Source organism: Pogona vitticeps, chromosome 3 (genome assembly GCF_051106095.1).
Source record: "Pogona vitticeps strain Pit_001003342236 chromosome 3, PviZW2.1, whole genome shotgun sequence".
In the NCBI taxonomy this organism is placed as follows: domain Eukaryota; kingdom Metazoa; phylum Chordata; class Lepidosauria; order Squamata; family Agamidae; genus Pogona; species Pogona vitticeps.
The window spans coordinates 180,935,693-181,079,871 of record NC_135785.1 but is presented as its reverse complement, the minus strand read 5'-3'; the positions used below and the strand labels follow the sequence as shown (position 1 = coordinate 181,079,871).

Genomic DNA, 144,179 nt, shown 5'->3' with positions numbered 1-144,179 from the left:
GCATAAACTTTGAGGCAGGATAACACTAAGCTATTATTAGCCATGCCTCAGAGATAAACAAAGGAAATGCAGATTTCCTGCAATCGGCACATTTTCTCTCCAGTGACTTGATTTCCTCAGAAAACCATGCTTTATAAAAGAGATCAGCAAAGTAAGCTTGTGTTTACTTCTTAGTGACCTATCACACAACATAGCATGTCTGAATGCAAGGTACAGAGGTGAGGAAAACCATGTGCTTTTGCGGGAGCACCTCTTCTAAATAAACGCTATGTGTATCATATAGCTTACTTCTCAGTAACATGTAGGTAAGACTTCTGCAACTGCTATGTTATATTATGGGCTACTTCTGAAAACAGAGCCTTCCATATCCTGTATCAGATGAAGTTGGTTCATGGATTCCTCATGGTTTGCTTGCTCTGTGAGTTAATTCTCTGAGGCCCGGCTCATCCCATCAGAGGTCAGGAGGTCACCAGGCACTGGGTCATTTTAGTGGCTGTATTTTAGCTGTAGGATATCTTCGCATCTGAGAGTAAGCCTGCTGTGTTGAAAGGAGGGAAGCAGTTTTAAGCAGCCAAGCATTTCATTAATACTGCTATTTTTCTGTTTACATACTTGAAGGGGTGTTTTTTAATTGGTAAAAATTAGGATTTTATGTTTACATGTTCTACTCAAAATAAATAAATAATCAGTATTAAATTAAAGTATTCCCATTGAAGTCAATGGTGACCTTCCCCAACAATCGTGTTCACCAGCTCAGTTAGAGCAGATCGTAAAATATGAGTTAACTCTGTGATGGCTGAGTTGTGTGCTCATTCCTTCATCTTGTACCTAAACATCTCTCTGTGGTAGTGCCTGCCTGTCTGTTGCCATGTGGTAGGACTTTTACGCTACAAATTAGCCCAGAGTCACAATGTCATTTGAATACCTGCAATCTTGAAAGTTGGTTAATTGAGATTAAAAACAGATTTTTCCATCTCAAGGCCGGCCAGAATGAATTTCTCACTAAGGTTCTCATTTGTGCCAAAACCCAGTTATTCTGAACGAACCTATCTACAGTGGTATTTGTGATGGTAGGATAGTTTCAACTTGTCTACAGCTGTCAGAATTGGTGCCAACAAAAGCAACTATATGAGAAACAAAGCACTTATTGAGAAAGTGTCATTTTCATGGCAGCACTTCTTCTGAAAAAAAGAAACCCGCACATTAATTGGATGCTGCAAAGCTAGACTAAATTAGACATAACAGCTGTGTTTTGGCTTGCAAACAGGTGTGCCTATAGAACTATGTTCTCCCACCCAGCCATTCCACTTGTCAACAAGCAAAATATTGGGGGGAAAATATACATAATTTGGTGAGCCTCTTTTATACTGTTGCTTCTCTAGGTCATGACTGCAAAATAAAATGTTATATAGAAATGAAGGTACCAAAATTGGATTACAAAGAAACTGAGTTTTCCCATATAATTTATGGTGCTGTTTGGAATTCCTGTGATTGGCATTACTAAACATCTCAAAAAAATTTAAGGCCTTTTGATTTTCTGCAAGCAGTCTATGAAATTAGCATAGATGGGAGGATTCTAAACTCCTTACTTGACAGTGTTCCTCCTGCTATGAATAACACTTATACCAAGTTCAGAGAAATTCCGAAGTCTGAACCAAATTGGATTAATTTTGACCTATTTGTATAATACTTGCAGAGAAACAGGATGGCTGGATTCAGTCCCAGGGGAAGCAAAAAGATTTAGAGTGCTTTGGACCAATCTGGAAATTTGGATATACAAAATTAGTAAGGAAAAGCCAGATACTGTGTCTTAAACAAGGTGGTGTGATCAGAACTGGCATTTCTCACTGACAGCTCTAATATAATCTAATGCAAGAGAATGTCACATCAGTCTCCAAGTATACTGCTCGAGGGAAGGAATTGTGTGAGATCAGTAAAGTTATATCATTGAATTATTTCACTCAGATTTTCATCATTCTTTTGCCAGGTTTAGCAGTCAGATTGAAAGATCTTTCAAAATATAGTTGTGTTGACTAAAATCTCAACTTAACTTGAATAATTTTCCTGCTTTTTGTCTCGTCCAGTTGCCTTTTACCCAATTTTACCTTTCTAATCTGTTTATATGAGTAATAAAATCTGTTATTTTCTGTATTTTGGTTAGTAAAACTGTCCTTTCCCCCCCTCCTGACTCATTAGCTCTACTTGTTTGTTTCTCTGTGTGATTGTTGTTATTGTTTTTAAATCTTCCCTTTTTGTTGCTTGTGTGAGTATGTATATGCATGTTGTATCCATCTGGCAGTCACATTTCGTTTCGTTTCGTTTAGTCGTTTAGTCCTGTCCGACTCTTCGTGACCCCATGGACCAGAGCACGGCAGGCCCTCCTATCTTCTACTGCCTCCCGGAGTTGTGTCAAATTCATGTTGGTTGTTTCGCAGACACCGTCCAGCCATCTCATCCTCGGTCGTCCCCTTCTCCTCTGGCCATCACACTTTCCCAGCATCAGGGTCTTTTCCAGGGAGTCTTTTCTTCTCATTAGATGGCCAAAGTACTGGAGCCTCAGCTTCAGGATCTGTCCTTCCAGTGAGCACTCAGGGTTGATTTCCTTTAGAATTGATAGGTTTGTTCTCCTTGCAGTCCAGGGGATTCTCAAGAGTCTCCTCCAGCACCACAATTCAAAGGCATAAATTCTTCGGCGGTCTGCTTTCTTTATGGTCCAGCTCTCGCTTCCATACATCACAACAGGAAAAACCATAGCTTTGACTATTTGGACTTTTGTTGGCAAGGTGATGTCTCTGCTTTTTAAGATGCTGTGAAGATTTGTCATCGCTTTCCTCCCAAGAAGCAGGCGTCTTTTAATTTCGTGGCTGCTGTCACCATCTGCAGTGATCTTGGAGCCCAGGAAAATAAAATCTGTCACTGCCTCCATATCTTCCCCTTTTATTTCCCAGGAGGTGATGGGACCAGTGGCCATGATCTTAGTTTTTTTTGATGTTGAGTTTCAGACCGTTTTTTGCACTCTCCTCTTTCACCCTCATTACAAGGTTCTTTAATTCCTCCTCACTTTCTGCCATCAGAGTGGTGTCATCTGCATATCGGAGGTTGTTGATATTTCTTCCGGCAATCTTAATTCCGGCTTGGGATTCCTCCAGTCCAGCCTTTCGCATGATGTATTCTGCATATAAATTGAATAAGCTGGGGGACAATATACAGCCTTGTCGTACTCCTTTCCCAATTTTGAACCACTCAGTTGTTACATATCCAGTTCTAACTGTTGCTTCCTGTCCCACATATAGGTTTCTCAGTAGATAGATAAGGTGGTCAGGCACTCCCATTTCTTTAAGAACTTGCCATATGAATACATGGTCAATATAATCATAATATATGTGGCAGTCACATATATTATGATTATATTGACCATGTATTCATATTGTGAAGAACATTATTAGCATTAGAAGACTGGAAATCTCCTGAAACTACAGTAGTTGTCTGCAGTTTGGTAAGGTTACTCCTCTCTTTAAGTTCGATGTTACTTCCAAATTTCAATACATCTGTGAGGTAGAGGAAAACAATTATAGCTAGTATTTTGGTTTTCTCTTGGAAGTCAAAGGGAAGCTAACAACTTGCTTTTACAAATCAATTCAGATATAGGATATAAATTAAATCAGATTGGGCACAGACTGGTCCAAATCAGGATATATTCCAAAATCCCAAACTGGCCTACAAACTGAACTGGAGGACTCATGCACAGCCCTAATAATAATAATTATGATATCATTGCAGAATATACTAGTGGTGAGTAGATATCCTAGCCAATTGCTAAGGTAAGCAATTTCCAAGTGGTGTTTCAGAACAATGATTCCCAATCTTGGATCTCCAGGTATTCCTGGACTGCAATTCCCAGAAATCCTGGCCAGCACAGCTAGTGGTGAAGGCTTCTGGGAGTTTTAGTCCAAGAACATCCGGGGACCCAAGGTTGGGAACCACTGCTTTAGAGCAAAGGCGGACCATTCTCACCGTTCTGCAAACTGAGTTATACATATTAGGGCTAATGGCCATTGCTTTCTGACAACATCTGGAGGGCCACAGTTGCCTACCAATGGCTTAGAATATGATGTACTGTATCTAGACTAGAGCTGGGGGTGTTCAAATTTGAATACAAATATTGCCGCACAGCTGGACTTAACGAGGTGGACTTTACACATCCAGCTGTGGCCCCTGTCTTCCTTCCAATCACCACGGAGTGCCGCTCAGCTAGCAACTCATCAGTCTTACAGAGAGACTCGTCCTCCCTCCTATTGCCAGCAATGACTAGCTGAGTGAGCTCTGGGAATGACTGGAAGGAAGAGAGGGTGTTCAAATCCGGCAGATGTGTGAGTGGAGCTCAGTCCAGCTGTGCAGGGGTATTCGTATATGAATATGAAAACCCCCATCTTTGATCTGTACTGTTTGCTTTTCCCTCTCCAGTCAGTCACTCCAGAAAAGTGATTTATGTAGGGATATGTAATATGTCCCTAATGCCCCCCCCATATAGAGTTATATACAATTTTATATCATGTATGTATGGATACAAATTTAGAAATAAGGGCTATAATTTGAATAGAAATGCAATGCATTTATTGCAGGGGGCAAAGACTGTAACCATGCACAACATCAGAGCCTCTGCTCTCCAGTATTCTGCTATTCTCCATTAAACGGGACTTAGATTGAACAGCCAATTTCAAATGCTGTCTTGTCTTCCAACAAGCAGAGCAGGGCATTGCCATAGGGAACAGAAACTAAGTCCTTGACTTACAGGAAGGAATTAAAAACAGCTCCGAGAACACTAGAAGATCGCTGTGTGGGAAGACTAATGATCTGAGTCTGGTATTTGTGAATAGAAATGCTACAGGCAGCAAGTTTGTCCTTGTTTCTGGGACTAACTACACTTACAGTTCTTGCAGCCCAGTTTGTTGTATCTTTAAGTTAGAAATGAGTTTTAGGCATAGAATCTCATCTTTCAGGAATCAAGTGTTAGATAATGTGTAGTGAATGCATCTGTGAAAGGCCTGGCAATATTCTGGCACAAAATTAGAGGACAGATTTCCCTGGTTGTTAATTTACTTTTAAAGAAGAACATGGAGTGAAATCTTCCCATTCCCTTTAGACACATAAAGAGCTTGAATGCAGATGTCTGTGCTGTTATCACTTTTGTGGGTTTTTTTCCCACCACTGTGACACAGTACTTTGTCTTCCATCAAAGAATGCAAGCAGTTGCATTAGTTGCAGGAGCGATACAGAAAAAAAGGCACAAAAGGTCCACCTTCAGAAATTTACCTTTGTGAAGTAGATCATATCCTCCTCATGATGGGCATGTTCTAGATATCTGTGCACAAATCACTGTTCTAGTGTCTGGTGTGGTGGTGGGGAAGCTAACAGTGGAGACGTATCTTGAAAATAAGTCCACAGATTTATTCTATGGCATTTAAAACATTTAAGCCAAAAGAATAAAAATAGAATAAGCTGACAGAACGGGGTGCTTAAAGGTAAGTCAACACCTATGTAAACAACCCCTATCTATTTGATTAGAGAGGTTTATTTAATATGGTGTACTGTTGGACTCAGGCCTTCAAAACTGACTTGACGTGGGCAGGGAAACTGTAGTGCCAGTTCACATGCTTGCTTCCCATCTGCTCAGCATTTATATTTGTAAATACTGTGGAAGGGCTAAGAAATTTCCAACTCTTCGTATCAACATGGAAACCAACTGCCCCAACTGCTACTCAGAGTAAGGAGGGAGAACAGAATTTATGCTGTAAATAGTGCCAGGGTTGAAATAAAAGAAACTGTTAAAACATAGCTGGTAGTTGTGCCAGAGGATTACGTGAAAACTCACACGGAGAAGTTTTATTGTTCGGTCCAAACCCAAGATCACCCAATGCATTTTGCTGCCTGAGGTAAAGAGAAAAGGATACCTAGCTCACAAACAGAAACCGCCACACTGGTGATTACATTTGCATCATGCTGGTGACAGGAAAACACGTTACACCACACCTGAGAGCAGCAAGTTAGCCTAGGGCATGCTGGATAGGTCAAGTGGCATGGATAATTCTCTTCTCTGTCACCTCACCAACACTCTGATCATCTGCCCAGTATCTACTGCTTGAAGAAGCTACTTCATTATGCATAATGGCAGGGCAGGCCAAGCCAAAGACCCACTTTTTTTACAAGTCTTCTGGGCCAAAGGGCCTTATTGGCCATCTAGTGGGCTGGCCCAAAATCTGCTGGCACTGTATTGCTCAAAAAAGATTTTACTGCTTTCCACATGCTTTACTAGTGGCCAGACTGGCAGGGGAGGATTGGAACCAGCATGTGACAATATTTGGAAGGCCACAGATTCTCCAGCCCTGATTTAGACCAAGCTGTCTTTCAAACTGACTAGTAATTATCCACGCAGTCTTCAACGTGCAGTCACGTCAAGCAATCCATGTGGAGAATGAGATTAAATACAGAGAACCAGCCTATCAGAAAATTAAATGGTCTTAATGTTGCTCTTGAGATAAGAAAATATGAGGGGAAAGGAATTATTAGTTTGAAGAAGATGTGATTTACCCAGCAATAGGTAAAATGCTGACTTCCTGGTTTGTTTTTACCCAGAATCGAAGTTGTATGGCCCATTTTGTCAACTGCTCTCCCTTTCCAAAATAGTGGTATTAAATTGATCTCGCTTACAACAATGCCCTTAACATTATTTATCCATCTGTTTAATGTTTGAACTTATCAAAGTGTTTTGAAACAGATGACTTGTAGTGTGACAGCTACAAGAACATGAGGGGAAGAAAGGGCAGAAAAGGTTTTATGAGGGGAGGATAACTACACTTTATCTGTCATGTGCATGTGTGTAAGAGCACCCATTGTACAGTTTGTTGCAAACAGAAAGCTTTTAAAACTACATTTGAGGTTAATCAGGACACATGGCATTTCAGAAGAAAATTGGTAATTAGAAGGGGGAGTAGCTGTCAATATGCATGTATGTATTCTGTCTGTGTTATTGGCAACTGGCAAACATATGCTTGAAGTATAGTTGTTGAGATAAGGTATATTTCTAACACAGAATTTGGAACATCATTTTCATAAGAAATGATTACGTTACTCACTGTTTGCAGGCAAGCAGCTTATCCTTATCACTGCTCCATTCACAATAATACTGTCTTGCATTGCAGCCATTTTCTGAGAAGTTGCCATGTTGCTTGTTTCATCAGACTCGGGATATGTTTTTATGCTGGTATAATGTAATCAGCATAGATCTCAGTGCTGAGGGAGAGAGCCTTTTCAGTGGTGGTTCCCTTCTCTGGAATGCCTTTCCTATGGAAATGCTTAGTTGATGGTGCAGATCTTTCTCTCCCCAAATCATTTTAAGAACAGTTTTAGTGCTTCTATACACTTGCAATTTTATCCTGCTGTTGGGTTAATTTGATTTTATGTACTGTTATGTTTTATTTTCTTCTGCTAGCTTTATCATGACCTCATGTTTCTTGCTTTTCCAGGGCAGCCCAGTTCTCATCAGGTTGAGTAGATGACTGGGCAACCAGGACATCCTGGGAAACAGTTGACATGGCTTGTATAATAGCCCTGATGCTATTACACAAGGCAACAGGATTCTTCTAACCTATATTTTTAACAGAGTGTACACTGTCCTGAGAACTTAGTTTAGTGGGCAGCTTAAAAGTAAAATCAGTCAGACACTTTATTAGCCTATCAATCAGTGATGCAGCCTTTTTGCATAGTTGGACATGTTGAGATTATCTATCAAAATATATGGTAAAGCCAGCATCATAAAAAGTAGACATCGCCTTGCCGGCAAAGGTCCGCATAGTCAAAGCTATGGTTTTTCCAGTAGCGATGTATGGAAGTGAGAGCTGGACCATAAAGAAGGCTGACCACCGAAGAATTGATGCTTTTGAATTGTGATGCTGGAGGAGACTCTTGAGAGTCCCCTGGACTGCAAAGAGATCAAACCTATCCATTTTGAAGGAAATCAACCCTGAGTGCTCACTGGAAGGACAGATCCTGCAGCTGAGGCTCCAATACTTTGGCCATCTCATGAGAAGAGAAGACTCCCTGGAAAAGACCCTGATGTTGGAAAAAGGGGAGGAAAGAGGAGAAGGGGACGACAGAGGATGGGATGGTTGGACAGTGTCATCGAAGCTACCAACATGAATTTGACCCAACTCTGGGAGGCAGTGGAAAACAGGAGGGCCTGGCATGCTCTGGTCCATGGGGTCATGAAGAGTCGGACACGACTTAACAACTAAACAACAACAACAATATGGTAAAGCAGATACCATGCATCTTCAGCCATGTCAGCTGATGCAGTGGTAGTGGGGGGAAAGATCTTTTGAAGTCATACAGAGTAGTGTTTAAATGCATCAACACCTGTAATCCATCCTTTTGAAGATGTGAGTCATTAGTGCCTTCTGAATTCCAGAATTTATTTGTTATTCTGCTCTGTGTCATCATCATAGGCATCCTTCAGTCTCAAGAGACTATGGTAACGTGCTCTGTATGGAGGACTTGGAACAGCATCTAGTGTTTAGATGCTGTACACAAAGCTGGAGTGTCCTCTCCAGGGCACGAAGCCTGGGTAAAATAATTCAGAGGACAGGCTGTTACCCAACCAGCAAATTCCCCCTCTCCATGTCACTGAAATACTGTAGTCCAATGGAAAGGCAAGAGCCAATACAATTGGTTTCAGTGATATCGCAGGAGTTGATAGAATGACATGAACTGCCTCCGGGACTCTGGCTCCGGATTTTGCCTCGAGGTTAATTCCTGAAGCCTTTTCCATTGGTGGATATAGCCACAAGGCAGTGGAGGTCTGAAGTCAGAGTTTTCCTTCTCCTAGATGTGCTGCCTTCCAGGGCTGACGAGTCCCACCGACCCGGCTTTGATGGTGTGGAGCACAGCAAACTATGTCAAGTCCTTAAAGAAATGGAAGTGCCTGACCATCTTATCTATCTCCTGAGAAACCTATACATGGGACAGGAAGCAACAGTTAGAACTGGATATGGAACAACTGATTGGTTCAAAATTGGTAAAGGAGTACAACAAGGCTGTATATTGTCTCCCTGCTTTTTTAACTTATATGCAGAATACATCATACGGAAGGCAGGACTGGAGGAATCTTCAGGAATGTTTCTTGGGAGGAAAGTGATGACAAACCTCGATAGCATCTTAAAAAGCAGAGACCTCACCTTGCCGACGAAGATCTGCCTAATTATTTTTTAACTCACTTGATCCTGATTTCTACCAGTCTTATGTATTTTCAGAGGGATAGGAATCTCAAGGGATGAGTGAAAACCTCGGGCTGGATGTTCTTAGAACATCCTCAACTCTGGAACAGTCTCCCATCAGAGATTTGCCTGGCTCCCTCACTGGGTGTTTTTGAGAGCCAACTTAAGACCTGGCTCTTTAGGCAGGCCTTCCCTCTTGTCACTACTTGATCTTTACTTTTCTATCCTTATTTTTCCATTTTTCCCCACTTTGATCTTTACCTTTCCATCTTGAATATCATTATTGTTGTTTTAAATTGTTGCTTTTAATTTTTTAATGCTATTTCTATTGTAAGCATATAAATTGAATAAATAATAATAATAATAAGCTGCCCTGAGTGGACGTTGTCTAATTCGGCAGGCTATAAATTTAATAAATAAATAAATAAATAAATAAATAAATAAATAAATAAATAAATAAATAAATAAATAAATAAATAAATAAATAAATAAATAAATAAATAAATAACACAGGACGTTCAGAGTGGTTTCCCCCACTCTGCCTGATAGCCGCAACGTCATTAACATTTAGAAAATCATGGGAACCAAAGGATCCATTCTGTGTAGTTGCTTGTGTACAGTGGTGCCTTGCTTTACGATTGCCCCGCATTACGACAAATCCACTTTACGATGATCTTTTTGCAATCGCAATTGTGATCACAAAACAATTGTCTAAATGGGGGAATTTTGCTTTGCGATGATCGGTTCCCTGCTTCGGGAACCGATTCTTCACAAAACAATGTTTTTCTAACAGCTGATCGTTGGTTTCAGAATGGCTGCCGGGTAATTAAAATGGCTCCCCACTGTGTTTAGGGACGGATTCCTCACTATATAGGCAGCGAAAATGGCCGCCGTATGGAGGATCTTCGCTGGATGGTGAGTTTTTACCCCATTGGAACGCATTGAACGGGTTTCAATGTGTTTCAGTGGGGTTTTTTATTTCACTTTACGATGTTTTCACTTAACGGCAATTTTCCTGGAACGAATTATCATCGTTAAGCGAGGCACCACTGTATATAGTTTATTGAATAGCAGGGACTTCATAGGACTAGACGGGAGTGATTGGTGTAAGTCTTTTGTATTAATGTTATAATAGTTACCCTTAGAGAGTCTGGCGTTGGGGGAGTGTATATCTTGGACATTTCCTTAATGACATCTTTTAATGTTACAGATTCTCAGTGAAAGGTGCTGAAATTATTGCCCTAGAAAAATATCCCCCCCCCCACTTTTTCATCCCTAGTCTTCTAATTCATTATCGTTCCATACAAGGTATGGAAGTGAATTAATTTTCTCATATTACTGAGGCACTTGAAGAGTCATTATGTAAGTGAACACATGTGTATCTCCCTATATTGCTGTGTACTTTATGCAAATTCTACTCTTTGTAAAATGCCAGTCAGAATCTGCAATCACTGTGCTTTCTGAAGGATCGTAACTGTGCTAAAAGATGAATATAATAGATTAGCATTCTCTCCTGTCTTTCAGTTTTAATAGCTAGAACAAGTAGGGTCTAATGCCTCCTCTTCCTCCTTTCTCTGTGGGAGGTTGGTTACTGTCGTGACTTTTCTGATTTAGGAAACAGCAACTTTAAACAATGACGTTGTACTGCATGCAAACCAGTCCCCCAAGTTTTCTTTCAGCCAAGAAGTTTGTTTCCTTCTGCAATTCTTTCCCTGTCCATCTTACCTCAGATGGACAACTGTAACAATCTATACTGTTTGTCTCTTTTTACATAAGCAAAATATTCTAGTTTTGTGCCTTTTACAGTAAATGTCTTCTGATTTCTTGGTCTTGACTCATTCGCTTTAGTACTTCTTCGTTAATCACCCTCTCAGTCCAAGATATGCTTAGAATTTTGCAACAGATTCACATTTTAAATGCAGATTGTGAGGGGGAAACTGGTGAGGGCACCTCTGGTGGGCCACCTAGTTCCCGCCCAGGCCTGGGGGAAAGCAGAACCACTCTGTAACTTATAGTGAGGGCCAAGGATAGCCAGACCCAAACTGAAGTGTTGCATTTGGAGATAGTAGAAGAAACACAAGAAAGCACAGAGTATCCCTTAGAGGAGGAGGAGGAGGAGCTAGCTGGGAGGCAGGAATTATAAAGGAAGTACTGGAGGAAGTAGGAAGTAGGAGGGAAGTTGAAAGAGGAGAAGGAGATTGGAGGAGGGATCCTGGAGGGACGCCCAGGTGGAACTAGAGGATGACTGCAATGTTGAGGAAGTTGAGGAGGAAGAGTCTGAACTACCTGGAACGTGAAACTTTATTATTAAGCAGGCATGGGTTCCAGTGTACCTGCAGATACTTAAAGGGGAGGCTGAGAAGCAGCAGAATCCATGCCCATACTACTGGGGGAACCAATGCTAATGCAGCTGTAATGCTGGAGATGGAAGCATCAAAAAGAATGCCAGTGTAGCCTCCAGCAAGAGCAGTGCCTGGCTTCAACTCTGACCTGCTGTACCACTTCAGGACCTCAAGTATGCAACGTGATTCCATGCCTTATATATTCTCAATGTTAAGGCGCATTTCTGTGTTTGCATGTGACATACTTCATCTTGAAGAAGGTGAATCAGGCCATCTCTAGTATTTAAATTCTCAGTCCATGTATTAGCAAGCCAGATGAATCAACTATTAAAAAATGAGAGAACAAATTGGAACAACCATCTTTCCCCTGTTCTTTTCTTTTCTATGTCTTACCACACATTAATGAGTGAGGTCACTTCTGGTTTATACCCTACATGTACATGGATTTGCACCTTGAAACTATCAAAATAGTGCAAAGAGGAGAACAAAAGAATGCCATCTGACATGTTATTTCTTCCATATAATATTTCCATATTAATTCAGCATAAGCATCTTGGAACTTCCCTGCCATGGTGGTGACCAGAGGCAAACTAAAAGAAAATTCCAGTATATGGAATAATTGTCTAGAAAGAACTTTTTAGTGAGTGACTGCAATGTATAATGATAGATATTTTGCCTGTTAAAATTCCTTCTCCTACATATTTACTTATTAGAAGTGCAGAGAAGCCCTGTTCTCTTTTGAATATTTCTAGACTAAATTGTACGTATATATTTCCTGTAGTTCTGCTAATATTTCTTTGATTGCAGTGCAATGAACACTTAATAAATTTAGCTAAAAGTGGGACTTGAAAGTAAACATGCATAGGATTAGAGTGCTTATAGTGCTATGAATTATGCCGGAAGTGCGACTTTAATGGATTCTTCTATCATTATCCTGCTTAAGATGTTAAGCACTTCAGGTTATTTCCCAGGTTTAAAGTATTGCTGTATTTATTGATTTACAGCTGGTGTGCATTGTAAATATTCATTCTTAAGACATGATTTAGTTAAACAACTTGATTTTTGAACTTCAGTTGGAATTACACCTTGAATTTTTTTGGTGCACTTTTAATTTCTCCTCTTTACCAACATGTGGCACTGTTTTCTGTATAAAAATAACCATTCAGTTCCTCAAAGCTGATTTTCAGGCTCATGCTTGACAGCAGCAAATTCTGCCAATCAGCGACTCATTTCATATTTTGGAATATTAGTTTTTTCATTCCAGAATCTTTGTTTGGGGGTCTGAATCATGATAATCTCTCCAGTGCTAAAGCACCATCCATCATCTGTATAGATGCCAATAATAAAGGAATACCCCAGAATCCACCCCCCTCCTACCATGTAACTCCTACCATGATTGTCGAGAACAAAAGAAAAATGCTGTTCAGATAACAGTATCTGTCTGTGTTAAAATGCATGATAAAATCTCTGAAAATAATGGAAGAGAATTTTTAGCATCGAAATATCACAAAAAATTGGCAACTGATGGTTGAAGGTATGAAGCAAAGGGACACATTTGTTTGCTTCATGTATTTTATTCATTCATTCATTCATTCAAAATATTGTCACACACCCCTTTCTTCTTAAGGAGGACCCTAGGTAGCTTACATCATGAAGACAATATTTAAAGTTAAAACCAGTAAGTACACAAATATTTAAAAGGATCAACCAAATAGTACACTAAAAGATGGTATACAAATGCAATATCAACTACAAAATTCAAAGTAGAAAGGCACAACAATCCATGCAAAAACCCACTCAGGCGGTCAGTTATCGAACGAAAGCCTGCTTGGGGTTAAAGGTCTTCACCGTCTTGTGGAAGGGCAGCAAAAATGGGGCCAACTTGGCCTCCTATGAGATGGAGTTCCAAAGTCCCCGAGCAGCAACAGAGAAGGCCCTTTCTCATGTCACCGCTACACAGACCTGTGGGGGTTCTGGGACTGAGAGAAAGGCTTCTCCTGATGATCTTAACACTTGGGAAGGGTCATAAAGGGAGATGCAGTCCTTGAGATCACTTAGACCCAAGCCATTTAAGACTTTATAGGTTAGAACCAACACTTCGAATTGTGCTAAATTTATGTCTAATTATATATATTTTTCAAAGAATATAGGTTTATATTACAAACAATGTGAAAACTGTGCATTTGACTTGTTTCCAGATCTGTTTTAACTCAACCATAAATTTTAACCACTTGTATTGCCATGTAAGAATATGGAGATTCACCTTTGTATTTAAATGGGTGTCCCCCTGACTACATTTTTTACACAGTGATTAAACAGGAGTGCTCACAGTGACTGTCTTAAGCCTGCTTGGTTACAAATTGGCAGGGTTTTATTTCTAAAAAAAAAATAAATATTCTGACTACTCTTAGTAGGGAAAATGACATTTACCTTTAACTGATCCAAAGCAATTCAATTGTATTTTGGTGTCATATTTTCAGTGACCCACCTTAGTTGCAACTGTTATTTCATCTTTGAAACGTGTTGCGTTCTTGGAATGAGATTGATGAACAAGAAGACAGAAGCAGATAAGGGTTTCTAAAACATGATTTGCTTTTATGTTTTGACACTCAAACCATGGCTTGTGCCATAAGACATGTTCAATACAAATTATGACTAGCCATGAGGCATCACTTGAATCATTTGGATACTTTAGATGTCCTCTTCTTGTGACTATCATGTGTGATGATTCCTTCCTGTAGTTTGAGGCAAAATATAGTTTGCCATTTCATCTGTTGATGTTGTTTAGTCATTAAGTTGTGTCCGAGTCTTGGTGACCCCATGGACCAGAGCATGCCAGGTCCTCTTGTCTTCCACTGCCTCCCGGAGTTGGGTCAAATTCATGTTGGTTGCGCTGGCTTTCAAAAAGAACTGAACATCAGGATCAAACATTGTTTTTCAATTCTGATTAACAGGGGAAGTCAAGTGCAAACTAACTAACTAATGAAACAAATAATTAGTTTGTTGTTTCAACTTATCTATACCCCATAGTGCTAAAGCACTCTCTGGATGGTTTACAACATAATTATGCAAACAACACTTTGCTCTCCTCCCCCATAACCTGGTAATTCAATTTATCAACTTCAGAAGGATGGAAGGCTGAGTCAGTCTTGAGTCAACTACCTGAATCTGTTGAGATTGAACTCAGGTTGTGAGCAGAGGATTGAGTGCTGTATGCAGTTTAATCACTGCACCACAGGACTCAGGTTGCTGGTTCAGATGAAACAGGAAACCAGGAAAGACAAGGATTATTGCTGCATATAAGATGATGAAGGGGAGGAAGAATTGTAGAAGCCTAATGTCCTTTCACTGCTCATTTGCATACCACTAAACAGAAGTTTCATCATTATGCCTGGACAATTTGTTTGTGAAACAAGTGGGTACAGATTCGTATTTGCTGCAGTGGGAACCAACCATATTATACATATACGGGCCAGACCTATCTTTTTGCACAGTTTTATATAATTTGTTTCTTCTGTTTAAGAACACAGGGAACAGAAAAGTCCTTGTTCACCATGCTTCGGTTCTGATTATAAATCTGTGATTAATGAAGGATCAAATGTTCATGTGTGACAGCTTCATTTTGTAAATAAAATATCATTGGTAACCTGGCAATCTCCAACATCTTCTTGGCAAGTGTCAGTTGGCCAGGTTTCCCTTAACATCTATTTAGGTTGAGATTCTTCTCTTACTATTTGCCATACTGTTACAGGTTGCTGGCTTTTCATGTAGAAACATGCGCCATGTCATGCACTGTGATAAATTGCCAATTGGAAAATAGCCATCTGTATTCATTCTACGTATGCACAGGACGTAGGGTGGTAGGGTATGATGAATAAGGGCTACTTTGCCTGTCAAAATTCAAGGAATGGGTCTTTGCCAGTGTATGTACTTGAGCTATTCATAATCCCAGACCTCCTAATACATAGAGTGTTTGGCAGATGGTGAATGAACCTCACTCTGTGCATGTTTGAAGGCTCCATGTTACTGTTCATTTCCCAAGATTGTCCTGGATGATAAATTCCCCGAGTTCAGACATGGCTCAGATAAAGTCCCTTCAGGAAATTTGGAGTCAAGGGTGCTTTTTGCTTAGTGAATATATGACTAAGGATTGGATCAGTTCACAGTTTCTTACATTCTGATCATACACCCATTGCACGGATGTAAGCCACCAAAATTAATAAGAATTACTCTTATGTGAATGTGTTTGAGCATTGTGAGTTGGTGCTCCTGGGCAGGTGACATTTTATCTGGGGATCCAGTTTTACTGGCATTGAATAACTAGTCTTTTGCATCTGAGCAGGGAAGATCCTGCTTAAAAGGAATTCAAAGTGAGAGTGATTAACTTGGTAAAGAAGATCTTTCCAGGACAAACAGCCACATAATGCCTGTACAGTATTTATAGCTTCAAATGAACAAGTACCATTCTGTCTCCTTCTTATAGATTTTCAATCTAAGGGGAAATTATGTATTTTAAAGTATATATGTATTTGTTTAAATTTATATAACCTGCATTAAAAGGACTATATCATCATTGAGAAACATATATTGACATTATTGATTTCAAAAGTAAACCAAACAGTGAAATTTGGATAGAAGCACATCTTTGAAGCATTCCTTCTATATTTTTAGTTGCTTGGTTTTTTTTAAAAAAACTCCACACACCTGGAAATGCCAGTGCTTGTACATATGAAATTTGTATAATAAAGATTGACTCAAGGTTGCTGAATTGCATTATGGTCCAAGGCAAGCAAACAATCATTATCTGAAATCTGTGGCTGCTTTGTGTTACTCAGTTATGAGCCCCTGCCTCCTAGGAAGCTGCCAAGGCACCTGAATCAAGTGCTGCTGTTGAACACAGCTAAGGTGGAAGGGCCACAGATTGGAAGCATTGCTTTGTACAAGTGGACTTCAACTCCCAGAACCCCATCTTACATATTTTTGTCAGGAAATTCTGAAGAACATTCTTTTACTCTGTAGATAAGAAATAGATGTAATAGATTTTTTACCAGATAATGTACTTCAAGTGTCTCAGTAATGACTGACTACATTAGCAACAGTGCCTCATAGTATGATCCAAAATTAACTCACTTGCAGTGCATATGTGTAAATCTACTGGGTTGTGTAGAGCTTCTTCCCTTGTAAATATTTTAGGATTACACTAAAAAGGGACCAAGGTGGCTTACATCGTTAAAAGACAATATATATAAAAGCTAAAAACAGTAAGTATACAAATATTAAAAAGAATCAAACAAATGCCACACTAAAAATGGTAAACAAACTTAGGACTGTACTGCAAGTTCATCACGTTATTCTTATCTTTATGGATTGTGCACTTGCTGTAAGTTCAATGTAAAATTCTTTCAATTTCCTGGCATTATTGAGTGTAGGGTGAGTTTATCTAGGTGAAAGAAAAGCCTCTGCTAAATTCCAGGTTATAGACATCATATGCTACATATATTAAAGAAGAGAGCCTAATAGGATGAAGTCTGATGAATGCAATATGGTCTGTTCATGTATTTACTTCTGTTTATATTAATAAAGTATGCAATAGAAAAGAAAACTATGTTCATATAATCAACTAAATATTCACATAATAGCTTATATGCAGTATGATTATAAATAGTTTATATTCCGTATGACCTAAAGATATTTTTTTTTGTCCAAGGGTACTTCCTCAAAAAGTGCTCTTAGCATTGAAATCTATCTATCATACTCATCTTTTTTGCAGGCTATGCAAGTCCCATAGTTCCTGGGAGGGCATCTGTGGGGCCACAGCTGGATCCTCTCCTCTGGAGACCTTAATCTGATCTTAGAGGGAGAGCCCTGAAGTTGGAACTCCTTCCGAGACCCTGCAGACACTTCTACAACACTACATACACCAATGTCAGTGCTCTGTTGTTGAAGCAGTGGGGTAAAGTGGAGATCATGGGTGGTGTGGGAACCACAGGATAGGAGGTAAAGCCAGCTTTTCTCCACTTTCTGGTTGCTGACAAGTTGCATTGGAAGGCTTGGGATATTTTTGAGCTTTGAATCTTCAGGTGGGACTTCCCTGTCTGTTGGCTAGATTGCTTTGTCATTCCCTTTAGCAGCAAACATAGCCAATCTATGGGATTTGTTTGATAGCCAGGCAGGCAGGCAGGCAGGCAGGCAGGCAGACAGACAGACAGACAGACAGACAGACAGACGCAGAGACACACTTGGAATTTTCTTTAGGGGTGCAGAATGTTGTTGTTGTTTTTAATACTCAAATCCTCAATATTTTCTGACTTCCTAAAGCTGCTAATGTTCTATAATGACGATCCTGGAGCAGGGGATGTGGACTGAGGGGAAGAATGCTATTAGCCCCTGTCCCATCCCTTCCTTTGCGGTCTCTGATGGAATTTCAGGTCTGATGACTGGAAAGCTAAAAGCACACCCTTGTCCTTTCCAACTTTCCAGAGCCACCTCTATTCTCCTTGTAACAATGAAGTGTCCAGATCAAAGCTTTGATATTGTTGCTTGTTTGAAGTGCTAATCACAGCATCCCCCTGCCAGCAGGGCTAGAATTAGTTGAGAGGCAGATTTGTGACCTGCAGCCAGTTCCAAACCTGATCCTCTTTTGCTGTTTAGCACTGCTGTAAAAAAGGCTTTGAAGGAGGTGGAAGACCAAAAGAGTAATTTATTCCTTTCTTCTTCTGAAACACATTATTCCCTTTCCAGAAAGGGCCTGACTTGGACTACAAACTGGCTGGAACCCTGGAAAGAAACTCTCCTTATGACTTAGGGATAGACTATAATTTAAAAATGTACCCAGGGGTTTGTCTGTTGCAGGAAAAAAAGGAGAGATTTTTGTTGACCAAAGAAAAAGTGGACTTAAAAAGATTACACCTAATAAAATGTGTTAGTCTCGGGGTGCCACCTTAGGGTTAAATCCAGTTATCAGTCCTATTTAGAGCAAATCCACTGAAAAAGGCAGTATTTCTTAAATAAATATTTATATACGTCTCATCGATTCAGTGTGCCCACTCTAGCTGGGACTAGCAACTGGATTTAAGCACTAGTTGCTTTAACTACTTTTTTTTTAAAAAAAATTCTCAACTCTTTTTCTAAACTCAAGAGGCCTCACATAAAGTATTGACCTCATGCTGATATTTAACTCTGATAGCAGATAGCACCTTGTAGACATAGGCAGAAATCCTGTTGTTTAATAAAGTAAATCACACTAGAGTAGGCCCATTGAAACATACATTCTCCAGGTCCCTGAGCTGTGATACTGAAGTGAAGACTGTAGTGCAGGAGATGGAGAGCACCCGAATAAGTAAGATTACAAGGCAAATATTATTCATATCAAGCCTTGCAAATCCAGAACTTTAATATTGCTAGCTGAGTTGAATGTCCTTGATTATCTTCTGAAGTTATGCAGAATTTTAAGTAGCTGACTGAGTTAGATCTCAGCATCAAATAGTGATACATCTCTTCTAATTTATATTAAAGAGACTCAGGTAATGGGAGCAACAGTTACACTGGCTAAAAAAAAGGAAAGATCACTAGTGGTTCTTATTCATACTTTTAGCCAGTTTTGTCAGCTCACATTGTTTAATATTTTAAATATTCACGTTCTTATGAACTTAGAGGTTTTAAAACTTCAGGTTTAACTAACACACTACATTTTCCCACCAAGTTTCACCTGCTGCATTCAGCAAGAAATTGGGATAAGCAGGCATACTTGGAAGTGAGACTCAAATCAATAGGGCTTAGTTCCAAATAAATAAGTTTACGATTGGATAGCCAAGTGATTCTATCTAAGCATTTATTTTGCAGCCTTAGGGGACGAAAATAAGATTTGTATCTCCCGGTGATGACAGCTGGAGTGCAATATGGGATGGGGTTGCCACTGTGGCTTCAACAGCATACCTCTGCCAAATGCCAAGCAAAACTATCAATGGCTATGCCAAATGTGGAATCATGTATGTATGTATGTATGTATGTATGTATGTATGTATGTATGTATGTATTTATTTATTTATTTATTTATTTATTTATTTATTTATTTATTTATTTATTTATTTATTTATTTATTTGATTTATACCCCACCTATCTGGACCACTGGACCACTCTGGATCATGCAAGCTACTGAGAAACAAGTGACACTGGAAAAATCTTCAGGACAGTACATTGACAGGTGTGCCTTGCCCAATTTACTTCTGTTCCCTAGAGATGTTGAATGCAAGTCCTGTTGGCACCCATCCTAGCTTTAATCTTGGATGTGGGAGCAACTCTGAATGAAGAATTGCCAAGGGATTTTTATGTCTTAGTCATATACAAATCTCTTCAAAGGTAGGTCCTTCTGAGTTTAAATTAATTAATGCCAGCTGAGGCATTTTTTTTTGCCTGAGGCAGAGCAGCAAATGGCACCTCAAAGTGAATAGACATAATAGCTAAAGCTAAACAAGGTTATTCTAGCACATAAGGCAGAAAATCCTGCAAGCACTTTCCCCTTTCCCTGGTCCTAGAAAAAGGAGGACAATAAATAATGTACAATTTGCTTCTCTTTCATGGCATGGAGAATCTGATGTCTGAGGTAACAGCTTCACTGCCAAACAGTTTTGTTTGTACAATTGCAACCATGGGACTGAAGTTCAAAAAGGAAAACACATGAGCATATGTCGAACACAGGAATTGGAATCTGAACACTCCAGCAATGTATTCCTATATAAATGGAAAATTTGAACTGTATTTGTGTTTTAGGCCTCATGTATGTTTGTATCAGCACTGTTTACAAGCACTTCAAATAATTCTGAGTGGAAATGCTCATTCTAATTTTGTGTGTTGTGGTGGTTATGTGCCATCAAGTGGCTTCCAGCTAATGAAGGACCTATGAATTAATGAATTTCAAAAGATCCTGTTATTAACAGCTCTACTAAGGTCTTGTAAATTGAAGGCTGTGGTTCCTTTTATTCAGTCTTATAGCAGGTCTTTCTCTTTCCCTTTTGCTATCCACTTTTCCTAATTTATTATCTTATCCAGTGACTTTCTGTTTTCTCATGATGCATTCAAATTATGGCAGCCTCATCATAGCTATTTTAGCTTTTAGGAAGAATTTAGATTTAACCTGATCTACATCCACTTATTTGTCTTTCTGACAGTGCAAGGTAAAGTTCTCGTGTAATACTGCATTTTGAATGAATCAGGTTTTTTTCTGCCTTGTTTCTTCATTTCCCAACTTCCATATTTGTACATTGCAAATGGGAATACCATGATATGGATGATCCTGACCTCAGTCTCTAGTGACATGTCCCTACACTCACGGATCTTTTCTAGTTCCTTCTTAGTTGCCTTTTCATGCCTCTGTCTTATGATTTTTGGATGTAGCCTCCATTTCAATTGATGATGAAACGGAAATACAGAAAAATCTTTTAACTTCACACTCAAAACTGAAGTTCTGTAATTCTTCTATGTACATATTTTTTCCCTTAATGTTCATCTGTAACCCAGCTTTTAAAATCACCAGCAGTCATTTTAACTCATTGCTTTTGCACGTGTAATATAGTGTCATCTATATCTTAAATTATTGACATTTCTTTTACATGAATCTAGTACAGCTTTTTTGTATGAACTGTTCTGCTTATAGATTGAGCAGATAGGAACATGACATTATATCTTTGCTGACTCATTTGCCTATGGGAAACTACTCTATTTCTCCATTTTGTCTTCTAAAAATAGTATCTTATGTAGAGTCTATGTTACACACACATCAAGACAATCAAACGTTGTGGCACACCCACAATTCTAATGGGGCAGCACAAGAATAAAAACAAACAAATAAATTTATTTTAGAATCATCCATAGTTTATCATAACCTACAGTACATAGTCAAAGAATTGATGTAATTTACAAAGCATAAATATATGTTTGTGTGAAATGATTTGATATGCTCCAATTGACAACATTTATTTGCAATGGGATTTATTGTGCTTCTTCCTTTTCTTGAACACTTGTCATTTTTTGCTCCATATATGATAAAAGTCCGAGGATCACTTTGCTCAAAAGGGAAATTAATGAGATGGTTCAATAATAACTGACGTCTTCAGCATCTCCTTTCTTTGGGATTGGAATATATATTGAATTGTTCCAGGTTGCGAGCCATGGTTTATTGTCCATATCTGCTGGTACATTTTTGTTTTGATAGATTCAGTCTCTGTAACTTAAAATAGCTCTGCCAGTATCCTACCTATTCTTGGTGATTTATTTCTTCCAACTGCTTTCTAAAATTGAAGGTTCTTCTTCAAAGAATCATTTCCATAGGAATCTGTCATCTGTGTATCACTTCTGAATAGCTCTTGAGTATATTGTTTCCATCTTCTCCTAGTTGTTCCTGAACATGTAATATATTCTTCAGTTCTCTAATTTACACATTACTTAGACAGTATCAGCACATTATCTTTCTTTACACATCCACTAGCTCATATTTTTACATACTTAATTATTTTAAAATATTTTGTTGTTGTTCAGTCGTTTAGTCGTGTCCAACTCTTCGTGACCTCATGGACCAGAGCACACCAGGCCCTCCTGTCTTCCACTGCCTCACGGAATTGTGTCAATTTCATGTTGGTAGCTTTGATGACACTGTCCAACCATCTTCTCCTCTGTTGTCCCCTTCTCCTGCTGTTTTCACACTTTCCTAACATCAGGGTCTTTTCCAGGGAGTCTTCTCTTCTCATGAGATGGCCAAAGTATTGGAGCCTCAGCTTCAGGATCTGTCCTTCCAGTGAGCACTCAGGGTTGATTTCCTTTAGAATAGATAGGTTTGTTCTCATTGCAGTCCAGGGGACTCTCAAGAGCCTCCTCCAGCACCACAATATACAGCCTTGTCATACTTCTTTCCCAATTTTGAACCAGTCAGTTGTTCCATATCCAGTTCTAACTGTTGCTTGCTGTCCCACTTATAGGTTTTTCAGGAGGTAGAAAAGGTGATCAGGCACTCCCATTTCTTTAAGGACTTGCCATAGTTTGCCAGCAATCCAAATTACTTCCCATTCTTCTTTTCTTGAGCTAATTCCATATGTTAATAATGGTTGCCAGGTTTTCACAAATTTATCTTGTTTTATTTCCCCTCTATACATTTTAATTTGATTGGTCAACTTTTCCATCAGGACCATTTGCCAGATTCTGTTCTCAAATTTTTGTACTTGAGTATTTCTCCAAGTTTCTGCAGTTTCAGCTTTTGCTGCACCAATAAGATGTGCAGTTAGGTCTTTATCAATAAATGTTTCATTTCCATCCCTAAATATAGAAAATAATCATAAAGCTTCATTTTAAATTATTTTTTGATTCAACAATATTTCTATCCATTTAATTATTTTCCACTTTGGGGCATGTGGGTCATGTGCAGCTGGCATATACAAGGAATGATGGAGGAAAGGAAAGGAATGCCTGGGTTTGAGCATGGGAAAACCATACAGGTTCCAGACCAAGCTTGTCCAATTTGTATTTATTTCTGCTGAGGTTAGGAGCATGTGAAAGCATCATCCACACTTGGGGTGGGCGGCTTCACACCTTCCCAACCAGCATCAAGATGTTTTGTTACACTTTCCTACAACAGCAATCAATCGTAGGCCTATTTACTGTTTTTCTTCACACCTGAGCCACTCCCTCCTTCTGTCTAATGGGAGGCACTGGACGGAGTGACCCATTTGGTGATATCTAAAGCCAGCCCTGCCACTGGGCAGAGTCACTGGTCCACCACTGCTACTTATTCTGATGGGCAGCAGCACTCCTAAGACCTTGCTGTCTGAAACTCCCTCTGGGCTACTAGCACTACTTAGCTAGAACCCCACCCACCGTTCCTGCTAGCGCGTGTTTATTAAGTCATCTTAATATCAATTATGCAGCATTAGGTAGCTGGCTGGGTGTGTCTGCTCAGGACATTTAGGGGCGCGGACTTGAAAGGAGCGTGCGTGTCACTGTCCAGCGTGGCACTCTGAAGGTCGGCATCTCCTCGCGACTCTCCCTGCCGCCGCCCCCCCGGTTTTTGGGGCCAGAACACGGACATTGAATTCGCCCCCCCCCCCCGCGATGCTGCGCGAAGGAAGGTCTCTAGACAGGTGCTAGCCACGGTGCTCCCAGATGTTCCGCGCCTCAGCAGCGCCACGGGCGCTCTTCCGCGGAGCCTCGCGCCGGCCCGCCCACGTGAGGACACGTGAGGGGAAAGTTGCTCACCCCCCCCCCCAAAAAACCCCTCGCGCCTCCTCGGCCGCGCTCCTCTCCGCGGCTCGCGCGACCTGTCTGCGGCCGGGCGAGCCTGCCCGCCCGCCCCCTCCTGCCACTCAGGTCTCCCGCAGCCAATCGCACCGCCTTCTGGCACCTTTCCCCACCTCCCTCTCTTGGGAAGGAGGGAAAGGGGGGGGAGAGAGGGTGGCGGGCTGGAGACGGGCGGTGTGTGCGTGTGTGTGCGCGCGCGGCGGGTTGAAGAGAGTTGAATGATTGAACTTTTCGCCCTGCTCTCTCGGTCGCTGAGTTTTTGGGATTTTCTTTTTTGTGTGTGCCTCGGCGAGGTGGAAAGCACCGAGCGGAGCGCAAGCCGAGGGACGCCGAGCGCCTGCTGGAGGAGGCTCGGGCTGGGGCTTCCTTCTTCTCCCGCACACAAAGCCATGGGGTTTCAGGACCCCTGCGTGCCTTTGACCCTTCTCCTTTGGATTACGGCTTCCTGGGGTGGCCTGCCTGGGGCTTGCGCCGGAGCAAGCGAGGCGGCGGCGGCGGTGGCGGTGCCGGTGGTGGCAGCAGCTCGCAGGCAGGACGAGTCCTTCTCCGCGGCGAGTATCTACGGGGCCAGATGCGCTTCCAGGTGCCTCAGCTTGCAGATCACGCGCATCTCTGCCTTCTTCAAGCATTTCCAGGTATTCGCCGAGGGAGGCGGCGGGGCTGGTGGACGAAACTCGGGCAGCGTCCGGGAAAAGTATTGATGATCATTTCCCCCCTCCAGCCGTACCGTGCAGTCGTGTCAAGTCTCTGCTCGGGAGTAAGCCCCGTTCAGTTCAGCGGAGCTTACTCCCAGGTAAGCGGGGTGGGATGGGGGGAGAAGTGCACCTTGCTCTAGCCGCGTGCGCGGCCCGTGATTGCGGAGTAGCACCAGGCTGGGACTGGGAGGCATCACGACTTTTTTTTTGGGGGGGGGGTGGAGAGATGGAGGACGGCGGATATTGATGGAGCTGTCAGTGCCTGGGTCCAGTGTACATTTCACTGGAATTCGGCGTGGCTTGCTCTCGTGAAAACACCTTAGATCAGACGGCATCGAAGGCCCCAACCTTGTGCACGTTGATCTGGGAGTAAGTCCGACGGTACCTTTGAAACCCGGTTTGCGATCTCCAAAATGCCTAGTACTTCGTGGAAATCAGTCCCGGACTGAACCTACTTCTCAATCGACTTGTTAGCCTCTCACTGTTATGTTGCAGCTAAGCAATCTATCAGGGAGATGAGTTAATCCGGAGTCCCCTCTTTTTGGTCACTTGAACATCACAAGGATCAAGTGACCAATTGATCACAAGGATCAATCAGCTTGTACCCACTTTCGAGATTCAGCTATAAGGAGTGCTTTGAATTCTCCTTAGTGATAGATAGATCAAAAAAGTTTACCAACTTTCTGATAAATTTGTGTAGGTCTGAGGACATGGTTTGTATATTTGGGAATATACAAACCATGCGAGTTTTGATTCATGTTTTAGTCATAGAAGTAGAAGATGGCGGTTATTTCAGGTGTATCCCAGGAATGACAAACAGGTAAATTTGGTACCTGGTGTAACATAAGAATTTAAATATAATTGAACTCGTTGGGACTTGCTTCTGAATAGGCATGCACTGCATTGTGGTATTATGGCATACAGCAGACCCCTACACTCTGCAATGCACATATTAGCCAGAGAAATCAGATTTTCCCTATTTCCAGCACATTGTCATCTGCATTAGTAACAGCCAGTGCGTCGCTGAAATTTGAAAATCCCAGTGCAAAAATTCGCTATATTCTTACCAGTTGTGTTCCCTGTGTGCAAGGGAGCGAGCAAGAAAGTAAGAGTGTGAGAGTGCTAGTTAAATGCATTAAGGTTTCTTTACACTTCTTTTTGCTGAATGCAATCCTGGGTGCTGGAGCTGCATCTTAGAAACAAGACTTGGAAAGATCAGTTTACTTGTCTGATAGATCAAGAGCAGTTCAGCGCACTAACCCCCTTTCGGAATTTGGAATTCCTTGTGCCATTGAAATAAATGGGTTTAGATGTGACAACTCGCCTACCTCTTTGTAAGGCTGGGCTATAAGTTCAGAGAACGCAGAGGGCTTTGAAAATGGAGATGCCTAAAGGCAAAAAAGGAAGCCGTCATGGATCTCGGCAGGTGTCCTGCTTACCTTGCATTTCTGTCTCTGGCAGCTGTTATGATAATACAGGGTGTGTAACTTGTAGCCTCTGTGCTTTGTGGTACAGGAGAACACGCTGGAAGGATTCTCTTTAAGCACTCATGTATATTTTTGTTTCGTATGCATGATGAAGATAGATAAGAGATTGCTCTTTTCTTCCATGGTCTGCTTGAGTCTGAATTGGCTTTTGAGTCTGGACAAAGTACCTCCTTGGAGGATTTGGGGGGGGGGGAAGAGATGATCAGTCATTAGGTCTCCTCTTGCCTACCCTAGACTGCATAATTTCATGTGTGTGCCTTACTTGTGCTGTCTTTTGATGTCTTTGAAATCGTATTCCTCCATACAAATAATCGTAATTTGGTACCTTAGAAAGGCATCAGATTCCTAGTATAGTGTAGTGGATAGGGTGACAAACTAGGATTCTGGAGGACAAGGTTTGAATCCCGGCTCAGCCATGGAAACTGACTGAGAGAGTGGAATTGGCAAAAACACTACTTAAACATCTTACTCACGTTGCAATCCCTGTTAGGATTGTGATAAGTTGCTTCTGAATTGATGGCACAAAAAACACAAACCTTAGAAAACAAATATGTGGTAAAAAGAGCCTTTTGGTCTGCTGTATGGAAGGCAGATGTTGCATGTTGATGTGGTCTTATCACACAGAGTTCCAAAATTGTTATATAGAATAGGTGCAGTTACTTTTTAAATATTCTTGGAGGGGTGAGGGGAGAGTGCTGTGCTGTATTGACCATGCTTTTTGAAAAGATCCGGTCGTTCTTTACTATTTCTGCCCTTGCTTAAATGATGCATCACAAACTGTACTTTGAGCTGAACAGAAATGCAGAAGCACTTTAGCCACAGTTAGTTCAAAAGTCTGGATTAGTGAAGCCTTTGAGTCATGTGATACTAACCACATGTGCATGCTTCAGTCCCACTGAGTACCTTGGTCATACTCTTAAGAAACTACGTATAAAGGTGTATGGTTGCAGCCCTTTCTTAACTGTACAGAATCTGAAATCTTGATACATGTCTGCATAGAAGCCATTCCAAAGTCTGTTTGATGAACTCTTGAATCTTGTCAGACATACATTTAATCATTTTATTTTGTGGAAACCCATGCTACCGTTTGCATAGTTATTTACCCAGTTATCAGTCCCATCTAGAGCAGATCCACTACATAAGCAGTACTTGTTAAATCAAAATGTATATAAGTTTTATGAATTCAGTGTGTGATCTCTAACTGGGGCTTGGTCTTTTCTTTCTAAAACCTCAGAGCCCAAAGATAGTAGATAACAGATACCATAAGCTGAAATCCTTTTGCTTAGCATAGTAAATCGCACTAGAATAGGCCGACAGAATCTGTGGGGATTTGGTGAATCAACTCCTCCATAAGCTCAGTTGACTCAAATGGGCCAACTCTAGTTGTGACTTATGCTCATTGAGGGATTCTGAGAACTGTAGACCAAAATGTAACTGTATTCGTGGGGGAGGTCTGGTGCAAACTGTTTCATGTGATCACATGACATATTGGCAGTAGTGTTCTTGTCTGACGTTTTTTGGTTCAGTAGTAGGGCTACAACATTTTGAGCCAGGTTGGAGTGGTCTCTAATGGATGGAAGGGTCACTTTAAGTCAGTGGTCTCCAACCTTGGGCCTCCAGATGTTCTTGGACTGCAACTCCCAGAAGCCTTCACCACCACCTCTGCTGGCCAGGATTTCTGGGAGTTGAAGTCCAAGAACATCTGGAGGCCCAAGGTTGGGGACCACTGCTTTAAGTGACATTACTCAAGGCAAAGCCTGTTGAGCTGTCTGACCGAACCCTTAGTTTTGGGGCTTTGGATGACAAAATAGATGGGATGTCAGGAGCTAGTATATAGACGCGATTCATGAGCCTCACTAACTAATGGGAATATAAACATTAATAAGATTAAATTCCAGGTACATTTAGCTCTTACAATCCAGTGTGTATAGAATACAAGTTTCAGTTATTCACCATGTACACATTGCTACTTTCATTTCAAGGCGTAGACAAGCATCATAGTAAAAAAAAACACTGATTTAAATGAGAACTGGTTGTAATCCTTATTTATTTACTTCACTAGAATGTCTGTACTAACTGGGAAATAGCATAGCAATAAGTGAACATGTATAGGATTTGGTTGTACTTTGGGGGCAAGAACTTATAGCAAACTATTAAAGAATATCATACTGTATCGTGATTTTTTGTCCAGTTAATTTTGTTCACATTCGTTTTTTTTTCCTATCTAGTTGCACCTTCTCATTTATTCTCAGCTTGTAGTGCAAAGTTCCACTAGAGATCTGGGGGACAGGAGGTGATGAAAATCTTACCCAGGGCTGAATGAATGAAATTGCATTCTGCCATCCTGTTTGATCTCCATGTGAAACCAAGAAGTATGTTGATACTATAGGTTTATGAGGATGTGTAATTCATATAGGAAGATTCTGCAATACAGATTAAACCAGACAAGAACTAGGTGGTAAGATATCAGAGGTATGAAGTGTGCCAGTTGTCCTAGTCTGTCTGGGCTTCACAAAGAACTCTTTGTTGCAGGATGTTATAATTTCTTCTGTCTGCGATGACTACTTGAAGACAGAGTATTATCTTAGTGGAGATGAATTAGGATGAAAGAAAAGATGCAGAAGTACATTTTGCTGTTTCAGGAATGCAAGGTGGATAAAAATATGTGTATATGTGCATGTGGCATGCACAAGCATGTATGTTCACATACCTGTGCGTATATCTAGACAGTAGTATCTCTAATCCATATGAATTACTGATAGGAATGGGTCAGAAATCCAGACAGTAAGGATGTACAAGACTGTGCATTTCCTTAAGAAGATATATCAAAGCTGGAAATTGTTAAAACCAGTTAATTTTCTTGAAAGAAGATTAGTTTTTTTCTTTAAAATGTTGTCAGATGGTTATAACTCTTTTTTGTTTTACAGTTTCACTGGCTGAAGGAGGCAATTTACACAAGCCAGTTCCCAATGAAAAGTCCCCCCATCCACTTATGTGTGTGCTTTCTTGGCATGATTTCTTTCCGAAGTAAAAACTGCTGACAGAATGCACATTGTCAAACAGTAGTGATTACATTTTAATTAGCTGGGGTGAAATAAGCTGCAAATTACTCATTTCAGACTTAGTAACTGGCTAGCCCCCCCCTCCCCTCAATTTCAAATCGCTGACTTTAACCCTAACTCTGTGAAAGCAGAGTGCAATCTTTCTAAATTACAGAGGATTAACTATTTCGGAAGACTTGAGATGAGAACAGTGTAAAAAAAATAACACTGAGGGGTGGGGAGGAAGCAATGTAATCTTGTTAATAAATGTTAAGCTTTCTGTTTCCTTTTAATGGAGAAAAGAGAAGATGAGGAGAGGGCACACAGTGGCGCATTTTCTCACAGCTGGAGATGTGGAAGTGATGACCAGGTCAAGCAGGTGTGTGAATCATTGTTCTGACTTGAAAACAAAGATGACTTTACCACTGCTACTTAACCATAGTAATTTCAAACGGTCTTTATAAAGTACAAACTGTTCCACAGTGTAATAATTCATTACCTGTCTCAAATTGCAAAGGAAGCCTGGCAAGTCCTGAACAGCGGGAGCAATTGTCTTTCTAGGAAGAAATGCAAGATGTGTATTCTGTCCTAAGAGAACTCTGATTCATCAACACCAGCCTTTGATTTAGTGTATGGAGACTTTGCTTTGATGGCAAAGCTGGTCTCAAAGGAAGTTAAAGTAGGTTAAAGGATGCTTTTTACTAGGCCAGGCTTATTCGAGAATAGAGTACAAGCTTTGGGTTTTGTCAGGATTGTTCTTTACAGTTCAAAACATGCACACCTCTTAGCAGAAAACAGGATTGAGCTGTGTGATTGTGTTGTATAACTGATCAGAAAAGCTTGGTGTAGCTTAAGTCATAATGTGCAGTTGTGCCTAGCAAGGGATATTTTGGACTTCAGGGCAGAGAACGGTGCAGAAATGTGAAGGGAAACAACAATGAAATCTGTGTTATGTACAAAAACCTGTCCCTTTTGTGTTAAATGAGTCAATAATGTTGCACAACAGTCCATTGTTACAAGGAAGAACTAGATTTGAATCCTGTTTCAGTTCTAAACCTCACGCTGTCACCCAGGGGCCTAAACTGTGGAACAAGGTTGATGTGAAAGTTAAAATGGAATAACCTCTTTATCTACACCTTTGAATTCCTTGGTTGGACTAGCAGGAGTTTAAATAATTACGAGATAAATACAATATTGTAGCAGCCATTTCTGTAGACTTTCACTATACAATATTTGTTGGACTTGATCCCTATGTCGTCCTAAAAAATGTGCATACTTAGGCAATGGGATGAAATGTCTCAAACCCAGGTCTAATGGGAAATATTCTGGTGTGCAAATCCAATAATCATCCGTTCTCTTCCTAACATGGTACATTTTAAATGTTTTGGATAGCAGCTGCTATGGCCATGCTGACTGGGCTAATGGCAGTTGTATCTGTAGGACATCAGATTGAAGAACATTGATCTGATACCTAGGAATTTACTGTAATCTGGAAGGCCTGCTGCTGTGATTTGGAACCAGTTCTGTGTTAGGCACTGAAAAAGCTTGAACTTTGAATAAGTTTAAGGAAGCAGACAGAGTCACTGCCAGATATTTAAATTGCAATAGGAACTTTGTGTAAAGCCCTCCTCAGTCGCATCTTAATTAAAGATTATTCAATGGAGTTAAATATGTAACTGTCTCTTAGCAGTGGCTGTTTTGTAAAGGTGGCCGTGATGACCACCAGTTTGGTAGGATGGCCATGTGTCTTCCTTTAGAGAAGACATTCCTCCATTTGAAAAGTTGTCATCCTTTTTCATAATACATGTCCTCTTTTTTGTGAAGTGTAAGTGGCTTCCGTACTATCACCTCCCAGTGAGGTCCCCTGGCCAGGCAAGTGAAGTGAAGGCTTTAACTGGTATATGTGTCTAATCAATCCTCCCTCATTTTTTTAAGTAACGTGGGGTGTCTCTCTGTGTGTGCATGTGTGTGATGTTTATACATAATGTATAAACTTCAAATGTGAGGTCAGTCTCAGGAATAGGCATTCTGAAAGCATTATAGTGGTGCCTCGACTTACGACCACAATCCATTCCAGAAGATGGACATAACTCGAAATAGTCGTAAGTTGAAGCACCGTTTCCCATTGAAATGCATTGGAATGTGATCAAACCGGTCTGGCAAGCAAATAAATAAATAAATAAATAAATAAATAAATAAATAAACAAACAAACAAACAAACAAACAAACAAAACAAAACAAAACAAAACAAAACAAAACAAAACAAAACAAAACAAAACAAAGCACACAGCAAGCCCAGCCGGAAGGTGCTGGGGCTTTTTAAAAAAACAAACAAACAAACAAAAAATAAACAACAAAGCAAGCTCTCTCAATGGGGCTTTAAAAAAAAACCCAAACAAAAAATAAACAGCAAAGCAAGCTCTGAAGGCGCTGAGGCTGCCAAAAAAAAAAATCACCAAAAAACAAAACAACAACACATTACAGAAACATACCCCCCAGCCCAAAACCACACTGTAAAACCCACTCAGAATAGTTTTTAAAAAGCAGAAAACAGCACCTTACCTTACCAGGCAGCCTACTATGATCAAACACTCTCTAACTGCTGGGGTGAAAGAGCTACTGTACAAAGAAGCAGTTTCGTCGCCACCTACAGTTAGCTACAGTATTTGAATTTCTCACCTGTTTCCCCCTGCCTTTTTCTGTTCGTAACTGGAAGCTCTGGTCACAAGTCGAAGCAAAATTTTGCGTCTGGAGCTGGTCGTAACTCAAAATGGTCGTAAGTAGGGATGGTTGCAAGCCGAGGCACCACTGTATTTGGATCATTCCTATAACAGATTACAGACTAACTAGATATTTCAGCACAGCTATAGTTCTTTATTTTCTTTCAGTATATGTTTGTTTTTAGTAAGCTGCAGAAAATGAAAGGCACAGGATGTTTTAGAGAGTTATTAAACACTATGCTTTACTTGTTTGTTTCATATCCAACATTTAGTTCAGTGTTGTGTCCCAAGGTGCCTGTTCACAGTGTTGTACAATATGGTGAATAGTAGTGCATTTTCACTTAAATATTAGTATGTTTTCACTTTAATTATACTAATAATTAATTATACTAATAATTATACTAATAATTGTGATGGTGTTTGCATATATTAGTTTAAATTAGCATATGTAAATTTAATGCAAAATTATCTCTGTTTTTATGAAGGATGTTCTCCTTTTTGGTGTTGCTTAACCATCATGTCCTTGTTTTTGGTAATGCCTGTCCTCCTTTTTGGCAGTGGAGCAGCGACCATCCTACAGTTGGGTTTGGTTGGAATGTTATTTGAATCAGCTTGATTTTTCTATTCTGTATTCTTAGTTTTTTTAAATGGGGGATGTAAGTCCTTGAAAATTAATCTATTCTAATTTTTGAATTGCACCCCAAACTGTTATCATCCGATGCCTAAGATTTTAAACCGGTGACTGATTGATATCTAGACTGATGCAGAAGTCAGGGAACATTTTCTTTTTCTTTTTCTTTGTTCTTTGGATTGCATTCTGACCTCAGAATTCCAATTAAAGTCTGATCTTTTTGTATGGAACAGAATTTATACTTATATTACCTGCATCAGTTTCTATAGTGCTTATCACCAGGATGGAGATGTAACATGCAAAAATCAAGACATAATATTTAAAATATAAGGTGTCACCTAGGTGTAAGAAAGGGACATGGTGGTGCTGCGGACTAAACCGCAGAAGCCTTTGTGTGCTGCAGGGTCAGAAGACCAGCAGTCGTAAGAACGAATCCACGCGACAGAGTGAGCTCCCGTCGCTCTGTCCCAGCTCCTCGCCAACCTAACAGTTCGAAAGCGTGTAAATGCGAGTAGATAAATAGGTACCATCTCGGTGGGAAGGTAAACAGCATTCCGTGTATAGCCGCACTGGCCACGTGACAACAGAAACTGTCTTCGGACAAACGCTGGCTCTAGGGCTTGGAAACGGGGATGAGCACCGCCCCCTAGAGTCGAACATGACTGACTAAAATGTCAAGGGGAACCTTTAAATTTACCTTAGGTGTAAGAAGGGCAAGAAGGCCATTTAACACTGGCCTCAAATTCATGAAGGGACAGAAATTCAAAACATGTCACAATATTTGTAGCTCTCCTCCAACTCTGCTCCTCCTCCTTCACAATATACCGAGAGGCCCTGCTGCTCCTACCCACAGCACATTTTAGCCCCAGTTCTTACATCCTGGCTGCATCTTGTATTTGAAATTGTACACTTTGATTTTTGCACCTTGCATTTCAATTACAGTCTCTGATATGTTTCTGTACGGTTAAATAATTAAATTTAAAGACTAATACAGGCATTTCCTCTTTCAATTACTTGGGTTATAAATCAAATAATCCCATGTATGGAAGGAGGGTGGATAGGGATGTGCCTTTAGAGCCTCACCAGCTCACAGTAACAGGGTTGGCGTGCAGAAGGCAATTTATTCATTTTTTAAAAAAATGGTTCATCTATTCCTCCCTCTGAGCATGCATTCCATTGAAATGGAAAAAGGGAAATAAGTATGCTAGGTTAGATTTGGTATACTTTTGGGGACATGTCAAGAGATGAAGGAAGTTTGAAGTTTGGCAGACTCAAAGTTATCCTGACCCCTAGAATGCCCCACATATTATCACTGGTAAATTTAAAATCGCAGAGCTTTCCAGAATGCCACTGCAGGTAATCTGGAGGATTTCATTCCAGGCATGCCACTCAACAGCGGCCCAGTGGTGGGAAAACATTCCCACCAAAGCCCGAATTCCCCTCAGTCAGCTGTCAGCAGAGCCAGTTAGGTCTGTTCCCTGAGCAACAATATGAAGCATACCAGATTGTTGTAAAAGGTGTTTGGGTTGATATGTGTACCCGAGAGTGACCCCAATAAACCTGAGCAAGCCACTAGACAGGTTTCACAGATGTTGGAATGGGTTATGGTTTTGTGAAGTTAGTGCTTCGATTTATAGTTCTGTAAGAAACAGTGGAATTTGAAGGCTATCCTGACAGATAGCGTTTTGCCCAATGCAGTGTGTTAATTTCCTTTCCATTCCATTGTTTTATGGATTTATTGGGGATCCACTTCTCCCTAATAAATCCCTAAAACAACTGAATGGAAATAAAATAAGGTGCAGTATAGCAGAAGAGAATACTGTTAAGCCAGAGTTTGTTCTGACATGATCATTCAAATTTGGAGAAGCTGACCCCCATGGGTAACATGGCAAGTGTGGCTTAGTTTTAACCTGTTTCCCAATACAGTATATGCTAAATTGCAGCAATTTGGATGTCTACAATGTGCTCGTAGTATTCCAGCTCTTCTCCCCATTACTGACTTGTTATGCTGGCATAGAGTAGGGGTGAGCAAAGTTTTTTTCTTCAGATGGTGCTGTATTGAAGTTCCCATTAGCTCTGATCAGCATAATCAATGGCAAGGAATGCTGGGTTCTGCTGTCCAGCAGTTTTGGCTGTGTGCGCGGACTTTGTCTACTCCTGCTTTATAGTACAGTGGGGTCTTGACTTGAGAACTTAATCCGTATTGGAAGGCGGTTCTCAAGTCAAAAAGTTCGCAGGTCAAATCTGCATTTCCCATAGGAATGCATTGAAAACCATTTGATCCGTATCTGCTCTTTTCCGTCCATAGAAACTAATGGGAAGCTGCTATTCTGCCTTCGACCACTAGAGGGGGATATTTTGTTTCTTTTTTTTCTTAGGTCAAGTAAGGTTCAGGGAAGGCAGGGAAAAGACAGTCCAGGCAGTACCAGGCAGTCTGAAGACTCCCAATCCACTCTCTAAACGCTGGGAGGAGTGAGGAAGCAGACAGGCACCCTTTTCACTGGCCAACAGTTAACTGAAAGTTCAAATTTTGCACTTTCCCTGCCTCCCACGTGGTTTTTTTTCAGTTCTTAACTCAAATCTAAGTATGTAAGTCAAGTCAATATTTTCCTGTGAGAGTGGTTCTTAAGTCAAAATGTTCTTAACTCAAGCCGTTCTTAAGTCAAGACCCCACTGTAATGATCTCTCCTTACATGCATTTCTATAATTTCTGGTTCTTTTCACCAGTCTTCTCCCCCCTCCCAATTTCTGCCCCGTGTAATCCAGCAATAAATAGCTGGTTTTTAGGGCCTGTCCGCACTGGCATATAGATATGGTTTATAGGTTGCTACGGGCCTGGTTTGGATTGAAAATTAAAAAAAAAACTTGGCTGCAAGTGTTTCTACTTAGAACAATCCATCCTTCTCCTTTAAGAGCTGTCACACAGTTTTTGTGTATGCCAAGCAATAGGGCATATGTTCTTTTTGGCATGCTCATTGTTCAGCCTGTTTTGCCAGGAGTCTCCAGCAGCTTCAGTTTCTAACTGCTATTGTGGTTGCAGATTCCAAGGGAGTCTTGTAATTTCACTTTCCCTGACCCTCTGCTGATTATCAGTAGAAGTGTTTAATTGACAGCTGATCAAACTACAAGAGATCTTTTGCTGTTTAGATGGCAGGAGCACCCCAAGTGGCACATTGTTACTCTCATTGACCTCAACAGACTCTTTGTAGCTTGATCCACCTCATGCCCAGGTGGACAGGCGGCTAGTCTGCACAGAAAGTAAGTAGGAGTTTTATTTATTTACATTTTTTAAATATTTATATTTCAAATGTCCTTGTTCAAAACATCATTTATTTATTTATTTATTTATTTAATTTATACCCCGCCTATCTGGCCCACCGGACCACTCTAGGCGGCTTCCAAATCATCACTTAAGGGAATACTGAAATATCAGATAAAAGCTACAAGCATTTAAATCTCATAAATATCAGTATTTATAAAGTACTGAAAGTAGAAATCTGAATACTTAAATTACCATATTTTCCAAATGAGAACTCCTGGCTTATGTTCTTTGCATAGCAGATTCATAATTCAGGGTTTACAATTGTGGTAAATATGTTACTCCTAAGCAAGGATTCTAGTTGGGTGACACCTTGTAAAGCATTGGATTTGTAGCTAGTTTAGCTATTTCTGTTGATGGAAGGAGTCAGGAATGATCAGATTGTCAACAGAAGCATGGGACATTTGATCATAAGGCTGAATTCTCCAAGTTTATTGTTTAAAACACAACCAGTGTTTGTGTTCTTTCTTTGAGTACATAGCGTTGAGCCTTTCAAAAAACAGTTACAGAAATATTTTAATACTAAAATAATTTGTCTATTAATTCTTTTCCACTCACCAATCTACCCTGGGTCTTTTTTTTAATTACCTCTTAGCTTCTCCCTGTCCCACATTTCTGATGGGTTTCTGAGACTATGATAAGAAACAGAGGTGATGGGAGATGCATTGAAGATTGGCAAGTAAATAGATTTGCACTAAATAAATAGTGGTAAGAACGAGAAGTAGAAATATTTCTGTCCTGTACAGATATTTTTATCAGCAGTCAGTTATGGGAAGTGAAGCTCATAATCTCTTCTGTTCTGCCTTTTACTCTCCACTTGAAGCAGTGTTCTTACACAACTCCAACCAGTATCATAGGTGTATAATACTATCATAATTTCCCATCATCTCCTAAAGCATTCACTTGCTGGCTGGGGGAAAAAAAAGAGAATTGTGCAACAAAAGATCTGAAGGCACTATTTTGTAAAAATTATGCTAGACATACGGTACAGGAAAAAAAACTGTCCCTTCAAGTGTCATGGATGATCACTTCTATAGTTTTCAGTGTAATAGTTATTTGTTGGAAGTTAGAATCATGACCTGTAAAACAGGGATGGACCTCAGTGGCTCTCCAGATGTTTTGGGGGTTATGTTTTTTATTTATTTATTTATTTATTTATTTATTTATTTATTTATTTATTTATTTATTTATTTATTTATTTATTTATTTATTTATTTATTTGTGTCTCAAAACATGTGGAAGAATGTATTTGCCCACCTCTGTGGTTGACCAGGGATGGAGAAGCCATGGACCTCTAGATATTGTTAGACTGGGAGTTGCAATCCAGGTACACTTGTTTACAAGATTGGGAACCACTGCTATAGTCCATTTCTCATAATGAGTTAAAATAAGAAAGACAGCATTCTGAGCCTATACAGTATATGGATGTTGTTATGCTCTGATTTTTCCATTGAGGGTGTATTATTAGACTGAGTATTACAGAGGACTAGGCAAGAGGATTTTGTTATGTGCTTTCAAATCAGAAGTGACTTGTAGTGATCCTAATAAGCCTTTCAAAGTAAACAAGGTACAGTATTTAAGAAGTGGTTTAACCAGTTATACATATGCATGCACACATGCATACATGCACACCCATGGGTTTCTATGACAGGGCTGGGGAACTGAACTGACTCAGATCTCCTAAGTCCTGGTTCATTGCTCTATCTACCGCATCACTTTGGGTAACCAGGCAAGAGAATGCCGCCTAATAAATTACATTGTATGTTTATTAGCTGTTAGATATACAAATGGCTCCATGCAAAGCTGAGTCATGTTTAGTGGATTATTTCAAGTTTCTGGATGTAATTCAAAATAGATTTCTAAAAGAAAGCCTTTATTTTGTAAACTTGCTTAGAGCAGGCATCTCTGATCAATGTAAATGTACTTATTAATTTTTGGCTCTGGACACTGTATATGAATTCAGTCTGGTGCCTATATTTTATGACTTGAAAAGTAGCTTATTAAAAGTTGGAAATCCCATTTGTATGTTGTTTTATATGTATGGCGATGCAGATTTTGAGCAAGATTTAATGAGACTAATTTAGGAGGAAACTGAGCCTGGAAGATACTAGTAAGCCATTAAGACTTGATAGTTTATTGTAATACCTAAATGTAATAGTTGGGGACTTTAAAGTATTTTGTATCAAATTTCTGCATTGTTTTTTTTAAAGCCCCATTTCATACAGTAAGGTGACCAATGCATCACTCCTCTCCCATGAATAATTCTCTAAAATGTAATCTGGAACTACAGTGCGTTACAATTGGAGTATCTTCACACTTTTTTTGAATTTTGCACAAGGCCAGAAATGATGAGGCTATGGAGAGAAAGAGGGTAACACACCCATGACTTTTGCCCAAGAGACATACATATGACATTCGGTGCAAAACACGGGATAGCCCCCAACCCTCTGCTGTCTGTCTGACTGCATGCTGATATTTGTTTAAAGCTTGATTGTGCCATTAATCTATTTTGCCTAACTGCACCTACTGTGACTGGCAGTGGATTTTCTCATTTCTACTACCGGAAGGACAAGGATCTAACCTGGGATCGTCTGTGTTCTGCTGCTGTGTATTCTGTTACTGAAGGTGTGTATGTGTGTGGGCTTAAAGATAATTCCAAGTAGCTTTCCCCCATTTTTATATAATTGCTTTAATTTTCTCATAAAAGGGGATGTAATGTAATTTTCTTGACTGCATTTACTTTCAATTCAAATGTGTTGCTTTAATCTCATTCTGGTATAGAACATAATTCATTTTTATGGGGCAGGGTCCTATAAATTATAGCAGCAGTGTTCAGGAGATCACAAGAAGGCTGTCATATATCAGACATCTGCATTTGAAAAAGATGGTCTTGGTCGCTTGTTTTTATAGCTTTTACAGCACCATTTGTTAAGTTCCTTTGTACATTTTGCTGTAATCTGGGCCCTTCTGTTTACTCTGTTGGAAAGCCTGTCTAGTTTGTGTAATTACTAGGATTGCTGCATTACCTGGTTGGGCAGGTTTTGCCCAGGTTTTTAGACCTGATGCCCATTTAGCCATTTAGGCTTTCCACAGAGCAGCAGCTAGCTAAGTTTTTGAGTATGTATGTATATGTGACAGAAAGACGGAGAAGTCAAATAGTCAAAGAAAGTTTAGATTTTTTTATTATTAGAACTTAAAAGGTTTGATCTGTATCTTTGAAGGGAGCAACATATTTATTTTTCCTGATTTCTACAATTGCCCTCATTTCCCCCTGCATTTTCTTCTGCAAGTCAGGTGACAATGTGCCTTGAGATGTGATAGGCATTCCATGAGAGGAACCCTCACCCCAGTCTAATTGGCAATATAAGTATACCCAGTGTGGTGTAGTGGATAGAGTGATGGACTAGGACTCTGTAGAACAGGTTGAATACCCCTCAGCTATGGAAACTAACTAGGGGATTGGAACTGGTAAAGGCACTCCTTAAATATCTCATTTATCTTGAGAACCCTCTGAATGTGGCTGTAAGTTGCTTCTGATTTGATGGCACATAATAACAACTGGCAATACATCACTATTTCTTTTTTAATATGCAGTAGCATTTACAATTCTGTAAAGCAGTTACTGCAGAGAAGACTGACCGGCCAAAGGAGAAGGCTTTAAGACAAAGCAGAGATTCAGTCTTAGTGGGGGGGGGGGGGGGTCGTCAAATTCTAGCATTCTAGCCATTAACAAATTATGCCAAGGCTGAAACATACTGGTAGGAAAGCTGTGCAACAATTAATGCGCTCCACTAAACTAAGCTTCCTGGATTTAGAGAACTGTGATATGGCAACCCTAGTAATGTCGGAATACAAATTTTGTTTAAAAAATCCTGCATATAATCTACTGCCAGACAAGATGCCTTTGGCAAGTGTGTAAGTGTATTGAAGAGTTGTGCATACGGAATTTTGTAGTGGGGAAAATTGTGTACAGATTTATGGAAGCCAGGACATGCAATCTCTGTGTAATCCAGAGCTACTGGTCAGTATGGCTGTGTATCCTTCTATATATCAGTGGCTAAGAATGTGAGGTGGAGTGAACAGTTGCACTTATCCTGATGGTGAGCTCTCCAAAGTTGAGGGAATGAGGTGGACTTTCTGCCTGATCCAAGATGACTTTTCTCATGTTCTTATGGAGAATGATCATAGATAGGAACAGTTGGTTAAATTAATTTCCAGCTATGTTTTGAAGTAGTACCACCTAGAAATAGATTGCTATTGTAGTAATGTCCCCTATATAGATTCCCTAGAACCTTCTGTCTGACTTTTTAAAGAAGGTATAAGTGGTTAATCTTGACAAATCTTTTCCTAAGGACACATTAGCTCCCTCCAGGTGTTGAATGTCTGGTTTTCTTAGAGGGGAGCACTTAGCCCTGCCCCTATCTGTGATAATCAGTGTTTGAAGAGAAGAGGTTCCTCTTTACACTAACACTCCACCAAAGCAAGAACCCAGATTTTTTAGATTTCTTGCCTACATGGACAGTGTCCATGTGAACAGGGACCTCTCCTCTGTAGACCTGTTGGTCATCCAGTAAAGAGAACAATAATGAGGTTGGAATGGAACTAGGTACTCTCCTCTAAATACGTTGAGAAAACTGGATAGTCTAATGCTTGAACAAGACTATTCTAACTGTTGTACCCAGTCTTGATGTTAGTTCAGTCCCCAAAGAGCTCTGAGTGCTTAAAACATTTCAAGATCATTTATAAATTACATGCATCTTTTTTCTCAGATTGAGTGGGTTCACCACTTCCATTTGCCACAGTCAATTTTGTCCAGTACCATCAAATCATCTCATGCCTGCAAAAAAAGCACACTTCATGATTTTGCAATTTAAATCTTTGTCTTTGGGCACTAGAATGAAATGAAATAGATAAGAAGAATCATGCTCTCTGTCAAAAAGAATTTTCTTCCCTATTCCTTAAAATGGATTATCTGTCATTCTTAGATATGAAAGAAAAGTTACTGGAGAAAACCTTGAATGAATTTTTAAACTCCTTCAGCATTGTCTAGAAACATGCATGCATACCACATGTATAGTCATCTACTGATCAATAATATTTCATTGAGTGCAGCTGACATAATCTCTACTGAATGAATGTACTGTGCCTTTGTTGTGTCAGTGATAACTGCCAGAATTCAATTTATGGTTATGCAAGTGAAATGGCAGAAGTCAAGAAACTGCCACTAATTAATGGGGTGCTGGTCACATTTGTGTGTGCATATCCAGTTGTGCACTCAGAAATGCAACCAGCATCTTGTTAATTAGTGGCAATTTACTACAGCAACATACACAGTTTTCTTCTGCAAATGTAAATCACCCATTGAATTCTTGCCACTGTTTTTAATGATTGTAGAGAGTACCAGAAGGAGCAATTCATATGCAAGATTAGGTTTGAGATCAGCACTCTCCAGTGTGTGTGTGTGTGGGGGGGGGCGTGGTAAAAGAAAGAGAAAGAGAGACAATCCAAGCTGGGAATTAGAAACAGGATGAATCTGCTTGATATTGCTGTATATTTGCTTCCTGAGTATGAGATACCAGCTGTGATGTGTGCTTGCAGAAGTATACAACTGAGGACTTGCAGCAACATACTGCATTGTATCCGTAGTGGCTAATAAAAGTGTTATGGATGAGAGTTTGAAACAACTCTGAACCTGTAGCGTTATTTCAAATAAGTCCATGGATGGTTTAACCATTGAATCAAAAGTGCTGAAGCCCTTAGCTCACCATTGAGGGCCCCCATTAACTAGCTAAGGGTTCCAGTTTTCAAATAAGAATGAAGAGGATGACTCTAACCCTTGTAGAGCCCAAGTTCAGCGATGAAATGATCAGCCACCATTCTATCCAATGTTTGTATATTTAAAAAAAGCTTACTACCATCCTTTAATGTAACAACCAGAATGGCTTACCATAGATGTAAGTAGAGAGTGACCATCTGACTGCAGAAATGATTACTTGATTCATTTGAGTGCCCTGTGGTTGCTGGTCAGTGATTGCTGCTTACAGAAGACAAGTGAGAAAAAGCTTTCCAGTTCATCAGGCTGAATGTTAAACCAAAACCAACTAACCAAACAAACAAAAAATCAGAAAGAAAGAAAGAAAGAAAGAAAGAAAGAAAGAAAGAAAGAAAGAAAGAAAGAAAGAAAGAAAGAAAGAAAGAAAGAAAGAAAGAAAAGCAAGGATGGTGATGAAGATTAAAAGTTGGGAAGTGAGGCTAAATTGTATTCCCACTGGATCTTCATGTACACTAAGTCATAAGACAGAGATTTCAAACTTTAAGAACAGAATTAGATGTAATGCTGTCAAGTTACATCTTGTAGTGTTTCAGTATTTAATCTTTGGGCAGCTGTGATTGGACAGTTATTAGTGGAAGGAACCATGAAATGAGTTTGTTGTCTTCCTTTGCCAAGTCTCAGTTCATGTAATGAATTATCCCCATCAGCTCAGTTTGGAAGTACAGTGGACCCTCTACTTAAGGAATTAATCCGTATTGGAACGGTGGCTGCAAGTCGAAAAGTCTGTAGGTCGAATCTCCATTGACCTATAATGCATTGAAAACCGATTAATCCCATAACCAGCGGTTTTTATTCTATTTTTGTTCCATTTTGGGTTTTTTCTGGTCTGTAAGTCGATTCTCCGGCTGTAAGTCGAATCTAAATTTTGCAGCCAGAGAAGTCTGTAACTCGAAAAGTCTGTAAGTCGAGCCGTCTGTAAGTCGAGGGTCCACTGTATTAAAAAGAAATCATCCTGACGGTGCAAATACAGTATTGTGTGTGGGATACATGGTGCTGTGCCTAAGCATGAGTTAAAATTTAGAAGCATTGGGTGGGTTTGCGTTTTTCCTTGACAGTCACCTAGTGTTTCTGAGCTTGGTGTGTACATGTGTGTTTGCTTTGCTTCTTAAAGGGAAATGATACTGGTTTTGAACAGATTGTGGCAGAGGTATTTTGGGCAGATTGAAGAAATCTTGCCAAGAAAAAATGCTTCTTGTGTTGCATTTGTAATGGAATTCAGGAATCCTGGTGACTCTTTCTCATCAAGAAGCCTAAATTTCATGCCAAGACAGTGTAAATTTAAGACAATAAAGAATTTAGCAAAGCAGATAAAACAGCATTGGTGAGGGTAATTATCCCTATCACCTGCATGAGCATAATGGGGCTTTTCAATAAAAATGTCTTTTAAAAAATGGAGGGCACAGGGCATGTGTAGCTCTCCAAGGTCTCAGAGTGGGAATATAAAGCCTCTGGATGTTGTGCACAAGTGTTTAAAGCTGTTGAATATCTGAGCACATTTTGCTGCCACTTCATGCTCAATTTCCTCTTTACTCTGCTCCCACCTCCAGTTTTTGGCTTTTGGAGGTTACTGGTCTTGTTAATTCTTTGCTGAGTATTTTTCTTTTGCAAGCATAAATATTTCTGCAAATACAGAAGAGTTCTGAGTATGGAGAAACTACTAATTCGCTGTGTGCAAAAATTTTACTTCCATAGTTAGAGGCATGTCAGTTTAGTATCCGAAGGCATGCATAGATCTAACCTTCGCTTGCTTGCTGTGTAGCTATGATAAAGAGTTTGGAAAAGTTTTCCAAGTGCCCACTTTAGATAGATACTTGGTGTTAATAAAGAAGTTTCATTCCTATATTTGTTACAGTGCCCTTGGATAGGAGTGAGGGAAAATTTATATAGGTGGTTAAAGTTTATTTAAACCACAGAGATTTAAAAAGGGAACACATTTGCTGAAGGGCATAAAAGATAAAAGGCCAGTAAATCTAGATAAGACAGTAGTAACACTTACTCCCATTTGACCCCACATGCTGAGTTAGTGTATAGAATCCTAATCTATAACTGAAGAAAGCTAGAGAACTCAACACTATTTTCTTAATGATATGTAACTGCCCCCTCCCCTGCTCTTTCTCCATTGGCGATGAACTATGATGCATATTCACCATGTTTTGACATTAATGGTAATAAATGTGCTCCCTTCTCTCCATATTTCATTCCAAAATATCTTTCTTTATCTTATTGATGCTTGTGACAGATGCCCCACGTCACGCCTGTCACCCATAGCTGGAGCTCATTTGCATAAGCCTATGAGAGGACAGGAGGGGCGGAAGCAGAGAGTCAGTTAAGTCAGTTAGATAGAAAGTGAGTGAGAAGAAGAGGAGAGTGTTACATACAGCACTGATGTTACCTGTCTGTCATGGGTTTGGAGGGAAAGTTCCATCCTATGGGGAGTGGAAGGCGGGACATCAGGAGGAGGGGCTGTACTGTATATATATGTGGAGTTTGTGTGGAGAAGTTAGGGAGAGCTGAGAGAAGAAGCTGGTGTGGGAGTCTGTGTGTCAGACAGGGTACTACTGTGTGTCAGTCAGTACCAACCTGATAGGTTCAGGTGTCTTTATGGGTAGCCAGAACTGATAGGTTCAGGGTCTGTGCTTCATTTAAAGGTGTTCTGTGTGAACCAAACTGGTGTATGCATGATTGAGACTAAGCCACGTTACTGTATCTTATTCACTTGATCATTTTATTTTCCCTGTGTGTTATTTAAATAAACCTTGTTCTTTTATTTGTTAAAAATCCATTCCTGGTCTGTGTGACTCCTTACAGGGAATGGTTGGTGGCAGCTTAGTGAAACTGTGGCATATCCCGGTAGGTCTGGGGTTGTCACATTGATTGGTGTCCAGCGTGTGGGATACGACTGGTCCAGTTGTCCAGTGGTCCGGCAAAGCCTTGGCAAGTGTGCCCAGAGCAAGGGGGGTCTAGTCAGGGACAATCTGAGAGCGCGTAGGTAATCTTCTAGGCTTACCTCACGGGGAGGTACGCTAGTGGAAGAACGTGTGACCTCAGATTGGTGGGACTAGATTAGGGAGCTCTGAGGCAACCTGTTTTGGCGGGAAAAAGGCTGAGGCAAAGCTGAGTGAAGTAGCAGTGATATAGCCTGTCTGCTGAGAGGCCTAGCAGAGGGGGGTAGACTCTGGCTGGCAACAGTTGCAAGTTAGTGCTGAAGAACAGCAGCAATCTATAGAAGGCTGGTTCTGAGGCAAAAGAAAAAAAAAAGTGGTCGCTTTATTTTGAGGCTTGACTTTTGAAAGCAGCCTGTTCTGGGGGGGGGGGATTATGCCCTTGACTCGAAGCCAAATGGCAGAAATGGGTGAAGTGAGGGAACCCCAGGTAGACCAAGGTTCTGAGGATGAATTTGGCTCAGTGCAGGATGAGAGCACGGGAGAACAGAACCCAGAACTCAGGAAAATGCTCATAGCCCAACAGCATGAACTGAGGATGAGGCAATTTGAAATGGAGGAAAGATTAGAGAGAGAAAGAATGCAGGAAAGGGAGAGGCAAAGACAATTTGAATTGGAGAGAGAGAAAATGGCGTTTGAGTTAAGAAAATTGGAACTGATGAATCAGAACAATAATAACAATAGAGATTCTGAGGTGGGCCAATTGTCTAAAACTGACCTGAAGAAATTCCCTGTATACCACAAGGGAGATTGCCCTGAGGTGTTCTTTTCCCTCGTGGAAAGAGCGTTTGTGGACTTCTCAGTAAGGGAAACTGAGAAGATGACCATCATGCGATCTTTAATCAGTGGCAGCCTGGCAGAAGTCTATGCAGAGATGCCAGAGGAGCTGTTAAAAGATTTTGCAGAGTTTAAAAAACTGGTGTTTGCCAGACATGGGATAAATGCAGAACAGCTGAGGCAAAGATTCAGGTCACTCACCAAGAAACCAGAGCAGACTTTTACCCAAGTGGGGGCCCAACTGGTGAGGCTGCTAGAGAAATGGCTATCTCAGGAGGGAACAGAGACCTTCCAGCAGCTCAAAGACTTGATAGCGCTGGAACAGTTTTATTCAGTCCTGCATGGGGAACTGAAGTTCCAGGTGAGGGAAAGGAAACCGAAATCTGTGGCAGAGGCGGCCGAGATCGCAGATTTTATTTCCCAAATAAGAAAGCCCTTAGGTGAGGAGAAATCTATAAGCAAACCTAAAGAGACCTACAGCAAGTACTCTCAGGGACCAGGAAAAAACCAGCAAGTGGGAGAGGCCCATGGTGAAGGGAAGCCCTCAGACATGAAACCAAGACCTCAGATTTTGGAGGGAAAACCAAAACAAGATGAGAAAGACTCAAAATACAGCAGAAAATGTTATTTCTGTCAAGGAAAGGGCCATCTAATCTCAGAGTGTGAGAAATTAAAGCAGCTAAAAGGAAATGTGCCTCATGATTCGAGTGGAACCAAGCCAAAAGCTGTGTTCTGTGTCCAGAAAGAGCAAAGCTCCTTGTCACTGAGGGAGCCTGTTGCCATGGCTACTCAATCTGGAACAGTTACATCTGCTGATCAGGCTGGGGAAAATGGTCCTGTTGTGGAGGTCAAGCGCTGCTTGCTAGTGAGAACAGATTCGCAGTTGTTTGAAACCGCAGGGGTGGACGTAGGAATACTTGACCATCAGTATAGGGGGCTAAGGGATACTTGTTCCCAGGTGACCCTGTGCCATCCAGATATTATTCCTAGGGAGTATATAATCCCGAATGAGAGCATAAAGGTGGCAGGGATTGAGGGACAGGTGATCTCGCTGCCAGTAGCTGAGGTACCTGTGAACTTTCAAGGCTGGAGGGGAGTTTGGCGGCTAGCGATTTCATCGACTCTGCCAGCAGCCGTGCTCGTGGGAAATGACCTGGCTGAACATGTGAAATGGGTGCTAGTGATTACACGTTCACAAGCTACCACGGGGACAGTTCAGGGGGGTACTGATGAGCCCGAGACGGAAGCAGAGGGGAGTTCCGAGGCTGTGGTGGAAACCTTAACCACAGACAGCAGAGTTGGCCAAGAGCAAAAGGCAGACGCCACTCTCCAAAAGTGTTCTGAACAGGTGACAGACGCCCAGCTAACACCTGAAACCCCAGTGAGATTTCGAGAGAAAAAGGGAATTTTATATAGAGAGACCCTGAGGAATATCTCAAAAGGGGGAGAGTTGAGGAGTCAGCTGGTGGTACCTGAAAAGTATCGCCCCATGATCTTACAAAGGGGGCACTCTGACATGTTTGCTGCGCACTTAGGGGTGAACAAAACACAGCAGAGAATCACACAGAATTTTTACTGGCCGGAAATAGGGAAGCAGATCAAAGAGTTCTGTAAACAATGTGATGTGTGTCAGAGGCAGGGGAATAACCGTGACAGGACCAAAGCAAAGTTGTGCCCTTTGCCTGTGATTGACACTCCGTTCAAATGTATAGGGGTGGATATTGTGGGACCTTTGCCCAAGGCCACAAAGAGGGGGAACAGGTTCATTCTCACCATTGTGGACCATGCCACGAGGTACCCTGAAGCCATTCCCTTGACTAACATTGAAACCAACACAGTGGCAGATGCCTTGGTGGGGTATATGTCCAGGATGGGATTCGCCTCAGAAATAATCACAGATTTGGGCGCATCGTTTACATCAAAGCTCATGAAACGGTTATGGCAAATCTGTGGAATTAAACACAAGGAAACCACTGCCTATCACCCTGAAAGTAATGGGTTAACGGAGAAGTTCAATGGGACTCTGATGCGCATGATTAGGGCTTACTTGGCAGAGAGTCCAAACAATTGGGACCAGAAGCTGCAATCCCTTTTGTTTGCTTATCGATCAGTGCCACAAGCCAGTACCGGGTTCAGTCCGTTTGGACTCTTGTTTGGGAGAAGGGTGAAAGGGCCCCTTGATTTGATCAAACAAAATTGGGAGCAGATCACCCAGGATGACCCACAATACGTTGTGACAGATATAGACTCTTTAAGGAATGACCTAAAGAGAAACCTAGAGCTAGCAGCAGAGACCCTGCAAGCTCAAAAGGTCAGAAAGAAAGCTTGGGATGACCAGGAAGGCAGGGAGAGGCACTTTAACCCAGGGGAGGAAGTGCTGTGGCCTAGGCCCTGCAAAGAGAGCAAGTGTCAGCTGGGTAGCCCAGAAATAAAATACTTGGGTCACATAGTAGGGGGAGGAGTGATAAAACCCCTAGAGGCCAAGATAGAAGCCGTTCATGATTGGCCCAGACCCAACACCAAGAAAAAAGTCAAATCATTTCTTGGGTTGGTGGGCTACTACAGAAAGTTCATCCCGAGGTTTAGCGAGATAGCGACTCCGCTGACCGATCTGACGAGGAAGAAGACTGATGACCGCATCCCGTGGACCAGCGACTGTGAGGAGGCGTTCCAGAGGTTGAAGGAGGCCCTCATCAACTATCCAGTGCTGCGTGCTCCAGACTTCGACCGGGAGTTCATCATCTACACCGATGCGTCTAACAGCGGGGTAGGAGCAGTTCTTTGCCAGGAGGATGAGAATGGTGACCAGCATCCAGTGTCCTACCTGAGTAGGAAACTCCAGAAAGGTGAGAGACATTTGGCAACCGTGGAAAAGGAGTGCCTGGCCATAGTCTACGCGATCCAGAAGGCCAAGCCTTACATCTGGGGAAGACATTTTATTCTGTGCACTGACCATTCACCACTGCAATGGTTAAAGACAATGAAATCCCACAATAGCAAACTTATGAGGTGGGCTTTAAACCTGCAAGACTATGACTTTGAAGTGAAGGTGGTCAGAGGGTCAGTGAACTGTGTTGCTGACGCCTTGTCAAGAAGACCTGAAGAATGAAGACGGCGAAAGAAACATGGACTATGTATATATTTTGGTGACCAAAAAGTTAAATGTACCTGTTGTTTATTAAACATGCCCGGTTTGTATGAATAAAGGTAACTTGATGTATTGTAAATGGTAAATGTTTAGATGCCTAATTGATATGGTTATCCTAGTGTAAGTATAAGTAAGTATGGTATTGTATGTTATTGTATAAATGTTTTTGTATGTTTTGGATCCAGGTTGTTTTTTGGAGAAAAGCACTTTAGCTTTCCCCCTACAAAACAACTTATAAAGAGGGGAGGTGTTACATACAGCACTGATGTTACCTGTCTGTCATGGGTTTGGAGGGAAAGTTCCATCCTATGGGGAGTGGAAGGCGGGACATCAGGAGGAGGGGCTGTACTGTATATATATGTGGAGTTTGTGTGGAGAAGTTAGGGAGAGCTGAGAGAAGAAGCTGGTGTGGGAGTCTGTGTGTCAGACAGGGTACTACTGTGTGTCAGTCAGTACCAACCTGATAGGTTCAGGTGTCTTTATGGGTAGCCAGAACTGATAGGTTCAGGGTCTGTGCTTCATTTAAAGGTGTTCTGTGTGAACCAAACTGGTGTATGCATGATTGAGACTAAGCCACGTTACTGTATCTTATTCACTTGATCATTTTATTTTCCCTGTGTGTTATTTAAATAAACCTTGTTCTTTTATTTGTTAAAAATCCATTCCTGGTCTGTGTGACTCCTTACAGGGAATGGTTGGTGGCAGCTTAGTGAAACTGTGGCATATCCCGGTAGGTCTGGGGTTGTCACAGAGAGAGATATAGTCAGAGAAAGAGTGAGAACTGTAACTAATAAAGATAAACTGGTTTAAGTGAATAAATAAAACAGGAGGTGATTGAATGTGCGGCAGAATATATGATATTTCAATGATTTTGATTCTATGAAATTAATAAAGGACATCTGTAATCCTGAATTATCCTAATTACCCTAATACGCTTTAATAAACAATTTCTGTTGTTGGCAGCCAGTGTCAGACTAAAGTCCTTTACAGCATGGATAAAGAAATCCACTGGTGGCAGCGAAAGGAAGAGGGACTGTTACCAGCGTGAGCCCTTTGGGTTGAGAAAAAGAAACAGGGGCACGGGGTGGATGTAACAATGCTATTTTCAGTTTGGGTGGGCATGTCTGGTTACAGTAACTGGCTTGGTTTAAAATTATTACAGTGGACCCTCTACTTATGGAATTAATCCATATTGGAACGGTGGCTGCAGGTCAAAAAGTCTGTAGGTCGAGTCTGCATTGACCTACAATGCATTGAAAACCGATTAATCCATAACCGGCCGTTTTTGTTCCGTTTTTGTTCCATTTTTGTTTTTTTTCTGGTCTGTAGGTCGATTCTCCGGCTGCAAGTCAAACCTAAATTTTGCGGCTAGAGAAGTCTATAACTCGAAAAGTTGAGCCGTTTGTAAGTTGAGGGTCCACTATAAACAAATTTTAAAAGGGGGAGCGAAAGGAATTGAAATTTAGATTTTAGGTCAGGTTTGAAGCTGGCTTGAGGTCCCTTGTAAATTATCAAAATCCTTAGCTCGGCATTCAGCTTAGTTCAGGTTGCTGTTGCTGTAACTCTTGACCTTGAGTTTAAACTAGTAAAGGGAATTTGTGTAGACAGGAGGGAATTTCACGGTCTGATCTCAAACTCTTCTCAGTTGTTAAAGGCACAGTATCACTATGTCTGTACAGAGACATGATGAGTAATTAAGTTAAATTATTAATGTAAGTTTTATTGCATCACCTCCTATCAGTTTGTATCTTTGACACTCAACCAAAAAGGTGAAATATAGACAGATTGAAAATTACTTAAAAATATCTTTGTTTAATTCTCTTACAAGTGAAGGTGATAGAAATAGGAAACATACTCCAAAGGGAATATATAGTAAATCTAGTACTAGCCTGTTAAATTTCATTCAGATACATTTATTAAATAAGGAAATGACCACAGCAGCTACGAGGAAGGAAAAAAAATCCATACTGTAGAATACCACTGTGCATGGCAGAAGTCTGACTTCCTACCAGATTGATTAATTGGTCTCTGTAGTGTTTATGAAAAATCAATTTGCTGATTTTTCTGAGGATTTCAAAGTAACTTGAGTGTCTGCAGACTATTTCACCCCAAACATTAACAAGTCAATGAGCATTCTAAGAAATGGCTCTATAGAAGTTTTTTTTTGTTGTTGTTGTTCTAATGTACCTCTTGCGTTTCCTACCATACCAGGATTGGAGATAGTGCACAAGAATGGGGAAAAAGATACTGATAAAAACAAAGAGTTAGACTAACTAATTAATAATAATTATGGGCCATCAAGTGAATTCTGACTTATGGCAACCCTAAGTGACCTTCTGAATGTGTAAAGTACTCAAAAATGGTTTACTAGTCACTCTTTGGGGTGGCATTCTGCAATTATGCAGGTCTTCTAAGGCCACAAAAAACTGGTTCTTCTCCTGGAGGCATGGTGGAAAATCAAATTCCTGGCCCCAACTCATTCAACTCATTGAACCATCTAGCCAGCTAAAACCCAGGTTGTGTGTTATGTGCTGACAGGTCAGAACCAATTTATAACAGCTAGACGTGGGGACGAATATAACAATGGATTGCAATATTTGTTGACTATTGCTGATTTGTTGGATATTAATCCCTCCATATTTGTCAGTTCCAGAGTCTCTGACAAAAACAAAGAGACAAATATAACCATTTTATATTTGTCAATTTGTACCAAATTCCCTCTCTTTTGTGAGGGAATCACTGATCACCTGCGGATCAGCTGTTCCTTGGGGGCATAGGCAGAGAGGGAAGGCTAGGCTGCTGGAAGGGAAACCTAGCTGCTGTTTGCAGATACTGTATAGTAGTGGTCCCCAACCTTGGGCCTCCAGATGTTCTTGGACTACAACTCCCAGAAGCCTTCACCACCACCTCTGCTGGCCAGGATTTCTGGGAGTTGAAGTCCAAGAACATCTGGAGGCCCAGGGTTGGGGGCCACTGCTGTATAGTGAGGGGGTTTCCCTTTGGGCAGCCAGGAGGCTTGTCCTGTCTGTCTGCACCTGCAGATCAGCTGTCTTTGGAATGGTGTTTTTGCACCCCTGCAAAAGCCATGCACTCAGGGACCCATGGTTTCTGTGTTGTAATCTATGGACACAAATGGGGTTTATGGTTAAACAGTGGTTTGGGGATGATCCTACATCAAAATCATGTGGACCCATAAATCTTTTAGTAAACTGGGTAAATATAGTCATGAATAAACCAGGTGAAACATGCTTTAAGATCATTCAAAGCCACAAAGAGGGGAAAAAAACAGAAATTCGACAGCTTAAATGAGTGAGCTGCTGTATATCTTTATCTATTTTTAAAAATAGCTTTTAAAATATTTCCACAGGCAGAGCTAAGAATGTGGAAAAAATTAAATGACTTTTTTTCACACTGAAGGCCATGGCGGGGTTAAAAGTGAAAGATACCTGCCCTGTGGGCTGACTGGAGACAAGTTCTGATTGGCCAGAATGCTATGCTATGCAAACAGGTCCTTCAGAAATCTCAGAAGTTATTTTAAAAAGCAGTGATTTCAGAAGTTTTTGAAGTTTAAAAGTAGTGATTAAAGGGTCTGAATTAAAGCCAATTTGTAAGGATTAAGAAAAAAGAGTTTAAAACAGAGGTTTTTCTCCCCAGATATGCAAATTTTGTCTTACCTACATTTTTCATCTCTTTTCTTCTAGCTGACAAAATGGTCACTTGGTTCTGCACTGGGGTAAAACTGTTACTGTTGCTGGGGTAAATCTGCTACATCCATGCCAAATTTGGTGCTGATCTGGGGCCCACTTTCATTGGGTTTTTTTGTTTGGGGCACTCCTTGATAATAAATCTCATCTCAGATTCCTTGGATTTAAGAATTTCAGGGTAGTAGCTTTTGATAGGAGAAGCAGCGGCCTAAAGATATGGGTGTTTATCGTGGTATTATTCAAAACAATATATTCCAAAACAGGAGCGCTTAATCTGATTTAGTGCAAAAAACCATAAAGTTGTAAAATCTTAGAACTAGTTGCTACTAATCTGCTATTGCCATCATTGCTCTCTTCTGTCACTCTTTTGAATAAAGAATAAAGTAATAAGGAATTGAAAGTAGTGCATGAATTATTACTTCAATGTTACTGCTGGCTAGGTGCTGTAAAAGGGAAATAATAAATTCTTGGCTGGCACAGAGTCTGTTGAAGTACTCCTGTTAACGATAGGTTATTTATGGCATCCTCCTAAATTTTTATTTCTTCTGTTCCTGCCCTTCCATAAGCATTTGCACAAGTCTTATGTTTCACATTTACTTGTACACTTACTTTAATACATTTCAGATAAATTTATGGATAGTCATTGCTAACCATGAGAATATTACATTTTAAGTTGTGGCTGTTTAATAGCTGAGGATGTCATGTGTTTTGGAGAATATGATCTAGGGTAGTATTAATACTGTATATTTATTTGCAAATATTAAATTTTACATTTATTTGTCAATGATTAAGAGTGTGCAGGTGTTCCTGAGACCCATTGGCTTAGTAGCACTTGGCAATAGCAGACTTTTTTTTGCCACTGGTAGGCAAGGAGGTGCAGTGGTGAAATAAGACATATGCTGAGGGAACTCCATACAGATTGCTGATGGTGGGCTTCGCCAGCCAAATAGTGCCTGCAGAGGAGCCATTAATGGTAGTATAAATGGTCTGGGGAAGATATGCCTCTGCTGAATTCCACCACAACGTCATTGCATATGCAGGCCTATGACTAAGGTAGTGATATGCGCCAGTATTGGACCTAATGATTGAAATTCAGTAGCATGGTAGAACTAGAGAATGTCCATTGAAACAGTGAAGATTTAGTGAGTCAACATTTATGTAAGTTACATTGATTCAATGAGCTTCTTCTAAGTTGTTAGTTACTATTGGATTTCAGCCAGTGTGGATAATTTTCTCATTGATTCCAGCAGGAAGAAACAAGTAGAATAAGGGTTACTTTCATTGTGTACCGCGACATGTTGTCAAATATTCTCATGAGGTGCATGAGAAGCCCCCCCCCTTCTTCTTAAGTAGTGGATGACCTTGATTTTTCATGGTTCTATGACACTTGAAGGGCCTTCACACGTGGAGCAGAAATGTGCCCACTTCAGGCTGTCACTTTCTTCATGTGGAAAAGCTTTCCTGTGTATTCAGATATCCCCTTTTCTGAATGCCTGAGGGAGGTTTATGTTTCCTCCTTTCTGTCTGATTTGAGGATGGCTTAGATAGGATGAATTTATCAGTGACAGATCTTGGCAATGATTTTCTAATCAAATGATTTGTTGCCTCATATACCTGGAATTAATCTGATGATCCTAAATAGTGTAAGTCATGATGAGGACTCAAGAAGCTTCGGTAAGAGACATCTTCTTGCACTGGTGATACAGGATAGTATATAATATTTGAACAACTACGATGTTGCCTCTTATTGGTAAGACTTGCAAAAATTTAAGAAAAAAGAGATGGGTTTGAAAAGAGCAAAGAAATAAAGTGGATTTCTTATATGGATATGTGTTTTTGATGCTCATTCAGTATCCCATCTTATCTTATATATGGTGTAAGGTAACTGGAGTAACCAGGATGAAGGCCAGGTTATTACTATTTTTTTAAAAGGCAAGAATCTTATTGATTTTCATACATGGTTTGTGCAACTTACTGCAGCTGGTTGCACCTAAATGACAAAATGCTGTGGCATGTTTTGGCTACTTGCCTCTTTGCTAAATATGGGCATGAATCACCAATTCAGCAGTTTGTGCCAGTTCGTTTAGCAGCTTGAACAGGTGTTTGGTGCTTCCGAGCCCTGCCATTCCGGTGGACAGCCACTCAGAGGCATTGCATTAATTTTAAAAATATTTATTTATTTATTTAATTCATACCTCACCCATCTAGATTGAAGTCTACTCTGGACAGCTAATAACAATTAAAAGAATAACAATATAAAATAGAACAACAACATTAATACAATTGAAGATGGCAATAAATAAATTAGGTATTGACAGGAGGGAAGGCCTGTCTTGAGTTTGTTCTTAAAAACACCCAGTGAGGGAGCCAGACAAATTTCTGAGGGGAGATTGTTCCAGAGGTGAGGGGCCCGATTTCTTGTTCTTTCTCTCTGGGACCTCCCTCAGTGTTAGGCCCCTCAGCTGCCCATCCTGGCTAAAGTGAGTGATTTGGGTAGATCTAGGTGGGAGGAGGCGTTCCGCTAGATATTGAGGTCCTAAACCGTTTAGGGGTTTATATGTCATCATTCATACTTTGAAATCAATGTGGAAATGAACGGGCAGCCAATGCAGGGCAGCCAGAGTGGGGGAGATATGCTGATGTCTTCTCAACCAGTAAGAAGTCTGAAAAGTCTTTGGAATGAAGAGATAAGGGGAAACAAGGTTTTGGTGCTGGAATTTGTCACTATTATACAGTACATCTCTAAAATAGACTTTGTCTTCTAGCTGCCCTGGCCTAGTGATTGAAACAAGCTAGAAACATGTGTCTATATGTATTCTGTTGCAAAACATTCTCTCCGATTTAGAATTCAGTTGGATTTTGCCCTGGGTGTTGCTGGTATTTATGCCAGTACAGTACTTCATACCTCCCTTCTATTAATCCTGACAACAAATCAGTAACTGAAAAGCAATGGAAGTTACACATATCACAAATGTTTCTAATATTCTGTTCTTTTATTTTCCAGAATAATGGTTCTTTGGTCTGGTGCCAGAATCACAAACAATGTTCAAAGGTATGGAACTTCTTTTAAAATACACAATTTTTACCAGTTATTTCTCTTGACAGTGTATTAATGCAGTTCTGTATTGATTACTAACAATTTTTTTGTACTTCAGGCAGTACATTATGTTCTCCCCCTATTATATTCTACCTCTTTCCCACAACACAGCAAAACTCTGTTATCCTCTTTATTTAACTGTTTTCGACAGTTCAATATATAGACTCACTTCATATATGTATACAATTTCTTACTGTGTTAGTTAGTATCACTTAACATGCTTAATTAGGCCAGACTAGCCGAGCTTATTACTAGTTCTTACATGAGCTGAAAAGTGCTTAATTGTATTTATTCTACCCTCAATATTTTTCAAGAAACATGTAGTTGATTTTCTTAACAACTGCTAGATATTCCAACTGCCATCTTTGAGTCCAAATATTTTTTCTCTGGTAGTTTAATTTCCAAAAGGGTTAATTTCTTTGGAGATTTTTCCTGATCTTACTTTTGCTTTTTTTGTCTGTGTGTTGACTCTTTGACCCTCCAAAGATTATAGCGTAAATGAGCTAATAACCAACTGGAAAAGGATCTTGCTAAGTTGCCTGGAGAGAAACAACTATGATTCATCAGCTTTAAAGGGTCATAGTGGAGCTACAGGGCTTAGTCCTTGGCTGTTCTTTTCATGTTCAATGCTGAGTGCATCTATTTGCTACTTTAGAAATTCACCATCAAAGCAATTAAATTTGTGTTCTGAGGAGTGGTAGGGGAAAGATGATGTACTCCACAGTACACTGAAGCATACAAGACCTGTATTTCAGAATAGTTGACTTTTTGAAGCGTCTGTAATTAATAGGGATCACATTCCCAAAACATATATGATGCTATAAGCAGTGATATTTGGTGAAGAAGGGCATTATTTGTTTTACAAATGGAATCATATCACACAAAGATAAAAGGTTAATTAATACAATCCTTTCTGCAGTCCTCCATTGTAATATTATTATTGGGTAAAGGAAAAGCTTAATTTCTACTCTTAAAAATATCAGCTGTGAAAACATCACATAGGCTCCTGATATTCTAGCGAAGTTCCCTTTCTATGTGGAAAGGTGTTGGAAATTTTTCTCAAGGTAGTTTGTTCCAGTAGATTAACTGGATCCATTTTAGTTTGAGATTAGCAGTTTTCTATCCAAAGGGATTTCTGAGCAGAAAATATTTTAAAAGTACCGTAAAATTCTTTTCACCCTTTGGACTGAGCAAAATCCTAGCATTGTGAAACAGAGGACATCTGCCATGCTTGTTACATTTTATATTCTGATATAAGGACAAACACTTTAAGATAGGCTTTCCAAACTCAATTTCATGAAAATAAGGAATAGCAATAGTGCTTATCTCTGCTCCTGATAGGTGCTGATACGAACAGATTGTGAGAAGCTGTCTCTCAAGGGCATGCAACCCTTTTCTTTTTGAATGAATTATAGAACTACAGTATAAACATACGTATCATGAAATTTTACGTTTATTTTGCTTTGCTTTTGTTATACACACTGAAAACAATGAAAATCTTACATATGCATTTGTTCAATTTTATATGCTCTGAGTTAAACAAAAAAGAGAGAGCCAAATGAAACACTTTTTGAGTTAACTTGCAGCAACATTATGTAAAGTGAAACGGTGTCTGTAATGCATGTTAGAAGTTTGCTGAATCCCTTTAGAAAATTTTACTTTTGTCATCTTTGTTTAGAAGTTTTCATGTTACTTCCTTGTTTTAAGTAATTACTAATGCTGAGACAATATATACATGCCTTTTTTTAAAAAAATGAACTGATTCTGAAAAGACTTTGGAATGAAGAGCTAAGTAAAAAATAAAATAAAATAAAGTAAAATAAAGCACCTAAAATGCAGGATAAAAGTTAAATCCATCCACTTTCAAAGTCAGTGTTAAATATGTGGACACTTTGCCAAACTGTTTTACACAGTACTGTAGAACCCAAACAACCTTTTGCTTTTGTTAACAGTCAATTAGTTAACAAATATGTGTTTACTGTACTTACCTCACTGCTCTAATTCTGTATTTCTGATCATGGATTTATATGGTTTGTTACCCTCACAATTCACTACCATGGTTTGGTAAGTGTTTGCTTTTGCTGTTGGATTACATCCACTGTGGTGGAACATGACTTTCATTTGTTTTCTGTTGTTGTTGCTGCCTCAAGGCACTTGCCACTCCTAAAAATATGTTATGTTTGCAAAAATACAGTGGGAAGTTGAATAAAAGGCAAAACACTGCCGCACTTTAAAGGATAACAGATTTATTACAGTGTAAATTTCTGTGTATGAAAATCCACTACTTCAAATATAAAGGAGTACAAATACATGTCTTCTATATTTACCTGTATGGTGATGAAAGACATGTCCAGGTGTGGATACAGAACACTGTTGTGAAGGCTCCTCACCCGAAGTGTTTTTTTGTACCTCTTGTACAAGTGTCTAGGGATAGATTGTAATTTCAGTAAATGAGCTCCCCTCTGTATTAGCCATTGAGGGCCATTGTACAGTTGTAATGTTACAAGAGCAATTTTATACTTGCAATAGTGAAAACCAACCTGTCTTGTCATATTAAACTCCAGCTTAATACTGAAAAAGCATTTCGGGGCAGCAAAAAGTACTATTAAAGTAGTGTTGCCAAAGTAATTGCTATGTAATAAGTGTTCTGTAGTTAAAAATAAATAGAAGTAAATACAATGTGGATCTCCTCCATCATGTGACTTTCAGTAGTGCTAGAACAAGGTATTGCTGATTAGAGTGAGGACATGAAAATGTAGAAGATGACAGGTAGAGATGGGGACGACTCACCATTTTGCCGAGTTGTCGTGCTTTGTGAGTCGTCAAAAGTTGACGAAGCACGAAACTGTCCCCATAAACTGACGAAGCACGAATTTATTTGTCGATTCATGGGGGTTTACTTTTTTTTTTAAAAAAAAACTGACCCCCTGCTGCCCCCACACCACCCCTGCCCTCCACACCCCACCGTAATTGCCTTCCATTAATGGACAAGACATTCTGTAGTAGTGTAGATCGAAGTGTAGTGCTCTTGTACTGGGCTTGAATGCTCTTCAGTGCAAATACTTGGGTGAAGAAAAACAACCTATTGCAGCATTAAAGCAATTTCCTTATCTCATACCATGCAGCTGTGGCTTTCAGGTTATACAGAGGAATAGAATGGGACAGAATAGAAATAAATAGGAATACTTTTTTAAAAAAACATTGATAATAAGAATATGCAACAGAAACTTTGCTATCATCTCTGTTTAGAGCATGAAGACAAGGAAAAGAAAGAAACAGTAACAGGTAGTTGGTGTTTATGGTGGTTGAATATTGAAGAGCATGAGACTTGAGAGAATGGTTAGTTAGCTTGGCAGTGCTGTATTAGCTTTCAGACACAAATAGTTACCTGCTTTGATGCTTAAGAAGCTTGGTTTACAAATCCAGTACTATATCTTTTTGCCTGAATTGTTTTTTCAGCAGCAGTGCTTTTGGACAAAATTTAGAAAAGTTACCTTTTTTGCACTACAGCTTTCAGAATCTTCCAGCCAGCATGGACAAAGAGTTGTACAAAGAAATCTTACTTTGGGAAAGCCATTTAACATCTTCTTGATCCATTTGAGGGAAGTGATAATGTACTATCTGTTTGAAGCTTACCCAAAATTAGCTGTTTGCTCCTTCCTTGTGGTTGAAGATGAGAGTGTGATTCCCACAATTTTAGAAATCAGAAGTGTGTTATGACATATTGACTTCCCACACAGCATGCTGTTTCTAAATACTGTCTACAGTTACTAGGCCATACGGTAGTACTATTTTCCTGTACGAAGCTTAATAATAGTTACCTCATGCTGCCAATCTTTCAGATATAAAGCTTTTATAGCAGGACATGTTGGAAAAAAATCTCCAATGATATGTTGGGGAGTGTATGAGAAAAAGGCAAAACCAGTGTGATGGGGCCTCAGGTAAAACTGAAAAGCTCAAGATCATTTGGGAAAATTCCAAAATCCAAAGGTCAAGTTGATCTGATCTCTAGAAATCTAGACGTGGAGAGCAGTGGTTTCTTATGAGTGTTCAGGAGTAAACACCATTTAAAAAGCTGGTTCTTCACTTAAATTAGTTGGTAGACAATCAGCCACTACTTTGAGCAAGACAAGTTCAACAGGAAATACTATTCTCATAGGTGGTTCGGTGTGCTGCATCAGGTGCATGATTTAGAAACTGGCGAGGAGTGGGTAAGGTTATTGGGCTGTACTATTTTACACTGTTGTTTCAAATTTGAGTCTTAATGATAATAGCTTATGGTAGCTGCTAGCAATCTTGCTTGTTACTCTGATGAGGAAGCTGGAAATTTCTAGGCAAAGCTATGTATATTAGCATTGTCCAAGCTGTTAATAATCTAATAATAATCTTAGAACTGCAGAGCAGGAAAGGACCCAATGGATCATTGAGTTCAGTCCCTATCAAGGAGGCACAGTGGGGAATTAAATTGCCAGCCTCTGGTTCTGCAGCCAAAGACCTAAATCAATATTTCTTACTAAATACAAATACAGTACTAATTTTAAAAAGCACACAAAATGTTGACACTGGCCTCTTTGTGGAATATTAGGCACTACTGAATGTTCTCAAGGGCACCTATGTTTAGCATTATGAGAAATTCAGACAAACAAGATTTAATGAAACCTGAACTTTGTTCCATTTCGCCTTAAATGTCTGGATTCCTGCCCCTCTGATTCCGCTCGTCCAGTCCCTGTCTTGTACCACAACTGATTTAATCTTCTTGTCATCACCTTTAAAGATCTGCATAGCTATCATCTTTCCTTAATTATCCCTTGCATGACAAGTGTCAGGTTGCCCCCATTCTATCCATTTGAGGTGTGTATTCTTGCTTGTCAGTTTCCAGTCAGACATCTTTGTGCTGCATGGCTATCTCTAGGCTTTCTACAAGCAGAGTAGCGGATCTCCAAAGTCTCCTGTCAGGACAGACATCCAAAATCACACCATAATTAAAGTTTGGAGTGTGTTAAGCTAAATTATATGTAGGTAAATTACATATAATTTCATGCTGTATCTAAGGGAATAATAAGAAATACCATTACTGTACTACAGTTAAGGACTATTTTGGCTAATGTATTTTGTGAGGTGTAAACCAGCAAATGAACACTGAGAATATTTTATTGATGGAACTACTCCAAATTAATTTTTGTGGGAGAATTAAAACAAAAACACAAAAATGATAGTTTGAGAGATGATTTTTAAATCCTGGTCATTTTACAGCCTCCGTTAAAACACAGTTGGAAAAGGGGATGGCAAGAAAGCATAATTTAGGGCTGTCTGTGCAGTGACATTTACAAGGGGTGGAAATAAGTGACCCACTGTGAATCTCTCGCCAGCTTTTTTTCTCTTTTCTTTTCCTCCTTGTTGCCAACAATGCACTGACCCAATGGCAAGGCCAAAAGGCCATTTGAAGCCTTCAGAATAGAGAGGATTTTCTAAAAGGAAAGATGACTAAGACTACAAATGCAGCAGCCAAATAAACATTCTGTCTTGGAAAAGGACTCTGATTTCTTGCTAGAATAGCTCCTGCTCTAAACTGTTTCTGTGAGCACTTCTCTAGGACTACCAAGTGGGTCTTTTTTTTTTCCAGAGAGAAAGGACAGTTTTCCTTTGTGCCTTCAGCATCTATCTCAGCCTGAATTCATGTTGTGATTTGCCCTGCCCTGTCATCCTGTATGGCAGTGGTCCCCAACCTTTTCCAACCGCAAACTGGTTGAGGTGTGTGTGGCATGCTTGCGGGGAGGTGGTGGCATGCTCGTGGGTGCATGGTGCACCTGCAGGGGTGTGTGACAGGCTTGTGGGGGTGTGGCATGCCCGCAGGGGTGGAGCGTGCTTGTGCACAGGTGTGCAGTGTGCTTGTGGGGGGTGCTCACGTGAATGCATGTGGCACGCTGGCCGGGGGGGGGGGAGGAAATCTGTGTCTGCGGCCTGGTCCTGCCTAGGCTGCAGACTGCTGCCGGGTTGTGGACCGGGAGTTGGGGACCTCTGCTGTATGATACCTATGGTAAGTGTGCCATGTTTTCATGCTGGGTGGTTTGTATCAAGCTTAATAGTGAGCATTTTAGAGGATTATTAACCTGCAATAGCGATGACACTCCATTTTATTAAAAATACAGTAAAATAGTAGAAACAGCCATTTTTCTGGGATTATGCGTAATGAAACTGTATTGAAATTATGGAAAATTGAGAAAAATGCAAAGCTGTAGTTTAATACTAGTTACACTAGTTATAAACACTGATTTTAAATATCATCCATGTGCAAGGGATAAGAAAGTTGTGATTCCCATAAACCATGGCAGAGGCCCGTCTTCTATTTTCATTTCCATGGGCTTTGCACTTTTATATTGAAGATTGTATGGATTTATGGAACTAGTTGAAATAGGAACAGAAACAGGTTCAAAACACAACTGATTCACTCCAACCCAAGTTGCCTTCACCAGGTTAGAGTCCTTTACATTCTCCTCTCCTCCCATGGTTACCTTCACATTGAGAGTTGTCCTTAGCTTTGGTGGTACAAGTTATCTAACCACTGGGAAGTTCAGTCAGTCTCAAGTTCAAGTTCACTCTACTCTTTGCTGGCTCCTAATAAGGAGGAAATATATCTCCGCAGTGAGGACAAAACTTGCAGGATTTGCTCAGATGAAGGATCCAGATGACTCAGTTCCCCAGCTTGCTTTCCTTCTGCCTTGTTCTCTTGGTGCTTCCTCACCTCTCACCTCTTCCAAGGTTGTTGAAACCACTTGGGAAGCTATCCAGTTTTCCTGGCCCACCTCCTTTCATGTTTACCTAATAACAGGGTCTGCATGAGATTTTAAGATCCTCATTCTTAGACCCTTCTCCTTTGGGACTCTCAATTGTATTAGTACTTCTCTCCAGGGGCCCTCCTTGTACACTTCCACTCTCTGGGAGATTCAGCATCTTCCTCAGGGGATTCTTTGGCCCATTAGGTCTGTGACCATTTCTCCTGGGCACCCCTCCATTCTCCTTCTTTGAGTTTCTTATACCGCTAGGGCTTCCTATGTCCTTTCAACTTCTCTTCTTCCAGTGGTTGATTTACCCATCCTCCTCAGTACCTTTTAATTTATTCCCTAATTTTCCCTGTAAATTTCCCTCATCCACTCTCTTTTCTTCCAGGGAATCTGTTTCTTGAGGGTTCCCCCCCTTCCCTCTTTCCTTCCTTGTTCCCTGCTGGCTCCCTTTTCTCCGCCACTTCTGGTGGCAAAACCTCCATTATATTGGCCATACACCATGGGTAGACTAGCTCCTTCCTCTCTCTGTGGTGGGCTTCCAGCCCCCCAGGATTGACATAAGAACATATGCCTTGGTTTGAGTCCTGCTTTCTTGGGACTTATTGTGGTACAGTATATTCTCCTGTGGTTTGACCCTAAGGCCCTGAATTAGGTGGCTTAAGATCTGGGTCAGAAGTTGAGGGACCACTGAGAAGAGCATCTTTGGCCTTGTCCTCCTTGAAAAGGTACAGCTTTCACAAGGCCTTCTAGGAAGCACTGGGGCAATTTCTTTTCTTTCTTTCTTTTTTTTTTTTTTTGTACATTACAATCAGGAAACACAGACCCCAGAAGTAGACTCTATTCCTGGTGGGTGAAGGGTAAGTGTGTTTCTGTGGACTGGAGCTCCCAGAATTCTGTGTAGAGAATTCTTGGAGAATTCTGGGTATTAGAGTCCTAAACAAAACAAAACATTAATGGCACACTCCTAGTATTAAAATTAAGCTCATGAAAATAGGTATTGTGTCCCACCAGCTTAAAGGCTTAAGAGGAAGGTAGCATACTAGCTTCCCCATCTACTGTCACTTTGCTCATGTCAACAGCTTTTTTTTTCGCCTGAATTAATTTGAATAATCCCAGCATGGTTTACTGTTTAATGACTGATTTATCTCAGTGATTCTCTGATACATCAATAAATACTAATTTCTTAAGTGCACTACCACCACCCACTTCATTATCATTTTACTTATATGAAAAGTGTCAAATGAATCAGATCTAGGATTATTGCATTATTTGGAGACTTCCACATGTGTGCTGCCTTCCTCATCTGCTTCCTTATATGTTTACTTATCCTGGATATTGATGTGAACAAAACGGCAATAGATGAGGTGCAAGCTTCTTCATACATACACAATGTGAAGCTGCAGCAATGTCAGGGAAAGTGCAGCATGGAGTGAGTGCTATTCACAAAGCCCTCCCACAAGTGTGCCATGAAGCAGGCAATTGGGAGTCATGTGATCAACTGTACAATCTGGACTGCCCTAGTGTAACACCCAGTGTGGTTATGCTGGTGTAAGAAGAATAGGATTTCAACCACCATCTTACCTATTGTGGAGCACACAAGATTGCTATTATAGAAGCAGCCAGACTGTATTGTCCTTTACATGTTCTCTGTGTCTTTATTAAGCTTTTAAACAGTAAGCGATGGGACTCAGGAATGCTATATTTATTAAATTCAGAGACCTTAAAATGTTTTAAAAATTGTTTTTAATCTTTAATATTAAATTAAATTTAAAATCAAAGATTAAAAATTAAAGATTAGATTTAATATTAAAGTAAAATCCTTAAATTTTAATTTAGTATTGATAAATATTTAATTATTTTATATAGTTTCTGTGCTATTTTAAACATGTTGATCAGGTGGCATAAAAATAAAAAATAATTTAAAAAATGTATGTGTCCTATTAGTAAACAACAGAAAATTAATCATTCATCCTTGAATTCTGTACTTGATTTGTTTCAAAAACTGAAGTATGCTTGCTGTTTCCCAGTTTGTTGTAATTTGGGCAGTTGTTTCATACTTCTGAACCATTCAGAGGAGCAGAATGTTTACGCTTCAGGTACTGTAGCACGTGCTGAAATAAGGGTGGTTTCAGTGCACTCTTAATATCTGATTTTTCCAGCTCAAATAGACCATACCTTTAAGAAGGGGAAACTCTGTCTTGTATTCTGTTGTATTATTGTATACAGATTAAGTCTTTTCTATCAGGTATTCTGTTCTGCTGTAAATTCTGTGAAATCAGTGACTTCAAATTTCTAAGGGTAAAAATATAAATAAATTATGGTTTGGTAATCTACCAGAATTGCATGATGATGATACCCCTTATATGTATTTGCAGGTTTTGCATCAACTGGAGGATGTATCCACTTCATGTAAGGTTTTATATTTAGTGATACACTGCTTGTGTTTACTGATCCAGATTTCCTATGAGTTTATATTAATTCTAGGCTGGCATATTACTTAGGGGGAAAAAATGATTGCTTGCATCTTGATTGTATTATCTGTCTCATTTGTTGATGAAAGTAGTCATATTATTATTGTAGTTAATTTATAACTGCACTTAAATAATCAAAAATAAAGTATTCCTTACTTCATAGTCTTCCTTTCCCTAAAAGGCAGAGAATCCTTATAAGCCTCTGAATTGCTCTATTGCGGTGGACCATGTAAACAAAAACTTTGTCAAATTTTCCCATGGAAATATCTGAGGCTTAGTTTTACATCCCCAGTCATGACTTGTGTGTTCCTGCTCAATAAAGAAAAGGGGTGTGTGTGGTGCACAGAGGTTTTTTAAACATGGACACAAAAAGATACTAAGGTTGGCATTTAGGAGCACTAAATGCTTCTTTAGTATCGCTTTATCTGCTTCAGTGAGCACTGTGTTGAGAATCTGGGATATTCACACGTCAGACTCTGAGCAAGCCTTCTCTTTTCCTTTGAGCTACTTGGGCACAAAAATAATCCTTTCGTAGGACTTTCAGCAAAAGCAACTGAACTGTGTAGGCTAATCAGCTGTAAATCTTTACCATCTAGAAAGCAGTTGATTAAGTGGCATCTAACAGTAGTTCAATCAGTGCCGAAGCAGAGTTGATCAAACACTTTAAAAGACAGACAGTGCTTTGAGACACTAGACAAATTAACAGTTAAGCCTATTTCAAAGAAAGTAACAGATTTACCACTTAAAACTTTTAGATAGGCTTCTTGTTTCTCCTGTCATCCAGTTCAACCTAAACTATGTAAATGTTACATGATTATAAGCATTTTTCTTTCCATTATTGGGAGTGGGAAAAAGTATGAATTGATTCAATCTTGGGAAAGGCAATACAAAATTTTATGGAAAGAGTCTGTGTGTCTCCTGCTTCCAGTTTTCCAAGACAGAAAAATGGATGTATTATGAAGCATGGAAAATGTTTGTTTATCCTAGGATATATATGTATTTCTAAAATGTTATTAGCCTGTGTTGCTATACATACTTACCACAAAGTACTGAAGACATGGAGCTTAGTTTTAAACAAATGTTGATAGAATTGCCTTGTTAGATTTCTTTGGGTGGACCAAAGTTCCAAGACTATGAAAAAGGAATGAAAATATGCATTCATCCAGCTTCTCCAAATGCATAATTTCATAAATTCTTGTCAGACTGCCTTTCGACATTGTGTAGCTAAGTGAAAAGTACAACTACAGTTTTTCCTCAGGTTGATCCAAACCCACAATTATTTTGGTTATTTTTCTGCACACTTTCCAGCTGTACAATATCGTTTTGTGAAATGGGAAGCAATAAGAACGATGTGCAATACTCCACATGCATTCAGGCTATAGATTTAGGAAAATCTTATATTCAATCTGTTTCCTAATAATATCTAGGCTGGATTTATGGAAACTCTGTTTCTCTACCTATTCCTCAGCTGTTTCAGTTGGGCTTTGAAATACAGAAGATAGGGCTCTTTAGTTTGTGGGTCACGTAGGGAGACTCCAAGGGCCACACCTGGCCTGTGGGCTGCCCACCATGGCTGTAATAATAATGGAAATCCCTTCTCGTACCTTTCTTGGTAAACTCTAGTATGGAATTTGCTGTTGGCAGTGTTAATCTTATGGCACTATTCACTGGGATCCTGTGAATTTTTTCCTGGTTTCTCATTGACATTCCAGACTCTAATCAGTTTATTCATATTGTATGTATACTTTTGTATGTGTATGTGGTGTACATATATGCATACACATTGTCACCATGATTGCAGTGTTTTATGTTGATAGAGCAGTCCACACCAGTCCTGGACAGAAGTGGGACAGTAATGTGTGCTGTTTACATACTGCCCCATAGTGCTTGAATATGTATGTATTTGGAGTTGTCTTTGGACAGTTATGTGGTCTAGTTTGTGGACGACATATAGATTATTGGGGAAGTTGTTAAAAAGTGTTTGTAAAGAATTTTTAAAATTCTTTACAATAATTGGCAACACTGCAAGAAAATGTGAAGTGAGTCAATGTGGAACAAAAATTCCTAGCATCCCTTATATATTGTTGGTGGTGACAGAGATGACAGAGTGCATTTATTCCAAACACAGGTTGGAAATTGCGCGTGTTTCCTCCTTTAAGTGATGAGAAATGCTGGCATACCTCTGTTGGCTAATTCCTGTTCTTTAAGCTCCTACTGTTTATCAGAGCACCAAGTGTGTAAGGTATGGAACAGGCTTCCAATTTCCTGAAGCCGTGCTGATTCTCCTCTCCTCCTTCAACAATGCTTGTTCTTCTGTAATCTTCCATAGTTGTAGTTTTTTTTTCAAGAATGTACCCACCTGTTAATCTAATGGATCTGAAATTTCTCAGTTAACAAAAAACCAGCAGGTTTTTTATGCCCTCTAAATTTCAGCACTTTGGATCAAAGCTGTGGTCCCATCACCCTAGGTACAGCTCTGCAGTAAAGAAATAGAACATTCAATAATAGGCTAGCCTTTGATATGTGCTAGAATATTTGTTTTCCCTGCTGGGGATGATGCAGGTAAGTAAGCTGCAGTGGGTTGAGAAACTATTCATTCACTGCAGGTTAGTTTGACTTTGTTCATTGATACGGGCTAAATACTTTATATCCACCACTTTAAAAGAGGAGTCTTGGACCTCATGTTTCCCTGTGACTGACCACTCTTGTTCCTGGGTGGCATAAATGCTGTTGTGGAGTTTGGCCATGCTCAGCAGGAAAGGATTTGTCTGCTTAACGGTTGTTAATATTTGTTTAGTTCTGCCCTATACTGCCGTCTGATATCTGTAACTCTCATTATTCACTCATTGGGTGGTAGTTACGGATGTAAAATTCATTAAAAGCATTTGCTAAGAAAAAAATGTACATAGGGCTGAATGTTGTAGTTGAAAAAACATAACAGGCAGCTTATTATATAACAAGAAAATGCTTTTTCAATATATTTTGATTTTAAAATTATTATGTAAGTCCAGGAAAACAATACTTATCCTATTGTATGATTCCACAGAAAAATCTGAGATTCTATACATATTTCTTCAAAGTGTAGCAGATATCTGAATTGAGGTGGATCTCCTCTTACCTCAGTGCTGTCTTTTGGGAAAATGCACTTTCAGTATACTTAGATTTTTTTTGTATCCTTCATTCAGGTGAAGCATTAGAGATGGGGTATTCATATTTGTATACAAATATCTTAACTCTGTTAAGCATATTTGAGTGCAGTGCCTCTGAATATTTTACCTGAACATTTCCTAAATAACATGGTTAATGCTCTGAAAATGTGCGGATCAAATACTGCAGGATACTAATTTTGTTACTGACAGAGAGATTTAATATGGGGGAGATGAAGGAATTGTTATAAAGTGATATTGTATTTGCCAGACCCTCAATAACATGACACCATCAAATTTGACGATTAAAATTATGTTTTCAGTCATTTATAGGCAAACTCCTAAAATTTATAGGATCATATATTTTATCTACTGTGAGCAAATTCTACAAGAATTTGTTGTAAACCTCTGGTACTTAAGTTGTTTTTATCTGGACAAATGTAGTTTTCAAATCAGTATTGTGGAGAGCACTACAGCTCATAAAATTGATTTTCATAGAATCCTGATGTTTATATACTGTACATGGCATAAGGATAACTGCAGAATGTTCTGTCAGCAGAAGAGATGTTTATCAGAAGTGTAGCATATTTAAGCAACAAAAATGGAGTTGTGAAAGCCCCTGATACTAACTATAGTGTCAGCATAAAGTCACCTGGTAGTCTGTAACTAGTTAATAACTGTTTTCTCAGTATCAGCTGTGTGTTCCACAGTATGCAGATAATATTACTGATCTACATAGAAGATAAAGATAAAGAATTTTTAAGAATACCCAGCATTGGATTTTGCACAAAACCATAGTTTTTAAATTCTTCTTTTCATTCCTCTGTTACTGGAGGTTGGATGTCATCATGGCTATTCTATGAGGTTTTGTCCTCCTCTCCTGTGTCCTGGAGCAGCCAGCACACTTCAAAAGTTTTTGCTGGCATTTTTGCTCAACCACATCTTGGTTTCTTACCGGATCATTTAAACAAGCCATAGTTGATGTTAAGAATAGTTGGTCAGTGTGGACCACACAACACATAATGGTTAAATAAAAACGGATGGCTGTACCAATGGGAGCAAAGGCTAGAGTGTGAAACTGAAACTTGTCTACTCTTTTTCTTATCCTCTTCAACTGTAATTTAGTATGAAATTTGAGTGTGGCCAATGTATGTGAAGTGAAGTAAACATTTTAAATGTTTAGTATTATGACAGTGTTTGTACCTTACTGTTTTGTTCATTGCCTTAGAGGAGGCTGATGGAAGTCTCTGTTGTTGTTTAGTTGTTAAGTCGTGTCCGACGCTTCGTGACCCCATGGACCAGAGCACGCCAGGCCCTCCTGTCTTCCACTGCCTCCCGGAGTTTGGTCAAATTCATGTTGGTATCTTCGATGACACTGTTCAAGCATCTCATCCTCTGTCATCTCCTTCTCCTCTTACCTTCACACTTTCTCAAGTCTCTAGGGTGGTTATATGGCTAAGGCCACTTGAGTGACTTGCAGATATAAGATAAAAATTAAAATTAAAAGTGGAAAAAAGTAGCATCTATGAGCAAGATTGATAAAACTATTTAGGGTAGCATTTCTTGTAGATATACAGAGTGAATTAGTCATTTTTAGCTTTTTCTCAAGTAAAATGGAAGTGTCTCCTTATATGAGCAATATAAACTTGACATTTGCGATGGAGGACTGCAGAAGTGGGATTTTTACTCAACGCCTCCAGTCCTTTGTCCATCTAATGAACCTATTCAGACCAGGAGGAAGTGAAACCAACGTGGAGGATATATCCTACACACTCTCCTCAGACTGAAGAAGCTACTTGGATGAGTGGCTTCTGGGAGTTGTAGTCCAAGAATATCACCACTGGACTAGGGGATCAGTTTGAATGTTCTTCAGGATCCTAGCAGCACAGAAGTCAGGCATCTTGTATGTCAACAGTTACATGAGTTCTACAGTTGCATGTAGTGGCCAGGGGTGTCTTTGCATAGATAAAACTAGTGTGCCAGCAGCATCTGTTTCTTGAGATGTCTGATTTATCCATGGTAACACATAGCTTAGTTACATCCTGGCTGGATTACTGTAACATGCTCTATGTGGTGCTGCCTTCAGAGGTTCCAAAATGCCACAGCCAGATAGCTAACTGGGGCTGGTTGCTAGTAACATGCAGTACAAATCCCCTGTTAGAGCAGCTCCATTGTCTGCTGATCCGTTTCCAGGCACAATTCAAAGTACAGTATTGGTTTTAACCTTTAAAGTCCTAAATGGCTTGGGTTCAAGCTATTTAAAAGATTGCATCCCTCTCTATGAGCCTGTCTGGGAATTAAGATCATCAGGGGAGGCCTTTCACTAGGACCCAACACCCTCACAGTCATACTTGTGAGGGACACAGGAGACGGCCTTCTCAGTCCACTCAATCCAGACTCTGGAACTCTGTTCCATGGCAAGCTAGGCTGTCCCCATCTTTGCTGTCCTTCCACAGGCAAAGACTTCTCTTTAGGTAGAGCTTTCCTTATTGACTGGCATTCTGAGGTTGGTTTTTTTTTTTTTTGAATGGATTCTTGTGCTCTAGTGTTTTTAATATGCTTTTTTACTGACAATTTTTAATCTAATAGTTGTTTGATCCTTTTTAAATATTTGCATATTCACTATATTTATCTTCTAAATGCTGTCTTTTAATTGTTGTAAGCCACCTTGGAAACCCACTGGGGGCTGCCCGGGATAAACTATTCCTCAGCTTACTATGTTAAGCAATAGCATATTGGCCACTGTGTGCAGAAGTTCCATAGATGGTATATTTGTATTATAAAGGAGTTGTGGCCGAGCTTTCACTGTTCTTCAAGCCTGAATGAGACAAAACTGAGTTCTAAGACAGAGAACGAGTTGGGCAAGTCAAACAGGAGCTGCAGCAAGGAAGAAATGGGAAGGCTGAAACAAGTTCTGGTATCACCCAGAGAAGTGAATGTAAAAACTTTCAGCTCATGAAATAAGTCTATCTTAATGCTGAGCATTAGGGACTCTGGAAGAAGTCTCATGCTTCATTCCTAACAGGAATACAAAGAGTTTGCATATACAAACATATATCCCAGCAGCAGAAAACTTGAAATAAGATTTGGATCCTGGGAAGGAAAGTGAGGAGATATGCATGAAGTACACCTGTCCCCCCCCTTTTTCCCTCTGTACCTTGAAGTATTTCTTTTTTTCTTTTGTGTTGGTGTCAACCCCTTTATAATGTTGTTTCTGAGACTGAACTTGGACTAAGGTTTTAGTTAATATTTCAAAAAGGCCATGGTACATTATCAGACCTCATAATTATGTTTTCTCATTTTGTCAAGGTATTAAGACTTTTTGTTTGCTTAGTGAAACACAAATTATCCTATTTACTTAGTTGGTTAATTTCCAGTTTCCCCTGTGCTCAAAACATATGGCAAGATGGCAGCCAAGTGTTGGATCAAATGTTTATGTTTACTAAAAAAAAAAAAAATCTCAGTTATGCAAATCTGGATTCCGTTATATTTGGAGCAGCATTTAGAATCTTTCAGGCTACTGATCAGTTTTGGACACAGCTTTTGTCAGAATGGAAATTGGATATACAGTTTCAGAAATAACAGGAAATAAATTGCTTTTCAGTTTTCCTAATTGTGGTGCCAAGCAGAACTTTGTTCGACTCTTAATATTTCAGAAGATTCCTAATAGTTTCTCTGTTTCAAAGCTATGTCAGTTTTGCTGTGCAGAAATGCCTTCTGGCTTTAGGGTTGGAGCTTGTTTTCCATTGTTGATGGAAGACATATATCATCAGAATGAAGAGGCACAATTTTCAGAAAATTGCTGTCTCCCCTACAATCCTTGTCATACTCACAAATCATTATTCGGAAAAACCTCTATAACACATTCCTTTGGGTTTGGGTAGTGGGGTTTAAGGGCAACTGAAAATAATGAGGTTTTCCCCTTATCTCTGCCTCTTCCATTAATACAGTAGATTTTTTTTTAAGGAGAAATCTAAATTGTGTAATTCACATCAAGCCATATCTATGTTGGCATTTCTTATATATATTTCATATATTGTGATTGTGTTAATGGTATGGCTATTTCACAGTTGTATGTAAGACACAGTTATACCCCCTGAAAAGAGCTACTTATTAATTAACTTTATTGGTTAAATTCAGTGTTCTATAGAGGAGTATATAAGAAATGCCACTTCAATTCCATATACATAGCAATCTATGGTTTAGCAAAAGATATGGAACTCTTAAGCCAATATTTCTTGGTTGTGAGTTGCTTTGCTCATGGTGGCAACTAGGAGTGTGCCTTTTTTGTTTGTTTTTGTTTTTACGCTGGAATGAAATTCCAAAGAGTTGGAATAAGTGTTCTGATTCATTTTTCCATTCACTGTTCTGCTGGATTATACCCAGTAGACGTTGGTGGTGCTTAACTGTAGCTTAATAGCAGGGTGTTTAGTCTCAGGGATTTCCCACGGGCAAGCAATATTCTTTTTGCTGTAGGATGGTGGGGAGTATTGATAATATAGCAAAAATTGTAATACAGCTGGAATAACTGGGTTCTTGCTGTTGTAAATTGGGTTAACTAGCCAGTGCCCTATTTCTAGTTGCAGTTAGACTCATTGAATCAGTAGAATTTGCATAGGCTTTGATTTAATATTCAGCCACTGATTCAGGGTCCACTCTAGGTGGTAATAATAACTGAACAATATCACAGCTGGTAATGACAGACAAGATAAGTTTGGCTTTATGTATTAAGATGGGTAAAGTCAGGCTTTCCAGATATTCTTGGATGACAACTCCTGTCATCTCTACCCAGCATACCCAATGGTGAGGAGTATTGGGAGACATCTGGAGGGCTCCATGTTGACTACCTCCAGTGAATGCCTGGAACAATTCAGAATTGAACAACTCATGGGGGGATGAACAGTATGCATATAGCCAGCAGCTGTAATGAAGGAACAGTTTTATCCAGAGTAGAAACCTGTACTTGGATCCAGATCTGAATACAGTGGACCCTCGACTTACAGACGGCTCGACTTACAGACTTTTCGAGTTACAGACTTCTCTGGCTGCAAAATTTAGATTCGACTTGCAGCCGGAGAATCGACTTACAGACCAGAAAAAAACCAAATGAAATAAAAATAGAATAAAAACCATTGGTTATGGGATTAATCGGTTTTCAGTGCATTGTAGGTCAATGGAGATTCGACTTACAGACTTTTCGACTTGCAGCCACCATTCCAATACTGATTAATTCCTTAAGTAGAGGGTCCAGTGTAAGTGAGACTCTGCTTGTGGGGTGGGGCTTTCTTATCTCCAGATGCATTCCTTCGTCTCAGACACCTCTGAAATGGTGTCACCAGAAGCTTGGGTCTGGGCATGCAGAATGACTGGGGGATTGCCTAGGAAATTAATGTATACTGTCTGGGGTTTAATGATGGGAAAATGGATGATATGAAAAGAAACCGGGTATAAATGAATTGACTGAATTGCTTTGGATCCCAGATAGAGCACTTTTAGTGATCTCTTCAAATTCAGATTTTTAAATATATTATAGTATAGTCACAGACTGAACCATTGTGCGCATAAAAGAATTTGTAGTAATATTACTACATGTAGCATGTGTACTGCATGTGTAATGATGTTAGGTAGATATCTGAAGACATATTCGATGGAAGTGGTACCATTTAATTAATGCACATAAATTCACTGCCTTGCTATTAATCCTCCACTTCTTCTAGATTGTACAAGTATTTTAATTATTTTTTGTTAGCTAGAAGAACTTGAAAACTAATACTTTTGTGTGTTCAACAGGTCTTGGACTTCTTAAGTGCAAAACATGGTTCACATGCTCAGTCTATTGACCAGAAACCTTTTTTGAATTACAAATTATTTGCAGCTTGAAAGCCTGTTGTAATTGAAATGCTGGCTGTGAATGCTAATTTGAGTCTGTTCAAGCAGTTAACAAGTGTAGACTGAGCAACCTGTTTTTACTTGTTACAAAATGTATATGTATATGCCAGTTGTACATTATAGATTGGGACAATGTTAGTTCCTGTTGATGGATAAAAGCAGTAATTATAAACAATTCTTATTGAAGCTCAAACAGTGCTTAGCTAATCAACTGGCTTGTAAGTTAAGAGACCTACAGCATAATTTTCTTATTAAAAGAGAAGTGAAGAAGCTTATTTGCTTTATCCTAATGCTAATAAATAGGCTGCTGTTAAATAGCCAGTCCTGAAACTGTTTTTGAACAGATTGACAAATCTATTTCAGCTGCTGTAACAATGGCTCTCAGATGTAACTGAGGCACTCAAGTACAAAGACCACTACTGTATAGCTTCTGTTGTCTCTGTATGGACTTGCATCAGCTTGTCCATTCTGAGATAGAATACCTTCTTTCCTATGAAGGCTGTGTGGTGGTGTCCCTTCTGAGCCCTTTCTCTCATGTCTGCCCTCTGTGGCAAAATATTAGTTCCTCACCTAGTCTGTTTTTGTTCTGTTATTTATTCACCTTTAGATGGATCAAAACCTGGTTTTCTTAACCACACATATGGTAATACAACAGTTGCCAGCCCTGTAGCTGCACTTTCAGTTTCTGCAAGCTCATGAGCAGGAGTTTGTGAAGAGGGAGAGTAGACAGGTGTGTTTTACACGGCTGTTTAGTGGAGGAATTTTAGGAGGAGGCCAGAAGTCTATGTAGGGCAAATAGATATAGATATTTTGTATATTTCTTCAGGACTTCATGGTTGATTACTATTCTCTGTATTGACTTCCTTCTGGATGAGTCTATTTATGTGTGCACAGTCCCATTGTATAGGGTTGGGCATTTGGCACACTGCCAAAAGCCATTTTAAATAAGGTGCAGTGCTGGCTGGGTGAAAGTGGAAAGTGTGGTCCTACATATGATGATTGACTTGCACTTTTAGGGAACCAGTGCATGCAATGACTGGATATCATCATGCCCATGTTATCATGTGAGCAAATTCCGAGAGAGCATTTTTTAAAAACTCTAGAGTGATTGGAAGTACATAAAAAATTATTAAAATCTTAAATCTTACATTATATTTTGCTAAGCATATCTTGCTGAAAGAATCCAGGAAGGCACCAGCTTTGAAGCAGAGCACTGGAGATGATAAAGAGAGGTTATGAAATATTGCAATGGACTCTCACCAGAATTTATCATGAAATTACATCTTTATAGAGACTGAGTGCTAAAAATAACAGGATGTTTCTTACAATTTGGTTTAATTCAAAATATTAACAAATATTATATTGCTCCTCTTAAATATTAAATATAATCTTGCAGGCAGAACATCTTTATTTAATTGGAAGTCTTAAGTCTATGAGCAATGGAAGCTACCCATATTCTGAACTTCTTGGTTACTTATTAAGAAGAGATTATTTTTACAAAAATATAGATTTACAGTATATTTATAGAAACAGGTCTCCGTTCTCTTTTCCTTTTTGCTGAGTATATTTTAATTGACAGCTTGGTTAAGTAATTTATTGTGGAAACAACACAGTACAGGGCTTGTTCATGTTTATGTGTACAAAATGTGTTTGTCTTTCTTAGATTTATGTCTGTAATAAATTTATCTTAATGTCTTAAAATTTTTATAGTTCATATAAATAAGTACAAACAACATGATTTGGAGTGTTTAGCTGTTCTTTGTGGTCTCTGTGATTCATACTGATTGATTTGTAAAGATGTGATATTGTATTCTAAAAAAAAAATTAAAAGGAGTGTAGAAATGCAATTATGAAAATGTACATAGTGCCTAAAAACAACCACCCAGCTCTCCAGCCAAGTCTGGAAGCAAAGTCTCTGTATGATATCATCACCTTGCAACATTTTTTTTCTTGGCTGACAGTTGACAGTATTTGTGTTGTAACGTGTTAATATGACTGGCAATGGCGTTTGCAAGTCCTGTTTCTTGTACTCTTTGTAGGTACTGTACTCTGGTTTTAGAATAACTTTGTCTATTGGATCCTTTATTTTACATGCCTTTATTCCACCAGGCTTTGTAAATTTTAGTCAAAATAAGAAGCCTGCCAGATTCTGAGGTATAAGCCCTTGTAGTTACAGGAGGTACAAAAAGCAATAGAAATTTCTGTTGGTGTACCAGGCCCTTGTACCTCCAGTCCTAGCAGAAAGGATTGTTGATAATTGAGAATGACCAGGAAATATAGGTCCCATTTCCTGGAAATGGGATATTCAATAAATGAAAACCTTAACACAAAATAAATTTATTTCAATGTGAGTTCTCATGGATTACAATTTAGTGTTTTTAAAGAGACACAACAGTTCCACTAAACTTATTGTTACTGAAACAGGCAAATGTGGTTGCTCTTCAAAACCCAGGGTCCAAAGCAAGGATGGGAAACATGTGGCCTCTAAAGCTCATTTTTACAGCTCTCAGCTTGCCCAATACTTTTATTATTTTTTAAAAAGCAAACAAATGCCTCCTCCTTTCCAAGACATGACATAATTCATGAAAAATTCTGCAGTTTTAAGAGCTAATTCAGGCATAGCTAACAATGCATAGACACCCAAAACTCACAATACTGTAGCTGTATAGTATAAATCAGCACCTCCCTAACAATCCTGTCATCTAGTACAGTGGTTCTCAAACTGGGCTCCCCAGATGTTCTTGGACTGCATTTCCCAGAAGCCTTCACCACTTGTTGTGTTGGCCAGGATTTCTGGGAGTTACAATCCATATGAGGACCCAAGTTTGATGAACACTGATCTAGTAGACAGGTAGAGGGAAAAAGCCCAGATACACAGCAGAAACCTATAAGCAGGAAAGGGAGGGTAAGGAAGTATATTGTTACTGCTAAGTGACACAGTGAATGATTACCACTGTTTGTTACCTTGCCTCTGCCCCCAGGCATGGTTACCTTTTGAGTCATGAATACCCCCATGTTAAGAACTATTTACTTCCATGAAGAGGCAAAGAAATGTAAAAATTGAGTTTTTGACCTTGTTTGCCATTATGCAAATTCAAATAATACTTTGATGCCCTGTTTGAAATCCTGTTTATGAATAACAGTAACAGTGGGGAATGCTGAAATTGCTGGCTTCTGTGTCGTAGTTGCCCCTACCTGATCTGTAAGCTCCCCCTGGAGAAACCCATTTGATTTGCTCCTCACTTGTATTAGTGCAAAGAAGGCAGCATACATCCGGTTTCTTTAATGAGGATTATTCCTTCTAAAAATCTTGCACCTCTGTCATTTCTGTCCTGCGTTTTCACCTGCTTTCCCTCCTCTGTTCCTCCTTGGGAACGAACAGATGTCTGCACCCAGAGAGTGGCACTTAAACTGACCGTCAAGCAGGCCTGACAAAGAAAGTCTTTTCAGGCCCTGAAGTGAAACAACCCTGTACAGTATTTTATTACAGCATGAAATTAGAAGTGAAAAGCCTCACAGCTCCTGCTGATTAGTAATGAGGAGTATGTCAACGTAGAAGGCTGAGGTACTTCTAAAAGAGAAGTGGGGAGCCAGAGCCCAGAAGTGGGGTAACATTTTAGACAAAGGTAGCCTCTCCCTTCCCTGATGGGGGTTATTTGGTGGTTTGTAAAATCATAGTAGTGTAATGGAAAGTGTAAAAAAGTGTTTTATAGTAGATCCTTCTTCAGCTTTGAGTTTGGAAAAGAATTTCAGAATACGTATTCTATTCAGGTGTGCAGTCTAAAGAATCAAAATGAATGGGAATTTGTGTAACTTGTGACACTGCAAGCATCACCTTAATTTTATCAAAAGGACTGGAAGCAATGTTTTTACTGTATTGAAGCAGTGTTTTAAACAAGTTAATTTAGATTTACTAACAAACCATCGTCTAATAGCTTGGTATGGAAGATCTACCTATCTACCTACCTGCCTGCCTGTCTGTCATGATATAAGCCACCTTGGGGCTTTTAAAGGAAAAAAGTAGGATAAAAATATTTTAAATAAAATATATATCTGCCTACCCATCTGTAGAGGTTTGTTTCCCCTTTAATTTGACATGACACATCCATCTAGATTCATTTTTGGCAAATAGTAAACAATTTTGTCTTGTATATACTTCCCAGTATGGTTGTGGGGGGCTTAATTGAACAAGCAAGTAATGGTGATTTTAAATAATAGCAAAATGATACTGTGGCTTTAGTTTAAAATAAAGTGAAAAGGTAATTGAATGAGTTGAAGGATATTCCTTTTGTATTGTTTTATGTTTGCTAAGGATCTGAAATTTCTAAGAATATGTGACATTTTCTGTTAATGACATCTCTGCATTATGTGTGGGTGCCAAGGCATCATGTGAAATATAAGTGATTGATGTGTGAGGGCATCTATGGAGACCATGTTTAATTTCTTATGGTACTTAAAATAATAATCTTTTTTTTTCATGCAAGGTTATTGAAATTGAGAAATGGATTATTTCAGTGATGCCAGAAAATTACAGTGTACGGCTCACATCTGTTGAACACATTCTTCAGTTTTAGAATTGTGTGATACCATGGTACAAGATGCTAAAGAAGAATTACATCCTAGCAAAAGTGTAGGTTTAATGTTCAACAAGACAAGAGAGATGAGAAATTGAAGGCAGCTTGGCTTGTTATGTGACTCGCCTGGGTGGGCATGGCAGTCTTTGTTGGAACAGTGACATGCAAATCATTAGTCTAATAGCCAGCAGGTTGTCAAATTTGTACCACATAGTATAGGTCCAGCGCAGCAAAATGAGATGATAGAGGCTGGAGGTCATAGAAGGGAATGACCACTTCTGATTGCCTATATCAGGGGTGTCCAACCTTTCAGCTTTCCTGGGCCACATTAGAAGATGAAAATTTGGTTTGGGCCGCACATAAATTTGGTTTGGGTCGCATGGGGGGCAGCCCTAGCCGTCCTTCGCAGCCCCGCTCCAAGCGTGCTTACCGGCAGCTGCAATCTCAGACAGCAGAGGCTGCCAGCTTTGACTCTGGTGGCTTTATGGGGCCCACCTATTGACGGGGACGGCACCATGCAGTCACACAGCCCCCTCTCCCCTCCCCTCCTACTCCTTCCTTCCTTCCCTCTCCCCCCCCTACTGTTGTGACGTGCCCCAGCCACAAGCGCCGGCAGTGTAACTTGAAACTTTGGAATTTTTTTTTTTAATTGCACTGGGCTGCATTATGAGCCAACCTGGGCTACATGCGGCCCACGGACCGCAGGTTGGACAAGCCTGGCCTATATGAAAGCAACTTTTTTGAGTGCTCCTCTACTTAAAACAATCCCTCCAATTAGAAAACAGAGACAATGCCTAGAAATGGCTTAATATTAGGCTAACTGTCTGTTTTCAGAATTTTCATGAAACAGTAAATTAATTAAAAAATATTAATTAGTAGTACAGTTCCCCAACGTATTATGTGTAAAGCAGACTACAGCTCTTAATTTTTTTATGTGGTGGGGTAGAGTGCTTGTTTAGGATTGAAACTTCAGATGCCACTCTGCATGAGCTTGGTCCAGTCATTTCCCCGCAGCTTTACAAGCCTCACAGACTTGGTATGATGATGAAAAAAAAGTGAAATCCATGTGTTTTACTGTAGGAAACATTATACTGTATAATATATGGACATGGGCACTTCAGCGGTGCTGGTATAATGCACAGAGAAAGTATGTGTAATTTGCTTTGTATTCCCTTGGAAGAGGAATTTTCTGCACAGTGGAGCTGTAATTGATAAAAGGAGTGTGTCATTGGGACCTGGCAGAAGAATAAGATAAATATGGCAAAATCCTATTGTGTAACTATGTGTTTGCAACTTGAGGTTGTGCCTATGGTAGTTACAGTAGTGCAAAGGCAGAAAAGCTGTCTGTGAAGCACTTTCACCAGCACATTGCTAGGGACATCTGACTGACTACGCAATTGATTAGCACAATTTTTTATTGCTGGGAGTAACTCCCATTTGAACAGGATTTTCCCCACTGAATAGGAATAGGAGATACTGATAATGTTAGTGCAGTAATGATTCAGAATAACTGTAGTTAACATAGACATAATATGAAATTCAGTTGTGGAGTCAATTCATGATATTGTGAGCTTGTTTTCATTTACATCTGCCTTTAATTTTTATTCTTTGGTTATTGTACAGGGCCTTTAACTTCCAAGAAGCTATCTTTAAAATTCTTCATTTATGGTTCCAGTAAATAAACTTCTTTTAAATAATTATTTTCAGTGTCTGGAGCCCTGCAAAGAGAACTGGGACTTGAAGAAAAACCAGTGCCAGAGTTTCTGTGAGGTACGTCAGTCATATGTTTCTGTTCTGTATATTTTATTCGCACTACTAATATCAGAAAGCTTACTAAAAGTGAGTAAAGGACATTAATGATGCATGACATGGCATGCAGCATCTGTCCTGTATTGTAAATGATAAAGGAAGAAATAGATTAACACATATGTATGTTGAAATCATTTACACTGACACAAGGATTATTTCAGTGCTTACCTTGAGTTCATATATATATAATTATTATTTTCTGCTTTAGACTGCTGATTGGTATCTACCTTTGCTTTTGTAATAGCCACATGTCTTCTTTTACATTTTTATTCATGTAAATAAGGAATGGACAAAGGGCAGGTTGAGATCTACTTGCGCTAGATCAGGAAGAACCTCTGAGCCATTGGGTTTTTTAATGCAGCAACAGCAAGAAAGCTTCCTCCTCTCCTTAAACTAGGTCTCTCGGATGCAGACTGCTTATGGAAAAAAGAATAGAATTTTACTTGAAAAAGAAAATTAATGCATAGTACTGAGAACAAATTCTTGACTGTAGGAATGCCATGATTCTTCATACAGTGGTACCTTGACTTACAAACTTAATCCGTATTGGAACAACGGTCATACGTTGAAAAGTTTGTAAGTCGAGGCAAGACTTCCCATAGGAATGCATTGAAAACCATTTAATCCATTCAGGCCGTTTTTTGTTCGTATGTCGAGGCGCTGTTTTTAAGTACAGTGGACCCCTGACTTACAGACGGCTGGACTTACAGACTTTTTGAGTTACAGACTTCACTGGCCGCAAAATTTAGGTTTGACTTGCAGCCTGAGAATTGACTTACAGACCAGAAAAAAACCAAAATGGAACAAAAATGGCCTGTTACGGGATTAATCGGTTTTCAATGCACTGTAGGTCAATGGAGACTTGACCTACAGACTTTTTGACTTGAGAACCGCCTTCCAATACAGATTAAGTTCTCAAGTCAAGACCCCACTGTAGCGGCATTAATGCCCATAGGAACTAATGCAAAGCTGATTAATCTGTACTCTACCACTAGGGGGAGGATTTTTTCTTCTTCTTTTGACCTAAGAAGATGCCTTCTGAGATGGTCTAGACCTGTGGCTAGGCTATGCAGTGTCAGAAATAGCATATTAAGATTAGTTGTAATAATAAACATTGTTTGGGACTGCAAGCAATAGTGTTCCTTTAGTATCGTTTCATACAGCTAAAAGCACAGAATATGTGTCTTTTCTTGCAGTTGTGAATGGAGCAAATGTATGTAACAAAAGCAAAGTTTATGCCTAAGAACACAATTCTAGTTCTAGCATCTTGAGACATAGACTAAGACTGTTTTTTGGCTTACATTAGACTTGCACATCATGTCAATCACTTGTTTGTGTGAAATGGCTATCTTAGATTATTTATGATGGTCCTAGGCTTCTTCTCACATGAACAAAACTGGTAGCTGGGAAACAAGCCAAAATGTCATGAATCCATGACTTGCTCTTTACCTTTTAAACTGATTGTCTGACCTGATCCCCAATAGCATTGTTTACCACAGAGATATTACATCAGTTCACACTGTAGAGTAGAACTTGCTCCTTTTCAGAACAATTCAGCTAAGACCAAACAACATGTCAACTGAAATGTGAGCATGTTTTATTTGAACCATGTGGCCTACCTGGGTTTATCACTGCCTGATCTTGTAGTGATTTAGCCACTGTTGTTTTTATTTCTATGCCCCTGAGTGAAAGGCAAAGTGTAGTACTGAACTTTCTTACGTTACACATTTACCTTTCACTTTCCCATAATGCTCCAAGCAAAGCATTAAGAATAAATCAATTTAAAAGGGAAAACAGTAGAATGTATATAAAAACTCTCAAAATAACATTAAATCCCAGTTCCCTACTAATATTCCAATCAAATCTGTAGGCTTTAGGTTTGTAATCCTTCTATCAGGATTTAGGTCTACATTGTATGCATGTGCACACCCCCCAAGGTAAAACATTATTTAACAGAGTGTGCTTTTGACAAAAGTATTTTCAACACGCTTTCAACTAAGCAAAAACTTTTACCTTATTCATGACAGAAGCAATCTGGTGGTGCTTCCGGAGTGGAAGGATCAGTTGACAGGGTGCTGTTGTTGCCCAGTGGCCTCCTGAAGGAGTGCAGAGTTCTCATATGCTTTGGGGAGGCTCCTGCCATGTCCCCCAAGCAAGAGTTGAAAAGCTAGTTGCTGCTACGTTGGCCATTTAAGCCCCACATAATCTGTGAGACAGGCTTGTTCATTGCCATATAGACTAAGGGAACTTTTTTCTGTGGTCTTCTTTCAGGCATTTCAGCTCCTTTTTGTGTCCTATTTAATGCACGGAATTTGCACTGTTGGCACTGCTTATTGTATACCATCTTGTGTGACTAAGTGTATACAGTAATAAGAAAATGGATGAATTATACTGGGGGGATATTAAAGTTCTGTATGCAGCAACTTTAACAATTTCTTATAGCTTCATACAGATATTTGGCAGGAGGACAAAACTGCTCCTCCCATAGAGGTTGCCCATCACTGATACAGATAATCTTAGATGCTATTTGTAGTGCATTTTAATGGAATACAACCCATATTTCTCTGCATAATACAATAAGGAACTATATACAGTATCTATATATCTCAATCAATCATGCCACCTCATTAATGCAATACATTATTCTGGGTGGTGTACAATAAAGAAGAATAAAACAAACTACAAGTGAACAACAATAGCATTATTATATAAAAGAAAACAAGTACAGTAATCCAGAAAAATTAATCTAAATCATTCAAACAAGAAGATGTAATTGTTCCTCGTAAAAGGCAGAGCACGAAGCAAAAAAAAAAAGAAAAAGAAAAAAGAAAAAAGAAAAAAGACAAGGTATGTCGTAAGAGTAAGAGGAGTAAGTTTGATTCAGGGTTTTTTAATCTAAAGGAAAATTGTTGGATTTTTTTGAAAGTTATAATCATGTGATAAGAGACAATTTAAGCAATATTTTTGAGAAGCTCACAAATTTGGATGAATAGTAAAGATTTGATTTTGCATGGAATGTGGTTTTTGTTCAAATTTTATAACAAGGCTTGCAAGTTATTCATCTCCAAATATGCTCAAGCATCCTGGATTGTATCAGAATTACAAGCATGACAGGGTGTCACCGTTAGAGGCCTTTATCCAACCCAGTCTTATGACAAAAACAATCTTTTTAAAATATCAAGATCTATTAAAAAAGGATGGTGAACTAAAGTCTAAAGAAGAGCTAGAGTCACAGAATATATATATAGAGTGGTGGCCTAGAGCACAGCTAGAATCTAGATATACAAAAGATAAAATAGAAGGCTTCTACTTAGAGCAAACGATTTTTGACAAACTTTTATTAGGTTCAAAAGAACAAACTGTTAAGAAAATGTATAATTATATGTTGGAAATTAAGATGCAAGATGAAATGGTTAAGGAATGTATGATTAAGTGGGCACAAAATATAGGGCATAACATTGATATTGATCAATGGCTGAAAATATGGCAAAATAATATAAAGCTTACAAGATCGGTGAACTTTAAAGAGAATATATATAAGATGTTTTATAGATGGCACATGACCCCAGAAAAATTGTCAAAGATGTATACAGATGTATCAAATAAGTGTTGGAAATGTGAATCACAAGTGGGAAGCTATTATCATATGTGGTGGTCATGTGGAGTAGCGAAACAATATTGGAAAAGAGTACATGTAATGTTGGAACAAATATTGCTCTGTAAAGTGCCATTAACCCCAGAACTGTTTTTATTGAGTATGATACCTGAAAATATAGATAAGTCAAAGAATTATATAGTTATATACATAGTTACGGCAGCTAGAATTTTATATGCTAAAAATTGGAAAAGATCAACGGTACCGAAACAAGAAGATCTTATTGAAAAGATACGGGAAATAGCCGAAATGGACATTTTATCAGAAGTTATGAAGGACTATCCCTTGCAAAAGGCAACAGAAAGATGGGATCTATTTAACAAGTGGACAGAATCAACAGGCAGCTTGTGAACAGTACATATTGAAAGGAGAACTGAATCTAGAAGGCAGAAAAGAGTAAATAGAATAATTTAAAATCTTGATATGGCAATAGGTACAGAATGGATGAAAGTATGTTATTGTCTCCCCTCTTCCTCATCAATCCCAATTCCCTTTTCCTTTTTGTTATCCCTTATAAAAAATAAAAATACAAAAAAAAAAAAGAATTACAAGCATGACATGAAAAGGGGAACTATAAATGTAAATTAAAAATTCCAGGTTTATGAGAGGTGGTTGAGGATTGGCTGAGTGGGGAGAATGTACCTTTCCCAGTTCTACTTAGGACCTACTGGCATCCCTGCTTAATTAGTGATTTTGAGTTTTGAAGCTGTATTTGGAGTTTAAAAGACTGGAAGTAAAAAGTTGCACATTTATCAAGTCTCTGAAAATATGATCTATGAACTTTAGTGAAAAAGAAAAGCTTCAAAGGCATATTACACCTCAAGGGACTATGAGAGGTTCTTAATTAAGCAGCTAAAAATTTGGGATTTTTTTTTAGATAATCACATACAGAGAAATGTACACCTGCCGTCTGCCATCTCAGAAATAAATCACAAGTATCAGGTGCATTTTGTTTTGACTCACCTTTGTCCTTGTCAAATGCAATTATGTACAAATTAATTGCTAGTTTCTCACTATTCAACATTACATTTGAAAGCAACCAACCATTTAGTTACTATCATGATTCCAGAATTGAAAATGAGCTGCATAAGTTTAGACAACTTCCACAGTTTCTGTTTTCTGGTGTTGGTCACATGAGGCTTCACAGCCTTGGCAGGCATTGAAGCTCAAACCACCCATAGTATTACATTTAGTTGCACTGCAAGTGCTAGCTTATTGGTATAGTATCCTTGGGCCTGGGACCGATTTCAGCCGCTCAGATTAGCCATTGGATGTCTTGATTTCAGCTGCTCAGAGTGGTATAATTATACCAGATGGGCGGGATATAAATCAAATAAATAAATCAAATAAATAAATATTGTACAAGAAAGAACTTAAGAAGGCTTCCTTGCTTGACCAACCCACTTTTCTCTTTTTTTCTATTCATGGTTGTTTTTTGGTTCAGAATATTGGCACGTTCCCAGATTTCTTGGCTATCTCAAACTGCTGCTCATGGCACAAAGCTGGTATTCTTCAATTCTGTAATATATGTATAGCATCTATTCATATTGTGCACAGAAATTTTCTAGTATACATTGTCAGATGGTTTTCATGACATTGCAACTCAGTCTGCTGTAGTAGAGAATCCAGGTGACACCTACTAGGTAGCTACTGGGTGTTGTTGTTGTGTGGTGAAATAAGGTAAAGGTAAAGGTTCCCCTTGACAATTTTTGTCCAGTCGTGTTCGACTGTAGGGGGCGGTGCTCATCCCCATTTCCAAGCCATAGAGCCAGCGTTTTTGTCTGAAGACAATCTTCCATGGTCACATGGCCAGTGCGACTTAGACACGGAACACTGTTACCTTCCCACCGAGGTGGTCCCTATTTATCTACTTGCATTTGCATGCTTTCGAACCACTAGGCTGGTGGTGAAATAGTGTTCAGTAAATCAGTAAATGTACAGCAGCTATTCATATGATGTGCAGAAGAAGCATCCATGCTGAAATAAGAATCTCTCAGATTACAGTGTAGGAGTGGGTGGTGTATGTACATGAATTGACTCAGTGAGGAATATTATTTCACTAAAGGACAAAAGGCAGGATTTTATTGTGTTTTAGACCTTCTATAGAATGGTGGGTGTGGGTATGAATTAGAGAAATTGCGGGAGGGAATTTGCAAACAGCACTTACAACAACAAAACTAAGAAAAATATCAGACTCCATACAGAGGGCCTTTGTATGCTCTGTACGAAAGTGTGTGTGACACAAACCTGGTAACTGTTTTTCATATGGAAAATCAGCGGTGTATGAGATTAGGAACACAGAAGTGGTGCTTAATCAATTTGTCCTCACTACTTCTCAAACGTAGATCTTGTTTCCTTCCTCTTGCAGAGGTCCAAAAACATGTTCAAATGTAAATGAAATTTTGCCAGAGAGTGACTGATGGGAAGCAGTTTGAAAACAGTTCAGAGTAGAAGATAAAGGGAAGTTTAAACACCACGTTTCCTTCCTGCTACCCAGACATTCCTAGGTATTGGCTTTTGGACCAGTTGCTTCAGCATGAACACAATTTGCTGTCCTGTCCTCAGTTGAATGAAGTAAAATAGTGTTGAAACAAGTTAAAATATGCTTGAAGGTATTTAGAAGGGAATGTATTACTATATAAAGGAAGTGAGGAGAGTGAAGATTTCAATAGCAGCAGCTGGAGAGATTCATAACCTCATGAATCATCAACCACCAAACTCAAGCTCTTGTCTTTTTCTAGGCTTTCCCCAAACACTTTTTGGACATTTCAAAGTAGGTCATATCTATGGGCTAGAATCTTCATGACCTTTTAAATTAAACCTAATGTTTTTCAGAGATCAGGTGATGCCATGCATCCTTGGAATTTTGCTATTTTTTTAAATTGCCACACAATGAATGCATGCTTAGTGTATTAGTAGTGCTATTCTCTAGTGCCCTTGTTGCATTTGGTGAGACTCACTGCTAGGGAAAAGTGGATGCAGGATTCAGGGGACACATGGAAGATAATTTTGAGAGAGAAGAATCTTAAAACAGGTGCAGAATTGGTGCTCTTCTGCAACTGCCTTAACTCTTCCTGGTAATGAGACTGCACTGGCACATCTCACACTGTTTCCACCTCAGTTCACTGGCTGTTGGCAGAGGGGGTGGGGAATGCATAGTGGTAGGGATCCTGGTATGCAGACTTTGTGTCGGGAGAGGCAAACTGGGTGCAAACATTGTATTATTTTGTACATCACCTTGAATGGTGTCTGAGTAGAGGTTTAAAATGAATAAATAAAAATTGAGACTTGCTTGTTCTGTTAAGCTATTGTTTTCCCTTTGTATTAAAATTGCTTTCAGTCTCTTGAATGACCCTTTAACAAGCTTTACATAAAAGACCACACAAAGACAAATGACCCAATTCAGGAATGGGAAATGAATGAGGCTCATTAGATGTTGTTGCTCTTCTGCTTCTGTCTCACACATAAATTGGTAGTGAGAGTCCAATAACACCTGGAGGGCCATACTTTCCCGAAACCTCGCTTGATTCAATAGGATATGACATCCATTTTCAGAGACCTCATAATTTGATACTTTGAACTCTGTTCTTAGAATCTATATAGCTGCATGAATCCGTAAGGATAGTCCTTTGATGAAGTTGGAAATATGACTTAACTGCACATTTCACACCCTTAAAAAATTGGAACTATTTCAGAATTATTTATTTATCCTACTGAAGACTTTGTACAATTCTATTGTTTTCCTTTCAGCCTCTTTTCCCCAAGAAGAACTATGAATGCCTGACTAGCTGTGAATTCCTCAAATACATCTTGTCGGTGAAGCAAGGAGACTGCCCAGCTCCTGAGAAGGCCAGTGGCTTTGCAGCTGCTTGTGTTGAAAGTTGTGAGGCTGACGGAGAATGCTCTGGTGTGAAAAAGTGCTGTTCCAATGGATGTGGACATACGTGCCAAGTACCAAAAAATCTGTACAAAGGTAGTAATTGTTAACAGGCATTTTTGACAACTAACTGGGGTAGAGTTACCCTACAGATGAACTTTATTTTAGAGTGGGAGTATGTGGTATGGTATAGAATGGAAAAGGCATCAGGTGTAGAATGAAACATGAGATTCACACACAGTATGGGGACAGGCATACTAGGTGAAACTTGTATTATTTTAACTTGTACATCAGTGTAAATGTTTACTGAGCAAAGTGGATTATCCAAAAATATTCAGTTTGCTGCCAGCCCTGTCAATGTAGCTAAGCAATTGTGAATGGTGTAAAGGATTATGCACTCTGTCCCTTACCTCTGTTTTTCCAGACATACTCTCATTTGGCTTAATTATGATTAGCTATCATGTGTACACCAGCATTAACCAGGGTTTTCTTTTAATCAGAGAGTGATATAATGTAGTGATTCAGTAGTCTAAAACCAAACACAAATTGCGTTAACCATAGTGAAGGTATTGCTAGTGCCAGCTAAAGTAAGCACATTAAATAAATTTATGTATGCAATTAATTTGGTGAGTCTGTTCTAGTTGGATTGGCTTCAGTTCATCATGATAAACAGCTAAAGCTGGCAGAAAGAATTTGTTTGTTTGTTTGTTTGTTTGTTTGTTTGTTTATTTATTTATTTATTTATTTATTTATTGTCATTGTAAGTATATACACAGTATACCCATACAATGAAATTCACAGACACCCAGAGACCAGACACATGCACACACATAAAATTCCCCAAACACTCCCCACCCACTAAAAAACCCCCCAACACTCCCCACCCACTAAAAGTCCCCACTAAAAATGCAAACATCTACACTGCAGGCCAAGTAACACAGTCCAACTAACTATTCACTACTGGTGGTCTTTAAGCTCATTATTAAGTGCAATTATAGTTCTGGGATAAAAACTATTCAGAAAACCTGTGGTCCGAGTCGTAATTGTTCTGTATCTTCTGCCAGACGGTAACAGTTCAAAAAAGTTATAAGCAGGATGGGAAGAGTCTCTCAGGATGCTGTGTGACTTCCTCAGACAGCGGGATGTGAAGATGTCATCCAGGGTTGGTAGCTGGAGCCCGATGATATTTTAATGGTTCTCTGTAGAGCTTTTTTGTCCGCTACAGAGCTACTCCCAAACCATGCCAGAATGCCATAGGTTAGGACACTCTCAATGGTGCTACGATAGTATGACAGAAGTAAATGCTGAGATAAATTTAACTTGCCGAGCATTCTCAGGAAATACAGCCTTTTCTGTGCCTTCTTCACTAGCATGTTGGCATTTATATTCCATGAGAGGTCCTCTGAAATGTAAGTGCCCAAAAATTAAAAACTACCAACTCTCTCCACTTCCTCGCCATTTATGTACAGTGGTAAATGTACATTTCTCTTCCTCCTAAAATCAATTATGAGTTCTTTAGTTTTTTTGATGTTAAGTGTGAGAAAAAAATTTTTATGTTAAGTATGAGTGTTAGAACAAGAGATTTTAAAATGTGTCTTAGAATAACAGAGATGTAGAACTAAAGTGTGCCTCTGATGTTTGTGTTTCATCCAGTATCTTATTGGGAAAAAGTTGCATTATGTTCATAGATATATTTTATATCAAATTGCTTTTTTTGTGTATATACTGAAACCTTACAACATATATTTATTACAGATTTATGCTAAGAAGTCTGTAAGATACCTAGGGAATCCCCAGTAAAAGATCTCTTGTGGGAAAATCTAACAGACAACCAGAGTGTTAGAAATGCAGTGTGTTTATACCCTGAAATTAATGGCACCAATATTTGTAAATAAAAGTAACAATAAAATGATTATTAATTTTTGACAGCTAAACATAAAAGCAAAGGAGTGATGTGGCAGTGTTATTTTATTTACTTAATTAAAGAAAAAAATAAGATAAAAAATTCAAGGAAAATGATTTTTTTAATTTTAATTGATGATAGTATGCATGTTTTAGCTCAGATAAATCAATTGAAAAGCAAGAAAATACTTGAAATGAATACTTGAATAATTAATATTCCTCACTGAGTTCAGTAGATATGATATCAAGCCCTCTGTAATTATGAGAGATTATTACATGGTGATTTCAATCATTCTACTATACTAAAATGAATGTTTTCATTAAGACTTCTAATCATGCAAATCATCAGGAAATGGCAATAAAATGATACGATGGCAGACTGCATGCAGGCGAAGTGCCAATGTATTAAAGGCATTCGGGGGAGGCCAGAATTGTAAAAACAAATTCTGTAGTTTTCTGAAATGGAGATGAGATGGTGGTGGTGGAGTCAAATACAAATCTTTACACTTTAGGATGGAATGCAGAGGAGACTCAAGAGAGCCACAAGCTCTTTCTTGAAGAACACTCAAGAGGCATCACACATTCAACCAAAGGCAGAGTAGGACTGATCCTTGCTGCATTTTGAACAGACTTCTCTGTTTATCAGCATGACTTGCATATATGGATTAGATATTGTATATTTGGAAATCAGTTTTATCTGTTATTTTCATCTAAGAATATTTATCTCTTGTTGCTGGTGAGATGGCTATAGCAGCTTATTTGTTTTGCATGCAGCATCCAGAAGCAGACATTACAAGTAGCCTGTAATTAGAGCTGAGAATGTTGCAGAGAGGTAATGGAAGTTGTCTGATACGTTTTGTGATTTCAGACACCAAAGAAATCATGTGCTTAAGTCCTGCAGATGAGTCACCAAAGCAGACTAGCTAGTCACAACAAAGCAGACTAGCTTGCCTGCTCCTGGAAGTGAGAAAAAGTCCTGCTCAAATGCTCAGGCATTTATAATAAAGATTTTCTTCTTCAGGCTATCTCTTACCTGTCTTTCATGCCTAAATAAAAAACAAAAACTTGCTTATTCATTAGAATTCATTAGAAGAATTCTAAAATCACACTCTATCCATCTTGATGGAGAAGATAAATCAATATATATCTGTAAACAAGACCTCTGAGGTCTCAGCTGTGAGACCTCAGAGGGCTTGCTTTTACCTTGTGAGGCCCCTGATTGTTTGGGAAAATGAATACTGTAAAAATATTGTGAAGAATGGCACATGAAAAGACAACACACCATTTGCTGAGGTGAGATACCCATGAAATTGGATTTGTCAACCACCACTGTGCACATATATGAATTCATTCATCTTTGGAATGACTGAAAGAAAATACATATTTTCTTAATGTTTCACACTACAGCAGTGAATACTGTCAGTCACATTTCAATGGCTATCACCATTTGTGGTATATCTGGATATAGTTCCACTCTGGGTTGCGTAGTCAACAGTCATTTGTATGCAGGGTGAATTATGTGTTAGTTGATTCTGACCTATGGTGACCTTTCTTAGGGTTTAGTGGATATATAGAATTCAGAAGTAGTTTGCCATCTGGGGATACTATGGGACCATACAGCTTGTCCAAGGTTATGCAGGCTGGCTCTTCTCTCAGGAGGCACAGTGGAAAATTGAACTCCCAAAAATTGACCACCCTGGTGCTGTAGTCAAGTTCTCAACTCACTCAGCTATTAATTGAGTTATCTACAGGGCTCTGTCCACTGACTTGTAGAGATTCTTTGGCTGAAATCCTGTTGCTTGGTCTAGTACGTTGCACTTAAATAGGCCCATTGAACCAGTGGCAATTTGGTGAATCAATTCTTCTATAATTTGTTGATTCAAATGGGTATACTTTCATTGTGAGTTTAGCAGTGGTTCTTAACCTTGGGTTACTCAGGTGTTTTTGGACTGCAACTCCCAGAAGCCTTCACCACCACTTGTGCTGGCTAGGGTTTCTGGGAGTTGCAGTTCAAAAACACCTGAATAACCCAAGGTTAAGAACCACTGGTTTAGCAGATAGTAAGAGTATGCCCATTTGAATCAAGTTTCATTGATTTAATGCATGTACTCTAGTTGCATCGTAAGTTGCAATGAGTGCAGGTCCATTTGAATCAATGAAACTTATGAAAATGTCAACTCACCCTATGGATTCAGTGTGCCTACTCTTGCTATATTTCACTTATACCATAGGTTATTGCAGATTTATTCCAATGGCCAAGCAGGCTGAGATATGGTAGATATCAGTACTCCTGAAATTAATTCATTTGTGTTGTTAAACTTAGTGTAATTAAAATTACAAAATGTGTTTGTTGAGCTCTTCATGTGAAAAAATTGTAAGTTTTTCTAAAGATCCAATGCTTGACAAATTTTTGCTACAGTGATGGGTGTGAACTTTTTTGTCTAATAAAAACCACATTTCTATACTTCAAATGGACATCTGGACTTGAGATTGGTTATTCTGGTTCAACTGGAATGTTTTCAAATGCACGTGTGTTCTGTACTGGTTAGTACTCATGAGATCCATGTGCTCACAGTTAGATCCATCACAAGGGTTAACTTAGTTCCAATCAAGTGAATCCAGCTGACCTTAATGTAATGCAGATGGAGGGATTCTGTGCATGCAAACTGTAGATTTATTTATCATAATAATTTAACAAGGATTTTTAAGCATGGAAAGCTTAACTATCATACTTAACAATGTTTATTGTAATGCATGTAGGTTGGTGACCATTCATTGTTGTCCAGAATTAAACTTACAAGCTAGTAGGCTTTGAATGACATATTTTGTGACATATTTGTAATGATTTTTGGCTTCTTCTCTGTTGACTCTATATGTATTTATATCTGTATCTATGTGCCTGTATATATACACATAGACTGCTGTGCATGGATACATGTGTACAGTATTTGTTTACTACTGGAGATTGTGTAACTGGAACATTTTGGAAGAAGACTTTTTTCCAGATCTCTGTAAAAGAGAATTTGTTTATTCAAAGAAGTATAGAGGATGGAAAAAGAAGTCTCAGGTTTTATCAGATTTATAAAGCATGCAGAAAATTATTTAACTAGATCTTGCAGATATTGGACAATAGGGCAATGAAAGCAACAGAAGACTTCCTTGAGGTATATTCTTGAGAAAGGATATATAACTCCAAATTTGGCTACATATTAAGGTGACACCTGCCATGACCAGTAAAAGTTTGAAAGTGTTAAAGCTTTCTCCTTATTCTACTGCATTAGATAAAAAAATATACATTGAACGTGCCATTTTGTTGCATGAGAACTGTGATTCTCTAGACTAGATTGTTGCCAATATGAGGTTTGTTTGTTTTTTAAAGAAAGGAGATCAAATGGTTTCAAAGGAGAAGGATGAGAACTTCAGACAGGCTTCTAGTTATCATTTACAGCAGTGGTCCCCAACCTTGGGCCTCCAGATGTTCTTGGACTTCAACTCCCAGAAGCCTTCACCACCACCTCTACTGGTCAGGATTTCTGGGAGTTGAAGTCCAAGAACATCTGGAGGCCCAAGGTTGGGACCACTGATTTACAGGGTCATACTTATAGTAACATGCAGTTCCACTTAGCACTGTGAAGACAAGACTGAACCTTTAATTTTATGGTTAGATAAGGGTCACTGAAAATATGCCTCACAAAATTGTATTACAATTATTCCACTCCTAGTATGTGAGCCATTTTTAGATGCGTGGGAACAGTTTTTGCAGCCATTCTAGTGACAGAAGTAGCTGCTTCCCACTGCATTATAGAACTGTGTATATCCAGTGTGATTTTTTTTTGGGTCATCACATAAGGGACCACCTGATAGAAATAAATAGATGGCTTCATAATATTATCTGCACTAGAGATGGGGGTATTCATATTCGTAGACAAATACGAATAACCCCCTGCAGTTGGAAATAATGAGGGTCTGGCCCCATGGAGCCAGACCATCCACTCACTGTTTGGCAGCTGCACCTTCCTATCGTACTGTGATCTGCTGGACCCTCGTTATTTCCACCTGCAGGGGGATATTCGTATTCGTCTACAAATATGAATACCACCATCTCTAATCTGCACAGTAATCCACAGTATAGCTTAAGGCTGGATGAGTTTGTTTCTCTATACTTTGCTATGTGACTTTCCATTCTAATCAAATAATCCTTGGTAAATTTCACCAGAAGGCAAAGTTAAAATAAAGCATACAATATGAGGACAGATCACTTAAGTTTTCATTATATTTAGTGACAACAGATATATATCTAATCGGTGGCTATTTTAATGATGCAACAGATCTGCATGCATACAACTTCCTTTAATGGATATGTTATGTTACAGGTGTCCCTCTGAAACCTAGAAAAGAATTAAAATTTAGTGAACTTCCATCTGGTCAACTGGAAATTAAGTGGTCTTCAAAATTCAATATCTCCATTGAACCTGTTCTCTATGTGGTGCAAAGAAGATGGAATTATGGTATTCATCCCAGTGAGGATGATGCTACCATCTGGCAAACTGTAGCACAGGTGAGTCATTTTGACCTGAATATTTGTTTTCATGTTTTTCTTACTTAATATCACTGGTGTTGAATGAGAAGCTGGATGATGATGATGATGATGATGATGACAATGACCATCATCTTAGAGCTGCAGAGCTGGAAGGGACCCTTTGGATAATCAAGTTCAGACCCTCTCAAGGAGGCATCATAGGGAACTGAACTCCCAACCTCTGGCTCTGCAGCCAGATACATAAATAACTGACTGAGAAGTTGTAGCGGCCAACTACAAATTAGCTATCCCAACACCTTCCTCACTCCTCTGAAAGATTAAGACTTTCCCTTGGGGGTGGGCTGCACCTTAGAAATATTCTGCAAGGACAAAAAAATTTCCTTGATCTTCTTTTCATGTTTCTTAGCTTCAAGCTGTCGATAAAAGTGGCAGATCCTGTTGTCTATAACAAGACCCACATTAGGTCTGAGCTGAAAAGTTGTGGGTGAGACTTTCTTTGTCTGTGAAGATGACAGAGTACTTAGGAAGTGCAAAAGCAAGCAAGCCATTCATATCTTATCTTTAGCTTCATGTGAATTTCTCTTTCTAGCTGTTCCCCTATATTCAGAATCGCACTTGAACTTAACACGGTTTTTGGTGCAGAGTAGATCAATTGTGGTGCTTTACATAAGGATCTCATTTTTCAAAGAAAGATCGGGAAATAGACAAGATCTCTGCCTTAGACTCAGGTGAATTGTTACCATCCTGAATAGACTACACTGAGCTTGTTACACAAATCAAGTGACCTAATATCTAAGACCACTTCCAGGAATGTAGAAAACAAAGAAATTCCCATCCATTAACTAGCAAAATATAAAGCCAGCAGACTTGTTGCTGTTAATGTTGAGAGTGTTAAGCCAGTATATTTTCCTGTACAGACCACAGATGAGCGAATACAGCTGTCTGACATCAGGCCTAGCAGGTGGTACCAGTTTCGAGTAGCTGCCATTAATGTTCATGGCACTCGGGGGTTCACCGCTCCCAGCAAGCACTTCCGTTCTTCAAAAGGTGGGTATTGATTTTCCGCATTTCACAACCACCCTTAATTGGACTATATATACCCAATCGTCTTAACAGTTCTATAGTTGTAAACTTTCAAATTAGTTTTCTTATGCTGACCCACTTCCCCAATGAATCAGTGACCTTGGAGTTTATTTAATATTTTTCTCAAAGTTTCCACATACATAAAAGATACCATTAATGCATTGTGTGTTGTCCTGCAAGGTATCTCACCATGAATGACCTGTGTCAGTTTCTTTCAACCTTAGTTGTAATAGATGAATCACCCCCCTTGTAAATCATAGAACCTAATTCATGAACGGATATGAGACTCTCGTCTGATTGACCAGTTTGAGCTCCTACATTATTAGTACTTCTTATCACTTTAAGAACATAAGAAATAATTTTTGTACAGTGGTGCCTTGACTTACAAACGCCCCTACCGACGAACATTTCGACTTACGAACATCTCCGCCCGCAAAATTTTGTTTCGACTTGTGAGCGGAGCTTCGAGGTAAGAACAGAAAAAGGCAAGGGAAAAAGGCGGGAAATTCAAATTGTTGGTGGCAAAGAGGCTGCTTCTTTGTAGCTCTTTTGCCCCAACAGTTAGAGCAGGGGGTCAGGGAACTTTTTACTCCTGTGGTACAGGAGAAGGAAGGAGAGATGGGGCGGCTCCGGATTGCCACAGGGCGCAGGAAGCCGGTGCGCTCCCTGCCCGTCCCTGGTGCAAGTCTACCCATGAGTTAGGCCTGCCAAAGGTGTGGGTCTACTCATGAGTAAGGGCCCCCACCAGCTGGGGGCTGTCACTGGCCACCATCTGCCAGGGAGTGAGTGCCATCAGAGGAGGTTTCAGTCTGCCTGGTAAGGTGCTGCTTTTTGCTTTTTACAGGGTGGGTTTCGGCTGAGAGGGGTTATGTTTCTGTGCTGTGTTGTTATTTTTTTCGGTGATTATTATTATTATTATTATTATTATTATTATTATTATTATTATTATTATTATTATTATTATTATTGCAGCCTTCGAGGCTTGTTTTATTTATTTTTGGTTATTCTTTTTTTTAAAAGCCCCAGCACCTTCCAATGGGACTTTCTGTGTGCTTTATTTATTTATTTATTTATTTATTTATTTATTTATTTATTTATTTATTTATTTATTTATTTATTTATTTATTTATGGTGGGTTTTTTTTAAATGCTGGAACAGATTAATCCTGTTCCCATGCATTTCATTGGGAAATGGTGCTTCAACTTACGAGCATTTCAACCTACAAACACCCTTCTGGAACGAATTAAGTTCGTAAATCGAGGCACCACTGTATATAAAAAAAGAATTGTTCCTGTATTAGAATAGTGTGTATTTTTCCAGTCATTTCTCATGACCTCTCATTCCAGTCATCTCTCATCACCTCTCAGACATAATAAAAGCAGAAGAAAATTAAAAGTTTGAGAATTTCCCCTAGAAATTAGAAACATTATGGCTTAATCAAATGCTGAGCTTTAAACAAACATACACAAATTGGCCCATAAGCCTCAAGATCAGAGTGTCTTACCGATCTTTGTGAATATCAGCTACATTATACCATAAAAAAAGCAGAAAGTGTGTTGGACTTTGACTGACAGGAAACAGTGAGAGAAAGGCATCAAAATAGCTGGCCTTGAGTGCTGTGCACCTTGACTAAGCGCTGTTTGTTTTTGTGCCAAAAGTACTGAAATGTTTTTGACTTGTCCTCTTGCAAGAAGTTCTTATTGAGAGGTAATACTCTTCCTGTCTCGGTGATGCATAGGTTCCAACATTTCGGTTTCTTATTCTTCTATGTGGATATGCAGTCCATGCACAACAGGGAGGGTAACAGATGTTTTCTTAATCAACCAGGTTGCTCAACATATGTAATGTATGGTAGCGTAAATTAGACTTCCTAATTTATTTAATTACAGTTATGATGACTGAAAATCATTTTTCATTTCTCACAGTTTTATTTGTTTATTTGTGCTGTAAGATGTTGGCAGGAATCCTATTAATACATTGCCATATGTTAAAAAGTGGGCATAGGTATTTCTTATTGCCTACCCACCACACAACTCAAATGCCTGCTGGCTTACAACTTGTCATAATGTGCTACTGAAAGTTATGCCACCAGCATTAACACCCATAGAAATATACAATGAGATTTCAGCCATTGATGATTCTGCTGGATGGAGGGGACTTTATATAATTCTACCAAATACTTAAGGCTCCACAAAATGTTTTTCATATCTGTAATAAAAAACAATGAATAAGAGGGAAAATTTTTTTGTCTAGTTTGTGGTACTCTGACAGTTCACACCCTTCCAATTTTACAATTGCAATGTGATATTTTGAAAATTGAAAACATGGTCCTGCTGTCACATAGGCGGCTATTGTTCATTTACAGAATGTCGCGTATATCACCAGTTCTGAAATTGTGTGAGATCCTGTGTCTTATCTGTAGACACTGGTAAGTGGTAACAGGTTTATCATTCCTCTGGTGTCAACAAGATTTAGTTCAAATAGATCGAATCCATTCCTACTATCTTACCAGGATAAAATTAAGTGTAAGGTAGTAAAGGAAACAAGTGTCCTCAGGAGAGCTTGATGCCATTCCATACTTTTCACAATAAACAGAATCATTCCCACTCTTAAATTCTTTTTCAGAATCATCTCAGTTGTGCAGATTATCAGGATATTAGATATTGTGGTGTTTGTTAATAGTGTATGTTTTAAAGAAACAATTCAAGCAAGTGAATGTATTTGGTCAGAAACTCTAGCAAAAACAAACACATTAATATACCAATACAGAATTCAATAATATACTTAGTGATTGCATGCTTATATCATATATGAATAACAAAATTATTCAGGCAACAATCAACAATGTGGGGATAAAGAAACATGTTGAAGAATGGTGTTTTAGCAAGCCTTTAAATGTTATATAGAATGATGATTCTATGACTCTTAGGACTATTGGCTAATATGTCAGGCAACAATGAAACTTAATGAGATTTAAGGATACTTAAATTAATGGATAGCACCCATTTACTTTTAACCAAAGAACCTTAGGAAATAGCAGAAGGCAATTGTGAAAGTTCACCTCCCCGCCCCTTTTCCCCCTTGACAAACAAGCTGGACTCAAGCTCTTGTTTTAAATCATCAACCCTTACTTCAAACTCTGTACACAACATATTAATGGGTAACAATGGTTCTGTTTCCACTTTTTCCTCCAGTGGGGGAGGGGGGAGGCAAAGGAGTTCAATGAACGATTCACTGATGTGTCCAGTATCCCCATGTCTTGGGTCCTGTCAGTTCTGGGTTTCAGTGCCTCTCATAGGTCCCTTGAATCTGGCAAACACAACAGGGGAAATGATTCGTTTGTTCACCATTCCCCTGCTCTTGTGGTCCTTTCTGGTGAGGCAGTTTCAGTTCCCACCTCTTTCTCTACCTCATTCTCCTCAGGTCCAACAGAGGACTTCTCATTTTCTTCTGTTTCCTGTCTTTCCTCTTTGTTATCTTAGGCTCCCTCTACCTTCCAGGGCTGAGAGGATGGCACTCGGGTAGCACCTTCTCGCACCCCTCATTTAGGTCCGGGGATATTTTAAAGTTTCTTCTCAGTATTCTGTATACTTAAGTTGTTTTGTGGTGTTTTTTAAGGGTGTTCCCTCCCCTTAGTTTTTCCCAAATTATTTAAATTTATTTATGCAAATTTTGTAGTTAACCTGTAATTGTTGGGGTACACAGATACCTGCTTCTTGTCTGTGGGTGGTATAGGTTTTTTTTTTCTGTAGCTCAACAAGCATGGGAAGACTCCGTTCTGAACTACTGAACTCAACTTTAAATACAGTTTTAATGCTGCACCCAACAACTGTACCATATCATTGGTTTGTAGGAGGGACAATCTGTTGTCTCCAAATGGATTACAACTCCTACCCTTCCTCGCCTTTTTTGGCTAAAACTGATGGGTGGTACAGTCCAAGAAGACTGGCAGCCCACAAACTACCTGCCCCCTTTGCACTATATGGAAAATGATATTGTACTTTGTACTTAAAATTAGTGTCAGTTGCCCACCCCTGCTGTAAAGGAATTCCAAGTACATTCTCTTAGACAACAAGTACTCCAGAAAAACACAAGGGAAAAAAACCCTTCCAGATACAGCTTTTCTTCTGTATGATGAAGGGCATTGGCATAATCTACAGAATAGGCTTTAAATTAGGCTGACAGCATTGTTTTCATGAGACATAAGTGTCCATGCTATATGTGATTTCATGCATTCACATAACACAGAGTGTTTGGAAAACCAGAACATACACCCACTTGTACCAATAAAAATCTCTGTATTTCTCCTATGGGACTAATAAAATTTTTATATTGCTGTACAGCTGGTTTGTGTGTGCCAGTTTTAGTGGGCAAAGCCTGTCCCTTTGCATGTTCCCCGAAACTGTTTAATAGTCGCAATCCTGCCTGTGCTGCAGGTTTAACAGTTTTTTTTTAGAGTTGCGACATTTTTAAAAAGAGCTGTGGGTGATCTCAATTTAATTAGAAGAGAAAAACACTCTCATCTAATGTGTAAAAAGATTTTGAATTATTGCTAAACCTTCTGTTATATACATAGTTGAAAATGAGTTTTCCAGAGTCTTATGTTTTTTTCCCTTATGGTGCACATTGTAGAGCGAATTCATTTATTCTCTTCCTTTCCCTCAGCCCTTAAGTATGTAGCATTAACATTCCTCCAGATGTGATACATTTCAGTGGCAATATTTTTGGCCTCAGTCAGGTCAAAGATTCTCAAGGCTTCTTGAGCCAGGAGGCAGAAGTGATTCTGCTTTGCATCATCTCTTTTTCCCCTCCTGCCTGTTAATGCATGCCAAGACCTTAGAGGTGGAAAACAGCATAGAATTTGGATGTCACATTCACTTGATCCTCTGCAACTTTTTACCCTAGCACCTGTGCAATACTAGATGATCCCACTTGACAGTACTCTGACCAGCCACTGGGGAACTTTTTGTCACGTTTCCTGCATACAACTTTGACTCAAATGTGTGCCCACTTGACCAAATGGGGTAGAACTGGTTAGTCACTTCTGTTGCCTGATACCATCTTGTATAGTTTGTGTTGAAATATATGTTCTCTAGTGCATAGACTATTTGACTTGTGCCAGACTTTGCTATCTAAGACAGCGGTTCTGGCAGTGCAACGTATCAAGCCATTTTGCATGTATGACGACCAAAAGAGAACTTCATTATCCAAATTTTACTTTTGGGGTTATGTGTTATTACTGATTGCAGATACAAAGCACTCCCTGTCAAACTTCCCCAAAGCATATCATAGTTGTGGACTTTGGTTCCAATCATCCTTTGGCCAATTTTCCATCCACAAAGAGGTGTTTTGTTTGTTTGTTTGTTTGTTTTGTTTTTGGTCCATGACAGTTGTTCATAAATCTCTAGAAACAGGCTGGGTGTGTTAGTTTGCTTACAGCAAAAACAGAAAAGATTCTCGTGGCATGTTGAAGGCTGGCAAGTTTTGTTTGGCATAGGCTTTTGTAGACTGTAGCCCACTCCTTCAGTATTTAAGATGTTTCAAGACTATATTTGCTGAAATCTTATTGCTTGGCATAGTAAATTGCACTAGAGTAGACCTGTTGAATCGGTGGGGATTTGGTCAGTCGAATCTTCAAGTTCTTCAAATGGCTGTACCCTTGTTGCAACTCAATTTAGTGTAGAGTAGATCTATTGGATTCAGTGTAATTTATGGAAAGAGCTGACTCAGATCCCCCATTGATTCAGTGTGTCGAATGTGATTTACTTCACTAAGCAGGATTTTAGACACTCTCTTGGGCAGTATCCCTGGAAAAACAGTTGAGGACTTCAGACAAAGTAAGATAAGACAAACCCAGGAGTTTTCAACACAAGATTCTGAAGGTAGGTGTTACATACAGCACTGATGTTACCTGTCTGTCATGGGTTTGGAGGGAAAGTTCCATCCTATGGGGAGTGGAAGGCGGGACATCAGGAGGAGGGGCTGTACTGTATATATATGTGGAGTTTGTGTGGAGAGCTGGAGGAGAGCTGAGAGAGAAGCTGGGAAGAAGAAGCTGGTGTGGGAGTCTGTGTGTCAGACAGGGTACTACTGTGTGTCAGTCAGTACCAACCTGATAGGTTCAGGTGTCTTTATGGGTAGCCAGAACTGATAGGTTCAGGGTCTGTGCTTTATTTAAAGGTGTTCTGTGTGAACTAAACTGGTGTATGTATGATTGAGACTAAGCCACGTTACTGTATCTAATTCACTTGATCATTTTATTTTCCCTGTGTGTGATTTAAATAAACCTCATTCCTTTATTTGTTAAAAATCCATTCCTGGTCTGTGTGACTCCTTACAGGGAATGGTTGGTGGCAGCTTAGTGAAACTGTGGTATATCCCAGTAGGTCTGGGGTTGTCACATTGATTGGTGTCCAGCGTGTGGGATACGACTGGTCCAGTTGTCCAGTGGTCCAGCAAAGCCTTGGCAAGTGTGCCCAGAGCAAGGGGGGTCTAGTCAGGGACAATCTGAGGGCGCGTAGGTAATCTTCTAGGCGTACCTCACGGGGAGGTGCGCTAGTGGAAGAACGTGCCAACTGGGGAGACTAGATTAGGGAGCTCTGAGGCAACCAGTTTTGGCGGGAAAAGGCTGAGGCAAAACTGTGTGAAGTAACAGTGATCTAGCCTGTCTGCTGAGAGGCCTAGCAGAGGGGGGTTGGACTCTGGCTGGCAACAGTTGCAAGTTAGTGCTGAAGAACAGCAGCAATCTATAGAAGGCTGGTTCTGAGGCAAAAGAAAAAAAAAAGTGGTCGCTTTATTCTGAGGCTTGACTTTTGAAAGCAGCCTGTTCTGGGGGGGGATTATGCCCTTGACTCGAAGCCAAATGGCAGAAATGGGTGAAGTGAGGGAACCCCAGGTGGACCAAGGTTCTGAGGATGAATTTGGCTCAGTGCAGGATGAGAGCACGGGAGAACAGAACCCAGAACTCAGGAAAATGCTCATAGCCCAACAGCATGAACTGAGAGTGAGGGAAATGGAGGAAAAGGAAAGGGAGAGGCAGAGACAATTTGAAATGGAAAAAGAAGAAAGATTGGAGAGAGAGAGGATGGCGTTTGAGTTAAGAAAATTGGAAAGGGAGGCCAGAGAAAGAGCTGAAATCAGGCAGGCAGAGGCAGATGCCAAGGAAAGGGGAATGGCCATGAGGATAAAAGAGATGGAACTGAAACACAGAATTAGAATGGCACAATTAGAATTAACATTCCTCAATAAGAGAAATAACAATTTATCAGTTGAAGAAATTGCGGAAAGAGAAAAGTATGAGGCTCAGGCCAGACAAAGTGAGCAAGATCTTGAAAATTATAATCAGCAAAAAGACATTAAATTAAAAGAAATCAGAGATAAGACTGAAGAAAAAGTAAAAGAGATAAAAGCTAGGGCTGAGGAAGAAATTTTACAGATCAGGGCTGAGTTTGAGGCTAAGCAAAAGGAGCTGGATTTGAGAATAATGAGTAGAAATAGGAATAACAATAATGGTGAAGGGAAGCCCTCAGACATGAAATCACCTAGACCTCAGATTTTGGAGGGAAAACCAAAACCAGATGAGAAAGACTCCAAGTACAGCAGAAAATGTTATTTCTGTCAAGGAAAGGGCCACCTAATCTCAGAGTGTGAGAAATGGAAGCAGATAAAGGGAAATTTGCCTCATGATTTGAGTGGAACCAAGCCAAAAGCTGTGTTCTGTGTCCAGAAAGAGCAAAGCTCCTTGCCACTGAGGGAGCCTGTTGCCATGGCTACTCAATCTGGAACAGTTACATCTGCTGATCAGGCTGAGGAAAATGGTCCTCTGGTGGAGGTCAAGCGCTGCTTACTAGTGAGAACAGATTCTCAGTTGTTTGAAACCGCAGGGGTGGACGTAGGAATACTTGACCATCAGTATAGGGGGCTGAGGGATACTTGTTCCCAGGTGACCCTGTGCCATCCAGATATTATTCCTAGGGAGTATATAATCCCGAATGAGAGCATGAAGGTAGCAGGGATTGAGGGACAGGTGATCTCGCTGCCAGTAGCTGAGGTACCTGTGAACTTTCAAGGCTGGAGGGGAGTTTGGCGGCTAGCGATTTCATCGACTCTGCCAGCAGCCGTGCTCGTGGGAAATGACCTGGCTGAACATGTGAAACGGGTGCTAGTGATTACACGCTCACAAGCTACCACGGGGACAGTTCAGGGGGGTACTGATGAGCCCGAGACGGAAGCAGAGGGAAGTTCAGAAGCTGTGGTGGAAACCTTGACCACGGACAGCAGATTTGGCCAAGAGCAAAAGGCAGACGCCACTCTCCAAAAGTGTTTTGAACAGGTGACAGACGCCCAGGTAACACCTGAAACCCCAGTGAGATTTCTAGAGAAAAAGGGAATTTTATATAGGGAGACCCTGAGGAATATCTCAAAAGGGGGAGATGGGATCAGAAGTCAGCTGGTGGTACCTGAAAAGTATCGCCCCATGATCTTACAAAGGGGGCACTCTGACATGTTTGCTGCGCACTTAGGGGTGAACAAAACACAGCAGAGAATCACACAGAATTTTTATTGGCCTGAAATAGGGAAGCAGATCAAGGAGTTCTGTAAACAATGTGATGTGTGTCAGAGGCAGGGGAATAACCGTGACAGGACTAAAGCAAAGTTGTGCCCTTTGCCTGTGATTGACACTCCGTTCAAATGCATAGGGGTGGATATTGTGGGACCTTTGCCCAAGGCCACAAAGAGGGGGAACAGGTTCATTCTCACCATTGTGGACCATGCCACGAGGTACCCTGAAGCCATACCCTTGACTAACATTGAAACTAACACAGTGGCAGATGCCTTGGTGGGGTATATGTCCAGGATGGGATTTGCCTCAGAAATAATCACAGATTTGGGCGCATCGTTCACATCGAAGCTCATGAAACGGTTATGGCAAATCTGTGGAATTAAGCACAAGGAAACCACTGCCTATCACCCTGAAAGTAATGGGTTAACTGAGAAGTTCAATGGGACCCTGATGCGCATGATTAGGGCTTACTTGGCGGAGAATCCAAACAATTGGGACCAGAAGCTGCAATCCCTTTTGTTTGCTTATCGATCAGTGCCACAAGCCAGTACCGGGTTCAGTCCGTTTGAACTTTTATTTGGGAGAAGGGTGAAAGGGCCCCTTGATTTGATCAAACAAAATTGGGAGCAGATCACCCAGGATGACCCACAAGACGTTGTGACATACATAGACACCTTGAGGAATGACCTAAAGAGAAACCTAGAGCTAGCAGCAGAGACCCTGCAAGCTCAAAAGGTCAGAAAGAAAGCTTGGGATGACCAGGAAGCCAGGGAGAGGCACTTTAACCCAGGGGAGGGAGTGCTTTGGCCTAGGCTCTGCAAAGAGAACAAACTGCAGTTGGGTAGCCCAGAAATAAAATACTTGGGTCACATAGTAGGGGGAGGAGTGATAAAACCCCTAGAGGCCAAGATAGAAGCAGTTCGTGATTGGCCTAGACCCAACACCAAGAGAAAAGTCAAATCATTTCTTGGGTTGGTGGGCTACTACAGAAAGTTCATCCTGAGGTTTAGCGAGATAGCGACTCCGCTGACCGATCTGACGCGGAAGAAGACTGATGACCGCATCCCGTGGACCAGCGACTGTGAGGAGGCGTTCCAGAGGTTGAAGGAGGCCCTCATCAACTATCCAGTGCTGCGTGCTCCAGACTTCGACCGGGAGTTCATCATCTACACCGATGCGTCTAACAGCGGGGTAGGAGCAGTTCTTTGCCAGGAGGATGAAAATGGTGACCAGCATCCAGTGTCCTACCTGAGTAGGAAACTCCAGAAGGGTGAGAGACATTTGGCAACCGTGGAAAAGGAGTGCCTGGCCATAGTCTACGCGATCCAGAAGGCCAAGCCTTACATCTGGGGAAGACATTTTATTCTGTGCACTGACCATTCACCACTGCAATGGTTAAAGACAATGAAATCCCACAATAGTAAACTTATGAGGTGGGCTTTAAACCTGCAAGACTATGACTTTGAAGTGAAGGTGGTCAGAGGGTCAGTGAACTGTGTTGCTGACGCCTTGTCAAGAAGACCTGAAGAATGAAGACGGCGAAAGAAACATGGACTATGTATATATTTTGGTGACCAAAGGTTAAATGTACCTGTTGTTTATTAAACATGCGTGGTTTGTATGAATAAAGGTAACTTGATGTATTGGAAATGGTAAATGTTTAAATGCCTAATTGACATGTTTGGAGTGTAAGTATAAGTAAGTATGATATTGTATGTATAACTGTTTTTGTGTGTTTTAACCAGGTTGTTTTTTTGGAGAAAAGCACCTTAGCTTTCCCCCTACAAAACAACTTATAAAGAGGGGAGGTGTTACATACAGCACTGATGTTACCTGTCTGTCATGGGTTGGAGGGAAAGTTCCATCCTATGGGGAGTGGAAGGCGGGACATCAGGAGGAGGGGCTGTACTGTATATATATGTGGAGTTTGTGTGGAGAGCTGGAGGAGAGCTGAGAGAGAAGCTGGGAAGAAGAAGCTGGTGTGGGAGTCTGTGTGTCAGACAGGGTACTACTGTGTGTCAGTCAGTACCAACCTGATAGGTTCAGGTGTCTTTATGGGTAGCCAGAACTGATAGGTTCAGGGTCTGTGCTTTATTTAAAGGTGTTCTGTGTGAACTAAACTGGTGTATGTATGATTGAGACTAAGCCACGTTACTGTATCTAATTCACTTGATCATTTTATTTTCCCTGTGTGTGATTTAAATAAACCTCATTCCTTTATTTGTTAAAAATCCATTCCTGGTCTGTGTGACTCCTTACAGGGAATGGTTGGTGGCAGCTTAGTGAAACTGTGGTATATCCCAGTAGGTCTGGGGTTGTCACAGTAGGTTTTGTTTTTAGCAACATTTATATTTGCCTAATATGACGGGCAGTAGTATTTACCCAGTAAAACAAAACTGCTCTTAGTCTTTCTTTGAAGAAGAACATAAGGGGAAAGGGTTGCTTATAGCATAAATGTACTTTATCAAAACTTGATGTACAGTTAGATTGGAAAATGAAGAGGGAACTTTATATTGTTACAGTGTTTCTTTTTGTTTAAAGACCTGGACAAACAGTATATTGTGTGGGATATTTATTGATTAGACAAGGTAGACACAAATCGCAGTGTTCTGCAAGCATTATGTCACTCTTGGCTTAAATAGGCTATCCTTTCTGGAAGTGAGAGGTGATGGCTTTGTCATGTTATTTAGTCCAAAGCTTGTTCACTATATGGAATACCTCTGATCAAGATCAAAATCCATGTGTTTATTGTTTCCCTTCGCTATGTAAGTGACTACTATGAACTGAATTACAAAACACAAATATCCACTTATGAACTCTCAAGTAGACTCATTTCTTACTACTTGATTAACAACAAAACTTAAATGAGAGTCCTTCAACCAGTAGCAGCTCCAAACTGTGTGCACACTGTAACACCAGCTGCACATAATAGCTAAATGTGCTCATCTATAATCATGAGTGGATCTCACACCCAGAGGGACAAGGAGGTGCACTGAAAAACTTATTAATTATTGAAATCCAGAAAGGGTAAAGGCTCTTAGAATGTAACATTCAGAAGGAGCAGAGACCTTGTAAGAAAAAAAAACAAGTAAATATGTGTTGCGAATGCTCTGTGCCATAAAACTAGTTTATCCCTCCATTATCTGTGCTGTGTGCCATTAAGTTTGAATTGACTTGGGCTAACCCTAACTGGGCTTTCCCAATAAGTGAGATGCTTAAGGAATGTTTTTTACCTGTACCATTCCCCTGCGCACCATGAGTCTCCATGAGCAAGTAGGGATTTGAACCTAAATATCTTGAGTCCTAGTCTGTCACTCTGTCTACTACACCACACTCCAGACATGAAGACAAATAAAATACGACAACTGTTGCCAATATTGTCTGCAGTGTTTTTCCAAGTTTCTGTGTTATTTTGCTTTTAACAGATGGGACTAGCTCTCTCTCCTTAAGTTTTTCAAGTTAACCCTTTTTTTGAATACTTGAATAGAGCTGTTAATGTCCGTTGAGGGATAAAATAAAAATGAGGGGATGATTTAGAAGAAAATAAAAATGAGGGGATGATTTAGAAGAAAATATGAACTTTATTTTATTTATTTATTCTATTTATACCCCGCCTATCTGGTCAATATGACCACTCTAGGCAGCTTCCAGACAGGTAAAAATACAATAACATATTGTATGCATTTAAGCATGCCACCATCTACATTTTTTCCTTATTCTCCCTGAGTATTTTGATCCTGTTTAGAGATGGGGTTATTCATATTCATAAACGAATACCCCAACAGGTGGAAATAACCATCCACTCACCATTCCACTGCTGCCGCTGGCTCCGCTCTCCCGTCCTATCGCTCTGGAGCTCGCAGTGGATTAGCCACTCCTGGCAGGAGGTGGGATGACGAGCCTCTCTGCCAGGTCAAAGAGTAGGTAATCCATCAAGTTACTTTCCTGTTCATAGGAAAGTAAACTCTATTCATGTTCTTGAGAAAAGTCTTGAAATGCAGTTTTAAAGATAGAACATATGTTAGTAGGGTTTAAGCAACAGTCTCCCCTGGAAATACAGACTTCAGATTATTAGATTAGTGTGAACCATCTTGGTGACTGTCTTGATAGTACCCTGTTTCCCTGAAAATAAGCCCTAGTATGATTTTTCAAGGTGCTCGTAATATAAGCCCTACCCTGAAAATAAGCCCCACCTAAGTGAAACCCCACTCTCCACCACTGTGCAGAAACCAGAAGAAGATGACATGACTGTATTTGAATAAATGTAGATTGTTCTACATGAAAAAAATAAAACATCCCCTGAAAATAAGCCCTGATATGTTTTTGGAGCAAAAATTAATATAAGACCCTGTCTTATTTTCAGGGAAACACGGTATTAACGAAAAACAAAATCCATATTGTGGTAATACCTTTATTAGGCCAGTAAGGATAGATTGTGAGGGAGGAAGGCTTGATATTAAAAGTCATGTCATCTCTATGTTATTTTGAGATGTAGTAGAGAATTGTCTGCAGACTCAAAAGGGACTCATCACAGTGATCTGCTTTTAGCGATTACTCAGAATTACCTTTAAGATGCCTGGGAGTTCCTTTTTTTGAAACTCAGTAAAATTTGAGTATCCGTTTTGAAAACCCAATGAACTCAGAACTGTTCATGTCTCTTCAAACTCAGAGGCTCCTTGCCAGTGGAGAGCAGTGTGGCAAGCTGAGAGATTGGTTGTAAGATTAGATAAAGAATGTCAGATAGGTTAGCTGTACCTAGTGGTTGAAGAGAATAGCTCCTCAAATGATGAAGTTCCTGTTCCAGATTACATAAATCCGTCTTTCTGTAGGGTATGTTTCCAGTGCTGAATGGCTAGATTAAGTGACTCAAAAGTGTGCTGCTTATATACCACCCCATACCACTTAAAGCGGTTTAGAACTTAATTATGCAGGTTATGCTGACTCTGATAGGACATTTACAGTAAGTGCCCTCCCTGGTGAGCTGGGTACTCATTTTGCTGATTGCAGATGGATGGAAGGCTAAGTGAACCTGAACCCATTGGGACTGAACTCAGGTTGTGAGCTGAGTCTTGACTGTAGTACTACTGCGGTTTAACTACTGTGCCATGAGGCTTCTTAAGTGCTAAAGATCAGTAATCAAACTAAGCAAGGTAAAGGTAAAGGTTGCCCTTGACAATTTTTGTCCAGTCGTGTTCGACTCTAGGGGGCGGTGCTCATCCCCGTTTCCAAGCCATAGAGCCAGCGTTTTGTATGAAGACAATCTTCCGTGGTCACATGGCCAGTGCGACTTAGACACGGAACGCTGTTACCTTCCCACTGAAGTGGTCCCTATTGATCTACTTGCATTTGCATGCTTTCGAACCACTAGGTTGGTGGGAGGTCGGACAAGCGACGGGGCTCACTCCGTCACGTGGATTTTATCTTACAGCTGCAGATCTATAGACCTTACAGTACAGAGGCTTCTGCGGTTTAGCCCACAGCACCACCACGTCACTAAGCAAACTAATTTGCAAATTCCAGGTGGCAAAAGAAACTTCTGATGTGATGTGCACATACAGTCAGCCCTTTCTTCTTCTAATTATGGGTTACTTGTTAAGTCTTTCTGTCCCATTTTAGGCACCATAGTGCCTTGGTCTGACATTGTTTTAAAGGGCTAACATGTTTTGTTTTTGTTTCTGCGATTTCATTATCCACAGACGAAGAAATCCTCCCCAAGAAAGCTGAATTAGTCTCATTCTAAGAGAAATAATAAATTATTTTGAGTATCTTTTTTCTTTGCCCAGAAGTTTAAATACAATCACTTGTTACATTTGCAACCTAGGAGTTGAATGGGGTATTTTGAAACAGAAGTACATACAGCTGAAATCCCCTCTTTACCACTTAATAATTAAGTACTGTATTTTATATCTTCTCCATTCTGGATTTTTGATAGAAATATGTGGCAGGAAGAATATGTATAATTCAGATGGAGTACAGACGTGTTGCTCTAAACTTTGAAGAGGGCTTTTAAAATGTGCCTCAGAGACTGTGCCCAAAGAAGTGAAAGAAGTATTGATAAACTACAGCTGGGAACAAAACTAAAACATGGCCATTTTGTTTTCAGTACGCAAAGTACACGAAGAACTAATAAGATGAGATGGCAGAAGAAAGTTCATTGAGTTTCATGAAAAAATAAACAATGATGCTTATATTTTGTGAACAGGACAATAACAAAGAAAAAAATGGAATGCCATTTATTTTGCCGCTTGAGTTGCATTTGCCTAAAGTGGAATTAATTTAAAAAATGTCGAAGTCTGTGTAGAACAATGAGAATAACCATATATTGTACAGAAGGAGCTTTTACAAAATAGAGTAAGGGGAGAAAAAAAAAGATGAATGTTATTTTAAGTAGTTTGCTTCTTGATAAACAATAGAAAAGAAAAACAAAAGTTTGCTTTTTCGTAAGTTTTCAGCCTCATAACAAATAATTAATAATGCATTGAGTTAATGTAGTAACAGTGAGGAGTATGGACTCATAATATACTGTGGTTTTTATGAATGAAATGTTTTAAATGTAAAAGAATGTAGCAATGAATGAGGATGTACTGCCCAAATAGAATTTTAAGGAATTACTCCAAGTGAAGGCATTTGTGAAGCTGAGGGCTATTTCGACAGTGAGCTGAGTCAAGACATAGCTGTCTGGGCAAGCTGATGTTTCTTACCCAAGCAACCCTACTCTTTGAAGGTTCATGTTATAATGAGATACCCAGATGATTTTGCAAACACTTTGTGACTGATTATTTGGTTTCGTTCTGATATTAACTCTTTACTGGGACAATGTCAGCTATGATGAATCATAGAATCTGTTCTCTTTACCTGAGAGGTCTGTAAATCTTATAGGATTACTTGCGGTAGTCCTATAAGATTTAAGATTTACTATTTGGGGTAGTAATCCAAATCAGGAGCTGACAATCTGCTAGTCTTTAGTCAGTTAATTCTGTCTTCCTTAATAGTGTTTATTTTATTTTATTTTATTTTGCATACTTGTATACTGTAAATGAGTTTTCCCCCACCATGGATTATTTATCTTGTGGTTAATATGATCAATTTAATGTTTCTGGAAACCTTATTTAGCATCTTGTTCACAATTATAAAAATGTTCAAGTGAACTATGCATTAAATGAGTAAATGTGAATGTCATTTAAAAATGTTCATCTAGCTTTATTTCTGGCTAGAAATGAGGATCTCTTTTGGCTTCCAGTTGAAGAAAATATTCCATTTCCATTTCTGTTTCTAATAATGTTCATATTTCAATAACATATTCCCATGATTAGGAAAGACTGCATTCCAGCAAACATGTTTTTAAGCAACATAGGTTCTACCCAGTGGTGTTCCTCCACTTTGGGCTCCAGCAAAGGGACTCATAAATGGAAAGGAGAAATGTAGGGGTTTTGTTTTGTTTGCAAGTAATTCATTCCCTGGCAGCCTCCTGCACTCAATCCAAATCTGCTTACATTGATCCAGGTGGTAAGGGAGCTATCTCCTCTCAGATGGCTGCTAAACCTACTCAGGAGTGTTTGTTGAAAGTGTTTGCAAATAACCAGTGGAAAATCCAAATGAAGAGTGCCTAGAGTCCTGTTGGTGTCCATGTAAGATTTGTGGAACTTGCCTTGACCAGTTGTGCCTAACTAGTGAGATACTGGAGCATATCTTAGGTGATGTCTAGTTGCAGTCCTGATTGTACAATTGCAATGTGCCCCAGTTCTTTGTCTGTTAACCACAATTAGTCATGACAGGTTGTGGAATCCAGTAAGATTCCAGCCAGTGTTTTCCTACATTGTTGTAATCATAATATGATTAAATCCTTAGAAGTCATGCAGTTCATTTTGTAGACATTTGTCCTAACATTTATAGATTATTTTTGTTTTTCAATATTAGACTGGTTACACAGATCACCAACTTTACTGCTTTCACTTCCTGCTGCAGATCCATCTGCTCCACTTGCCCCAAGTAATCTCCGAATTTCCAACTCTACCACAAACAATGATGGAAGTGTAAATGTAAGAATTATTTGGGACCTCCCAGAGGAGCCAGATATCCCAGTCCATCACTACAAAGTCTTCTGGAGCTGGACAGTCAACAGCAAGTCTCTTGTCCCATCAAAAAAGAAAAGAAGGAAGACAACAGATGGGGTAATTTAGTTAAACATTTATAAAAATGTTGTCATGCACTTCTTGTTAGCCACATCCTAAGATGAAGATTCTCAACCCCTTAAAATGATAGAATACGTGATTCAGAAGTCTGCTGTGTGACAAAGGTGAACATATAATGTTTGCTTAAGAAGCCCACTGATAATTGGGACATTAGTTTTATTTAATGGAAAATAAATAGTAGTGCATTATTTAATTTCACAACAGGTGGCAAACAAGTGACTTGCATGTGGCAAGCTCTAATAAATTCCTACGCATTATAGTTATTACAAAGAACAAGATGATATCAATCACCTTCTTGTACAATCCCAATTTATAATACTGTACAGTGGTGCCTCGCATAGCGAGGTTAATCCGTTCCGGATTAACCTTCGCTATGCTGAAGCATCGTTGAACGGGGCAGGGAATTCCATTGGAACGCATTAAACATGGCCGGCTTAACAAGGGCGCGAAAACGCTGCGCGTGGCCATTTTGGGCCATTTCCGGGCTTCCGGCGGCCATTTTGGCCGCCGAACAGCTGATCATCGGGCTTCGTTTTGCCAAGATCGGTAAGCAAAACGCTTACCGGTCTTCGCAAAGCGAATTTTGCCCTATAAAAAAAACGTTGAGCGATTGCATTAGCGATCCGAAAAAACGGATCGCTATGCGATTTCGGCGTTATACGGTGCGCTCGTTAAGCGAGGCACCACTGTATTGTGGAAGGAGTTTCCACCTTTTCTACTTCATAACAACACTAATGTGCAAAAAACCAATGTGCCCTAAATGTAGAACTGCTTCAAATGAATTGTTAATATGTTAATATGAATATGTCAATGAAGAAATATCAGTAGACTATCACAAGCTAATGTCCAGTCTCATTGTGTAAATCTTTGTCTAGAAAACCCGTTGTGTCTGCAAGGGAAGTATGAATAAAGACGCCAATACTCCATTAGCATTCTAATTACTAGTCCCCTGAATTAACCCACACTTCAATACACAGTTTGTACACAAAAGTTTAAGAACTAATTTTCTAAAATGAGATGAAAAGGCAAACCATACAAAGGACACAAAACTTGGTGCATCCTGGTCTTCACTGTGCCCATAAGATGGACTCCTGTCACAGCGTTCCAAAGACAAAATTGACACCTAAAGAGGTAGAGATTATTTCTGTAGGAACCAGAGGGCCACCATATTACATTAGATCTTGTCTGATTTCAGAAGCTAAGCAGGCTCAGATTCAGTTAGCCTTGTGGTGCAGTGGTTAAACCGCAATACTGCTCTGAAGGCTCTGCTCATAACCTGACTTCGATCCTGGGCACAGGTAGCTGGCTTGAGGTTGACTCAACCTTCTGCGGTTGGTAACTTGAGTAACCAGCTGGCAGGGGATGGGCAATGTGCAGCCTGCATAATTCAGTTGTAAACTGCTCAGAGAGAGTTTTAAGTAGTATGGGGCAGTATATAAGCAGCACTCTTTGCTTTTGTATGGACTTACCAAGAAATATCAGGGGCCTTTAGCCAGGGCTAGGATAGAATCCTGCCTGAAACTCTGGAATGCTGCTCTGAGTCAGAGTTGACGATACTCGCTATATGGACCATTAGTCTGACTTTATATAAGGCAGTTTCTGATATTCCTAAATTATTTCCTCTCTTTGTACAGTTCTACGATAGCATCACATATACTAAGGTGTTGCATTGTCCCATTCTGATAGCAGAATAATCAAAGAAAAAAAAGAGATGCTTCTCGTTGCCTTAATAGAATGCTAAAATGTAACTATGCCTCTACTGAAATGTCTGCTTTTTTGAGTCCCAATTCTGGCCAGCCTTTTTATGGACCTGGCAATCTTTAATACAGGACCAGTTTTGTGACTTACACTCACACAAACATACAATGGTGATCCTTGAAATCTCGTTTGCTTTTATCAAAGGTTTATATCCCTATACTTTGTTTTTCATGTAAAAAATGTGGTAGTATTTTTACTGTCTCTCTACTTCACCTCTACTCAGACAGCTGTTAATAACAACAAGTATACTTTCAGAAAGAAATTCTGAATACAGATTAGTAGTAGTAGTTGTTGTTGTTGTTTTGACTTATATACTGCCTCATATTGCCAGAATACTCCCTGGGCAGTTCACAACACAATCATGCAATCAACAGTTTGCCTTCTCCCCAGTGAGCTGGGTATTCATTTTGCCGAACTCAGAAGGATGGAAGGCTGAGTCAACCTTGAGCCCGTTACGTGAGTCTATGGGTGTTGAACTCAGGGTGTGAGAAGAGGCTTGACTGCAGTACTGCAATTAAACTACTGCACTATGGGGCAGTGTTGTTTTAACAAATTAAGACTGCTATCCTAAATAGGTTTTTTGTGGAATATGATCCCATACATATTCAGACTTATGTCCCAGTAGGCATGCATTGAGTTGAGCTCCTTGTCTCATGTAGTAGTTCTCCCTGGAAAATGACATTGCTGAAAATGACATTGCAGCATTTTAGTAAATCCACACAATTGATCTATGAAAATATATTCTTTTTCATTGTAGTCTGAGAATTATGTGGTCCTTGAAGGCCTTCAGCCTAACAGTAACTACATGGTGGAAATTCAGGCAGTTACATACTGGGGTCAGGTACGCCTGAAAAGTCCCAAAGTGTCTCTCTACTTCACCTCTACTCAGACAGCTGTTAATAACAGTAAGTATACTTTCAGAAAGTAATTCTGAAATCTGAAGCTGGTCAGTTATTCTGATTTTGGATATAACAACTCTCTTCTGTTGCCTTTCCCTCAAGAACTTTTAGGAGTTTAATAGAGATACACATACACTGAAACATCTGAAACCAAATTGCTTTGTTTTCTAAGGAGAGCTCTTGTTTAAATGTTTGGTAATTACCGTATTTTTCGCTCCATAAGACGCACCAATTTTTTAGGAGAAGAAAACAGGAAAATATAATTTGTTTTCTTCACTCCATAAGACGCACAGACTTTCCACCCCCCTGTTTTGTGGGGGGAAAGTGCGTCTTATGGTGCAAAAAATACAGTAATCAGGCACCATCGGTAGAGTTTCTTTGTATATATGAAATCTCTCAGCCAGTTTCCTATATACATTTGAACTAACAGAGAACAAGATGAGTGGGTAAAAGCTCCCTTTTTGATACTTAGCCATTTCCGTCCCCCGCTGCAGATCATATTCAACTTAGTGTATAAAATCTTTGCCAAGCTAGGTCCATTTACCCTAATCTCCTCATGTGAATTCTGTGGTTTCATCAGTTTACATTCACTTCAAGGGCACCTTTTTCTTTCCATTACCACTGCTAGCTTTATATTTACTCTTTCAGCCACTTTAGTAGCTGATCTAATTATATATATTTACTCTGTTAGCCTTTCGCCCCCTACTTCTTGGCTTATTTTTCTAGGAAGCTTGTTATCTGTATCATCTTTAATTGCATTTTTCATAGTCAATTTTTGTATTTTGATTGCCACTCGAGAAGCAAAGTCCTAGGAACTTGACCCATCACTGATTATACAATAGCTCACCTTTGACAGCCCTGGCATAAATATTTCAGCTTTTAGATGCTGCTGCCACATGGTAATGTCTTGTAAGGTAGCTTCCACCAAGCAGCTATGTGGAATTAATTCCATTTCATTTCAGTGGCTAGTGTGAGTCACCGTTTCTCAGCTGACTTCCTTCACAGGATTATTCTGAGTGTAAGGTGGGAAGGAGGAGATTCTTGTTGGCCACCTTGACCACACTGGCAGAGGAACAGGATACAAATGCTACAGATAAATGAATGATTCACATTATGATTGTAACTTTAAGATAAAGTTGCTAGTCCAGTTTTTTTTCTGATATAGCTATAACTTTCTGCTTTTTCTAGTTATTCCCCCTCACTAAATAGTTGAGGGAGAATAAGATGGGGTTCAACTGCTGGCTCATGCTGTGCTCTGTGCTCCTACTTCACACCCTATTGCGGGTGTTGAAGTGATTATGAGATACACAGAAGTGTGTTTTTTTCCTAAAAGGTAGTTATTTAAATTCTTTTGAGAAACGCAAAAAATTGTGTTTTTTTAAAATTGCAAATATAATGGTAGCTAATTACTTGGGGATCCTTGGAACTATGGGAGAAATCCAATGTTAGTCCCACCTGGAGTAGACCCATTTAAATGGGAAAAACTTGTTAGTCACATGTAACAAGTCCTGCTGAATTTAATGGTTTTAAATTAATTGGATATAATGTTGAATTTACCCTATAGTTGTAGCTACTTATTTTATAAATTTAACTTTCCAGGCTTTGATTATTCTGTGTTTTAACAATTAGCTCATGAGAAGCTGATTTCTGAGATTAAATTTCAGCAAGGTTGGACAGGATTTATGACAATATATATTAATTCAAGGTTTGGGCTTTTTAAAACACTGTTGAAGTCTCCTTGCCATTTCCCCTGCACTGTGCAGAACAAATAATTCCTTCTTTTCCTATCATTATAGCTAGCTTTAAAAAAAAATCAGAGTCTTAGGACTGTCTAGTTTTTCCTATTTTTCACGAAACAGCAGAGATTGTAGTTATGTGAAGTCTGCTGTTGTTTCATCTTTGATTTCATTTTTCACATTCTGTGCTCCACTATAGTTAATTTGTATTCTGCGGCTGGTTGTTGTAGATAAAACTTATCATTTTACTGACTACTGCTTTGTTTGGCTGTAGTGGCATTGTTGCATATTAGACTAAGCCAACTGTTGTGTTTCTTGGAACACCAAGATACCTTTGAGTTCATGAAGACTTTGGTTCATTTTCCTTCATTGTCTACAGATAGATATCATGATCTTCCATGAGTATTGTTGGCTGGTATGTGTAGACTTAGAAAAAAGAAACGGAACATTTGAATATTTGGGAAGAAATAAATCTGCAACAATTAAAACAGGAAGTCATATTTAACTATTTGGATTTAGTATTTTTTGTTTAGCCATGTAATGGGAGAAGTCTAGCCTTAAGTGACAGTGTATATCTATAGTGACAGAATACACTATATTCATACACTGTTCCAATCGATATTTATAAAGATCTCTTGATATTGGGAGACACTACTGGTACTCAGAATACTTTAAGCGAAGAGTAGAACAGTCAGTAGGAGTTTTGTAAATGTGTTTAGCTGAATATGCTTATAGAATTAATCAAGATGCAAAATGTTGATAAGGGCCTCTACAGACCTTAATTCCAACCATATGAAAGTCTTTAGAGGTGCTGGTCTGCCAGGATTATTGGGGGTAGTTCTTATATTTATGTGCTGACTCCAGCCACTTTCTTGATCCTCAAATATTCCTGCTAAATGCCTGTGCAGAGCTATAGCCTTCAACATAGTATTCTACTATATTATTCATGACTAGACCTGATATGTTCAAATAAATGAAGGCCTTGTTGCCATAGGATCATGGCTGAGAGTTATTTTAATGTTTCTATCTTGAATAGTCTACTGATGTCTCAATCTCATGCTGTGTGTTACAGAAAGAGGTTACTTTAAAATTTTTAAAATCTCATTCCCTATTCTCAGGTCTCTCCAGGAACTATAGTTTAATGGCAGATTGTAGGTTTTTTGTACTTTTCCTAGAGGCCTACACTTGCTTAAATTATTTTGCAATATCGGGTGCATTCTATTTTGTCTTTCAGAGGAACACGTATCTACAATTGCAAAAGCAGTGGATGGTTTCCCATCCTTCAAAGGAAGAAGACCTGCTCGTCTCCTTGAAATTGGAGTGCCTTTTTATCAGGATGGTCAGCTTCAAGTGAAAGTTTATTGGAAGAAGACAGATGGTCAGTAGAAAGCTCTTTTTCGTACATGCTAAAAGTCACCTTATTAAGGGCGACTAATCCAACAGGTTCATGGTGGTGCTAAAGATACAAGTGTTGTTGGACTTAGTGCTAGTTTGATTAGGATTCTAGGTTTGAGGGTGGTTTATTTCAAACTAATTATAGTTAATGCAAGCCATAGTTTGTTGTTCTAGGCAACAGAACAAACTGTGGTTAAGGAAAAGTTTCCAGACTTTTCTTTCTTCTTGAGTGCAAAGAAAGCAATGGGGTTGGGATGTAGAGGAAACAAAAGTTTACTAAAGGTTGTTCAGTCATGTGATCCATAAAGGTGAGTGCTATAATCACTTGCATTATTTTCTGCCCTGAATCATCCCTCCCTCCAGTAATTCAAGTACTAGATCAGAGACAAAGAATTTTTCCCCCTTCCCATCCTGTTCCGTGGAATGGAAGGGAGTGTTGTAATGCTTACGAGGTAGAAATAACAACTGTGAAACCATTTTGAACTGCTGGTGGAACATGTTCTTGTTTTATGTTCTGACTGAAGGATAAAATTGCTCCCCCCTCCCTCCTTTCCTGCCCTTTTTTTTGACCTAAGTTCATCTTAGGTTAAAAGAAGAAAAAAGAAAAAGAATTCTCACCCTAGTGGTGGAGTACGGATTAACCGGCTTTGCATTAATTCCTAATGCCTCTACTTGTGAACGGCGCCTCTACATAAGAACCAAAAACAGCCAGAATGGATTAAATGATTTTCAGTGCATTCCTATGGGGAATTTTGCTTCGACTTACAAACGTTTTGATGTACTGACACCATTCTAATATGGATTAAGTTCGTAAATCGAGGTTCTACTGTACTACAGTGGTACCTCGACTTATGAACTTAATCCGTATTGGAACGGTGTTCGTACTTTGAAACGTTCATAAGTTGAGGCAAACTTTTCCACAGGAATGCGTTGAAAACCATTTAATCCGTACCTGCCATTTTTCGTTCTTATGTCGAGGCGCCGTTCTTAAGTTGAAGCATTAGTTCCTGTAGGAACTAATGCAAAGCCAGTTAATCTGTGCTCTACCATTAGGGGGAGAATTTTTTATTTTATTTTTTTTTCTTTTGACCTAAGATGAACTTAGGTCAAAAAAAGGGCAGGAAAGTTTTTTTTCCATTCGCAAGTTGAGGCTTCGTTCGCAAGTCAAAGCAACATTTTGCGAATGGAGCCGTTCGTAACTCAAAATGTTTGCAAGTGGAGACATTTGTAAGTCAAGGTACCACTGTACAGGATGTGTATCAACATGAATTAGCCCATGGGTCAGGTTATATGAAACAGGAAATATTCCTAATGTTCCTAGGCATAATAGACACCGAGAGGTATAGAGCAGAAAGGTATAGTGCAATTAGGTGAGGACAATGGCTTCTCATTTTGAAAAAGAAAAATGGGTCTTTCATTTTCTCTGAGACAGAGCTGAATTTTTTTAAATGCTGAAGATGCCACAAGAAACCTGATTTTAACTCTTATCAATGAAAAGAAGAATGTGCTCATTACTGGATTTTCCTGGTCATTTTAGCTGTGTGAAAATGGAATTTATGTGCTATTTTTGTAATGCAAGAAAAACATACAAATTGCTTTTTAATTCCTCTTGCTGGGAACTGATAGTTCCAGCAATAAGAATCTGTGGCTGGGAATAGATATGCACACTCCGCTCTCAACCAGAGAAGATATTAACAGCATGTGGCCATTATGCAGCTTTGAATTGGCAAAAGTACGTAAAGATTTGTCACATCACCCTCCCAAAAAGTATTTTAATAATGAAAAAACACATCAGGGTGAGAAGTTTTGATATATTTTTATGTTTTTTAAATAGCATATTCATGCCCTTAATGTTAAAAGGCTTCCGGCTTGTTTGTTGGAACTGAAGGAAATGTCATCATTTTTGCCATAAAAAAGAGACAAAATAGACTTCTCAACAGGCCTATATGTCATGGATTGGGTTAAGTAAGTGGAAGTTGTATGAGAAAACTGGTGCATTTGTTTAAAAAAAAAAACCAGGAGGTGGTGGTCAAAAGAGGTGAGATCTTGTGCTCATTGAGAGACTAATTGTTATACAAATTCCTTTGGAAAATGTTTCTACCAAACACTATGAAATTTAAGGTATAATGAGCAGAAAAGACATTGCTATACAGGATGTGAAAGTTGTTTGACTTTTTTTAAAATGAGGATTATACTCCAAGGTCTACATGTCATTGATACAGGAATCTAGAATGACCACTGACAATGGACATAGTTAAATTTTCATTACACTCACCATGAGGAATCCTATCTTTGTATATTGAACTTCATATTAACCTTCCTAATTCTCCATTTGGGTGTTGGTTACTGAGCAACAAGAAAAAACTGCAGGCTTGTTCCCCTCTGGTCCAGCAATTATTCCTGGCCTCGTGCCAAGAGCATTCTTTCCTTGAACTTGGTACACTGGAAACCACTCATAGCAGGAGACCTGATATAATCCTTCCTTTGTAGGCAGCAATTTCTATTAGAGCAATTGGGTAAAATAAATTATTATACTGTTCTAAAGTTACACTAGCAGCTTTAACTTTGTAAAATTTAAATTTGCAAGAATAATTGGAAGTCTTTGCATTTCAGCTCGCTTATTCTATCTTCAGAAGATTTATTTTGTTGGATTATCCTGATGTCAAGGAAATGGGTGTCTGTCTGTGTCTTAGCATCAAGTTGCCTACTCATTTGCTACTGTTAGAGGACAACTCATTGCAGTTCATTGAAACTTGGCATTAGATTTACTTCTTAGTTTAATATTTGTCTAGCACATAAAGCAAACAATACTTTTATATAAGATAAGTTGAAGGGTTTCAAACTATGTGGAATAAACCAGCTCAGCTGGATTGATTAGTAAAACAAGAAAGAATAAAATGAAGACTATGGGAAAGCAAACAGGCAGGTTGAACTATATTGAAATCCACTCACAGAAAGAAAAGTTGAGATAATGAAACAAAGTTATAGGTTAGTTACAAGCCGACATTAGGATGGTAACCAAGAAAGAGGGCAAGAAGTAAACAAGATACAATAAAAGGAAAGAATGTGGTGATAAAATAAACGAATCAGCTAGCTTTCCTATTTTGTTTTCTTACAGAATTCTCTCAAAACTATGGGCTACAATAGAGTTCGCTGCATGTAGTCTGCAGTGTGGATGCTTATCATGGGGATGACAGATCTAAGTAGGAAATAATTTTAAATCTATCCCCTCAATTTTACAGATGGGACTATTGAAAGACAAGATTAAGACAATTAGAAGTACCGTAGCTGCCTTAATTTCTACTAGCAGATTCTGGTTGAACTCTAGTAGTAAATCACAACTAATGTATGCCCATTGAATCAATGGGGATTTGGTGAATCAACACTTACATATGTTCCTCTGTTACAAAAGGCTTACTTTGGTTGTGCCTTATTATGGCTGTCAACTCTAGTGTTCTTACTTTATGGGTTGATAATCATGCTTGCAAAGTAAACCTGCATTCATCTTAAGATTTTCAGTCACAAAACAGGTTGCTGGAATGCAAGGTATGGAACTGAGTGAAGCCATGTGCTGTGTGTGTGTTTAGTCGTTTAGTCGTGTCCGACTCTTCGTGACCCCATGGACCAGAGCACGCCAGGCCCTCCTATCTTCTACTGCCTCCCGGAGTTCTGTCAGGTTCATGTTGGTTGCTTCGCAGACACTGTCCAGCCATCTCATCCTCGGTCGTCCCCTTCTCCTCTTGCCATCACACCTTCCTAACATCAAGGTTTTTTCCAAGGACTCTTTTCTTCTCATGAGATGGCCAAAGTACTGGAGCCTCAGCTTCAGGATCTGTCCTTCCAGTGAGCACTCAGGGTTGATTTCCTTTAGAATTGATAGGTTTGTTCTCTTTGCAGTCCAGGGGATTCTCAAGAGCCTCCTCCAGCACCACAATTCAAAGGCATCAATTCTTCGGCGGTCTGCTTTCTTTATGGTCCAGCTCTCACTTCCATACATCACGACAGGAAAAACCATAGCTTTGACTATTCGGACTTTTGTTGGCAAGGTGATGTCTCTGCTTTTCAAGATGCTGTCAAGATTTGTCATCGCTTTCCTCCCAAGAAGAAGGCGTCTTTTAATTTCAGGGCTGCTGTCTCCATCTGCAGTGATCATGGAGCCCAGGAAGATAAAATTTGACACTGCCTCCATATCTCCCCCTTCTATTTCCCAGGAGGTGATGGGACCAGTGGCCATGATCTTAGTTTTTTTGATGTTGAGTTTCAGACCATTTTTTGCACTCTCCTCTTTCACTCTCATTACAAGGTTCTTTAATTCCTCCTCACTTTCTGCCATCAGAGTGGTATCATCTGCATATCGGAGGTTGTTGATATTTCTTCCGGCAATCTTAATTCCGGCTTGGGTTTCTTCCAGTCCAGCCTTCCGCATGATGTATTCTGCATATAAGTTAAATAAGCTGGGGGACAATATACAGCCTTGCCGTACTCCTTTCCCAATTTTGAACCACTCAGTTGTTCCATGACCAGTTCTAACTGTTGCTTCCTGTCCCACATATAGGTTTCTCAGGAGACAGATAAAGTGGTCAGGCACTCCCATTTCTTTAAGAACTTGCCATAGTTTGTTGTGGTCCACACAGTCAAAGGCTTTCGCATAGTCAATGAAGCAGAAGTAGATATTTTTCTGGAACTCTCTGGCTTTCTCCATAATCCAGCGCAAGTTAGCAATTTGGTCTCGAGTTCCTCTGCCTCTTCGGAATCCAGCTTGTACTTCTGGGAGTTCTCGGTCCACATACTGCTGAAGCCTACCTTGCAGGATTTTGAGCATAACCTTGCTAGCGTGCGAAATGAGTGCAATTGTTCGGTAGTTGGAGCATTCTTTGGCACTGCCTTTCTTTGGGATTGGGATGTAGACTGATCTTTTCCAATCCTCTGGCCACTGTTGGGTTTTCCAAACTTGCTGGCATATTGAATGTAGCACCTTAACAGCATCATCTTTCAAGATTTTAAATAGTTCAACTGGGATGCCATCACCTCCACTGGCCTTGTTGTTAGCCAGGCTTTCTAAGGCCCACTTGACTTCGCTCTCCAGGATGTCTGGCTCAAGGTCAGCAACTACATTGTCTGGGTTGTCCGGGATATCCAAATCTTTCTGATATAATTCCTCTGTGTATTCTTGCCACCTCTTCTTGACGTCTTCTGCTTCTGTTAGGTCCCTCCCATTTTTGTCTTTTATCATGTTCATCTTTGCGCAAAATGTTCCTCTAATATCTCCAATTTTCCTGAAGAGCTCTCTGGTCTTTCCTTTTCTGTTATCTTCCTCTATTTCTTTGCATTGTTCATTTAAGAAGGCCCTCTTGTCTCTCCTTGCTATTCTTTGGAAGTCTGCATTCAATTTTCTGTAACTTTCCCTATCTCCCTTGCATTTTGTTTCCCTTCTCCTCTCTGCTATTTCTAAGGCCTCGTTGGACAGCCACTTTGCTTTCTTGCATTTCCTTTTCTTTGGGATGGTTTTCGTTGCTGCCTCCTGGACAATGTTACGAGCCTCTATCCAAAGTTCTTCAGGCACTCTGTCCACCAAATCTAGTTCCTTAAATCTGTTCTTTACTTCCACTGTGTATTCATAAGGGATTTGGTTTAGATTATACCTGAGTGGCCCAGTGGTTTTTCCTACTCTCTTCAGTCTAAGCTTGAATTTTGCTATGAGAAGCTGATGATCAGAACCGCAGTCAGCTCCAGGTCTTGTTTTTGCTGACTGTATAGAGCTTCTCCATCTTTGGCTGCAGAGAATATAATCAATCTGATTTCGATATTGCCCATCTGGTGATTTCCATGTATAGAGTCGCCTCTTGTGTTGTTGGAAAAGGGTGTTTGTGATGACCAGCTTATTCTCTTGACAAAACTCTATTAGCCTTTGTCCTGCTTCGTTCTGAACTCCAAGGCCAAACTTCCCTGTTGTTCCTTTTATCTCTTGGCTCCCTACTTTAGCATTCCAGTCCCCTAGAATGAGAAGAACATCTTTCTTTGGTGTCAGTTCTAGAAGGTGTTGTAAATCTTCATAGAATTGTTCAATTTCAGTCTCCTCAGCAATGCTGGTTGGTGCATAAACTTGGATTATTGTGATGTTGAATGGTCTGCCTTGGATTCGTATTGACATCATTCTATCATTTTTGAGATTGTATCCCATTACAGCTTTTCCCACTCTTTTGTTGACTATGAGGGCTACTCCATTCCTTCTACGGGATTCTTGCCCACAGTAGTAGATATGATAATCATCTGAGCTGAATTCGCCCATTCCTGTCCATTTTAGTTCACTGATGCCCAGGATGTCGATGTTCATTCTTGCCATCTCCTGTTTGACCACCTCCAGCTTCCCAACGTTCATAGATCTTACATTCCAGGTCCCTATGCAGTATTTTTCTTTACAGCATTGGACTTTCCTTTCACTTCCAGGCACGTCCACAGCTGAGCGTCCTTTCGGCTTTGGCCCAACCACTTCATTAGCTCTGGAGCTACTTGTACTTGTCCTCCACTCTTCCTCAGTAGCATGTTGGACGCCTTCCGACCTGAGGGGCCCATCTTCCAGCGTCATATCTTTTAGCCTTTTGTTTCTGATCATGGGGTGTTCTTGGCAAAGATACTGGAGTGGCTTGCCATTTCCTACTCCAGGTGGATTGCGTTTAGTCGGAACTCTCCACTATGTCCTGTCCGTCTTGGGTGTCCCTGCACGGCATAGCCCATAGCTTCTCTGAGTTACTCAAGCCCCTTCGCCACGACAAGGCAGCAATCCATGAAGGGGGAAGCCATGTGCTAGGCCACATAAATGTTTTCCCGCACTTGAGGAAACCCTGCTTCTAACAATATGGTAACTGGGTCATCTAGTTGGACTTCAAAAGAGAATGTTGAGTTCAAGACCTGTTCATCCTAGGAATAATAATCTGGAGGCATTTGCGACATAAATAATATGCAAGATCATATTGTATGCATATTGATATTCAGAGGGGACAAAGAAAAACTTGCAATCACAGTTGGCTGTGCATATGATCATAGCTGCAGGAAAAAGTGCCTTCCCATCTTGAAAATATGTTGCTAGTCAATAATATTTTTATTTGTTTTTGTGTGTAATTATGTATTTGACCAAATGCTAGATGATTTGTTGTTAACAAGCATTGGGCATGATGAACACTTTGGTGATTGCTGTCGTGGTATGAATGCTTTCCACGAACTGATTATCAATCAATTCTAGATTTCTAGATTTCTCATGAAAGAAAAATATCCCACTTGCCACCACTTTTATCACAATTATCACATATTCCTTTTTTTGTGGAGAAACATGCTAGTCTTACACTCAAGAATCCAGCTTTGTTTTCAGCAAAAGGAAGCTACTCTGCCTAATCAAGAAGCCACAAGCTTGCAAAAACAGTGCAAACCACTTTTTCATTATTTTTTTTTGCTGCCATGCATGACTTAAGGGTCACTTTCAGTAATGTGGCAGATTTCATATCAATGTTCAAAAACAACAACTCTTATTCTGCATTTAGAAAATAACACTTCCTGTGCTGCAACTGTTGCTCTGTAATAATCAGCTATTTTTCATTGTATTTCCTGACAGTAGCTCTTCAAGGTACCCAGGCAGAAACCTTTTCTGGGTCTTCCCTGAACATCTTTGGTTTTAGTTGCCAGGAACCCAACCTGTAAACTTCCACATAGAAGACTTGTGCTGTGCCATTGGAATCAAGAGTGCTTGCCTATCATCATATCATGCCATTGCAAACTTTGGGTTCATAAATTATTTAGAATCTGAAAGTGAAGTGAGGTGCTTGCAAGTTTCTGAGATTGATTTGAAGCCAGTTAAGGAAGCGTAAAATGGGCCTCAAACTGAATTGGGAATCTCTGAAGCACTGGGGAGCTGATTATTGCTTTGATTAAAAATAAAAATAGAGAAAAATTTGGGACGCCAAATCTCATGGAGCCTTGTGGCACAGTGGTTAAACTGCTGTACTTCAGGCATAACTGTGCTTACGACCCAGGGTTCAATCCCAGGTAGCCGGCTCAAGGTTGACTCAGTCTTCTGTCCTTCTGAAGTGGGTAAAATGAGTACTTAGCTCTCGGGGGCGAGGCGGGGAATGTGTATGGCGTGGTATATAAGCAGCATGCTTTGCTTTGCTTTTTGCTTTTTGCAAGCCTCACTCTGAAAGTGAAAATAATAAGTTAACAAAACTAGAAAGCCCAAAGCAAATGGATTGACAATTCGAGCACCAAGGAAAAACCAAGCTGTTCTGGAAACCCCAGTCATGGATACCCTGTGTGGGCTCAGATTAACATAATAAATTCCTTTGTCCTGTGATCAGCAGCACTCTTGTACCTTGACAGCAAGAAAGAAGGGTGTTAATTCGTTAGCAGTTGCAACTTGCATGGCTCTTATTTTCATTATAGTTCAGAAATTATTGGAGGATATTTTTTTTCTTGGCAGTAGAAATTTTGTATTGCACTTTAAAATCCGTTCAAATGATTCTCTGCGTGAGAGAGAATGTGCCATCAATATCTTGAGTCTCTTGTGTGGAATTTAAATGCTGAATAGCTCCACTGGTTTTAGTATTTGGCTGCGGAGTCAGATATGTAAAATATTGCAAAATGATTTCTGTGGTCCTTCATTGTCATTGCCCTTTTCATGTGGGAAAAATGGATTTGTAGTAATCTAGAGACCACTCAAATATATTTGTCAATTTGTTGTCTAGTTCATTTAACTTCTTTCAGTTGGGTTGTCTATTTTATCTGTTAATTTTGTTACCCACTAACAAGATCAAAAGGCATATTCTTTTCTTAGGATTTTTTTTTACTAAGCAGTTAAAATAGCTGCATTTCTTTAATATCATGCTTATGTACAAACAGCCTTTCACCAAGAGGATGTATAACAAAGAGCTGAAAACTATTCCTTTTTGTTGTTTGTCTGAAAGTGCAGTGATGTCTCTGCACATGTGGAGAACAGACAGCTAGAGATCCATGACTCAGGGTGATTTCAGTTGCCTTGATACCATTTCCTCCTTGCTCATTTTGGTCTGTGATTCACTGAATTGTTTATTTATTTAGTAAATGAACTCAATTTTATGGCAATAAAATGGGACTAACCGTGTTATTTTAGTCACCACTGCTGCTAGCATTCATTTTTCCTGGAGATATCTGAATCAATCTTTCCAAAGATCTCAAAGAACTGTTCTCTTCTGAAAAGCTTTTTTAAAAATTCATCACCAGTACCATGCAGTTCTAGCCTCTCCTTTCAGAAGCAAATGCCTACTGTGTAGCTCATAGTGTCTGGAATGTGAAAAATTATAAAATTGCTAAACTTAGTCATAGTCCCACTGAAACCAGTGAAGAAGTCATTGTTGGCCATCTACATGTTTTTTTCTGTATAATGGCTATTGTAATATAAAGTGCTAATTCTCTACCACCGCTCAAATAATCTGATATTATTACAGTTAGGGATTCAGAAGGTACATTTAAGAATCGTCACACTATATTTTGTGAGCATTATTTGCTTTAAATACAAGATTGTGGTGCATTAGATCTTGTCTGGTTTACTTTACAGGTTGAAAAGAATGTGCTTGCTGCAAATGAAAATGCTATGTTTTGAATGTGTTCCACTGTATTAAGGATTGTACAAATCAGCTTAATGCTGTTGCAGTCGATGTAGGTAGAAGGTCAAATTAGTATGAAAATTGTTTCCGGACATTAGACATCCAGAAAGTTAAAGCAATTTTTGTCAGCTTAAAATTAACCTTGTCAACAACGTTGTCGCTGTTATTGTTATTTCTATTCTGCTTCTCATTTGCGCAAATTCCAAAGCAGATTACAGAGACGCTATAAAACAAAATAAAAAATCCAAAATAATAATTCAATCTAATAGAAATTCAAAAATATCATTCACAAGAGAATTCAGAACACCTTATGGTTCAGGGAGAGCCCAGATGAAAAAAATACATTCTCAATAGCATCCTAAAACATTCCATTTTTGAGTCCATAGACAGGACATAATTGCATAGGGATTCAGTTTCGCTATATATTGGCCCTCATCCAACCCACTAGTGTATATAATATCTGGTCTAGGTTACATATATTGCTTCTCTTGATTCTGATGTAATAGAGAGGCTGTGCTGAGCTGAGCTGAGCACTATCAGCATGCTGATGATGGCACGTTGCTCTAGATTTCCTACTGACCACATCTAGAAAACTGCATATAGATATTAACTAGCATTGGAGATAGGATGTAGCTGGATATGTCTCCCAGCAAGATACTGTTGTCCTGTATTATTCTTGGGAAGCTATCCTGTATAAAGGAGCAGGCCCACTATAAAACAGTGCCCCAAATGCACTGTGGCAGTCCAGGACACCATAGTCTGTGATAAAAAAACACAACCCACTAAAATAGTCAAGTATAGCTTGGAAATGACATAAATAATTTTTTCCACATCTGCTTTCTGGAAGAATGTCTTTTGAAAATGAAAAATTTTATTCACTTTATCAAAATCCAAAGCTAATCAAAGCTAAGAAGGAAATTAAAATAAGACAAGCTGGAGTTGTTTGTAACATTTCAAAGTAAACATGGAACAAATAATGATCTATTTATTTATTTATTTATTTATTTATTTATTTATTTATTTATTTATTTATTTATTTATTTATTTATTATTGGATTTATATTCCGCCCTTCTAGACAGGAGTCTACTCAGGGCAGCTCACAATATATTGTGGACAAACAAACAAAAACAGCAATTAAATAACATTTGGTATGTATAAGTGATGAGTGGTGATGGATTAATATAATGTATTAATTCACTTATGTAATTTTTTTCTTATAATTTCTTCTATAATTAATCTTGCAAGTAAGTATAAAACTAGTATTTCAAGTAACTTGAAATCTGTTCCTTAGCATTAGGTACATATTTGAATGCATAAGGCACTATCTCTTACTTCATTCTCCAAATATTTTGCAGCTGAAGTCATTCTGACTTCTTTTTGGAAATAACGATTGAAGCATCAGTTTTTAGGCTATTCTAATTTGGTTTATCTGGGTTATTTAATTTGGTTGTTCCAATTGTTTGGTACAGTACTTGAGAACGGAATTACTTGGTACACATAGCTCTCCCCAATTTCCTCATGTTTTCTGTGTTATGTAACAACATAACAATGCCACTATGTTGATTGTGGGGATTTGTGTTTTTTAAAAGAAATTTAAAAAGACACAGGTGACTTTCCCATTTAACTCGTCTTCATTTGCTCCATTTAGATACCAGCAGCAGGACTAGGTATCACGTCCAGTGGTTTCCAGAATCTTGTGTGCACAATGAGACAAAAGTGCCTGAAAAATCCACTAGTACCACATATGTAAGTTGAGCTTTAATGGTCAAGAATTGGAAAAAAAGGCATAATTCTTTTAAGATCTGGCTCTGATGTTTGTCCCATTCCCTTCTGTATCTAGCACAAGCTGCTTCTCTTCACTATGAAAGCTTCACACTTTATACCTTCATTCTGTCTTTCAGCCCTTGTTTATCATAATTACCTCATCTTCTCCAAATCTGCTCCTACTCCATCAGACTAAGATCTCTTGTTAACTTAGATGACTTTCCGCCACACTGTGTGGTGTTCTCTCCATGATAATGCATTTGTTTACTTTCTTGGCAGTCTCTTAATGGCAGTCTTTTCCACACAATCCTGGCTGCCATCTATGACAGAACATTTAAAACACTCACTTGCATTACTGTTTTTCAATTATCTGTCTTAAATTGTTAGTTCATTGAGCTGACAGTTTTGCCTATGTAACTGTGGAAGAAACCATAAACAATCAGTACTCTTTTATTTTCATTTCGGTCTGTTTTGCTTGATCATTCATGAAAGATAGTACTGATGGATTATTCTTCAACCCAGTAATCTCTGGCTTATAGTGTGTTAAAGGGGTCCAACATGTCCCCCATTGTTTATAACATGAAATTTCTTTAAGAGGCCACCCAGAGAACTGGTCTAAAATGTCAATACATGCTCTTTTCTACCTTTTTATTTCTGTCAAAGTAATACAAGCTGAACTCATATTTGTACACAAGTTTGACATAGATGAGGACATAGTAAGCAAGTAAGTTTCAGTTGAGTAGATGTAGAAAGAGTGACATGAAAATATAACAAGATAATTAGTTATAGGCTAAAACCTTTACATGGTGATCATGCAAAGTTTGTGTAGCTTGCTGTGCTCATTAAAGCTAATTTGCAAGGTGCCAGGGCATTAACTTGATTGTGCAGTTGTGATCTACCACAGCATCTCATCAATTAAGTGCAGTTGGGTGTGGCAAGGTAAGAATAGAATTCTAACTTAGAATAACCAATAGAATTCATGGCATAGAATGTCACTTTGGCATAGGGTTGTTTGAAGTAGAAGGCGGTGTTTAATTAGAAGCCAAAGGTATCATGAAGAAGATAGCAAAAGTTCCATGTGTGCTTTTTCTTTTTGCAGGAGAACTATATAATTCTCCGTGACCTGTCATTCTCATGCAAATACAAAGTTACAGTTCAGCCAGTAAGATCTAAAGACCGGTTGAAGGCTGAGAGTATTTTCTTTACTACGCCACCCTGTTCTGATCTTAAAGGGAAAAAATACAAGGACATTACCTGCCCTGATGAAGAAGGTAAGTATCCATTTTAAAAACATGCAAAATAGACAACTACTTTTGGTGGGTTTCCAAAACCATTCTGAAAGATTTAGAGCACTTAAAGGAAAGACTTATAAGAAATTATAAATTAAAAGGTTTATTAGCAATTAATCTTCCTTTGCAGCTAGGCATCCGAACACCAGTGTCTTCATAGAAAATTCTTGTGTTCTCACCTGGCAGTTTTCTAAAAGAGACAAATACAAAATTCTCAAATCACCAAAAGTCAAGAATGATCTAGTACACGACACAAGAAATAACTATCCTCGTTCCCCACCCCTTGCAAGAAAGACTGAACATGATGACAGCATCTGTTTCAGAGATGTACCAGATGACTTGCAATGTCAGTAGTTGTATAATTTATTCAGACCATTATTGAAAAGGCTTTTTTGTGTCCAATGTATTGCCAAAAAAAAAAAAAAATTCTATTCAATAAGTCACAGCTTATGGTCCATGGGTTAAGGACACCTTCTATTGGTTAGGCAAAATAGAGTGATCTAGTTCCTCATTCTATTTATGCCAGATATCCTGCATATCATTTAGGGTCTCTTCTACCTATTAGCATTTCCAAGAATGTGGGAGAGTCTGAGACACTTAGTGCTGCATGACCTTATGAAACACTATTTAGATGCTGTAATTCTGTCCTATATCAATCTTTCCTTCCTGTCCTATTCCTTATCAGCTTGTATCTAATGTATGTTGAAAGAACTGAATATTTAGAAAAATTCACGGTCTGGAAGTTATTTGTAACAAGCACTTGTTGATTTCACTCATTCCATTCAGATGTTTTCTTCTGAATAGGACAAAGATTTTAAAATATGATTAAAAACTCAGTAAGTGTAATATAGATAGTACCAAACTATATATTTATTTTCCAAACTATAACCTTGGTCAGTAACTGATACTATAAAAAGAGCAAGGAATCTTGTGGCATCTTAAAGAATTATTAAACTTTGTTTGGCAGAAACATTCATGCACTGCAGCCTATTTCATGAGCTGCAATCCAGAAGGTTTATTTGTTCTGAAGAAAACTGGCTAGTTTTTAAGATTCCATAGGTCCTAGGGGAATTTATACATTCAGATCAAAATGAATTTTTACCTAAGAGACAACTGAGACATAACTTGAGAGTTGTAATGGATATCTTGGAGTACTGTGAAACATACCCAGATAAACAGATGACCTTACTATTTCTGGACTCACAGAAGGCTTTTGACAACGTAAATTGGAAATTTATGCGGAAACAACTCAAAATACAGTGGTGCCTCGCTTAGCGAGTGCTTCGTTTTGTGATGAAATCGCTTTGCGATGCATTTTTTGCAGTCGCAAAATGATGTTCCCTATGGGGGAATTTCCCTTTGCGATGATTGGTTCCCTGCTTCGGGAACTGAGCATTACAAAGCAACGATTTAAAAACAGCTGATCGGCAGTTTCTAAATGGCTGCTGGGTAAACAAAATGGCCGCCTGCTATTTTCTGGGACGGATTCCTCGCTCTACAGCCACCGAAAATGGCTGCGCTATGGAGGATCTTTGCTGAACAATGAGTTTTAAGCCCATAAGAACGCATTAATCAGGTTTTAATGTGTTTTTATGGGCTTTTTTATTTTTCATTGCGACGTTTTCATTCAACAGCGATTTTTTCGGAATGAATTAACGTCGCAATGCGAGGCACCACTCTAATGGACTTTGGTCAATACTTCATAAATATGATAAATTCAATTTATGAGCAACAAACAGCAAAGATAATAGTCAATGGAGAATCTATAGGAATAGTTGAGATCCAAAAAGGACCTAGGCAGGGATGTCCCCTATCTCCACTGTTGTTTATTTTGATGTTGGAAATACTGAATAGAGAGATAAGACACGATAAAGAAATAAAAGGGACCCAAGTTAAAAATGAAAAGTACAAATTGCAAACCTTTGCTGATGACCTGGTCTTTATAGTAGAAAACCCATTAGAGTCAACTCCAAAATTAATGGAACAGATTGAAAATTTTTGGGAAATAGCGTGATTGAAGATAGAGGGAAAACTAAACTAATTGTAAAAAACATGACGGATAAGCTGAAAAATCTCCTAACAGAGAAGACCAAGCTTCAAATAGTCAACAGAGTTAAATACTTGGGAATTTATCTGACAATCAGAAGACCAGCAGTCGTAAGATCGAATCCACACAATGGAGTGAGCTCCCGTCGCTTGTCCCAGCTCTTGCTAACCTAGAAACAAAACTGAATATAGAACTCAAACCAGAGTTGTTTTTATTGGGTATTATGCCAGAGAATATTAACAAATAAGATAGCTGTATTATATTACATATATTGACGGCGGCTAGAATAGTATGGGCTCAATATTGGAAAAATGTGAAATCTCCATGAGAAGAAATAATTGTACAAAAAAATCTTAGATTGTGCAGAGATGGATAGATTGACAATGACAATTAAAGGGAAAAAGGATTCTGAATATTATCAAAACTGGAATAAAAGAGTGCCTAGAGCAAAGAAATAAGGTATAGACACAAATGAGACACGATATGATATGAACAATTTGATGTATATCCAGTGAACATGACGAATGACAATGGAAATATGTTTTATGTGTTCTAAAAAGTAAATTTTTTTAAAAAAGAAAGAAAGTAAAAATATTCCATAGGTCTTCCTTTCTTTTTTAGCAACAGAACAGCATCACTACTTTTCATCGCTCTCTGTGGGTGGGTGGGAGATAAGAATGTTAGGTGAAGAAGCAGAAAAAGATCTTCAAAGGTGAAGCTAAGCTGTAGAAGTACATATCTAATAAAAATGTTCTTCAATGCTTGATAAAAATGCTAATACCTTGCTGCTTCTTTTGGTGTGTTGGTGCATATTTTGCAGCTTCAGCTGTCCCAAAAGTGTTGGCAAAGCCCGAGAATCTCTCTGCCTCTTTTATTGTTCAAGATGTCAACATTACTGGGCATTTCTCTTGGAAAATATCAAAATCAAATCTTCACCAGCCCATGACAGGCTTCCAGGTCACTTGGGCAGAGGTTACAACTGAGAGCAGACAAAACAGCTTACCCAACAGCATTATTTCCCAATCACAAATATTGCCAGTTGTAAGTATCTTGTAGGGTTTTTGTTGTTGTTGTTGTTGTGGGGCAGGATGGAAGAATCAAGGAGATCTTCTTCATGGCCTCTGTGAATCACACCCTGAGTGATCCGTGCTTGTGTGGAGCCTCATCTGAAGATTCTAGAGCTTCTGCAGTAGCAAAAAACACATTAGAGTAAGCCCCTCCCCGTATAAGTACCTTGGCAACAAGCCTCTCCTTTCAGTTTCTTTCAACTGCCACGTTGAGAGCCTTATCTTTAGAAAAAGATCACGTTAAATACTGTTATTAGTTTTTTCTTCTTCTCCACGTTCGGCCTGTCAGCTGCAGCACCCCCATCCCCTGTTTTCTTAATCAGTTTTTCCACATATTCATGGCCCCTTTGGGGCCCATTCAAGCACTGCGTGGTCTGCAATAGTAAAATACCGCTTTCGGATGGCCGCTCCAAGTACCTCTTTTGCTTGGGAGAAGCACACCAAACTTCCTCCTGCACCCATTGTAAAAATTTCAAGCACGGAGTCCTCCAATCTGTCTAGGCTGAAACTCCGCCTTTGGGAGCAGTCCCCTCAACCAGCTAAAATAGCCCAGCCTCCATGTAAGGCCACTTCTCAAACCAAAGCGATGGAAAAAGATGTTTCCGAATCATCACAACAAAGTCCATCGGCTACACCATCCCATTCTGATGCTTCATCCACATTGTCAGGACCCTCCAAAATGCAAAAGTCGAAACCGTTGATACCGAAGTCCTTGGCATCAAAAGATTCCACTAAATGCCAGATGTCTACTGAAGCCTCTGTGGCTCCGGAGCCTTCTCCACCTAAAAGAAGCAAACACCATAAATCCAAGCATATAGTCATAAAACAACCTCAACAACCGTCTGAGTCAATTTCCGTTGGTTCTCCTTCTGATGATGATGGACTGCCGTCCCATCAGCCTTGTTCTCAGTCTCTGGAAAGAGGTGACAGAGTCGACCGTCTAACGTTCTCTCCCTCCAGTCCGCAACACTCTATTCATTCGAGCAACCTCTCTATTGTTGATTTGCCCGAAGGAGTCCATTCCGAACAACTCGACACCGTTCCCTATCAGGTGCCATCTGATTGGCCACCGATCCCTATGCAGAGACATTGGCAACAATAATATCTCGAGCTGCCTGCTCCATCATGTGTGGCTCACACCCACGTCCAGTGCATTCATCGGGTTGCCATTTGCCCTGACCAGTGCTCTCTCAGACAAACTGCATCTGCCAGTCTACCAGGCACTTTACCCAGTTCAATGGTACCATCTAGCAGTCTGCCTCACTCTCGACAACCATCAATGTCAAAGCAGCCGCATCACCACGACAGTCATGGATCTCAATCTGCTCCCTACCTGGCACTTAAGAGACCCAGAATGGTTGAACACCATTCTTTAGCACACAAGGCTTTTACAGCTCCAGCTTCCCACTATTTTCCTACCAACCCAGATGATGGAAACCATTCCTCATGCTCGGCATCTCCAGCATCCATATGTTGATGCTGTTGCCTCATCAAAAACCTCCGTTTAGACATCACAGAGACACAGGCTCTGATATAGATGATCCTCAATATCCACCCTGGTCCATGGATGCCCGCTCCATCCCCCTGCCTCCACAGGATTTCCGTCCTCCGGTAAATCCTAAACATCGAACCCGACACCATTACGATACTGCGTTTGACACCAAGGCCCACTCATACTGTACAAAGTCCATGGGCACTCAACCAACATATTTCGATGTTGAAGGCTCTTGACACCAGCAAATATCCATCGACATGCTGCCTCTTATCTATATCAAGTTGTAACCACCAATACTATGACGTTCAGCCTCTTGACACCGAAGTCAACTGACACCGAAGTCCATCGACTCCAGACATGACCTCGAAGTTTCTGATCATGGATCTCGACCTCAGACTCCATCAGTATTACTCACCTCACCAGAATCTGACATTGTCGATGCGACCCACTGTCCCCAGCAGACGATTTTCAGACTTATGCCCAACTTATGATTCTAATGGATAAGTCCCTCAACCTCCAAATTCACCATCCATTGACAGAACCAGCCGATCATCTGTACGATCCAATCTCTAAAGACACAACAATTCCAGTACACATATCAATGTTGCCATCCTTACTTAGTACTGCACAATGATCTTGGACAAAGCCAGCTTCCTTGCATATGATGTTGAAATGAATCAATAATATCTATAGAGTCCATGACCCAGGAGCCATTTTCCTCCAGAAACAACCAGCTCCAAAATCTATATTTGTCAAAGTCTCACAATCGAGATCTCGGCACTGACAAATACTCATACCACCAAATAAAGATAGTCAGAGAATAGATTCCATGGGCAGATGGCTTTACTCTGCAGCTTCCAGCACGCGAGTTGCTAACTATCAAGGAGCTATCGGAGTTACCAGAGCTTCCTTTGGGACAACATGTCCACCTTTGTTGAATCTCTACCAGAGGATAAAAAGATACCTGCACAAACCTTCCAACAAGAAGGTCTTTCCATTGCTAAACAACAAATGCTCTCTGCTCGACACACAGTAGATGCTACAGCTAAGTCTGTGGCCACTTCAATAACCCTACACCATTTCTCTTGGCTCAGAACAGCTGGCCTTGCTGAGGATGCCCGCACACGCATCGAAGACCTTCCCTTCAATGGCGTAGGCCTCTTTAATGCTGAAACAGATGACATCTTAGAAAATGTACAAAAGAAAAGATCAGCGGCTAGACGCTCGTGAGTCTACACTTCCTACCAACAATGTCCTCAACAAAATCAATGGAGGCAACCTTATGACTCCTACCAAAAGTTCCATGACCCTCCAAGACACACATCTTACACACCATATTTCAGGAATTAAAGAACAAAGCCTTGCCAACAACCTGCTACCAGGCAAAATGACCACAAATCCAAACATCATGTTTGACACTCCTTTGACTGAGATTACAACCCAGTCCACCCATCCTGCCCTCTGGAAACACTTACCTGCCTGGGAATCCATCACCATGGATACCTGGGTACTATCCATCATCCGAAATGGCTACCGCATCCATTTCTTCGAACTTCCTCCAACAACTCACGTCATCATTCCACCTTCAGAAACTCTGCAAGAAGAAATAGCAAATTTACTTCTCAAAGACTCCATACATACCCGTCTCTCAACACAACAAAGGGTTTTTCTCTCACTATTTCCCCGTACCCAAAAAAGACGGAGGGCTTTGCCCTATCTTAGATCTAAGAGAATTAAAACAAATACATCATTACCACAATATTCTGTATGGTTACTCTGGAAACAGTTCTTCCCGTACTCTGAAAAAATGACTGGTTTACAGTCATAAACCTCAGGGATGCATGCTTCCATATTTCAATACCTCCTGTATACAGAAAATTCCTTCATTTTCAACCAGGATCACTATCCTACCAGTTCAAAAGGCTCCCCTTCGGCCCTACAACAGCTCCAAGGGTGTTCACAAAGTGCATGGCACCAGTAGCCACCTACCTCAGACTTCAAAACATTCTCATCTTTCCATATATCGATGACTGGCTCCAACAACCTACTAGTCACCCAGGGTGTGATTCACAGAGGCCACGAAGAAGAACAGCAGGTTACCCGCTTGCAATTGTAGTTCTTCGAGTGGACCTCTGTGATTCACACATCCTGCCCAACCTCCCCTCTGTCACACCATTCTGCTTACTACTAAGTGGCGGTTGACACAACTGAAAGGAGAGGCTTGGTGCCAAAGTACTTATACGGGGGAGGGGCTTATTCTAACATGCTTTTTGCTACCGCAGAAGCTTTAGAATCTTTCAGTGAGGCTCTGCGCAGGTGCGGATCACCCAGGGTGTGAATCACAGGGGCCCACTCGAAGAAGTTACCCAATTACAGGTGGGTAACCTGTCGATCTTTGCATTGGTTCACAATAACATCTTCAGTTCATCTAGTTTAACAGTCTCCATTTTCTTTAAGGATCACTACGTGCTGACCGTGCCCAATCTGAGACCATCCACTCTTTACCGTTTAGAAGTCCAAGTGCTGACAATGGGTGGTGAGGGGCCAGCTACAATAAAATCTTTTCGAACACCAGATTTGCTGACATCACCGCACAGTAAGTGCAGATTTCCTGCAGAAAGAATTCTGATTAACGCATGTGCAAAGAGAAATGTTTTTTTCCTTTATTTCCTATAAACAATATCAAAAAGATCCAGACTTTCCAGGCATGCCCATCTGGTGCTAACAGCCTGAGAACAATATTGCTTGGCAGTAAGTCAGTCTAGAGTGAAGGTTAGTTTGGAAACTAATATTCTTCCTTGGAAGTGTCCAATCCCAGATTGGACCCAAGCTGCTCTGCCTGTTTTTTCCTTTGTTTCTTCTACATATCTCCATAACCTAGTGACAACAAGACAGGGAATACTAGTGTCTGGACCTCCAATAAACTTGAGGATGGTGTTGGGGTAGTATCTAGGGCACCGTTCCGAACTTGGAACTCTCTAGTTGTATTCGATTATAACCTCTGGCATCCCTAGTTAGCATGCCCATTGAGATGATGGAAATTGGAGTCTAGGACCTCTGGAGACAGCAGGTTGATGAAGCATGGTATAGGCTTTTTGGAACTTGGGAAGTGTAGTTTCCCAATAAGGACATAGGAATAAAAATAATCACTTGATTTATTGGTACATGGGTTAAGGACACCAAATTTCTTTGCAGGAATCTCTTTAAATGTTCCCATCCCTGAGATGATTTTCCAGTGTTTCTAGAATGTATCGGTGTTGTACTTAACATTCTTAATTTTTAAGATGTTAAGACACCCCAGTTAATTAGGGCTTGCTGATTGATTGATTGATTGATTGATTGATTGATTGATTGATTGATTGATTGATTGGATTTCTATCCTGCCCATCTAGACCAAAGGTCTACTCTGGGCGGTTAGCTGTTGGTGCCCCTGTAACCTCCAGATAAGCCCCAGTTAAGGAAATCTATTAGTTAAAGCTAGTCTGATATGTACATATACGTAGGGAAGATTTGAGTTTTAGTGTCAGAGGCATGAACGTGTTTGGGGCAGAATGGACATTTTCAGAGAATGTCAGGAGAAAAGAAAAATAAAGAAAATCAGTGTAGAAGGGAAAGATAGGGACGGTCACAATTACTTTGAGGTTCATGAAGGACAACGACTATCCCAACTTCTATATGCTTAGCCAAAGTAAGAGATAACAAAGGACATGGATGAGAGCTGGACAAACTGACAGTGGACAGGCTTAACACATTTCCAGTGTTGCCCATCTTGAGAGTCCATATCTTGAGTGGCAGTATGTTCTCAAATATTTGTTTGGCCAGTGGAGAAAACAACCACACAGACTAATTCAGGTTGCCCTTAGATTTGTTTGACAGTTATGGGGACCTAGGTAACTCTAGGTAAGCATGTATATGTATCCTAAGTCCCCATGTTTCCTGCATGCTCAGAAAAGGTGAGTCTTATTCATTCAGGCAGATGACACACAGGCAATGAATTTTGATCACATCAAGTGCCAGTTACTTTGCACCTCACCTTATGGCTGCATGACTACCTCTTGTTTAATTGTTCTTCCAGGATAAAATAGTTACTTCAGACTAGGTGCTAGTATGAGACCCAAGCAGTGGGTGAAAGCCAAACTGTACTTCTCCATAGGAGTATGCAATGGGCAATATATGGTTTGTGTTCATTGATGTTCTACTGCTAGCAGAACCAACAGAGCTTGGAGATCAGATTCTCCTCATCCCCCTCAGATTTTTATGTACCTTTTTGGTTTGGATTAGGGAATCCTATGGGATAGGAGATCTGAGTTTCCAGCCTGTGCAGGGATGAGAGAAGCTGTAGACTTGAGTTAGGAGATTCATCGCTTAAGTGAAAGCCTACTTGTATAACACTGGATTTAGAACTGTACGTGTGCTACTTTTGTAGGGTAGAACAGGATATATCTGTACCTAGACTGATTACAGTTAATGAACTTACTGATTTGTATTTTTGATTAATGGAACACTATCAGCATTAACATGGATTTTCCCCCCTTTTCAGGGCCTCATTTAAAGCAACATCATTCACATCATTACAAGCCACCACCTGAAAAATACTAAATTGCATTGGATTATTAACTTTCGGAAAAGGATGAACACTGAGCTTTTGCAAGAATTGAAAAAGGAATCTATATTGGAGTATGGAATAATCTTGTGGTTCTGTCAGATGCTTGCCCTATGTGAGCTGGGCAAAGATAGTTATATCATGTGGACTGAAGGAAGCATGCTTGTACTAATTCCACAATGAAGCATGTTGTGCAAGGATCAATTATATTTCTGTAATTTGAACATTCAACATCTATGGAAATTTAAAACTGTCCAAGTACAGTGGTTCATTAGCATCATAGCATATACTGTATGACACTCACTTTTACCAGTCTTCACAACTGTATATCTTTGTGTGTGCATTTTATATTATACAAAATTTTAATATCTGGTCCCATAATTCATTGCCATAAAAAACAAAGCTTGGTAACACAGGTTCATCATTGTATTATTATTGTGAATGTCTTAGTCTTAGTGTTGATGAATGTTGGGGTTCACATGTGAATGCTGTCAACCCCAGATGACCTTGGCAGCAAGTGAGTGTATTAGCAGAAAAATAAAATAAGGAGCTTAGTGCATAAACAATAAGGAATTTTATGGATGCCTAGTTTACAGACATTCACATGTGAATGCCAAGAATCTTATTTAGGTGTAACATGACTATGGCCAAAGCTTCTCAAGTATTTGAACAGTTTTTATTTGGAAACTATTGCTTCCAAAGAAAATGTACTGAATTTTTAATGTTTGCAATTACTAATAATAGTGAAAGTTACAAAGTGCTTAAATGAGTTGACATCAATACAATCTGATCACACAAATGGAAATATAAGTGCCACTGCTTCAATAGATTATGCAACAGGGCAATATGATATTTTATATCTTTATGGTGAAGCGATGGAAAAAGAGTGACGTTAACCCAGAGATGTAGTTCAGTCCTTTGATTTATAGACCTAATTCTTAAGAAGTAATTTCATTTGAGGTCTAGCTATCTTTATATTCTTATTATCTACTAAAGTGCTTAAGGACCAACAAAATATGTTCACCCTGTAGTCAGTCAGCAGTGTTTCCCTGCATTGTGCATTCCATCCTGCAGTAGATTTGTCTTTTACTAATATAGAAGGAACATCCTTGTGAATGCAAAAGACTGTTTCTGCAGTCTCCTCCTTCAGTGTAAATGAATATGGAAGTCTGCATGTTGAGAAGATCTTGGTGTGATAAGAGCCATACACAAAGCATTCAAGATCATGTTGGTATGATTATTTGTATTCTTTGATATTCATTTTTTGTGGGCTCACCAACAGTCTAATTTTTGAAAACAAACCCTTCTTTATTAAATTGTTCAGGGAGCACTATGGATCAAAATTAGTTAACCTTCATTGTTTTTAAGCAATGCGATTCTAGTCCATGCTAGTAGACTTACCACCAGTCATTTTCTCTTGTCTGTCTTACTTTGTAAGCAAAATGATGGGAAGTTTCTAGATCCCTAAGCATTGACTATTAATCTCTTATACACATATGATTTAGATCCTGGAAGAAATAATATTTTCTCCTCCCCTACCTTAGTAGAAAATTGCAGGGTTGAACCACTTGCCTTCATATTTATATGTTTGATTTTTTTAAATAAAAAAATTAACTGAACACATTCTATATTTTTAAATTATTTTTCCATTAATTTTAAGCTGTGCATAAAAAAGAGGAAGAATACGCACATACTGCTTTCTTAAGCAAGAGAATTCAAACTAAAAGCATGTATCTTTTTCTTATGAAGACAAGAATGCAGAGGAAAACCTGTCCTCAAATTATTTCATTGGCTTTGAGAGGACTCATTTAATGGCTGAAGAATAAGGAAATGGCACAGTGTTTCAGTGGAAAGACATGTATTAAATCCCTTTGTTGTTACTGAATAAGCTTTTGAAAAGTGATCCTTACAGCTGACTGCTATCGGTATAGCTTTCATAACCGACCTGAGTAAAGAGGTCAGATAGCAAAGAGAGAACAAATGAAGATGGGTCACATGATGTATTTCAGTTTAGGGAGAAACTAAAATATTGTATCTGCATTTATTGCTCACTTAATTTTTGTTTTTGCTTTTGCTTTCTGGTTCAAGGGAAATAGATTCAACCTACAAGTGTGTTGAGTTCAAACATCTCCAGCTTTTGTAAGCTGGTCCACACCTTCATCTTCTATTGTTTGTCGAGCTGCAAATAAAAATTGAACAACTCCCATTCACTGTCCACATAATGATGGAGTCTTTGCTGCAGACCAGCTGCAGATAATTATGTCTTGAGAGATCATATCATGCATAGGTATAAACTGTCCATTGATTTCTGTGTTTTGCACCATTCTGAAAATGGTTACAAGGATGCTTACAATTTTTGACTGAAGCATCTTACAGCACCTTAGAAGACTTAAAAAAACTATTTGGCAAAAATTTTTGAGGACCATCCACATACAGCCAACATGAGCTGAAAGGTGAATATGCACCATGATACATTTCAGTGAAATCACTGAGATATATTACTACATAGGTTCTTGTCTATAGAGGAATGTGGTTTACTAATAAGCATATAAGCTGCCTTCAGATAACTGTTCTCATTCTAATTCATCAATTTCCCCCCTAAAAAGTGGTATAAAGGCAGTTGCAATACTAATTATTTATTTTTTTAGATTATGGTATTCTTTTACTTTTACTTATCCTGGTTTTCTTCTTGAGTTTTCTTAATCTTTGATAAATACCTGTGGATGCAAAAGTTACTATAAATGCCATACACCCCTGTACACTGTAGCCCAGGAATATGATGCTTATTAGCTGATGCATGTTTTCTTTTACATTACAAAATTTATTGAAAACCAAGTAAATTAATACTTAAAGATTTTGATGGCTTTATATGATTTTGCATGCCAAAACTCATAATTCAGTTATAGGCATGAAATGTATGACTGTATTACCTCTATTGAATATATTGGTAAGGTACATTTTGCAAAGTAATTAAAAGAGGTTCTATATGTAAAAAAACAGTTTTCCTTTTTATGTAATTATATTGTAGTGTGGAAATAACAGAGCTACTTACCTGTTAACTAAATTGGCTGTAGAAATCATGTTCTTTATATCAGACATTTAAAAGTCAGTATTTATTTATATATGTTATACAAAAGAGGGTTAATTTGTGTGTATGTGTGTCTTGTTACTTAGATTAATGTTTTGTGTAAAAACATTTTGTAAAAAAATTGTAAATAGTCTCTCTGTTCCTCATTATTTTCATGTTTAGATTTTGTACATATGTTAAAGTAATAAACTACCCTTCTATACAGAAATAAGTCTTCTGCAGTTTTCAATAGTGTTAGTAATTTGATGTCATTTCATAAAAATACAATCCACATAATCATTGCAGTTGAAACAATTGGAGGCTCAGAGCTCAGGTTGGCTACACCTACTCTTAGAGACCAATTAAATGATTGAAATAACAGGCCACTAAGAGGTGCAAGGTCTTTTCTGTATTATTGTTGTGCTGGCAAAGCGAATCAATATTCTACAAGGTAGTTCTAAAAATGGGGGCACCGTAAACAAAATATTATAATTTTGAAACTGGACTTCAGATCAGCACCACATTTGGCACAGATGTAGCAGCCAGTCTGCTTTTGCTGTGTGCCAAACTTAGGCAAAGATTTTTCAAGTTATTTTTTAAAAATTAAAAACCAAACTGTTAACACACACACACCCCTGCAGAAACAATTTACCTTTTATGTCCCCAGATGTGAAAAAGATCAAATAAATTGAAAAAAACAATCTTGCTTACCTTGAAAAAGCATGGTTGGACCACCTGGCTTTTTTCACACTTGTTGAAGAACAGCCCTGACAATTGTTTTGTTATGGGATGAGAAATGGTTAACTGATGGAAAAAAGGGGTCAGCTTCTGGGATTTTCTCTTCCTTGGGGTCACTTTGTGAATGGTAGTGAGCACAAGAGCCTTTCCTGTAGACCATCTTGATTGCTGCCATCAACATTCAGGCTGTTCTTTGCTACTTAAAGCTTGGCATCCTTAGTCCTGCTGGCAATGCAGGCACACTATTATGTAGAAATATTGGTCTATTTCCTGGTGTTTTGAATTGTGGTTACAGACACATAATATCCCACATTCATAAACTGGAGGATTTTTTTTTTTTTGGATGAATTTAATTCTAACAGGAGTCCGTCTTAATGTACATTTGGCAAATGATCATGCTTTTGGTTTATAACTCAAAGTAGGTACATAGTGATCATTTTGCTTGTATATTTGATTTCTTAGGTGCCTTGCTTTGATAAATTTTCATCCCTGGATAGAAAGAGAATACATATTGCATTTTATATGTTATCTTATCCTGAAATGAATATTCAGACTACTGTACTGCCAATCAGTATTTTGATGAGAGTGGTGGAGTAGGAGAACACTTGATCCCACTCCCCTCTCTTGCCTTTAAAGATTATATCAGCCCTAATCATAAGAGAAGCTAAGGCTAATAGTTTTTTGTGATATGTGGGACTGGTAGGTTTCTGGGATATATAGAAGTCTGCGTATACATAGGGCTTCTAGATGAATTGGAGCAGCAAGGTACAAAATCTGTTTTAATATCAACTGATTGGAAATCTTATGAAATGTACCGGTCTTCTGTTTTTACATTCATCTTTTACAGCAGTACTGGAGGACAACTAGAAGCACAATAAAAGATTCTCTGCAGGAAGTGGCATGTCAGTGACACTTGGAGG

At 39.4% G+C, this 144,179-nt stretch overlaps 1 protein-coding gene across 1 annotated transcript; it reads left to right on the top strand.

The window, feature by feature from the left end:
- Positions 1–24,054: 24,054 nt before the first annotated feature.
- On the top strand, positions 24,055–142,753 carry ANOS1 (anosmin 1). The gene is made up of 14 exons (XM_072994389.2): positions 24,055–24,529; positions 55,196–55,243; positions 79,858–79,920; positions 87,365–87,587; positions 93,767–93,951; positions 94,851–94,980; positions 111,545–111,750; positions 114,287–114,434; positions 117,399–117,542; positions 128,838–128,935; positions 130,053–130,224; positions 133,110–133,330; positions 137,309–137,447; positions 139,392–142,753. The coding sequence occupies exons 1-14, from the start codon at positions 24,113–24,115 to the stop codon at positions 139,448–139,450; spliced, it is 2,253 nt and encodes a 750-aa protein (XP_072850490.2). The 5' UTR covers positions 24,055–24,112; the 3' UTR covers positions 139,451–142,753.
- Positions 142,754–144,179: the final 1,426 nt, after the last annotated feature.

Coding starts and splice junctions, on each gene's coding strand:
- ANOS1 (XM_072994389.2), top strand. CDS start 24,113: ATGATTGAACTTTTCGCCCTGCTCTCTCGGTCGCTGAGTTTTTGGGAT. Junction 93,952..94,850: donor TCTGGCAAACTGTAGCACAG/GTGAGTCATTTT, acceptor TTTCCTGTACAG/ACCACAGATGAGCGAATACA. Junction 133,331..137,308: donor AATCACAAATATTGCCAGTT/GTAAGTATCTTG, acceptor ATTTTCTTTAAG/GATCACTACGTGCTGACCGT.